General features: G+C 42.7%; 4 protein-coding genes across 6 annotated transcripts; 2 read left to right on the top strand and 2 right to left on the bottom strand.

Annotated features, from left to right (window-relative positions):
• Positions 1 to 4095: 4095 nt before the first annotated feature.
• ZDHHC20 (zDHHC palmitoyltransferase 20) lies at positions 4096 to 49365 on the top strand. 2 transcript variants are annotated; one of them, XM_082304635.1, is made up of 13 exons: positions 4096 to 4274; positions 23069 to 23089; positions 27457 to 27551; positions 31119 to 31239; positions 32615 to 32684; positions 33880 to 33912; positions 34754 to 34874; positions 41139 to 41271; positions 42912 to 43038; positions 44322 to 44411; positions 45576 to 45691; positions 46085 to 46162; positions 48384 to 49365. In XM_082304635.1, exons 1-12 carry the CDS (start codon positions 4157 to 4159, stop codon positions 46120 to 46122), a joined length of 1083 nt encoding a protein of 360 aa, XP_082160761.1. In that variant the 5' UTR covers positions 4096 to 4156; the 3' UTR covers positions 46123 to 46162; positions 48384 to 49365. The 2 variants fall into 2 exon arrangements, with proteins under 2 accessions (XP_082160761.1, XP_082160762.1); XM_082304636.1 differs by lacking the exons at positions 4096 to 4274; positions 23069 to 23089 and adding an exon at positions 23861 to 23940.
• A 137-nt stretch (positions 49366 to 49502) lies between these two features.
• Positions 49503 to 56628, bottom strand: MRPL57 (mitochondrial ribosomal protein L57). Of its 2 annotated transcripts, none has more exons than XM_082304638.1 (2): positions 56557 to 56628; positions 49503 to 55357 (listed from the first exon to the last, which is right to left on the bottom strand). In XM_082304638.1, exon 2 carries the CDS (start codon positions 55350 to 55352, stop codon positions 55041 to 55043), a length of 312 nt encoding a protein of 103 aa, XP_082160764.1. In that variant the 5' UTR covers positions 55353 to 55357; positions 56557 to 56628; the 3' UTR covers positions 49503 to 55040. The 2 variants fall into 2 exon arrangements, with proteins under 2 accessions (XP_082160764.1, XP_082160763.1); XM_082304637.1 differs by having other exon boundaries at positions 56578 to 56628.
• A 301-nt stretch (positions 56629 to 56929) lies between these two features.
• SKA3 (spindle and kinetochore associated complex subunit 3) lies at positions 56930 to 67314 on the top strand (the record flags this gene model as incomplete). Its single annotated transcript, XM_082305080.1, has 9 exons — positions 56930 to 57032; positions 58193 to 58257; positions 59146 to 59311; positions 60979 to 61402; positions 64582 to 64682; positions 65488 to 65672; positions 65864 to 66076; positions 66266 to 66384; positions 67281 to 67314. 9 exons carry the CDS (start codon positions 56930 to 56932, stop codon positions 67312 to 67314), a joined length of 1410 nt encoding a protein of 469 aa, XP_082161206.1.
• A 9185-nt stretch (positions 67315 to 76499) lies between these two features.
• Positions 76500 to 79505, bottom strand: SAP18 (Sin3A associated protein 18). Its single transcript, XM_082337128.1, has 4 exons — positions 79395 to 79505; positions 79103 to 79212; positions 77717 to 77839; positions 76500 to 76996 (listed from the first exon to the last, which is right to left on the bottom strand). The coding sequence occupies exons 1-4, from the start codon at positions 79464 to 79466 to the stop codon at positions 76840 to 76842; spliced, it is 462 nt and encodes a 153-aa protein (XP_082193254.1). The 5' UTR covers positions 79467 to 79505; the 3' UTR covers positions 76500 to 76839.
• Between the last annotated feature and the right edge of the window lie 22299 nt (positions 79506 to 101804).

Genomic DNA, 101804 nt, shown 5'->3' with positions numbered 1-101804 from the left:
GGGATGAATAGTCCCTCTCTGCCACCTCACGACCTTGATGTTGTCCTTGTTTAATCCAGTTTCACGTCAGTTCCTGTCAGCATGGAATCATTGCACAGAAATGTTACTGGACAACACCTGGTCAAAAATCATCCGTCCTGTCCTAGGTTTATGCAGCTGTCGCTGGCTTTCTGTCCTACCCAAGGCATCTGACCCAGAACAGAAATACTGGCCATGCCGCGGCTTCCAGCTTTGCCGGCACCAGACCCCTTCCAAACCACAGGCGGTGGCTGTTCCTGCAGCTCAGTACTGACGCGTGCCAAAAGGGGGTCGTGCCAACACGCACGTGGCCCTGCCGATACCCCCGCGGCTGAAGCTGGACTCGGCTTCAGCAAGGAAGACTGGGGTAGGGAGAGTCATGTTGGATCACCTCACATCTTCCCTAGCACGGTGAATCATTTACTAGTTAAGTCTATTTTTATTCATGGCTGCTCTTCTTAGTCTTCATGTTAGGAATTGTGCTTACTGTGAAGGGTCATGGGATTTTTGTTATGAAAGCTGGCGGGAGCGGGGCCGAGAGGAGGGTCAGTGCACAGCAACAGCCAGCCACACACAGTACAAGCTTGGTAAAAGCTCTTTGTAGCTTTACTGCCCAGCTCCAGCTCCCGTCCCTTTAGACTGCAGGCTTGAGAGTCCAATGTTTATTCACTGAATACGCTACTGAGAAACTAACACAGCAATTAAATGCTTAAAAGCACACACAACTCAAACTAATTATCATGCTTAAAACTTGCAGATTACACCCAACGATACTGCATTGCAATCCTGTCCCGGTTGCCTCCCCGCTGCTGAGCATCATGGTGCGAGCCTCCCCCTCCTCACTCCACCCTCCCACGCCAAGCCGTCTGGGCAGAGGGCTGACGGGCAATCTCGCAGGTTCCCCTGTGTCCTGCTGAGTTCAGGTCTGCAGGTCAGCATCCCTGCAGCATGGAGGCATCCACACTCCTACCGTCAGAAGATCCCCCGCTGTTGTTCTTACCTTTCCTCATTTTTTCTATTTCTGGACCCACTTTTTCACTGCCCTTGTACCATCCTTTCTCCACCCAAACTCCTCCCAGAAAAACACTTGTGTTATCCTCCCACGCTACCACCAGCAGCGAGGCAATGCACATACAACCCTCGCTGTTACCAAAGACCACTGGAGTTCCCATTCTGCCTCCTTCCCACCGGCACATGGTGATACCCACAGTGCTCCACAGGGTTCGGTAGGCGGTGCAGAACATACGAGCTGTGAAGTTGCTCACTTCCAACAGTGCCTGGTTAGCCTTAAGGTCTTACTATATGCACGCATTCCCCTTATAAATCAGGTTCCCACAACCCCGTACCCATGACTTTCAGTAGGCTAACGCAAGGTTTTATATCCCACTGTTCATGCCCCTCCTTTAATAAGTCCCCAAGCCACCATCCCGCCGTTGAAGATCCATCCCACTCCTGAGACAAAAATTGGCACCACTCATCTGGTGACCCTCTGGACACAGGATGTCTCTGCTGTATTGCCCATGAGAAAGGAATTAACTCCTTGCAAAAAGCAACTAACCACTGTTTACTGTTTCAGTTGCCAGCAGTTGTGCTTGGTACAGTAAATAGCCAGAGATACTGCTCAGTTGAACGCCTCACAGGCATTTTCCATTAAATTGGCAGTCCCTTTAGCCACATGCCACATTTGGCTATCCCAAGTGGTTACTGTTGTTGCTGCATCAAATAATCATCCCAAGTTTGTTACTGAATTACTTTGTGTGGGATTCAAAATTCCACCCTCCTGCCCCCATCCTCCTGCGTTTAGCTGAGAGCATTTCAATATTAAATGAATTTAGGACTGTTAAATGTCAGATGTGCCCATACCTTCTATATTGTTTCCATGATGTTTGCCAGGCAGCCAGGGTGCCAGGCAAGTTTTGTCAGGCAGGCAGTACAGAAGAGACAGACTCTGAATGTAGTCCAGAATAATTAATTTCTGACATTCCATATGTCATTCCATATTTCTGACATTCCTAATTTCATCCCATAATTTACAGGATTATTACGCTCAGTGGCCCAAACTAACCTGCAGCATATATAGGCTGATATAACTGCGTCCCTCTAGTACCACTTTGGTTGCAAAGGTACCGTGTAGACTCCATGAACTTCTGCGCCTGCCCCATATTGTGCTCCAATCCAAAAAACTAATTTATTTGTTCCATTTTTTTTGTTCATTCCAGACCCCTTCAAAGGTAAAATTGGTTAATTCTCAGAGGGCTGTTAACAAATATTCATTACTAGGACACTAAGCATTTAAATCCGTTCCCATTGCCTTGAGGCTAAGTGTTAAAACTCCCCTGAGATCTTGAGGGAAAGCACCTGCCAGCAGCTGTTGCATGTTTTTACACCTTTAACAAACAGAATGAAGATTAGAGGAGCTGGAATACTTTAACAATATCCCTGACGTGCTAACGAGCACAACAGCCCAGGATTTGCTTACCTCACATTAAATCCAAACCGCTCTATCCTTGTTAGTTCTTCTCTAGAGTGACTAGTCCCCATAGCCAAGATGCCACCCATGTAACCAGTCACTCCCCCCACGCCTGCCAGCTCTCCCCTAGGAGTGGGCCAGGCCAAGCCATTCCGCCAGCTCTCTCCCTCTCCTGTAATCCCTTTCTTTCACAGCCCTGGCATTACGATGTACAATTTTGCAACCCCCTTGCAACCCCTGACCCTCCTGATCCTGCTCCCATGTTCTAGCACGCTCATATGCTTAGCGTTGATCCCAAACTGATCTCCATCTTTCTACGGTCCCTGGGCACATCTCCCGGCTCCACAGTGGTTCTGTATATGTCAAGACCAGCGGTCACTGCTTCCTTCCTCTGCTTTAACACCCCGATGAACACACACACACGCGCGCACAGTCCCACACATACAGGCTGCTGCCACCTGGGCATTTGTCCGGGGCGTCCCCTCCCTGTGAGCTGTTAGAGGCTCACAGCCTTCTGAATTCCTGATCACCCATCTGTCTTAGTACTTTTTCCACCATCCCATCAGCAGGTAAGGCCGTAATAATTGCCGCCGCCTTCCGTCAAGGCAGCCCTATCGCCGTGACCACCCGCTCAGCCTGCAGGTTCTGCCCACCCACACCAGCCGTCCCCCTCGCTGTTTTTCCCACGCCTTTCGGGGCACCCCTGTCCCCAGGCCGCACTCCCGCGCTGCCCACGCCTCACCCCGCGCCCCATCCATTTTCTCTCTGCAGCTGCTCCCGGGGCCGCCTCGGCCCGGGGCGGCCCCGCCGGCCGCTCCCGCCGCCGCCAGGTGGCGCCGCAGCCCCGCGGGAGCCGCCGCCGCCGCCGCCGGGGCCGCCCCACCCCGGGGAAGCGCCCCCAGCACCAGCGCCCTCTGATTTTGAAGAGAAACGGGGATTTTTGTCACGCCGCGGGCCGTTCCAACGCCGGGGTCCCAGGCGACAGTCACGCTGTAGCAAGGCGAAAAATTTCAAGCGTTCAAAACGCCCGCGCTAAAGAGGATCGGCCCCGCAAAGCAGCGCCCGTGGCGGTGCCTTCCCGGAAGGTCGCGGCGCTGCCCGCAGTTGTCAGGCATTAACTGAAGTTCAGAAAGCAATGTACCGAGTTAGCTATAAATAAACACTGCTGCACCCAACAAGCTATTCGAGCCCTGTAAGTACACGGACTTGGTGAGCAGCAGGAGGTAACAGCCCGGCAGGGCCCCGGGTATGGCTGCCCGGACACGTCCCGACGCCTCTGTGCCCAGGATGGCCGGCACCGACCCGCCCGCCCGCCCGGTCAGGACCGCAAAAGAGCAGCGCTGAGGTTTAGGACCATTTCTTAGGGCTGCAGGAGGACCCTGCCCAGAAACGGCCCCGCCGGTGCAGGGTGAAACCCCCATGACGGACCCGTCCCCGGCGGAGGGCGAGGGGCGGGAGGCAGCGGCGGGACGCTGAGGCGTGTCGGCGCCCGCGGGAGGGAGGCGGTTGCGGACGCCGGGGCCGTCCCTCTCCCGCCCACTGCGGCCCGCCCAGGGCCTGCCCGCCCGCCCGCCCGGGACCGGCTCCGCAGCGGCGGCCGTAGCTGCAGCCGCCGCCGCCCGTTGCAGCGCCGGCGCCGATGCCTCCTGCGGCCGCCCGGCAGGGAAGATGGCGCCGTCCCACGTCCTCAAGTGTTGCCAGAAGGTGCTGGCCTGGGTGCCCGTGGCCTTCATCGCCCTGGTCGTGGCCTGGTCCTACTACGCCTACGTGGTGGAGCTGTGTGCGTGTGAGTGGACGGGCAGGGTCGCGGGCGCCGGGAGCTGCCAGCCGGGCGGGAAGGACCCCTCGCCACCCGCCTCCTCCGGGGCCGCCTTCTCCCCTGCGCCCCGGCGGGATTTCCTTTCCTTTCGCCCGCCTCAGGCTTTCCTTCAGGCGGGCGAGAGGAGCCCCCCTTCCCCTAGGCGCTCCCTCCGGCGCCGGGTTTACCTGTTGTCCCCCCGCCTCAGGCGCCCTCCCGGAGCCGCGGGCGAGGACGGCGGGAGCCCGCGCTCAGGCGCCTCATGGCGGCGGGGTCCTGGCCCGGGGTCGCCTGTGGAGAAGCGAGGGACGGAGACGGGGGCGAGGAGGCCCAAGCGGGAGGTCCGGGGCACTTCGTTTGGGGACAGGCCCCTCGGGGAGGCGGTGAGGGGCAGGGACCCCACGAGGGCTCCATGGGGGCTGCCGGAGCCTTCGTGGGGTCTCTGTCCCTCGTGTCTCCCCGGGAGAAGTTTCCCTTCTATTTTTCTGTTGTTAATCCGTTTTCCTGATGTATCAAATAACTCCTTGACCACCTTATGCAGGTATTTATTCCGCCCCCCCCCCCCCCCCCAATTAAGAAGTCCAGTGTCATTGAAGCATAATGAGGCTGAAAACATCCCGCTTAAGCGGGCCGGGGAAAGGATTTAGGGCTTATGGGGATTTGTCAGGCCGCGTCAAGGCTTTCTGGAGGAGAGCTCAGCGTTATGTAAATCTGACGGGCAGGCGGTGTCGGTCAGGGTGATATTTACCCTTTTCTGTCTTCAGGAGGGAACTTCAGTTCAGGAGGATGTTGGCTTTCTCCGGGCAGGTTAAACGCAGCGGCACGGCGATGCACAGTATTTGGCAGACTTGGTAAAACTTGGAAGCAGCGTAGGAAAACTAAGGAATGCGTTACTGAGCATTTGGCATGTTTAAGTAAGGAAGCTGAAATTAAAAGGAAAAAAAAAAAAGTACGAAGAACTATTTTAAGCTACATATGGGTCCTGCCTCGTGTCTGTAGGTCCTTGCACTTCTTGCTATTTGTGTAAAATATGTGCTTTGATATCCCTAGCTAGACATAAAAGGCTTGCATATACTTTATATCTGGGCAAACTTGTAAAGACATCCTTCCATTAGAAATAATCAGTTACTTTTTTTCTGCAGGACTTAGGTTTTTTGATAACTTTTCTGAATGCCCATGGTATTTCACAGCCTTTTGTTTTAGCTTTACATATGCGGACTGGAACATAAACCACAGGCAGAAAGTTATTTGGACTTAAAATAGTAGAAATATAGTTGTAAAATAACGCTTGTTGAGGTATTACGTGAAATGTTGACATGAGAGAGTTGCAAATATGTCAGTGTATCTAAACTTGCCAGATTGCTATGGTTTAGTAGTCTGTGTGAGTAAATAGTGCTGGTTTTCTGTGAAAATCGTGCTTAAAACTATAAGCACTTGGAACCAAATTTTAGACAATGTTTAAGACTGGAGGTTTGGGGCATGGGTAGTTGTTACAGCGGTCCCGAGAGGGGCTGTGTGAGGTTATAGACTCACATTTTACGGATGTGATGTGAAGGTTTTCTGTACCCGCTACAGTCTGACCGGTATGACGAAAGGCAGATTAGGGCTATGCGTTTCTTCTCTTAATCACTGAGGTTTTGTTCTTTGCTTAAGAGACTTGTCCAGGGTCGCACAGGTGGTCTCTGGCTGAGTTGGGAACAGAACCTCAACCTCCCAAGTCCCAGCTCTATATCTTGATCATAGAGTGCGTCAGGTCTGGGTGCTGGTGAATAAACTGTAGAGAGCCCTTCTGAGTTCATTAGGGTTTCATTTGTGTGAAAAATGTGTGAAAGGGTTGGCTCCTAGGCGAGAACTTTCACATCTGGTTTCTAGACATCTGGCACTTTTTGCTCGCAAATCAGCTTTATTCTTAACATCTGCACATACAGACTACAAAGAAAAAGTGGTCCTTTAATAAGAAAATTACTGATTTTTATTGCTGTCACTGAATTTTACAGTTGTTACCCATCTAAATCATACTTGGTGACCAAGGGTTTTATTTTTCTGTGAGTTTTTTCTGTTGTGGGTTTTGGTTTGGGGGTTTTTGTTTGTTTCTTTCTTTTTAACCTGTTGAATTTTGTTTATGCTCTTGATAAAAGGTCATCTCATCAAGGGAGAGGAAAGGGGGTTTGCGTTTGGGTTTTTTGGTTGTGGGTTTTCCTTTTTCTTTGTGGGCTTTTTCTTTTACACTGCAGTTGAGTTCAAACCGGCATAGGGAGGATTTATAGCGAAATACAGAATTTTCTGTTTCTCTTGGCAGGTATATTTACTTTCTCCCAGTGCTCCTTATGTTTTATTTTGGTTTGAGAACCACTGCACTGTGTACTATGAAGAAGAGCAACGATGTGTGTTTAGTGCACAGCTAATGAATGAGATGGCGCTGACCTCTGCAGATGTTCACATACGGCAGGTGCAGAAGCAGGGCTTATGGCTTGTTGCACCTCTGTGGCCTTGGCAAAGGGCACAATATGCAGCTGATATGTGCCTGGGTGAAGGAAAAGACAGATGGGAGGAAGGGAAGCTTTAGAAAAGAGGAGGCACAATAGAAAAATTCAAGTAAATACTGAGTGTAAAAGAGAAATTGAAACCCCACAGACACTGGTGTTTTCTCAAAGGTTATTTTTAAAGATTAGATAACTGTTAAGATGTGAAGCTAACAAGGAAACAGGAAGAGAGAAAGCCTTCATCCCCCCAACTATTTCTTCTTCCTCTTTTTTTTTTTTTCTCCTTGTAGTCCCTGCTCATGTATTAAAGGTTAAACATATGTATTGAGTTAGTAGATCAAGTGGGAAGCCAAGCTTAATGTAGTATCATTAAATATTCCTAATAACCAAAGTAGAACATGGTATTGTAAAGTTGGGGCTGCTTCTTTCATCACCCTTTTCTCCTCTGCTGGAGTGCTCACATTGCTCAATGTCTTACTTTTGGTGTCTGATGGACTCAGTCTTACTCTGTAATTCACTGCTAGTATGTATTTACTTGGTTATGCCTCTTCTATAACCCTAAATTATATTACTTACATACTGGCTATGAACACTGAGGAGGACTGGTGTGGACAAGATGAAAGGAGACTCATGAGCTAGTCTATTGTTTTCCTCCCATGGAAACTGCCAGCATCATTGTATCTCTGAAGCATTGATGTTGTATGCTGGCGAACACTGCCTTCTTTAGACCACTATTGCTGTGTAGTTGTGATCTATCAGGTAAATTAGCTACTAAAGCTAATTGGAAAGGTGAAAACGGCTGTTTCTCACCAAATGCATAGAAGTTGAGGGAATGTCAGCAGAGTGGAAAAAAATCTGTGAACACATGTAACTGAAGGAACTGCAAAAGACTCGAGGCAACATCTCATTCATGTTTTTTTTGTTTTGAAGTAGAAAAACATGAATGAACACCTTCTTACTAGATTATTTCTTCTTTTCACACATAACTTGCCCAGAGCTCTGTTTGCAAGAAAGCACACCTAGAAATAAATAACGGATGTTGTAAAATAGCTTTTCATTCATTTAAAACCATTTCATGTGTTCTTTCTTGTTATCAAAACATGTTTTGCTTTTAACATTCCTTTTGTAAACAATGGCTGTATTATGCTGTTAGTGAATTCAACCGATTGTGTCTGCTTACCACATCCCTCAGAAGCTCAGAAAGAGGGGAGCTCTTCTTTTATGTTTCGTTTTCACTTATGGCTGACTTGTATCTTATTACTATCCCAAATGTTTTTTTAAGTGATTGGCTGTAATACGGACTAACTAGAGGGTGGTCAGAAGACACTGTTTTGACACACGTAGTAGGAGTTGGTGGGTGAAGCCAGCCGATTTCCTACAGACAACCCTTTTGCTAAAACACTAGCAGAATTTGGTAGTGCCGTCTGCACTGAGAAAAAGAGAAAGACATTAACTTTGGCTGAGCTGTCTGCAGATCGTAACTAAGGTGTATTGGCTGGTTTTATTTTAAAAAAATACTAAAAAATAATTTTAAATCTTGTTCAGGTTAGGGGTTTACTTCTATAGGGAGAACGGTATGTTCTGAAAAGCACAGTCCTGGCTCTTCTCCTGGGCTGAGAGTTGTAAGGAGAATGGCTTGTTTTATGGATTTACTAGTCTTGTAAATGTATGAGTGTTTTCATGCCTCACACTCCGCAAAGTATGGAAAAATGTGATTTTTCAAAGCTACGGGAGTAACTAGTTGTGTGTTCTTTTCATAGCATCTACTTGCAGAAAGATTTGGCTTTTTTTAATACTGTATAATGTCTTAATGTGTCTAAAATCCTGGCAAACAAAGCAGTTTGTAATTTAGAATACATAACTTCATGTTAATGGTGCAAATTGAACTCCTTACTGTTCCAGGAGACTGCAACAGCTCTTGTCAGGAGGGAGATAGCTCTGATTTCCCCAAAGCACGGTCCACATGAGAAGCACGTGGTGATCTGTTGTAATGCTCCCATCTGAAGTGTCTGTTACATAAACAGAGAGCAGGTAATTCCATCTGCCTCCTCCAGAAGAAATCTCTACTGAAAATGCTAATGCAGTAGCTATCAAGCAATGGCAAAGTGATATTAACAGCAGTGTGTCAGTAACTTCTGATTTGCAGCTACAGAAAAAGCTAAAGTATCAGCACCGAAGTACAACATTTGCATGTGAAGCATGCAAAAAGCATTCCCGTAGGAAAAGAGGGTTACCTTTCAAGAAAAGGAAGAGCAAATTAAACAGCTTAGATCGTTAGTAACAGTCAGCTGTTTATGTGCCTCTCACGAATTTCAAAATAAAGAAGTTGAACTGCTTTGGATGGACGTAGTTGTGTAGTGTCTTGGCTCAAGTGTGCATATTATCTTAAATGAGAACCTTTTTCTGTTACTATAAATACATAAAATTCCTGTTGAGGTCCTCAGACTGGATACAAATGTATTGGAAAACTAGACGCTCAGCTTGAGTAGAAAAATTGTCTGCCTTCTTATATGGTGCTTTGCACTGTATTGGTCATATTAGTTTATAAGGATGGTTGGGCACGTGCCCTTTATATGGCATGAATCTGCTCTCTTGGCAGTCCTCTAATGAAAAGTGTTCCAAGAGCAACAGAACTAGTCAGCCTAGTTTCCTGGCGAGTTGTCTTGTGTCTGCTCGTCCTACTCTTCTGCCAGCAGAAGGACTCCATCCCTCGTCTCCCTCCCAGCTGTCTATCTGCAGTGCCCACCCCAGCCCCAGTCCTCCGTCGTCAGTTTTCCCCTCTATTTGCTAAACCACTCCTGACAGCTCTGCAGTAGTTGGCATCTTTCCTTGGTCCCTAGTTACCATTTGGTCAAGAAGTGTGGTGCGGTGGCGAGTTTGGTGTTGCTTAGCTTGCCGGGGGGCAGGCAGAAAATGAGCACCTGAGCTCAGAGCAGCTATTTCCTAACAGGGAGCGTGCGCTTGTTTCTTCTACCCATGCAACAGCTTTGGTGAAACTTACTGGCATATACTTAATGTGAGACCTCCACTGAGCTTCAAAGCTTGGCTGAAACTGGTCCATCGGCAGGATGGCTTTGGAGCAGGGGAGGGAAGGGGCTTAGGGAAAGCAGGGAGCTGAAGTATCCAAGCTGAAGCAGGAGCTCTGCTTGTGGTGTTACTCTTTTGTTGTAGCTGTGATCACTCATTGCTGCAGCGCTTCCTGATTGCCTTTTAGATGTGGACTATAAAGCTTTTTGTTCTTGGTTGGAAAGGGCTTAGATAGTATGAGTATTTAAGGTTATGAAAAATAACTTCTCACAAATTTTTTTGCTGTCTAATTTTTCTCTGGTAACAACAATAGGAGCTTTCTGTATGCCTTTAGAGTTAGAACAGTGAACTAAAAAGTCACTTTAATTTTTAACCAGGGGTTTTACATTACTTCATCACTTACTAGTCTCCCAGTTTTCCTACAAGATGCTATGGGTAAAAGGACCAGAATTTCAAGTGTATGTTTTCAGTAGACATTATTTTGAGGTCATTGACCCTCTGCATACTGTGAACTTCAGGTTCTGCTGTCTGTTGAAATTTAAATAATTAAAACTTTATTCTCTAGCAGCTCATATTTTTATGAGTTAATGTAGACATGCTTTCCATAATCAAAGAATTTACGGTGATACAAAGATGGGCATCTGAGCTGAGTTCTCGTGCACCTGTGGCAGATGAAACACTCGGGTGGCACTGTACCTGCTCTTACTTTTGGAACTTGAGACTGCCTGTGATGGAAAACGGGAGTAGGAGAGGTCCTAGTTGTCTGTCTAAAATTGTGCTTGTAAATACTGAGGGTTCATGGGGTTAATTTTTCACCCATTCAATACATCAGTGTTTATCCAACTCTTCTTGTTCAACCATTTCTTACAACTATAAGAGTTTATGCTGGTTTAACATGTACTTTCCATACATGTGTTATAAACTATAGGTTCCTGGGTTTCCTGAAACAGCTTTTACAGAGTTTTCAACTAGGTAATTAGCTCCTCCCCACCTGGTGCATATTCTTTCTGTAACAGGACAAGAGTATCCATTTTTCTCTCATTAGTATGTATGAAATTTAATAGAAATGCTTGAGAAGTAACCACAGGCCACTTTTCTGTGTAAGCTGAATCTCCACCAAGGTGAATCAGGTACAAAAGGGATAATGAGACCACAACAAATATATTTGCTCTTTTAGCCGCTTCCCCAATATTACCTCCTTCTGCTGTCACTAAATTGTTTCCTGTAGGATGTGCTTAACTCCTCCTGTCCTGGGTCAAGAAAAAAAACCCTAGACTTTTCCCCCTTTTCTGTTTACCTCCCCCCCCCCCCCCCCCCCCCATCCTCGGTGGAGTGCCTCCTACGTAACCTTTGACTGTCTTCTCTTATCTGTGCTAAAAAATGAGTTCCTCCTCTGCAGTATTTCAAGCCTCTGCTTTTCCTTTTTTTCGAAAGGCCAAATGGCTCATCTGTTCCTTATTCATGTTCCCTTTTGACTATTAAAATTGTCTTCCAAGATTGTCGAAGAGAACTGGATCACGAGAACAGCATGCTTTGTCTTTGTAGTTTCTGCAGTGCTCTCTCTGATGCTATATATGGTGCAGCATTGTCTTAAATGTGAAGCACGGAACCATTTTAGTCATATGATATACAGAGAGATCGAGTCAGGGGTTTATGCAGGGTTTTTTTGTTTGTGGTATTTCAGTTGTGCATTCTGATGTGTGTTTGTCTCCAGAGTGGGGAATTCTTATGCATCTCTTGTGAAGCACTAAGCAGGGAGATAGCTCTTTTTTTCTTTTTTCCTCTTTTTTTTTTTTTTTTTTAGCCTATTTGGGACAAAAAAATTTTAGAGATGGAAGTAATAATTCATCTGGAATTAGGCAAGCTGCTGCTGAAGAGAGGATGAAACAAAATTTAAATTAAATCTAAGTAACCTTGAGAGGAACAGACATGATTTGTTTGAAGCAACCTAAAGAGACAGTTATTTTATAAGCTGGTTTACAGTTGTCTGTGATAGACTTAAAGCTGTACGTTAAGTGCCTCAGCTACTGCCTTGTCATGGTGTGAATGGAGAGAACCTGCTATTGTACCTTGACAAATAGTCATTGCTTTTTAGGTTTGTCAAGTTTGGATTAAAAAAACAGAAGTGAAGTGTATTTCCACAATGCTGGGATTGATGGCTGAAGGCTTTCACGTCTGTGGGTTTGTGACATGCAGATTTACCCGAACATTGCAAAGGAGCCCAAAACAGAGCAAAACTTGGTTTCTGTTATGTTATGAAAAATCCTATGTAACTAACATGCAGGTCTTTTTTTATAGTATCTGGAAAAGGATGCGAGTTGTGCATAGGATTTTTGTGGGGATCTTTTGTGTCTGTATATTTTTAGACAAGTCTTGTCTAAAAGTCTTCAGACAAGTGGCTGCACCTCCTGATCCCATCCTGGTTTGTGTTTCTGTGTGGCTTCTCAGGAGGCAGCAGGTTTAAGGGTCTGGGTCACCTTGCACTTAGTTGTAGATGTTTACAAGTAATAGCTTTCCTGATCTAACTTGATGCATACATCAAACTCTACTCATTTCTTGCTAGGCAGTTCGCTAGTCCTGCTGTGTTACATCCAGTGCTTTGCCACGGGAGCCCTAATGCATCTCTCAGATGTAGCAGACAGTACTGTTTCTTCCCTTGGCACACGTTGCGTTAGGATTTATAGTATTTCAGCTGACCTTTTACAGAGTCCTGAGTTAATGCTTTCCAAGAATATGTGGTGAACTGTCAGCAGGCAGGTGAGCTCTGAGGATTTTATTTATTTATTTATTGGAAGCAATATTTACTGAATGAGAGCTGTATGGATGACAGGCCATGCTCTTTGTATGCTTGCCTCTCTGTTTACTCTGCAGTACTTTCTAAGTTTTAGTACGGATCTTCTGGAGTATCCAAAAATCCCTTTGCAGTGGCTTGTGCAGTCTTTGTGCTGTCACTTTTTCATGTTCCGAAGTGGTCTGGTAGTTAAATTAGACCTGGTGCAACAAAAACCTGTCCTTCTGACCCTGTCCTCTAGCTGAAACTTTCTGTCCTGTTATCCCTGATGTTTTTTCCCCTCTGCAGCACCTGGTTCTTTTGTTATGTTCCTGGGGAGTCGCTGGTATTTCTTCCTTTTTGGAAGGAAACTAGAGGAAGTAGCTTTAGCTACAGTCAAGGTTTGTCCCGAGATATTTTCAGTCCAAGTAAGGTTTAACAAGTGACATTTTGTTTTGCAAGAAGAACAAGCAGCAAAGCTTCCAGCATGAAAAGATGGCAGCATTTGTTATCAACCAATTTGATGAGCCATATATGGACAGATTCTGTAAATCATAAATTATGAGAAGTCTTTGAACCTTTATTTATTCTGTAAATATTTTGATAATAAAATAATAAAGTATTAAATATTTATTAATATTTACAAGTCCGGTATGTTGAAGACATGAATCCCCCACCATTAAACTTTCCCACAACTAGCAGACATGCTTTTAAATGACATGTTTTTCAAAACAAAACTTGCTTAAAGGGCTTTATTCAAAAGGTTGGCCTACTAATATCTTGATGGGAGTTCATGTAAATTGCGTTACTGGCTGCTACGTTGTTAATGTGTTGCTGGCAGAGAATTAGCTCTTTTCATCATAGGTAGTTCCATACTTAATCTCAGGTGGCAAATACCAATCAAACCTGACCAATGCTACAAAAAAATTGAACTTAAAACTTCATTTGAGGAATCCAGTGACTTAACGTATGGGAGGAGGTCAGCTTGCTGGGCAGTTTGATTTCTCCCATTACCTGATGAACTTGGCAGCAGCAAAATCCTTCTCTCAGAAAACAGAGTGCCCAATACTTTGTAATGAGATTTAGAAGGAGATTGTTGTCCGGAGAGTTTTTCAAGGAGATTTTATCCTAATATTTGAGGAAACACTTGTTGCAAGCAGAGTCAGTAAGTAAGGAGACAAGTGATTTTGGAAGAGTCCGAAGCCAAATGCAAAGAAGGGTACCTGATTAACGAAGTGGATCCGTGCTGTCTGCTGATGGTTCTCGCCACTGGGCGATGCTTAACGTCTGCAGGTCACAGCAGCTGTGTCTGGAATCTTTCTTCCCCATGAACTGACACTTCTGCCCTCCTGCTGTCATGCCTCTCAGCTGTGTGGAATAGCTAAATAAAGACTGTCGTGCTCTTTTCATCTGTTTAGAGTAGAAGTAAATGGATTTACTAGTAGCGTCCTGAGCCATATGACGCTTGGCTTTGCGTGACCTTAATATTCAAGGTAGGTATTGACTGGCAGTTACAACTGCGAATTAGTGAAGAGTGTTCTTTTATTGAAAAGAAAATTACCTTAATTACCTGAAAAATTCTGTTACGTGCATGAATTGTATGTTGGTTTTTGGTTGGGTGGGGGTTTTTGTTTGTTTTGGTTTTTTACTTTAAATATATTGATGGTTTCTAGCATTACCTGCAGAACACCTCATCTTGTGCAAGGTGTATAGGACAACTCCGTACAACATATGATACTAGCACTCTTGTCAACACCACCCGATTACCCTGTTTGTCTCTCCTATCTCTTGCAAGTATCCTAGCAGTGTCTTAACTACAGAACCACTGGAGCTACTCCTAACACAACAAGCCCTTTCACATATCCAGTGTAGTGTTACTATGAGCTTGATCTGGCCACTCTGAGTGTAAATGTCCCTCCTTCAAATGTAAATGGAATTAATTAGTGGTGTGGACATAAGCTACCTCCACTCAGATGCTTCTCAGTTTCCATGCCTTTCTGCCGATTGTGTTTTTTCTTATTCCCTGATGTGCCAGAGGGAGCACAGCTCGCTGACTCGTGCAAGTAAGAGCTCTCTTTGTCTTTCAGGAAGAAACCAGGCTTTCTTTTGACCGTGTCTGATAGCTTAAAGGCAATATTGGAAACAACTTATGTGAAGCACTTCCAAACTACTGAGCGATAAAGCTGTTATTGTTATGATAAAGTAGAAGTTTTGGGGGAAGAACTGTATGAAGAAAGTCCAATAATTCGAGTAAGCAGCTGAGGAAATCGTGTGGAAGTAATGCTAGGGTTTAAAATCCATCAAAATGCAAATAGAATGAGCAGTGGCAATAGTGATTAAATAGCTGAAGAAAATCGAGTTATATTAGGTTTCTTTGGGCAATTATGGTAAATTGAAAGTGAATAGTGCTTCTCAGGGAATAGGGCTTTTCAGGGACAACAAACCTGGTACGTTGCTGCAGCTGAATGCTAACTTCATATACAGAAAAAGCCTGTAGTTATTTGGGCTGATACATCCCTTAATATATTATGGTTTTTAGTGCGGACACAAGTGTGGGACTGTGAGGTTAAGAGCTGGCAACACGTCCTCCTGCATGCTAACCAAGTATAGCTCTTGGTTTTGAAATAATTTAAAACGTGCAGGCATCCTCAGTAGTAAGACCATTAGGAGACCTTTGGTATAACTTTTGGGAATATTTTGTAGAGGTACAGGTAAGGAGCCATCTGTAGGATTTTGTGGCTTGCAGACGTCAGCTGCCTTTGTAGCTGCATTTGTGAACTGTGGAAGTGGTAGCACAGAATTTACTGTTTCCAGAATATACAGCAGAAATCTTTTCAGTTGTCATAGCTTAATTCATTGCTAAATGTAACTCAGTACCCAAGGAGTATCTTGCATTGATTATGCTAATTTCTGCTGTAGCCCTGTTTTGTATTTATGCACGTACTCTCTGCATTGAGGCTGAAAAGACCTTGGCTAAATAAAAAACTCCTTTATTATTGTGATAAGAGAATGTTTTCTGAGCAGCAAGCCTCTGGCTGCTCTAAGTTACTTGTTATAGTGAAAGAATTGTGTTAATACTGTTTTAACCATACAACAAATCATAATGATGGCTTAATAATAAAATAGGTCTGCAGTGCAGCTTGAACTGCCTTATTTGAAATATTAATTCATTTTACCTGTCCCTGTGATAATGCTGCTTTGAATCCTGTAGCAATGGGCATGGCAATCATGAACATAGAAAATCTGGTGGCCATAAACAACAGAGCATCCCCCTGGCAGCAAGGTGTCTCTTCCCTGGCTGCATTTTCTTCCTCCTGTCTCCTCCCACCTCAGGTTTCTCCCCCCCCCCACTCCCTGCAGTGCCTTTGAAGGCATCATCTTGTGATCACTTGAAGTAGCAAAGCAGCTCACTCAAGTGATGCTGCCGGGCACAGTGTGTGTGAGGCGTTTGGGCTCTAGCTCATGTGCTTGTGGAAACAGCTGTGCTGCTCTAAGGCGTCGGTGGCCCTGGCAGGGTTTCTTCTCCTCTCATGACTGACACTGCGTAACCCAGGACACCATTCACCCTTCATCACTGCAATTCCCTGCTGTTTGTGGTCACTCAAACTTGCCTTCATTGGTAGCTCAAACCTGACCTGAAGTGTCTGGGAAGGCAAGTGCTTGCTTTTGCTATGTCTGTCTGCCATAGGGGAGTAGGTGGATGGTTAAGAGGGGTAACTTCATACACCCCTGCAGCAAGAGCTGTCCACCACAGGTCGTGCCTCTGAGACAAGCATTATGTTAGACCTGGGCGATGGTGCACCCATGCTGCAGACCAGCCCCAGGCAGTGCTACTGCTGGAGCACGCAGTGTGGCAATGCGTGCTGCTTCATGCTGCCGCAGCACGAAGGCCTGTGGAGCCACCTCTCCTGCCTCACTGTTCTATAAAATGTTACTTTCTGAATTACCTAGCAGGGCATTGGGGGGAAACCTGTGTCCTGTTCTTGGAGATCTGGAGTAAAAAAAATACATCAATGTAGCAGCATATGAAGATAAAACAATTCTAGGTTTGTATGGCTCAAATTTCTGCAGAGGACATTCATTCCATCTCGTGGCAAGTCATGTGTGCAATTCCTGGGCCCCCATAGCCTTTCGACAGGGACCTGGCAGCATCTTCCTGCGTTGGCTTTTGGCTACATGATGCTGTCAACTCAGTCGTCTTGAGTCATTTGTCTAAAAACAACTCCCTGCTGCTTAGGGAGGAAAGCACCTAGTGGGTGCCTGCCAGTCAGGAAATAAGAAATAGCTCAGTGTGGAAAGGTCATAGAATTACGGCTTTTAGAGAACAGTGGAGAGGTGCTAAGGTCTTCAAGCTCTGGCGCTGCCCTGTAACAGAAGTCAAATGAGTATTTGTTCAAAGAAATTCATTCATTGTCTGTCCCGTTTGTGTCAGTAAGTAACGTTTCTACCATCTTCGTGTGAGTGGTCAAGATCTGTATTTGCAAATGGGAATTATGTTACTGTAAATCTAAGTTACGCTTTCAATTAAATGCCCTTCTCTGAACAAATGAAAAACTTGGGATAATGTCAGTGGTGCTTGCCTTTGCAGATAGGGTAGCGCCCGTGGAGAGTTTCTGCTGAGCTTCAGTACTGGTAACTTCTGGAAATATGTATGTGTGTGTGTGTATATATATTTTAACCCTTTTCCTTAAAAACTGAGAAAAGTTAAGGCTGTACATCTGGTGAAGGGATGCAATTGCAAATTTATCATTCTTTCTTCCCACCCATGAGGAATGTCAGCCAAAATGTGAATGTTACTCTTGAGATTCATGGAAGGGCTGTAATACCCACGGTATGACTCTTGCTAGGAGCCATCGTGGGAGGGGGCGGGGGGAAATAAACATAGCACATCAGTAACAAGATCAGTTATTTTCCTTTTCTATACTTCTACGTTAGTTGCAGTTGAATTCCTTGCTCTTCAAGGAGCATATCTGGCTTTGATTGGAGTATGTCTTTTAGGGGGGTAGGGAGATGCGGTGTGTGGGTTTTGTAGAGTGGTGGGGTTTTTTCTTCCAAGGTTGAAGGCAAATGTGTCTTCTTTTAGCATGCCTCTTGCAAGGTCTTGGCAGATCATTCCACCTCTTTGCCTCAGAATAGATTGGCGTTTTTTCCTATTATGCAGTGATTTGGAAGGTGCTTGAACACTTCGTAGCAATCCTGAAAATAAGCCTGAAACTGAAAGCAAACCAGCTCCCTAAACATACTTGCTCTTCCAAGATGTTCTGGGAGGTTTCCTTGAAGCAGCTTTAAAAATTCTCCAGAGCTTTCTGAAATTTGCACCCCTATCAGTTCATACTCCAAGAAGAATGCTTCCAACAAATGACATTTTCCCCCCAGTCTCATTTGTTATACAACTAATGATGTCCCTATGTTTGCACGATTGTTTCCTGTGATAATCTATAGGCTTCCGCCTCTTTCATTCTTGTGACATAGGTGAGATGAAAGATAACAGACAACAATGTAAGAAAGAGTATCTAGAAAGAGGTGTAATGAACAACTGGGGTCATGAAGGCAAAAGTGTCTTTGCTGCCAGGGGTGATGCTAGGTGTCTAAATCAAAACTAAGACAACTTTTTCCTCCTTTAAAGTCAAACCTGGAACTTCTGCTTGTCCTCTTAAGCTGACCAAGTTAAAAACTATATTTGAATCCAGCCTAATAAAAGGCTGTATTGTGTATTTTGGAGGTAGTATTCTGTAGAAAGTGAAACCACATACTTAGTTTTGTGTGCTTCATATAGCAGTGACCCCAAAGCATTGGGAGGTCCAGTGCGTAAGCTGCTCAGTGGTGCAGGACCGGCTAGTGAAGCATACTGGGCCTGTATGTCCCTGGACAAGCTGCAGCAGCATGAAGTTCAGTGTAGGCCCATACACCTCTCTTCACAGGCAGGCTTTGCTGAGCTCCTTCCTTAGTCGGGCCGATTTTGAAAACCTGAGGTAGCCAAGGTAAAGCTCTGCACTACAGTCAGACAGACAGGACTCGTGCACTTCATTTGACTTGCTTGGTGCTGTAAAACTGAGATTTTTTGAATAGTCCTTTGAAATTATGAGGCCAGAGTGGAAACTCACCGTGTGCGTGAGCATGCAAGTGCCTGCTTCTGAGCTCTTTGCAATGAAATGAACTTCAGCTTTCACTGTCTAGTTGTATTTTTATCCTTCCCTAGCATTATCTTCCTAGAACTTCATAAGTCTTCTCGAGAAACCAGAAACTTAATATTAAGAAGCCAATCCTAAGAATATTTTTGCTCTTGTTTTTCCTTTTGTAGCTGAGCAATAGACTGATACGGGGATATATTTTAAAATTGTCAAAAGAACAGCTGTTTTACAATGCTTACGTTTCTGAAATACGGACAGGTTTGTGTTGACTGCAGTGCTGAAGGCACTAACGTATGCTGATGCATCTAATCTAGTGTATCTGTTGCATCCTGAGGTTAACATATAAATCATATGCAGTGCTTATTTTGTTCGAAAAATATCAATAAGCAAAAAGGCAGTGCTGCTTTTTCCCCCATCCCACCCCCCGAAGAGGAAACCATGTTTTAGAAATTTGTAAAGCGAAAATGGTAATTAATTTAGCAGAAGGTGATGGCAGTATCTAAGTAGTTAGAAGCAGTAGAGGAGAAAAGCAATAGAGAGCTAAGCTTGTAACTTAAAGTACAGGCCAGGGATGGTGGGCCACAATGGTAATGTCTTATTCTGTGGGTTTGTTTTTTTCTCCCGAACCAGAGTTCAAAAGCTAGAATTGATTTCTTGATGGTATAAAGCAGTGTGTTACATTGCTAGCCTAGCAAATACTTAAAGGTCTGTTTTATGTAAAGATTAAATATTAACTTATTTAAAGGAAGGCTTCGCTTTGTAGTATGAAGATCCTGTAAAACTGCTGATTTGCCATTTGCTGAGTGAATTTGGACAATTGTTCATTTAATCTATCTGACAATGGGAATAACAACAGTGAAAGGGATAGAAACAGAAACACTTAACTTGCGTGAACTTCTGAGGCAGAAGAGAATTGGCCGTCTTTTATTTTTATTTCATTTGAGGATGATAAGACAGGATGAAAATCACAAGTGTTTCAGTCTTGGCTTTTACCTCAAACTGCAGGAGTCTGCCAAACTAAAATTGTTCTGTGCAGTCTAATAACTGCATTCTGACCTAAGGGACCAAGGTATGAAAGAGAAAATTATCTTTCTGGTGCTGTGAAACTTTAATTTTTATGAAGTTTATTTAGGGATTTTTTGATGAAGTCTCACAGTTGATATAATCTTAAGCTTTTTTTCTGTGTGTAAAGACTGTTCATTATTTTGAGTCTTCAAACATCAAATTTGGCTCACAATTTTGTTTTATACTGGGAGCAAAAATGAGGCTACAGATTCTGGAGTGCTTTAACCAGAATTACTTACAAAATTTCCCTGTAGTTTTATAGCTAACGATGTTCTCCCATCCTGTTAGAGGATAATTAAGAACTTCTTTATATTTCTTGTCTGAGGAAATACCTGTTTGACATTGTTTGACACAGTTTCCCAAAGCATTCTCCTGGAGAAACTGGCTGCTCGTGGCTTGGATGGGTGTACTCTTTGCTGGGTAAAAAACTGGCTGGATGGCCAGGCCCAAAGAGTGGTGGTGAATGGAGTCACATCCAGTTGGTGGCCAGTCAAGTGGTGTTCCCCAGGACTCAGTATTGGGGCCAGTTCTGTTTAATATCTTTATCAACGGTCTGGATGAGGGGATCGAGTGCCCCCTCAGTACGTTTGCAGATGACACCAAGTTGGGCGGGAGTGTCGATCTGCTGGAGGGTAGGAAGGCCCTGCAGAGGGACCTGGACAGGCTGGATCGATGGGCCAAGGCCAACGGTATGAGATTCAACAAGGCTCAGTGCCGGGTCCTGCACTTGGGTCACAACAACCCCATGCAACGCTACAGGCTGGGGGAGGAGTGGCTGGAGAGCTGCCTGGCAGAAAGGGATCTGGGGGTGTTAGTTGACAGCCGCCTGAACATGAGCCACCAGTGTGCCCAGGTAGCCAAGAGGGCCAACAGCATCCTGGCTTGTATCAAGAATAGTGTGGCCAGCAGGACCAGGGAGGTGATAGTGCCCCTGTACTCAGCACTGGTGAGGCCGCACCTCGAGTCCTGCGTTCAGTTTTGGGCCCCTCACTACAAGAAGGACATCGAGGTGCTGGAGCGTGTCCAGAGGAGGGCAACGAAGCTGGTGAAGGGTCTGGAGCACAAGTCTGGTGAGGAGCGGCTGAGGGAGCTGGGGTTGTTTAGCCTGGAGAAGAGGAGGCTGAGGGGAGACCTTCTTGCTCTCTGCAACTACCTGAAAGGAGGTTGTAGCCAGGTGGGGGTCGGTCTCTCCTCCCAAGTAACAAGGGATAGGACGAGAGGAAACAGCCTCAAGCTGCGCCAGGGGAAGTTTAGGTTGGATATTAGGAAAAACTTCTTCACCGAAAGGGCAGTCAGGCATTGGACCAGGCTGCCCAGGGAAGTGGTTGAGTCTCCATCCCTGGAGGTATTTAAAAGACGGGTAGATGTGGTGCTCGAGGACATGGATTAGTGGTGGACTTGGCAGTGCTAGGTTAATGGTTGGACTCGATGATCTTAAAGGTCTTCTCCAACCTAAATGATTCCATGATTCTATGTTTGTCCAGCTGTGTACAAAGGTGTTTACTTAAGATATATGAGGAGCCAAAGACAAATCTTAATCTAAAGTACTTTTAGTATTTTTTTTGAAGTTGAGCAAGCAACCCTACTCGGCAAGCTTGTTTTAATTTCCACCTTTTTAATGATTTTATCTTCTCCTTGTGTTGAAAAAGTTTTAACTGGAGAAATAACGCATTAGTAAAATTTCAAGCAAAAACACTCATAGGGTTTGCTTTAAAAATAACGCAACTTCTGTAGCATGCAGTGAAGTAGTACTGAGACTGTATCATGACACAACTGGACCTGTTCTTATATTTACATGCATACTTTGCAGGCAATTGTGTGCTTCAGGTCTGTTTTCCTGTGTGTGGATTATGTCCCTGTTTCAGACAGAGACAAGGGGGGAGGATGTGCAAGTATGCATAACTAATGTGAAATTAAGCTGTTCTTTAGGATTGACCTCCTTTAGTTTGAAGCCAACCTTATACTACTCTAAATGGTAATTTTTTTCTTCTTCAGGTGGAAGGAACTGGAACTTTTTCCATTAACTTCATAGAGGCTTCCATGGATAGACAGAGGGTGCCGAGTGCATATTTTAAGGAAGGGGCGGGGGGGGACGGGACGGGACACACACTAAACAAAACCCACATATCTGAACAAAAAGGGGTCATCTATACATTGAGATATCACCTCATTATGTCTCTTGTTGACTATAAAAAGAAGCATAGTTGCATAATATAGTTGCAGACCCTTTTACTATAGATATCTGCAGTTAAGTGAGACACATGCCACCTCTGTGACCAAAGTAACACTTCAGAAGGAAGTCTGCCATGCATACTGAAGCCCTGCAGATTTAAGACTCTAGCGTGCATCAGGAAAAAGCTCTTTTTGAACTGGCACACAGACTGATAGCTGTAGAAATGTCAGAGCTGAGAGACAGGGTGCAGTGAGGTGAACTGAGGTAGGCAGGGTGTGCTCTGTTTAACCTTTTGCTCATGCCGATGACCGGAAGCTTAAATTTGCTGTGTAAGATAAAGAGTGGGGAAAATACCCTTTCCTTGTTGAATTTCAGGAATTCAGTGTCTAAGGAAGAGATCCAGCAAGGGGAGTGATACGAACAAAGCAACCCAACAAGTACAGCAGCTCTCTGTTCAGCATGTAACCTGAACTGATGAATGAAGTGTGAAGGTTTTGGAGAAGCCTGAGGGCAGGAGGATGTACTAGTCAGGCAGTATACGAGGTAGATTTGAACAATAGAATTTGCTGTTGGGAGAAAAGAAGATGAGGATGTAGGAGAGAGGGAAGTGGAAAGGTTTTAGCTATGCCTGAAGAATTCAGGTCAGAGGAAAAAAGTCAAAAATAGCATGTGATGGGAAGAGAGAAGTGGTGGGAAAAAACTAAGAGAAGGAAGTAGGTTACGTGGAACACAGCTTCACAGGGACTTCTGTAAGAACTTTTTATTTCATTTTCTGCTTTCCAGTGGTACACCTGTTGGCCTAGTTGTTGACATGCCTCAGAAAACTTTGCTAGGTGTATATCTGAAGGGGAACATGCATAAATTATGGTCTAATTCATGTCTGTGAAAAGGAGTGTGCTCACTTGGTTAGTGCAGGGAACTGGATCTCTTCAGCTCTTCCACTGACTCACCAAGCCTCAAGGGCTGGCAGGAGGCATGCTAACTCCTGTTTTACCCCAGAGGGGGGGTAGGGTGGCTCTCCTAACACCTGAAGGACATTTTGGAACAAGTCAGCTATCTGGTATCTCACTTGTAGCCAAACCTCTGGTACAATATGAATTTACTTACCATGTATCTTTTTTTTTCTCTTCCAGTTACTTCAACTGCAGAAAAAGGTAATTTTTTTTTTTTTAAGATGTGAATAGTTTTGTTGCACGCAAGTCTTAAGGGATGTAGAATTGAAACTTACTCCTTCATGTGTAAGATCTGTGTAATGAGTAGATTAGTGCTAAGAAACAAGGTAAATATTGTGAGGTTGAGTCTGTTTAGCTTCTAGTACCACAAGTTTGGGATGATGACAAGACCTGTGAGTAACGCAACTATGATTTAGGTTTGCAAATATTTCTAAATGGGTACCTTCGAAGAACAGAAGAAGGAGAAGGAACTACAACAGATCCACAAGTCCATTTTCTCTTTATTCCTGAGCACACCCTATGACCTGAAAGACTTCTGGAAGAGGAAGAATTCTTGTTCTACTGCTTGCTGTTTTCTGAACAGCTCACCAAATTCTTCAGAACTCTATTCTTTAGGACTGGTTAGAACTGTGCAAAACACAACCATTTCAAAGGTGGCTGCACGTTATAATTTTAAATTTCCAGGTCAAGTGGTTAAGGCTTTGTTTTGACAAACTTTACTTAAGTCTTGGTATTGGCTTTGGCAAGTATATGCCACAGTGCTTAGTACTTACAGAGATACAAACTGACCAAAAAAATTCCAGCATTTTTGCTCTGCCACTTCTTTTAACTGTGACCAAAAACTAGTCTAAAGGATGATTCAACTCCAGAAGTTCAAAATACAGTGTTTTTTTTTAAAACTTCCCTTTTTTTTTTCTGCAGAAATAGAAATGATTGATGGGATATTTGTTTGGGAGTTACTTCAACTTATGGGGGGACATGAGTGGTAAATGAAGCATGCATTTGCATTTTGACTATCCACGGAGGGCTATCTTCAGAGTGTGAGACCATGGGTAAGAGGCTCTCATCTCTTAAATATTTTTGCAGAAGAGCATAGAATTTGGAGCTAATCTAGCCGTTTTCTTCCTCGTGGGAAACATCCACGAGAACACTGTGAAAGGAAGGAACCTGGATAGGATCTGTCTTCTTTCATCTTCTAATGAAGAGGTGAAAGAGTGGTAAAACCTCCAAAATAAACTGTAAGCCATTCAAGATGGGAGCTGTGTCTTACCCTGGATTTTTATATGACATTGCACATCTGGGCTTCACCTAGACTTCACAAAATTCTGCAGGTTGCTGCTGTGCTTTACTGTTGACCTTTATATGAATAAGTTTTACTTTCTAGTTTCTTCTGGAAAGGCAAGATCCATGTCTCAGATAAGGAAGCCTGGCAGAGCAATGACGTTGGTGTTACATAGTCTCATCTCTGGCTTTAATACAAATGCGGTGCCTGTCTGACTAAGCAGGTGCTCTTAAATCTACCAGAGAAGAAAAATGCTTGATTAATTAATGAGACTGACAGTATAGTTGGAACCTGACTGTTAGGCTTTTAATAGCTGTCACCTGCATGCTTTTTGCACCTTCAATTCTAAAGCATGTCACAGGCATCCTGCATGCATTAATTTCTTTACCATGGAGGTTGATTTTAAAATGAGACGTGAAGTCTTTTTTCATTTAAAATGAAAGCTATCATAAGTTTTATAAAGTTCTTATAAGCTGATTCACAATAGCCAGGAAATAACATCAGAAGAGTCTAAAGGCCAAAGTACCAGTAACATTGCTATGTAAATCAATAATGTGCATCTTAGCAAATATATTTTGCACCATAGTTCAGTGTACTGTATTCAAATCCTTTTACTCTAGTACTTAATTACAACTTTTGATTAAATTAGTGGTGATTTCTTCACCCCATTAAAGTTAATTGTTTCTTTGTAATTTCATATTCTTGTCTAGATTTATATCCATTAGGATAGGGGAATAAAGTCAACTCTGAATCTCTCTTAACAATATAATATAATTCTGTTATATATTATTACCTCTCTGTAATCTGACTCTGTCTTGGAAGTAGCGTGAAGAATGATTCAGAAAAGGATGTTAAGGGCAAATCTTAGGAGGGCTTAGCATATTTTAGGAGGATGCTAAGAGCATGTCTTAAGACGTTGTCCTCCTGAGGGCATAAATTATGGTCTAATATGCATCAGTGCCTTTAAAGAGAAGTGACTTCACTTGGTCACAACATGGCACCAAGAATCCTGGATTCCTTTAGCTTAGCCAGGGCTTCCTCATGACTCTGAGTCTGCCTAAACAGGTAGATACTGGGGTTTGAGGTTTTTGATGTATTTTTCCATCTAGCTTGTAATTACAAGAAAATAAGATGAATAGGAATCAAGCTGGTTTATATTTGTACTGGAAACTGATGCAAGAGTAGTCTGCAGAGGAGATAACTGCTACCCAAAACGGTGGGTAGATGGACTGTCAAAAAGTCATCAAAAATGGTATCTTCCCTCCCTCTCATTTCTTGGGGAGCACTGCCAGCACAAATACCTGTAATTGCAGTAGGAATGGCAGCACAGGAGTGGGGAAAGAAGCAAAAATTTATTCAGTGCAGGGCCAGTATGGACTGCCAACTGCAGGCTCTTTCTCCTCTAGACTGGGTGGTGTCCATCACTGGAACAGCTGTGAAAGTCTTGCTCTTCCTTGAGTTGCCCCAGTTTGGCTGCTGAGGACAGGCCCTTGGCTTTTAATGATGGTGGCAGATTGCAAGCTCTCAGTTATTGCAAGAGTGCAAGAGCACTTTAACAGCTGCCTCTTTCTAGTAAATACTGGTAGGACTGGCACAGATCTGTACCCTTGCTGCAGCCAGCCTTGGTGCCTGTTATTCTATGTGTCGTTGGGGCATTTACAGCCTGTGACAAGACTTTGAGGTTCTGCTGCTAACGTATTGTGTGTGCACTAAAAATAATCCTTCAAAAGAATCTGAATTCTGGGGGTGATTTTTATGGACAGAATAGAACTGTTTACTGTGTAAGTTAGTTTTGCTGTGCCTTGCCTTCCCCTGTATCTCATTTCCTCTTTCCTTCTATTCAGCTTCTCTCACCCGAAGCTCTGATCTTTGCAGCTGATTCCACTCCAATTTTGTGTCTGTTTCTCCTCTTTTCCAAACCGTTTTCTCATGCTTTAATTGCTTAACCACATTATGTTTGAATGTGTATAGTATGTTTTTAATAAAAGACCATTTCTAATTATGCAGTGCTTAGTACAATGACACGAGTTCTTTCCTATCAGGATGACAATTTTAGGGTAGCTTTAGAAAAAGGTTTTGCTTCTTGCATTTTCAGTCAGCTCCACAGCTGAAAATTTGCCAAATCTGTCTGTAAGGTAGGAGGAGTCAGAGCCAAAGGTAAAAAGCATAATTCTCTGAAGAAAGCTCAAATATGGTTTGTTTGGGTTTTTTACTGTAACAAACAATGAAAATCCTGAAAGATGATAAATTAAGACCACATCTTCTGTGACTGTGCACATGCATTTTCTCAGCTGTTGGAAGCTCCCAGAGTTTCGAGCCTGTTCTGCCATCCACAAAGTATGTCATATGGCTTCTTAAAAGACTCTGTGTGCACAGGGAAGTAGGTCAAGTTTCCTGCTTCCTGCAACTGAAGATAATATAAGTGAAGATAATGTAAATATTTAGTATGACTTCTTTTGTAAGGCTTGATTTTCTGGCACAACTGATCTGTTTCCTCCTGACAAATGGTAAAAGAAACTGTTAGAGGAAACAAGATTGGAAGGAGCTTCCTGAGTCATAAGGTCTGGGTCTCTGGTCTTTAAAGCAACCATATCACACAGACCCATTCATAAATTGATTGAGCTCCCTGCTAAAACCATCTACATTTCATTGCCACTGTGACTATAACAGCAAAACTCTTCCAGATTATGTTCTTGTGATTATTTGAAAGAAGATACCCAGACAATTTTTAACTCGCAGATAGCTCTCATCTCAGAGTGCAGTCCTCTCCAAACCCCTGGTTTGGCATTTTTACTGTCATTGATGACCAGTGCCTTGTACAATGGCACAATACTGTGCTGTTTCTATTAGAAGTAGAAGTTACATTGAATTCTGTAGGTCATTTATAAAATACTATAATCTAGAATGGAATTTTAGCATCTTCTTTATCCAAAAAGGTTAGTCACATGCCACAGGTGAAGCTGTGTTCAGTTCTGGGTTTTTTTGTTTGGTTTGGTTTTTTTTCCCTTCAAAGCCTGTTTTGAAATCATACATAAAAGCATATTATTTCCTTGAGGAATAGCAACCATCACATTTGGTGATTTTTTTTTTATTTTTTTTATTTTTTTTTTTTTTTTAAGAGAGCACTTCTAGAGTGCTAAGTCTACCCAGGGAAGAGGGTTTAATATAACTTAATTTTAGCAGGTGACTCATAGTGTAGTAGTTTAGCCCTCATCAAAGATCAGGGATTTTGTTTCTTGTTCTTTTCAGCTCTATTCACTGAACTCTTATTTGTATTTTATTGCAGTTGTCTACCTTGTGGTTTTTCATCTGTCATTTGTCATGTTTGTATGGTCCTATTGGAAGACAATTTTCACATCTCCTGCATCCCCCTCTAATGAGGTAAATAAAACGTTAGAAAAATGTCAATGCCTTTTTTATAAATAGCTGAACTGTTTTCAGTGATGAAACTTGTTTGCAGTACTGCATGATTCACCTTTCGCTTCTCATTATCTAAAATAGAACAGCATGACAGTGTATCATGAATGAAAATTATCAAATTACTCTTAAAATACTGTATACTTTGTGTAATGACATTTCCTTATAGAAAATGCACGTTTAATTCATCACAAGTTTGACAGTCATGCACAGTGCTTTGCTATGAAGTAGCTTGCTTGAAACCTGGAATTTTTAAAACCAATAAATCAAATACAGTGACAACATTTTTGTATTTCCATTTTAGGCAGTTTTGACATTTGTTTGGGTAAGAAAAAGTAGTAATGCAATGTATACTCATAACTTGGAGGACTGAACCACTTAGTAGTAAGTCAAGGGTTAAGGTTTAGTGACAATTGAGAAGTAAATACATAAAGGAGCTTTACATAATGGCAAAAGAATGCATGATTACTGTAAGAAGTTTTGTTTTGAAAAAGAACAGTATTAATTACAGTAAGTCTGAGATGGATTACCTTGTTTTCCATTTTCTCCAAGGTGTGTGTATGTCAGGATTAAATACTGGCACCAAATTTAAAGTACTTCCCTTCCTGTTTTATAAAGCTTTTAAATCGGCTAGACTGTTTGAGGTTTTGGTTGCTCTGTGGGGGTTGAATTTTTATTCTATTTTTGGCAAGACTGACTTTCAGTGCTAATGTCAACCTTAAACATTTTTTAAAAGAGTTAAAACCATGCTTCTACGGAAAAGCAAACACTGCTCTGCAGTGCTTAAATTATGGCTTAGAGGTCTCTATCTTAGAAAGCTACAGAATATAAAGTGAAAAAAAGCTAAAGACTATTCTGCTGTTTAGCTAAGCAAAGAGTAGTACTGAATTGTTAAACCTAAAAAAATCAAAGAAGGGACTTGTCTTCAGGGTGGTCTGTTTCGGCTTTGTCTGGGGTGGTTCTGCAGGAAAATGTTAAGGCTAGGCAGGATAGCTAATTAAAATGTGGTTGGAACTGTGTTATTCCAGGTTTTGTAAAGCTATATGAACTAGAGCTGCTCATAAAGCTAATGCCTAGTAACTTTTACTGTCTGCTTGGATTCTTCAATAATAGAAAACTTCTTCTGACAGTACTTCTCTGTAGTTGCAGTAATGTTGTAGCAAGCTTTTCATATTCAGTGAGTGAAAGGGATGGTTTGGGCATATGGCATGTAATGAATATTTCCTATGTCAAGTGTGGGGGTAGATCAGATCTAATACAATTTTTTTCTACAGCTAGCTTTAAAAAGAAAAAAAGAAAAAAAAAACAACCCACAACAAAAAACATACACCAAAAACCTCACAAAAACCAACCAAACAAAAAAAACACCACCACTTTTTCTCTCTCTGGGCAAATCCCTTCTGTTCATGTACCAGTGAGTAATTTATGCTGGTTTTACTTAAAAACAAAACCTGACTTCAGAATCTCCCCATTGTATGGGAGTGTAAACGTATATATTTTTAGTCATTCAAATCAGCCATTCTTGCAAAATAAATAGCATCCTGTGATCTTACTATTGGACTAAAAAAAGATTCTGCAGCTGCTGTTGTCTTAGTGTAATCCCTGTACATTTGTCATAAGAAAGAACAATCAACACTATACAAGATCCAGAAAGAGGAAGGAAACAAAGGGACTCTTTCTGTTTTCAATAAGAACTGCTGGAACCTCATTGGAAATTCTGTTAGCTATGTGGTAACAGACAACTTTTGATGTCTTTGAACATATCCTGCCATTGTCCAAAGAGACTGTGGTCTCATGGCCCTATTAATTTCTGAAATTAGAACAGAAATATAGCTGTTCGGAAAACCAAAATCCTATCCAGGATTTCTGGAGTAATATTAGGATGTTACTTGGACAAATTAAAAATGTTTTAAATCTTGTGATTTAGTTCCTTTTCTTGCATTAATGGTTTGCCATAGAAATGTCATCTAGAAGTAGTATTTCATGTTTAATGCCACCTCGGCTTGATTGCAGGTCATGGAGGCAGGCATTTGGTCACCTAGCAGACTCACAAGGGCAATAGGGAGGAAGGCATATTGCACCACTGTTTGCTGGCATGATGCCTCACATCTGTCTTAAACTTTTTATGTGAGCCTCTCCAGTTTTCCTATTTGAGTAAATATCTAGCTTAGAGATGGATATTAAAAAATGAGGTCAAACTCTTGGTGATGACTGAAATGCTAAACTTTAATATCGCTCTTTGCATAGATTGATCCAAGTTTCTGATTATTTAAAAGGAGATTATGATTCACCCTTGAATGGTGGGTAGGCTCAATAGCTGGGATGATGTAACCGGAGACTTAACTAGATTCTGTGAGATATGAGGCAACTTATTTGCATTCTGGGTTAGGAAATAACACAGAGAAATTGCAGCAATGTCTTACTGCTTCCTCCTTTCTGTAAGTGGAGTCTTCATTGTTGCTTGCCAACTGACTGTAATCCAAAAGAGGAAAAAGTACAGGATGAGAGGAAAATCCATGTGAAATAATCCTATACATGTTCTTGGTAGGAAAAGAGAGTCATATTAAACCACACTAAGCCAATTTTTGTTCCAGTTGCACACACAGCGTTTTCCACTCACTACCATGAATACTTTGTCTATGTGTGCTCATAAAAAGGGCTCTTGTAGTCCATGCAGGAATCTCGGAGTTTAAAAGTGCTTCAGAACAGAAAAATACTAAAGGAAATAGTGAGTTCAGCCCCAGCTCTGCGGGGGCTTCTCAGCACAGTGAGGCTGTGGGGCTTAATGGTAAAGCTCATAATTTCAGTGGATACCAAACTAAGTGTTTAACAAGCGAGTAAAAGCTCTCGTGGTTCTTCTGGTAAAGCTTTACAATTCAGTGAGGCTTCAACAGGAATGTTCCTCATGATTTACTCAGAATTGTAACTCTCTCTGAAACCATACAGGCTTTGCTGAAGTTGCTTTCAATACAGCTCACGAATTTTGAGACTAGTGCTGACTACTCCTAAGTAAAAATTCCAGTTAAACTCCTTCAACTTCTGTGCTGAAGCCATGAAGCTGCTCCTCCTTCCCCCCCTGCCCTGGCTTGTTACCCCTCTCTAAGTCAGAGAGAGGAAGTGGGACAAGAGAACTTTAGTGCCCTGTAGCAGCAAAGGACTGTTGCACATTCCTCTTGTTCACAGATCACTTAAATTTAACTCCTGATAAGCATAAAGGAAAGGTTACGCCTTCTTAAAACTCCCCTGAGCTTCTGGCTTCCTTTGTATTGAAGGGAAAATGCCACAGATAATGGAAGAGAAATAAAGATTATTTTCTTTAAACTATGCCCAGGACTGTCATGGAGTTTTGAGGTTCTCCTGTAATTCCTGCAGCATTCTGTTTTTCTTTATGTGGGTTTTTTTGCGTTGGTGGGTGGGGGCTGTCCACAGGCATACGATGAAGATACACGGGGTCTTTTCCTTGGAGCTTGACTAGAACGCAAAGTAATAATTAATCTCTTTCCTTCATTCCATTTTCTCCCTCCCTCCTAGTTCTGCTTGTCAAAAGCTGATAAAGAACAATATGAGAAAGAAGAGAGACCAGAATCCCAACAGGAGATTTTGAGAAGAGCTGCTAAAGACTTGCCTATCTATACGACAACAGCATCGAGAGGTGAGATGTAAAGATAATTCTGTGCTCCTGAAGCTGCTAGTTTAATTCAGTGAAATTCATTTGATGTCACTGAATGAACAATCTATTAAGCACATATTGCAAAGGCCATGACCTTGTATTGTTATTTGTTTGGGCTGGTTTTTTTTTTCCCCCCAAGAGAAACTGGAGTCCTTTGTCTGGGGATCTCAACATGTAGCCAGTATTTGGAATTAAAAAAAAAAAAATCAATCCTCTTCTAGGAAGCGGATAGATGACAACATTTATCTCTGTGGCTATAAAAATAAGCACAGCAAAGAAATACAGCTAGAAATAGAGATAATTCAACTTTTTACTCAATTTTATAATCATTTATATCCCCCTTTAAACTTTTTTTCTGAGCTGTATCAGTTCAGCAGGAGGAGAAACATCATACTTAAGGCTAGAATTTAAGAATGAATAAATGTTCTTTCATTCCCATCTGTAATTCAGTACAAAGCTAGTTATGGGCTATTTCTGTATTTGCCTTTAATATATATATATAGGCGTTTTTATTCCAACTTATATATGAATGATCTGTGAAACTGCTGTCTTATACATATGTATATTCTTAAAAAAATCTAGCTTTTATATGTATATATCTCTGTTTCTCTTTCTTGAAACTAGCAACACTGTAGAGTTTTCCAAAAACATAAACTACTCAGAATAACTGTTACCAAAGTTTACTGTGACTTTCCAAACAAAGTCTAAGGACACCTGGCTTTTTTGAATATAAGCCTCCCTTTTAGGGAATCCCAGTCTTAAGTTCCTGGAGTGGTCTGGGAAGCTTTTGCCAGCTCTTAGCAGTTCTGCTTAGCTGTAGGTGTTGGCTTTCCTCCTTTCAAACTGCCTGTGCTGGTGTCTTGCTTCCATTGAGAAGAGCCTGAAGGCTTGTTTAAAAATATCCAGGAAAGATGAGGAAGAGCTAATGTACTGAACAGTCTGCTAGATCACTGTTTGCTGAAGAGGACAGAGAAAGCTAATGCAGAAAGTTGGCTTTCTGAAAGAGTATAGTTTCACAATGGGATGCCTGCATACCCTGTCCAGAGGTGAAAGAAAGCAGGCGATAGGGGATCAGTGCCAGAGGATGAAGGATGGGAAGACTGGGGAGCCAAAGAGTAAATGGAAACGGACTCAGTACAGTAGCAATAGATGAAAGTGTTTTAAATACTTTCATATGTTACATTTCTTAAAAACCTCAAAAGTACGTGTCACATGAGAGTAGGCACATGGAGGTCTGTGAGAAGGGGGGTGGCAGGGGAGGGCAGGAAGCTCTTTAAGATTCAGTTCATGTTAAGGGGGAGAACATTTGTAACATTAAATGAATTCTAATGCCTTGACCCTTGCCACTTGAATGCAGCAATCAGATACTGTGATCGATGCCAGCTAATCAAACCTGACCGCTGCCACCACTGTTCTGCATGTGACATGTAAGTTACTGAATCTGAAATGATGGATTTTCTCTCTCCTGCGATCATCACTTCAGTGTCTTCATGTCTTTGGTGTGTCAGCCCTTGCGTAACAGCAGGTTTTACTATTTGTTCCTCTCTCAGACGCTCAGTACAGATTTCATGAAAAAGCGAAGTTCCTCCTGTTGGTGCAATATTATCATTGCAGCCCCATTGTCCAAAGTGGCAGAACTTTTTAGGAAACCTGCTTGTAGCTTTGTAAAACTGCACTTAATTAAAAAAAAACCAAAACCCAACAAGTCGGCGATTGAAAGTAAGGAAAGGCAGGTCTGAGATACCAGCACAGCAAATGCTTATTATAGAAGTCTCTTATTGTATCTTGCTTCTGCAGCCTTGAAACAGATGTGTGCTACTAATAATGCTAAAAATCTTCCTCTCAGAGATTAACAGTGCAATTACATGCCTTAACCATTTCAAAGACATCACTGCTATTCCCTAGCCTCATTCTGAATCATCAGAGAAGTCTGTAAGGGCACTGAAGACTGAGGCTATGAGTGAGACTTCAGTAGGCTGAGCTTGAGGAAATCTAGTTAACTGAAGAACCTAATAGACATCTTTTGGCTAAAATCAAATTTATTAGCAAATACAGTGAACATCTGTGTGTCTGAAACGTCTAGTATCTGTCCTTACACTAAAACTGGATGAAAATGGCATGTGGACTATTCAGATTACTCACTGTGCTGCTCTTTTCCTTAATTAGCTTTAAAAAACAAACAAGCAAGCAGCAAACAAAAAAACGTAGCAAAAATAGCCCTAAGGTAGACTTAGTTGAAGTGAATGCCAGGGTAACATATCTTATTCACACAACTTTGAAGGGTCCTTTGGATTTGTTTTCTCTCAATGTGCATATAAAACTAGTGTGGCTTAATGAACTATTACATGGTGTTGCTCAGTAATGCTCCCCATGTTAATTTAAGAGAATATCTTCATAACTCTTCTGAATCTCACTTGGTCCTTTTGGGTGAAAGGATGGCTGCTATAATACCGAGAATTGGCATGATTGAGAAGGACTTGAAAAAGATACAGTGGGACAAAATACTTTAAAAAGAAAAAACAAACAAACAAACCCAAACCCGAACCTGTAGAAGCTAAAAGTACGTGTCTTAGAAAGAAAATGTATTTTTTGCTTTAACTTACTGGAAATTATCTCTTTCAGATGTGTATTAAAAATGGACCACCACTGTCCATGGTAAGTTTCTAAAAATAAAAAAAAAATCAGTATAATAATGATGAATTAGATCCAACATGATGAATTAGATGCTGCTTCAAAAATGTAACTTTGAAGTAAAACTTGATTTTCACAGAATTTCTTGAGGCTTTCATATGTGAAAATAAATCTTGTTCCTAATGTGTGTTGCACCAGAGTTGTAGGCCCAGTAGCCCAAATCACACGGTTTCTCCTTATATAGAGAAACCCTGGCATTAACAAGACCTATGAGAAATGGCATTTCTTTCTTTCGTTTAGTTTGGTATTATTAGCAGGAGAGGAGATACCCACTACACTGTGAAAATCGGTTCTTGATTCTAGATGATACATATAAGATGCACTCAGACAGTTGCTCTTCTGCAGTTTGTATTCATTGGTAGTCAGTAAAAATAATATCTGCTGTCACTATAAAAACAGTGCTATCAGTAGTTGACTTGAAGGTGCTTTTGTAACCAAAGCAACATCCACTGAAATTGATGTAGAGGCTCATATTATCTTCCGTGATGACTGCAGTTAGTTCATAGTGTGTGAGACGCTTCCTATACAGACTGTATGTATCATATGCTTTGTCAGCTCATGTCCTGTCCTGTAGAACTTCGTGGGGGGTGAAATTTATGTGAGGGGCCCAGATCATTTGGCCAGAGGAAAGAGACTTCATTCAAAATGGTGGCTTAAAATGCTTCTGAAACACTACTGCCAGACTGTTTTGGACATACCACTGACATCATACACGTTATGCTCTGCAAAAGCTGAATGTATTGTGGTTTGGTTTATTTTATTTTTGTATATCATAGTAACCTCTTTCTCTTTCCCCTCCTTCTAGGGTGAATAATTGTGTGGGATTTTCTAACTACAAATTCTTCCTCCTGTTTTTAATGTATTCCTTACTGTACTGTCTGTTTGTTGCTGCTACAGTCTTGCAGTACTTCATAAAGTTTTGGACAGTAAGTTCTAAGGCTTTTTTTTGTTGTTCTTCATTTGTTTAATCCTGCATGTGTTATTGGAGGCTGCATCAGCATGTTGTCACTCACCATTTACTCTGTTTCATAGTGCATTACCATTAACGGCATCAGTCGAAGAGACTGAAGCAGGAGAACCTTCCAAATATTAATGAATTAAATGTATTACGCTGCCCAGGATGAGTAATTGGGGGAAGAAGTTCCGATAAGGACACTGTGCAATTTCTCTGCTCCATGAAAATCAAGTGGCACAGCTCAGGTTTTTTTTGAGACTATTGGATATAGATATGTAGATATAGAAAGAACTGGCTATATCAAACAGTTGCATATATGTGTGTGTGTGTGTGTGTATACACACATGTATATATAAAAATACTGACAAATGTGAAATATAAATAACAATTTTGTATCTTCCTAGACTTGTCCATGGATAATCTGCTACTGGATAAGGCAGATTAAGTTCTTGGGAACTGACCAAGCTCTGTTTTGGAGTCCCTACATAGGCATGTCTGAACTTCATACTAGTGGCTTTTATCGAGCTGATATGGGTAGAATGCTAAGATATGTACAGTGTTAATGATATAAATCTTCCTTTCAACTATCATCAGTTGTCAAATGATCAATACACATACCTGCATCTTAGTAGATTTAATAACATTTATGTAAAGGGCAACCATCCTTGTACATCAGTGCTATATTCCTCCTATCAGTTTTGTTCTAGTCACATTCCAGGCTGAACAGAGTGGCTTCTGGTGGTGTTCCTTTTTATCTCCAAAACTTTGTACTGTGCCTTCCTATCTCTAGGCAGAAGAGCTAGCATCAGAATTCCCGTAATCAGTTTCCATTAACTAGCATGGGAAAAATCACTGTAAGTGGAAGGCTCTCTATCACATCTTTATAAGTAAATAACAGCACATATTTCTTAGATGCTAGTTGCTGTCAAAGTAACTGGGAAAAGCAGTCGTTATCTGTAGCTGTACAAATAATCTTTATTGGAGCAGAAAGATGTTGCCATGTCAGGGTAAAAGAAGCTTGATCATGTATTCAGAAGAGCTGTACTTTGAGACAGTTGGCATTAGACAGGTAAGATAAATGGTGCAAAAAGTATGTTTGTTTGTGTTCAGCTAAGCCTATGGGTCTGATCTGCCAAAGTACTGTTTCTCTTCGTTTCGGTTCTGTATAGCGGCCTGTCACTGGAGAGCGAGGAACTATGTGGGAATTGAGCTGTTAGTATTGCGTGAGATGAAAGCCATAAATGTATTTATCAGTCATAGCTGTGGCTTGACAGGTATTTCAAATGAAATGGTCTGATTCTGCTGTTCAGTCTTGCTTGACTGTTAAGTAGTTAAATTTTTTAATTTGCCGGTGTGCCACTCCCAAACATCTGCCTGGCTGCTTTCCAGTGCTTTGTATGCAATTTTTAATGAAACTGTAGATGCGCTTTTACATATTTACCAGTCAGTGCTTGAGCAAAAAAAATGAGTTTGCTTTGTCACCTCACTTCATAAGTGTTAGTGCAACAAAAGTCCGCAGGACATCTGACCACAGTGAACATTGAATACCAGCATTTGCAGTAAGGTTCTTCCAAAGCCTATCGGACACGATATTGAAGTGGACCCTTGAGCAGAGGAAGTAAACTTAAGAGGCAATTTTTTTTTTTTTAATGATTTAGTTGTTAAAAATGCTTCCTGCAAGAACGGGCTACTTCTGAAATGTGACAACAGACAATGTAGTTGTGTGCTTGCACTTGTTGCTTTCATTTCCAGTTACTTCCAAGACAGAATCTGGTGATGCCATGATCTTATCATTAGAGTAGGTCTCTGACTCACTTTACTTATATTAAATCTCTCATTCCACAAAGCTAATATTCCTCTGATCTTGTAATAGCCTGATTAAAGTGGACTTCCAGAAAGAGGTGGCAGCACCATAATCATGTAGGCTTGCAAAATTTAGTATGTCTCTAGTATGTAAGCTGTTAGGCAAGTGCTGTTGACTGCAGAATAGAGGCCTAGAATCTTCTCTCTACATCTGTATCCGTATCAGAGCAGAGTACTGCTGACACATGCTGTCTGTAGATTGCTTCAGTATATCGCTAATGCTCAGCTTTGTCCTCTACAGCATCAGACAGATCACTGTTTTGACATTTTCTGTTGAGGCTCTCTAGATGTTGGGTTTTCCCCCCCAAAGCTTGACTATCAGAAATGTTATAGTATGCCTTCAGAAGGCAGTGTTTCTTTTTTGCTTCCTCATAGATGTTTTTCAGGAAAGTGTGCAACAAACTGCTATGTATATCCAGTGTTGGGACAGAAGATGAACTGCTTCTTGGGGAGTGTAGCCTCAGTCACTTCAGAACTTGTAGTAACGAGTTTGTGAAGGTGTACATGCTAACTGCACAAATTGTAGCAATCCATTGTTTTGCACTGTTGATAATACTTGCATAGAGACACAACACATGTATGCAGATACTTGCAAACATTGTGAGACATGCACACCTACCTAACTCTTCCTCTTGAAGAAAGTCTTTGTGTTTCTCTCTTGCACAGGCAAGTCTTTTACATAGCATCTTTCATGGTCTATGCAGAAGTGCTGAAGAAAGATCTTGATACTGTTCATACAGTGGTGGGACAACCACAGTGGCTGTAAATGTTTACCACAGGCTTACACACTGATGCGGATATTTTTTTTTTTTTATACTCATAACTACTTTTCCTGTGCTCATGAAATTTCTTTTCCTACCTAGGAAGTTGTTAAAGATGAGCAGATAAAACCTCAGTTTAACCAAACGTATTTGACACAAACACCAGCACTGGCTGAACGCCCAGTCCGTGATGCCTTGTTTACATAGTGCATGGTGGTACTTCCCAGTGTATATTTGTATCTGTTCTCATTCTTGCTGTGCTCCCTCCCCCTTGACACCTGGATATTTTCCAGCTGTTTTCAGTGTCTTTCATTGTCCTCCAAATTATTTTGGCAATTCTGAGTATAGCTAATTCAAGAATGTGGTATGTGTACCGGGTAGATGGCACATGCGTCTCCAAAACTTTGGTTGTATTAACAAAAACAAACAAACCCCAACAAAACAAAAAAAAAGAGGGCAATTCCAGATCCTTAGTTAGAAGTTATTCCTCTTGCATGTACACATAAGGACATATATCAGATCTTCTGAGTTTTTTCTAGATTTATGCTAGACCTAGCTGCTAAAAGATGAGTAATGAGTCAAGCTCTGACAGCACTTTTTTTGTTGTGGGTTTTGTTTGAGGTTTTTTGTGACCTGATATATGCTCAAATGACTCTACGCTTGTGAAGGAGTTTGTAGGTGACTCTTTAGAATAGTGACTGGCTTCAGTCTATTACGTGTGCTAAGTAGCCCAAATTTTACTGTGTAAATTGCTTCCCTTTGTAAGCTCTGCAGCTCTCTCACCTGCAAGTCTCTCCTTCGGTGCTGCTGCTGAGCATAATGATTTTAAATAACTAATGTTTGAAGTTTCACTCTCTTTTCACGTGCTGTGGCATGTGGACTGCTGCTAGAACACAACTGTGAATAAGCCTGTTTTACGCACTCAAAGCCTGCATGCTTCTCTCCAGGAAGGAATTGGCCTTTTTTGAAAGATGCTTCAGTTCTGCAACTGTCATTCAAGAACTTAAAACCAGTGGCTGAAACTGGGTAGTCAGAAGAGGTAAATGCTCCCTGGGGATCATGCAGATTAATCGTGCACAATTCAAAAAATTCTTCTCCAGGTTATAGAGCTACTGTTTTAGGAAGATGCAACTGAAATAAACTTAGATTTTCTGGCCCACAGAAAACATAAAGACTAAGCTGCTACTGCTCTTTGAGCTTCAAAATCAACTGGCCTGAGAATTCTTTATAGACAACTATTTTGTTTAAATATGCAGTTCCAAAAGAGTCATAGAAATAGAGGTTACAAAAATTAATTAGGAAACTGGGGAATAGTGAAGTGTGCTCTGAGGTAGGAAAAGTCATCATAGCTCATCATAGCTTTAATATAAAGCTTAGGAATAAGCAGCAACTGGAGTATGTATTTTGCTAGCCTTGGTTTCATGGAATCACAAAACACAGCATATCCCTACAGCAGAGGGAAGAGGGACTGTTGCACAAACTGTCTAAGCAAAACTGCATCAAAAAAAAAAAGTAGTAAATAAGGAAACTGAACTTAAATGGCAGTTCTGGACTGGACTCTGCTATCATTTGCTTACTGTAGCATGATCTCATGGTAGGCAGCATTTTTGAAAATGCTGTGTATATCTGCCCAACTCCAAGGTAAATGTTTGGGCTCTCCCTAGGCTTTCTGCACAGATTAATGTAACTTAAAAGCCATACGTCTTGCCTACAACAGATTCGTTAAGTGCTAGCATCTTAGCTAAGATGGCTAATACCACTCTTCAGGTATAAAGTTTGGAATTTAAAAGCTAATTTAAACTAAGCTTTTCTGTTTCTTGCATTATTTTCTTAAGTACTTGTTCAATTTCAGATGTTATGCTAAAGATACATCCCACAAACATATCTCAGTATTGAAGGATATTGGAAAGAAGAAAAACTGTATTGATGTGTTATGGGTTCTTTTTTTTAAACAAAGAAAATTGTGCAAAGAATAGCAATTTGTTTTTTTTTTTATGGTTTTGACTGAAACTACATCTAATGGTCATAGATATATTCTGAAGTCAGAAAGATTTTGTGATTTATAAACCATTGCTTTATACCTCTGGAGTATTCTGAGCTTTTCAGACCTTTATCAATGGTTTCATCATACAGAATATTCACATCAACCTTACTTGTGATGGAAACAACTAGCAAAGAATGCACCTGGTGTAGTCATGCTGTTCAAGCTGAGGAACCACTTGAAAGTGATCCAGCTACAATCTGAATAGCAATACTTCTGTGCTTTGGTAGAAAATTTCATGCCTTGGAAGTTAGTAGTGTGCTCTTATGTAGTCTCTCCTCCAGTCTCTTGGAGAACGGGGGCTGAGGCTGCTGATGGGCGTTGGAACTCGGCACGTCCCAGGGCACGTGTGCACACCAACCATTTCGTTCTTAACAAAGCCTGTGCTGTTTTCAAACACTTCGTCTTAACATAATACTAGTGTTTAATAAATTGTCTTTGTTTGCGCAAAGCTTTGCCGCAGGAAAGCTGCAGAGAATTGTCCAAAGGTAAACTCCAATATTGCTGTAATTCTTGAAATACTGTTCCTACTATAATTTTTCAGTCATTCATGGTAGCTATTTACACCATCACAGAAGGAAGACGACTTGTAATCTGTTGCCTATGAGTATAGGCAGTGTATAGGGATATAGATATACCTACGTGCACTTGATCTTAATTAAAATGTGTTTTAGTCTAAAAAAAAAAAAAAAAAAACATCGTTAGATAAGTGGGTATACTGAATGAGCTAATGGAAAAAGTAACGGCAATAATGCTACCTAAACAGCTGAAGAAGAATAGCCTCTCTGCTTTCATAGTGCTGTTAAAGGTCAACTACTTAAAATACAGTGATTTTTTGAGGATATAGAACTGGAATAGTATTGTTACAAATCCCATTGGCCTCTTGAAAGTGCAAGCCTAAAAATAATTGGGGTTGGGGGTGGAATCGACTATCCAATATGGGTGGGAGGTTATTTTTTTTATGGCGGTTGTACTGAAATTGTTGTTTTTCATGTAGACCTTTTGGTGAATCACTTCTGCCTCATCGCACATGGCAAATTTGTTTCGCTAGGTACATGCTGGTTGTTGCCTAAACCTTAGAGATCACAAAAAAATTGAAGATCTGTCTTGGGTCTTTTCTAGGAGTTGTTCAGTCTTGGAAACACAATATGACAGCCATTTCCCTTTTACGGTCCTTACACCAGTTCAAAAGTAGGTTCAGTATTATTACCTTGCCAGGAAAGGGTTTGGACATTTTTGTTGTATTTTCTTCCCTTCAAAGAAAGTGATTTTGGACATGTTTTCCCTGTGTCTCTTTGTCTGTGGCTGCACAGTTAACATTTTTCTAGCAGAGGAAATTTTTTTCCTTGCCCCCTACTGTGCATTTAAAAACTAACAGATGAACATATACACTCATGCTGCTAAACTCAGGTGGAAGAGGTACTCATCAGCTTTAAATGCTGTTGTATACCAGTTTTAACATGACATGAAAGGAAACCCAGGCTTGTGCTTTATTTTCGTTGTGATGAAAAATGTTGTGACGTTGCTAAAAAGTGTTAATGTATTAATTTCTTTCTCTCTTTCTCCTCAGAATGAATTGCCAGATACCCATGCAAAATTCCACGTGCTGTTCCTTTTCTTTGTGGCAGCCATGTTCTTCATCAGCATACTGTCACTCTTCAGCTACCACTGCTGGCTAGTTAGCAAAAACAGATCAACCATAGGTCAGTTAATTAGAATATGGAACTGTTCCTTGTCCAGAAAACCTTATCAACTTATGTTGATGAGAATGTGAGGCCTACAGGATATGCCATCACATATAAACGTAATTGCTTCTTATTGCACAATATTTAAAAATTTGATGAAAGTAATTAAAGGTGAAACATATGGGAAAAAGAAGCATGTGTAGGGGTCCTCTGCTGGAGTCAAGCATTTGGATTCATGATGAATGTTAATTTCTTTTGTTTGTATTTTTGAGATCTCTGAGGGCACTGTGCATTTTTGTTGTGTTTTTATATAGTGTTAAGTATGTAACGCAATTGCTACTTGCCAGTAACCCTGTTGTTCTAATACTTTAAGTAGCTGGGTGGCCCCAACCAAGGTGAAGGCTCTGCTGTATATGAACATAATACATTTTGAACTACATCCAAAAGAGTATTCTTAAATCCTGTGAAATAAAATGGACCTCACTATTAGGAAGTGGCTGGTAAAAGCAGTGCGATAAAAATGGAAACACTGATGCACGTTTCCTAAATAATAAAAGAGGTTCCCATAATTTCTATGCCTAAGTGTTTTAAATGGCATTTACCAGCATAAGCAAGTTACGTGCATTAGCTAAAATATCTGAAGTTCTTGCTAAAGCATTTTTGAAAGTCTTTTTTGCGGGGTGGGGGGGACAGGGACTGGTGGGTATTTCCACAACTGAATAAGTCAAAATCTCATACCTTTCAATGGAAATTTAATTTCTATCCTCAAAAATAAGTGGGTTGATTAAAAGTGAAATAATTTTCAGCTTGCTGGAATTTTTTGATGGAGGAAAAGGAATTTTTTTGATTGCTTGACAGGAGGGTTGTTCAAGTCCTTTTTCTTATAACATATCCACAGCTAAGGAATATTCACAGTCTCTTTTTTAGCTTTGAAGAAAATTTTAGCATGTTCCTTGCCCAAAAGTCGGTGGTCATAATTGGCAACACAGTCAGTACTTTATTTACTTTCTGGATCATGATCGTAAAAAGATGAGCTGTTGGTATGGGGAGAGCAGTGAGTCTTCTCAGTTCTTGGCCAAGGGTGGAATTGGACTGACCAGAAAAATGGTGGTGGTTTGCTACAGTTCGTGGTCTGTCTGTATTTCTAATATAATAGATCTCATCTTTCTCTGATACCATGGGATGCTCTTAATTCAACTTCAGACCTTGGCAGAAGTGGAAAAAACTATCCTGTATGGGTTTAGGTCCAGTAGTGCTTATGGTAAATTGCTTCTAGAAGAGGAAGCCTTCTGCTCAAAGGTGGCTTCACAGGCCAAAGAGAGAGCTAGCAATCCGTGAATAAGGGATGTGGTATCTTTGGCATGCTGATGGTACTCAGCTCTGTCTCAGACCTTATGTTAAATGTAAAAAGATGAGTGTTCTGCTTACGTGACTTTCTTACCTTTCATTTCTATTTTGGTCATTAACCCTGTGATTTTTTTTTTTTTTTATGCTGATTACTTGATGTGACTCTTTTTCTCTCCCCCCTGCCCCCAATGCATATCAAGATTGTCTCAGCTTGCCCAACACCGTTTTCACAATAGAGACGTTTGAGTCTGTTTATTCGTCTTCCCTGACTCCTTATCACTTTAGAGATACTGCATGTTTTTCTTTTACAGAAACATTCCGTGCACCCACGTTTCGAAATGGCCCTGATAAAAATGGCTTTTCTCTTGGATGCAGCAAAAATCTGAGGGAAGTTTTTGGAGATGAAAAGAAGTATTGGCTACTCCCTATCTTTACCAGGTATTCAGTCTGAATGGGAATGAATTGGGGAATAAATTGATTCCATGACTTTCACCTTGCTTCCCTTTCTCCTGAGAAATAAAGCACAACTGAAAAGCCAACTTGTAAGTCCCTCACGATGAATATTGGTGTAGGGAAGATGTGCAGGAGAAAACGGAGCAAACTCTGCACAGGGTTTTCATTTTGAGACAAGGGCATCATTGACAAGGGTCCTCTAAATAAAGAAGTTTGGAAAGCTTTGAGAAGTGGATTACAAAAATTGTACGCCTTTTGGTGGTAGTATTAGTGTCTGATTATAAAGCAGAAATCAGCAACTCGGAGGAGATCCAAATGCTTGAACTTCAGCTGCATCGAAACACCACCAGTTTAAAAACACCCCCTCTTACCCCTGAAAACACTTGACAGCTTTCCTTTTGCTGTAGATGACAGTTTCAGTATTGAAAGCAGCCTGAGAAAGTGCATGTAAATAAGCAGCAGTGCAAAAAAAAATTCTCATATGATGCAAAATACTGGTGTTAAAACTTCAGCTGAGAGAGTGTTAGGGACTTGCAGACAAGCATCAGAGAAGCTTGAATGAAGCAAGAGTGACCTGCTGCCCACTCCCACCACTCCCGAAAGTCAGCAGAACAAAGTAAGAGCTGTGTTTCAACACTGCTTTTGGGGGGCTGTGTATCAGTTTAAAATGTTGGTGAACCCATTTGTGAAGTTGAGGTCCAGCAGCAAACAGCAGAGGTAATAAGATCTTAAGTTGCCTCAGCTGTTTCCTCAACTACCATGACTTTTCATGCGATTAAAGACAGAAGCTATATTGTAGATAGATCAGTCTGTTTTGCCGCCACATTTTATCCTGATTAAACTTGCTTTAAAAGAAGGTGTAGCTAACCTTAAAATGGTGGGCAGAGGGGAAGGCATGGCCACCAGAGTATTATTTATGCTACAGCTTCTGGGGCTGTAAATACCAGATAGTCTGACTATGTGGGCAGGGTGGTTTGGGGAAGACTAGGGCTACAGTCTACAGAAACACAGTGATGTTTCTGAAATACATAGACTAGCGCTGTGCTCAGCGATCCACACTGAGTGATAGGGCGGGAATCAGTTGAGCTCCAAGATTTAATTAACTGATCATCTAGCTTAGTTGTAGAACTGCCTTGCTCAAGTCTGGAGTTCAGCGCTGCGCTCAAGTAATTGATTCAAGTCTATAGCGTTTGCCTTTTGCATGGGTACTCGTTCAGTTCATTTAAGTCAACTACAAACAGTGATTTGAATTTTTGTTTCCGATTTAGTTTGGGCGACGGGTGTAATTTTCCAACTCGTTTGGTGATTATGGATCCAGAGCAACTTACTGTCTCAAGCCAAAATGAACCTACCAAAAGGTAACTATAGCATTTAAGATACTGATTTTTGTGCTGTTCTGTACTTCATCTGGAGAAAAAATTGTTTCAAAATTCTTTTTTTTATTTTTTATACTTCTTGTCATCTTCCGAGTGAGTTTCTAAGTCTTCAGAGAAGGACAGAATGGATCGAGACTAAAAAATGGTGCTGCTTGATGCAGAAAGTCTGTTTCTTGGTTTTGACCTATAACAGAGAATATGGCTCTAAGGAAACAGTAATACAGAAATTAGGAGAGCTTACTGGCTCTTAACAACAACCAAAAAAGTCCTATGGAAGGCTGAATAATGGTCCATGGAAAAAAAGTTTAAGGTATTTTTTTGAATGAGAGAAAGGCAAGGTATTATTTGTATTTCACTTCTTCCAGCATGCTTAAACAAGGGATGCTGAGACACAGTTTGCAAGAAAGGTAGATCGCTGTGGCTATTGCTGGGTTTTAGCACTGGGGCAGGGGGGGGCGTAGCTCATTACTTTATCCCTCCAAATTTGCATGTTTTGTATCTTCAGTGTATTTTCAGGAAGCGTACTTTAGATTCAAAGACACGGGAGAATGTTACACTTCTGGGGGTGTTTACATTTGCCATTTTAGAAATCTTCTGTGTAGTTTGGTGAATTTGTACCTGAAAGTTGTTGTCAGCAGCAGCCACCTGAGTTATCGGGCATTAGGGGGGTTCCAAGGCAATACTGAGAAGAAGGTGCTTCCAGTGCAACATAACCTGTGGAATTTACACAAGAGCAGGACCCTTGTGCAAACAGCAGAGTATCCTTTTGCATTAGGAAGATGTTCAGCAGAAGGCCCTAGCATTTACTGATGGGATAAGATGGCATTAGGTTGTTCTTCCAGACAGTACTGGTTAGGTTTTCTTTTTAACTGTGTAGCAGTAGCATTGTTGTCAGTATGCCATTTCTTGTCTGTCAGTCTGTGCTTTTTTTCTGTGAGTGGCCTGTGTCAGGTAAGGGTTTACACTGATGACTGGAACAAGCCTATAGGAGTATTAGGGTGGGGGGGCCAGGGGCCATTTTTAGTTGGCAGTGGAGGGGGTTTTTTTTGTTTGCTTTGCTCTTAAGTAACTTCACTACTCTACAAATGTCTGAAATAAGCAGCTACTGCTATTACAGAATTCCTGTTGACTTTGTTTACTTTTCAGCTCTGGAGCCAATCAGTCCTTTCCTACTCGACCACTCAGTGAATCACAAAATCGATTGCTAGCCAGTGACAGTCAGTCGGTGGAAAGTGGCCCTGAAGAAGAAAATGTTAAATCAGGTAGCCTGCACTGTAGCACACCTGGTGATTCTGTGGTTTTGTTTGTGGTGGGTTTTTCTGGGTTTTTTAGGCCTAAAAAGTCCTTAGGAATTGATTGGAGTCAAGTAGAAGAATATTTGTTCTATAGAATGAAGTCAGCAGGTTTAGAAGTTAAGGCTAATTTGTGTCTCATGCTCTGCTCCAAAATGAGTTATTACACTAAGGTAATGGATAGATAATTCTCAGTTTTGCACTTCCTGTTCTGAGATTTTGGATCTTTTTGTTTGATTAGGTGGAGGAAAAAATTTTTCTAAAATAGGCGCAGTACGATAAATGTGCTTTCTGGTTTAAAGTCTTTGCTATTTGTTGTGCAAATCTGCAAACAAACATAATTGAGATTCTCTCACATTTTAGGTGCAAAAAAGCATATTATAGTTTCATTGGAAAGCTGATCTCAGCTTATTACTAACCAACCATCTCAGTGAGAAACAGGTAAGACCAACATAATTGATTGCCATTTCTGTATATGTATGTATACTAAAACAGGCATCTTGAAGTCAAAAGTCACTAGTCACGGAATGCAGAGGAGTCCTCTGACGTTGGATGATTAATAGAAAAGTCTAAATAAAACTCAGAATGGCTGTCCAGAAGACAAGAATGGGAGTAATCCTGCAGTGCAGGAAACACGGGCTGGCTAGATCCAAGATGAGTCAGACTAATCCTGTCATTTAGATGGAAGCGGGTAGTGCTGGATTTGTTACCTGACCGGGGAAAAGAATCTAACCTGCTAAATAGGCAATTTCAAGATGAAGTGCTGTCTTGAGGAAGCGCTGTTCTTAAGGAACAGCTCCTTAACTGTCTTTTTCTTAATCATATATTGGTGTGCGGTGCTCTGCTCTTAGACTTTAAGAAGCTGTGCGCGCACAAGGAAGGTCAATAGGTAAATATAGGTGTCTGCATACGGACTGCTTCGTCACACTTGGAATTGACGGTGATCTTTCATGTAAGAGCTCGGCGCGCACTTTGCATTCAGGAAATACAGTGAGTGCTGCTGCATATATGAAGATTTCCCGTGGTGTATTTCCAGTGACTAAATTAGACTTCTTTTATGTTGACTTCATACTGTGGTGAGCTTATAATCTCCCATTGAATTGTTCTCTCTGGAAGAGAAATAAAGCTTATTTGGACAACTAGCAACCGTAGATGCTGAGGGCTGAGTTACTCACCCCCTCTGCCTTTCCCCGCTTCTTTTTCTTTTTTCTTCCAAAAAAAAATGGGAGGCAGAACTTGCAAGGAATTCCCATTTTCTTTGGAAAGAAAACACAATATTTGAGTTTTGTGAGCTCCCTAATTTTAGGATCACTTAAATTTTTTTCTTGTTTTTTAAATAAGCCTTCTTACCTAGAATCATTGTTCTGGGGGGTTTTTTGGTTTGTTTTCAAGGAAAAAAAAACTGTCTAAACAGTCTTTGTGGGGGATGGTTTGATGTTTTGACTGATGTTGGTCACACTGCTCAGTGTAAACTTGTACAAAGCCAAAATTAGACTAGTTAGTGGTACTTCTGAAAAACCTACTCGAGAACCCAACAATGATGACTTTTTCCCTTTGCAACTTTTCTTAACACTTCATGTAAATGTGCAAATGAATGTCCCAGCAAGGGACTCCTTTCAGCTGCTAGCTGTATAAAAACTAATCTGATCTAAACAGGTTACTAAGGCTTTTTTATTCTTCATAGAAAGGAATAGATATCTTCTGAGAGCAGTTCATCCCAGCAGCCTTTGCTAGGGTATTACAGAAAGGTCTTAATCTTTCTTTCCACTGACCTAGAGAGGGAGCATAAGTGACTGGCTTAGGCTAGACAATTAACTGGTAAAAGCTTGGGATGAATTTCCTTTCTATCTTCCCTCTCTTCCTAAAGTCAGGCCAAATTTAATAAAGGAAGACTGTGTACTTTGTGTCGCACTTGCCCAAACTGCTGTGCTTTTAAAAGTTGTATAAATTAATAGTGCATAATTGCACCCAACACAAAAGCATTTTGGTATGTGTTATCCCAAAAAATAGTTAACTCCGTAGCACAATGTTTCAGCTATTCTGAGTTCAGTTGGATTTGATCACAGTTTCTGTATGCCAAGGTGGTTAATTCCAGACTCCCTGCAATTGTAAGCAACTATGCAATAGCTGTGAGATCTAACGTCTGTTCCATGCACTGTCATATACCTTGGAACAGACTGATAGCTGTATTTTTCAATTGTATGTCTATAACACACAGCAGAAGCAGTTGTGTCTAATGAGTAAAATTCCCAGATTATTCTAGAGAAAAGAGCATGATTTGCAAAAGACGACCAGTCTCCCAGCCAGCAGTGCCCCAGCCTCACCTAAGCAAATATCATTTGTGTCCCCATATCTATCAGTGTAATCCAAAATGAATGAGCAATTCTTGCCAATCAGGGATCCGAGAGACTTTAGCCACAGGTCAGTGGTGATGGATTGATATTCTTAGTGTACATAATCTTCTAAAACATAAGAGATTTAAAACAAAAACCCCACACCTCCCAGAGGGCTAATTATGAGTTGAAGTTACCTTAAACTGCTGTCCTGAATCAGGAGTCTGTAAATTACATGTTGCCTAGCTGCATTCTTGTAATGCACTATGATCTGTTTTTTTTCAACGCTAATGGTATAATTCCACTAATTACCTTTTTTGTCTCCCTAGGTTTCTGCAACACATTTTGTGCTTGAATATTGCTTAATTTTCTTTGGAAGAAGTTGATCAGTAAAAATGGAACATGAACATTATAGAAGAGACAAGAAATTCAAGTTTCTGCACAGTACAATGGATTCTTGTAAGCACTATTGCAGAGCAGGGAAGTTAAGACAGATGCCTTAAGATTCTTAATGTGCATTTATGCAACACTGAATTATATACTGCTACCAAAGGGCCAAATCCTGAAGTGCCCTGCTTGGATGCACAAGGTCCAGAGTTGGAACTATGCATTTCTGTTATGCTGCAGTGGTGGGGGTAGATTGCAGAGACTCCTGCCTCCCCACGGGCAAACGTCATACCTTAGGCACTGCAGAAGTCGCTTCCATAGCAGGTCTCTGGGGTACAGAGAGAAAGAAAAAACGAAAAGAAAAAAAAAAAAGGGGGGGGGGGGGGGAACCAACAGAGAGCATGGCCAGTGAGTCTAAAGTGTGACTATACATAGTTCAAACACCAGGTGACGGGGAAGGGACTGGATGATGTCTTCTCCCCGCTTCCTAGTAACCTGTCTACCCCATGATCATAGCTCTCCAGGTCTTTCAGGACTGAGGATTCCTTCTACTAGCTGTACTGTGGAGCAAGGCAATGCCAACAACGTAAAAGCCTTTTACTTGGGTTTTGCTTTTTTGCTATAGGATTGAGCCCCCTCATCATTTTAACTTGATTTATTTAACCATATCAAGAACAGAGCTCAAAGAAGCAAACTCGTTTTTTAGTGGAAAAAACGTGGATTATTACTTTCCAACAATTGTCTGTCAGCATACAAAGAAAAGCCAATCCAAAAAGGAATTAACAATTGCTACATTTTCTGTTAATGTCTACAGTGTTCTGTATGAGGCAATAACAAAATGGTAAAGTACCCCTGAGAAAAACCTTATTGCAGTTGTGTGTTGTTAGAAAATGGAACTGGAAGAGTACTGCTTGTTCTGTGGGACTCCTGATGGTTTATAAATACTATTTTATACTTTTGTTTTATCTTTTTAATAAAGGCACAAGTTTTTATTGGTTCTAAAGTACCATTTAAGCAAATACCAAGTACTTAGGAGAAAATTAGTGTTGGATCATACATACGTGTTAACACATTGAAAATTTGTATGCTTTAGTCTGCCACTTTCAAGTCCAGTTTGCGTGATGCTGAAATTGCTGAAGATTGAATGCTTTGTGCAGTGATGTACCTGTTCACAAAAGGCAAAATGTGTTTCCTGTGCAAGGAATAAAGTCCATCCTAAGCTCAAGACCTACAGCAAACAACATGGGTTTCCTTCCCCCCTCACTCCTCTGTAGAGAAGACTGCTAACTCATCTTTGGGTGGTATTAGAATTTTGCACCCGGAAAAAGTGACAAATACTATTTTCCTGTCTGTAACGTTTCTGATGTTCAGCTGATGCTGATTACAAATAGACGTGAGCCCTTCTGATACGGACTGAAGGTAGGAGCCGCATTGATGATCTGGACCAAAAGAACCTGTTTGGTTTCTCTCCCAGAGTGATTGCTACTTAAGTTAAATACGTTTATGATGGAGATACTGAGGTGTCAAATATATTGTAAGGTTTAAAACAAGTATTTTTTTTTTTTGTCTTTGGAAATAATAAATTTTTGTCAGATATTAGTCTTCTAGAACAACAACTCTTTGAGAACCTATGAACGTGATTTGGTCGCTGTTTGGACGCTGTTGGAGACAGAAGTAATGGTCCAAACTTGCATATTTTATAGAAGTTGCAGAATGTTTCTTCCAACTTTGTACAAGAAATTTTGCATTTGCTAATGTCAAACCTTACAAAAACATTTCCTACACATTAATCTGAAAGCTTTAGCTTTTTCTTCTCCTATGTCAAGTGAGAAGTGCTCACCTGAATATAAGCTCTCAGCAGTACTGCACCAGCAAAATTTCTTGGGGAGAATAACAGAGACTGAAGACTGAAGTTCAGATGGCTTGTTCTGGATACCAAAATTTGCAGCCCCAAACACTGGTGGAACTGTAACGGAGAGCCCAGGGTATCATCTGGCGTTTGCTGCATCAGCGTATTACAGCTGAGGTAACACATACACACGCAGTCATTGTCTAGCAGAAATATAAGCAAAATCTGTCTCTAATATGGTAAGTATCACTGATTCAGCAATATGGTCTCTGCTCCTCCCCACCCCCCAAAGTGCTTGATACACCCCCATGTGAATGTATATATACTGTAGGCTAACATCAGTGTAACTAGTTTGATTTCTTAAGTCAGGAAAAACTGCAAGTGAACAGACGGGGCTGACTCCATGTCTGTTCTCTAGCAAGCGCTGGTCTTCTGCAACCAGTTCTTTGTATATCTGATGGGCATTTTTGTGGCTTTTCATGAAGAGCTGATGTTTCTGACATCTTTATACAAATTATGGGTACATTTAGGGGATTTTTCCCATGTTTCAGATGAGAAAAGGAGGAGAGCTGTGTGCTTAGGATACTCTTGAGGCCAGAGTTACTGTTGGTGTAAAAGCAGGCATTACTGAAAAGTCACTTTGACAAATATGAAACATAATAAAATTATTCAAATATGGGCCTTCCAAATTCACCACCCACCATTTTTCCCCCCCGGGGAACTGATTACTAACAGAGAAACCCCAGACTGATATAAAGGAATTAAGTTCTCTAAGGGAATTGTACTGATGAACGCTAAGGGCCCACCAGTGAGTGGGATGGGGGGTCGGGTTTTCCTGGCAGGCCCTGGCTGCGGAGAAGGGATCACGTCTAAGGTGGCGGGACAGCGTCTTCTGTTCCGTCTGTCAGAGTTCTGTCCTGACAGCTCCCTAGCCATAAGCAAGGGCACTCGGTGCTGTATCAAAGAGGAGGATAGGCAAAAGGAGGGAGCAAGCTAGGAGTTCAGAAGTTGGTGAGGACAAACAGCTGTGTGGCTGTTGAGTCGCAAGCAGACTTGGGTATCGCTGCCGGCAGGGGCAGGGGGGCTGTAGGGGTGCTCCAGGAGCTGTTGCTCCTTTTGGCCCATGCACTGAAGAGCTGAAAACTTCAGTGAATGCAGCGAGAAGAGCAGCCCTACCTGTTCAGGAGGTGGTCAGAAGGGAGAGGGATCCTGAGAAAACAACGGGTTAGGGTGCTGGGGCGTGCTGTACATGCTGGTTTTGTGCTTTAACCTACTCTGTATCAGCAAGTCTTGAAAATACCTAGATTGTCACTAAAAATAACAGCCCTTAAGCTTTTCGATTCATCAAAATAATTACTGTTGCAAGCTATAAATAGTATTGTAGTTACTGTAGGATAGTTGACATTGGCTGGAATTAGAAACTATGCCTTAGTATTTCTTACTGCTTTTTAAAAAAAATCCACATACACACACGAGTCATGTACACAAAATGACATTAAACTCCCAGTGTGAGGACAGAAGCCTGACACGTAGGGTAAGATTTCAGTGCAATTTCCCCTTGAGATTTCTGAAATGTCTTGAGATGATAAACCTGTCCCTGTGAAGATGAGGCAAGGAGATCCATAAATAGAAAAGAGTACTGAAAACTACACAGCTAAGACTATTTTTTTTTCTTGCGACCATTTATTCACAGACTACAACGTAGACATTGCTGCTGCTCCTACCAAAGGCATATTACGGGAAGAGGGCAGGAGGAGGTGTAGGTTTCTGTGACAACCGATTTCCTACAGTATTATCCTGAGATTGTAGTGTCACAAGTTAGATGCATCCTAAGCCTTTGACTGAAAACTTCCACTTTAAATATTCAGAGGGTTATTTTAGAGGGAGTTCGGGCACTTTTATTTTTAGTGATTTGAGTAGAAATTATGATAACATTTTTGTTAAAGCTGGCTCTTGAGGGTGGAATTTGCAGGTACTAAGCTACTTTTGGTATGCTATGCTTAGAAACTGGTCCTGTTCTCCAGAGTGGTAAATGCCCACAGTTTTCAGGTACTGTTTCTTCCCTCGTTTGATCCTGTGTGGCTCTTCTGTACTGTAAATAACCTTTTGGGGTTTGGAAGGTTTGGTTAAGTTCGATACTGTTCATTCGATACCCACTCAAAGAACTTCTTGATCTGTCTGAAGTATGGTCTGGTTGTAGCTCACTAGAGCCCCAAGAGGAGGGGAAAAAAAGCAGCATCTGCAGCAGCGTTAGCGTCTGGCAGATTTACCAAGGGATGCATTGACTCTGATATAAATTAACCAGAGCTGCCTAGATCTGGAGCACTGACTGACCGTATTTATTAAAAACTAAAAAAAACCCAACCAAACAAACAAACAAAAACACCAAAACCAAAAAACAACTTTGAGCTTCATACTATACGTTCTCTGAGGACATAGTCTAAAATCGTACGTAATTGGGGGATTCAGGTATACATTTACAGAGGCTCCAAATAGCGGCTACTTTTTGATTGCAAGTGCAGATCAAGAAGGCACCTTCCATAGGACCTAAAAAATAGCTAGGTATGCAACGTCAGAGGCTCTTCTATCCCTAAATGGCACCAAAGAGAGCAGCTGCATATAAGTGATTTGTTATACTGATCACATTTATTACACTCATTTCTATCAATTCATTTTGTATATATAGACAGATTTTTATATGCGTTTTTCTTAACTACATGACTGTCATGAAATGTAATGAAGCTGCAAGTTGTGGTTAGTTTTAATGCTGATTAAAAGTGGTGTGTTTGGCTGTTTGTTTTCTGCGGCAATTACTTGAATCTCATTTCCATTAGGTAGTAAAGTCTGATAATGTTTACAGAATTGCTTTCTTTGTTTTTTGGGGGTTTCCCCATCTTTCTTCCCACCCCCTGCCCCAAGAGACAGAGAGCACATGCTCAGCAGTCAAGCAGATGCGTTGGGGACGAAGTACTGGGATCACCTTTGTTGGCACCAAAGCATTAATCGTGATGTGCAGATCCCCGTCCGTTTACATTGCTTAGCTGCCAACTTACATGCTTAGCATGTTCCTCTCGAATTTCTCCTGTTGTGGTCAGCTTTATTGTGAGAAACTTAAATCTTTCTGAACGACAACTTACAATCATAAAAATATTACAGGCAGAGGCAGCATTCCTGCTGTTAAGTCTGTCCCCTCTCCCCGTCTTCTTTTTAACTTCAATGAATTAAACATCCCTGGGTTATCTCTGCAATTATTTTTGTATTTGCCTGCAGGGGTCATCAACATTTGCACTAATCACAATGTCCCAGCTGTTCCACTTTCACATAGTTATTTTTAATTGTGCTGCCTAAACTTGTAATGAGCTGTACTTAAGTTTGAGGTGAAGCGTAAAAGATGTATGTAATGACGACACATTTATTGTATTTTTTTGTATGTTACAGATAGGACTAGTCCTATGCACAGAGAAAACATGTTGCCATTTATAGCTTAATACTTGAAGTAACTTTTTAAAATGGGCTTTTATAAATGAATTAAATACAAAATCACATTACTTTGCCTGGAAGTTCCTTCATGTTTTAATTGTATTGTGCAATTTCCCCATATGTATACTTTACCATAAATGTTATCTTAAGCCATTTGTAACCATTGAAAGTGCATTCAAAATTTTGTACATCAGTGTTCAGACCTGTTCGTACTTCTCTGAAGTATAGCTCGTTTAAATAAAACAGTTGTACCATTTTAGTCCTCTTTTCCAAAGTGATAAAATATAAATGGATTTGACACTAATTCATCAGCAAATGCAACATCAACTTAATAAAAAGTATGTGAAAGAATCTTAAAATTGCTTAGCTGTAGCATGTGTGTATGAGATCAGTGAGAAAAACTGCCTACCTGGGCAACATTTTCTAACTGTTCCAGAGTTTTTACACTCCAGCTGCAACAAACCTAAGGTTACACTCACTCCTGACACATCTTCCAGGTCACTTGGTCTTGAGAGGAGAAATAAAAAAACTCTGACTTGGGGCTGACTATATTCCTTCAGGACACTAAATGTGACTTCCTTAGGAATCAGACTGCCACTCAAACAGGAATCAGCTGTCTTCCTTTTAGATCAGAAATAATCTCTGTTAAGAGAGGGCAGTAATGCCCAAGTCGACACTGACATGACAACGACACTGGCATTTAAATTCAACAGTTCTTTCCAGAAAGCTTAAAAAAACTGGAACATTTTACAATTCTTCCATGAGTTCATCTGGGTTCTTGCATGCCTGGTGAAGTGAGCACAATGCAAGCAGCGTCAGCTGTGCCTCAAGTTTTGATGTATACAGAAGTACCCCTTCAGAAGGGAGAGTGACCAGTACGAGCCATCTGGTCAGTACCAGCAGATAATCCCTTGCAACAGAGCAGGTGTGTTCTAGCTTTCAAAAGGCAATTAGTGAAGCTATAAATCTAGTTCAAATCATCACCACTGCACCTGGTAACTCGCACTGCATTATGCAAAACCCCTGAAGAACAGAAGGCAGGCAGATGGTAGAGAGCCACAGAAAGAACCGTCTTTTTCTAGAGAGACAATAATAAGAAAACATACACTGTTCTGTAGGACTACTTTTAATGACAGATTTTGTATACTGTAGCAAAATCTGATTTGTCATCTACCCTTATTAAACTGAATTACAAAACTACCATAATAGCTACAACAGCAGATCCCATGGTAGTGCATAATACATGCCAAATATAAATACACCGTATTATTCAATATGTCCACTTTTTCGACACATTTAAGTGGTTTAAATGATCTTCTATATATCTATGCTCAGGAAACTTGGCTTTCATCAGGCTTTTGAAAGCTTCCCATTTTGCACGTCTCTCTTCTGTGTTATGTTTGTACTCCTGTTCCCGCGTCAGGAAAGGTCGACTCAGCCAATATTCGTTTTCTGCTTCAATTTCCAGCCTTCGGATCATTGCTTGCTTCATTGCAAGGGTAACCACTCTTGGTCGCCTGTATTTTCCAATCCATTGTTTTCCAGGAATTCTCTTTCGGAGTAATACTGTTGTTAAAAACATTATGCCTTAAAATATAGACAAAAATATACTCATTATATTAGGGGCCAAATTAAAAAATTTAACAAGAGAAATGAAAAATCTGCACATACTTACTCCACTGCCATTTAGCTGGCTGTTTTGAAGTTTGAAGTTCAGAACCCGAACTCACAACCAACCAATACATACAGTAGGCAGTACAATGACAGACATATTGGAAACTTAAGTCCAGAAAAAGGAAATGGAAATCTTTATTTAGCTAAACAGTTTACTCAGTTATCCTTACACTGAGATTAAAGCATGTCCTCCATAAATTATTTACCAAAAATCCAGTCCCAGATACTACTGAACAAAGGATTCACTTCATTCATTCCTTTTTCAAATAGCTAACTCCACGGTCAAAACAGAGTATTTCCAGGTCTATCTTCTAGACCCAGATCCGGCCTTTCCTCAGTATTAAGTTTTGAGCCACAGTCTCTCCATAAACTTATTAGCATACAATTACCTAGTCTTGTATTTTAACTATGGGAAATCTGGTTTGTAGAAGCAAATATCCTGTATGAGGCCAACTAGCACATGTAGAAAGCACGAATACAGTTTCCAACACAATACACAGGTGTAACAAAGAGGCAAGAAAGGCCAAGCTACATTTAGATTTGACATGCATGCACTTTATTAACCTGTTTATTAGTCCTAAACATGCCTAACTCCTAGGTCTCAAATTACACAGTATTTTCCTCAATTAATAGGTCAGCCAAGCACTTTAACACGGCATAAACCAGCACTGCTGCTGAGAAAAGCCACCCCGCTATACCCCATCCCCATGGTGCAACTGCATGTCCTTCCGCTCCCTGAGCCAGTTTAGAACTGAAGCTGTGGGGCTTCCCGGGGCCGTTGCTGCTTCGGGCACTGGTTCCCCTCCGGACGGGGGGGACAGAGCGGAGCTGCTCGCCTCCACGGCAGCGCCGGCTGCTCCCCCCCAGGTCTGTGCCAGCTGCAGCCTCGGCAGGGACCGCGGCCAGCGCTGCCCACCGGCGCTTTCCAGTGCCCCAGGAACCACCCAGGCCGCTGGGCACACGACGGCTCCAGGCGGGGTTGGGCCCACACGGCGGAGCGCGGCTGCCCGAAGAGAAGGATCCCCTGCCCGTTCCCCAGCGGGGTTATCTCCCGGTTCAGGGCCAGACCAGCCCGCCAAGAGACCCGAAGAAATGCTGTAGTTAACAGGCACCTCCTCTCCGCCTTCACTCACCGACTCCGGTAACGGCGCCAGCCCCACGGCGGGAAGCAAGATGGCGGCGGGCGGCACGTCTCGCGAGATCTCGCGAGAGCTCGCGGCGGGCGGGCGGGGCCTGGCAGAGCCAATGAGGCGCGCGTTGCCCGCGATTCGAAGCTGGCGGCGGGCGGTAACCGTCCCCCTCGGGCAGCGCGCGGCCCGGCCCGGCTCCGCTCCTCAGGGCCGCTCGCAGCGGCAGCCCCAGCTCCCGGCCAGCCGTTAACGGCCGTTCGCGTGGTCCGGGGGTGGTCGGGGGGAGCGGGGCTCGGGCGGGCCTCGCCGGGTGGCGCTGACGGTGTCCCTCTGGCGCTCCCCTTCCCCGTGGGCGATGGACGTGGCGAGGGACTTCTTTGGTAAGCTGCGCGCCCTAGCCCTCACGCTGGAGAGGGAGGTGAGGCAGCTCGAGCGGGCCCTACGCAGAGAGGACACGGGTAAGTGCAGGCCTCGCCTCGTCTCTTTCCCGGGGCGGCCGAGCCCGCCGGGGCCATTCCCGCTCCTCGGGCTGCAGACCTGCTCCGGGGCTCCTGCTGGTGTGCCCGTCCCAGCCCCAGGCAGCAAGACCCCCAGTCCGGAAGGTGATCCGGAGAGTTGCTGCCGGTGACTCGCGGTGATGGGTGTCACACCTGGACGCTGGGGCCGGTGGCCTTGCTGGGATAGCCGGGGGGGGGGCGGGGGTGTTCCTCTGGAGTCCTTGATTCGGGTTCCCGCCTGCCGTTGTGCCCTTGTGCTCCCCTGGGCATGCGGAGATGGGCCTTCGGTCGGCTGATGGCTTCGGGGTGGGCCCTGGGAGTAGCTCGGCAAGGTATAATTTGGGCTCCCCCTCTTATCATTGTGTCTCTGAGCTCCCTTGTGGGTGTGTAGGTGAGCTCTTATTACGGGGGAAAAAACGGGATGAATGGGGAATTACATTCTTGCTTTTACTCTTTTTATGGTTTGAGACAGGAAAACGCATTTTCAGGGGTCGTTCTCTCTGCACAGATAGCTCAAGCTTCTAATTGGATTTGTTGATGTGCTATGTCTTCTCACATAGCAGGTGTCCTCTTTTACACTACTTGCATTAACCTTGATTTCCAGTGGAAGAAGTAATGACTGCTGCATGTGTAAATGAGCAACACTAACATTTGCCCACATGCAAATAAGGCGGAAGAATTCAGCTTTTTGTTGATGTATGTTTTTCAGTGGCGTCCACATCACTTTTTTTCAATTTCTATTATTATTTCAAGTTCAAGCTCTTTAAGGATAAAAAATTTAGCATAAATAATCCTTGATAGCCCAGGGACCTACCTATTGTACCAACATCCAGTATGCATTAATTTTTACAGTATTAGCTGCAACAGTAAAATGGAAGCCTGTGCAGTTTCTCTGTGTAGTTTAAACATACTGTGCAAATTGCAGTCTCATGCTGTGCAAGGTACCGGATGTGAACTGGTTTCTCTTTGGTTTTCTCTGTCTTGACTCTTTTTCTCTAACACATGACTCCAACATGTCTAATATAGGAGATTATGTTCTGATGTAGAATGTACTTGCATGCTAAAATGCTAATAATCCTTTTTTCTTTCCAAACCCTCTTATGTGAACATGCACATCAAAGACTATGAAGATGAACCTCCAATAAGAGTCTTACATGACCTCCATTGTGAAATCAGGACTCTGAAGGTAACATCTTAACTCACTTCCCTCTAGAAAAATTGGGGAGGTTCCATAAACTTGTGGTTCTGTTTTGATCGTTAAGCCACAATACAGCTTTGTTAGTCAGCAGTTCTGACTCTTACTTTTATTCATTTACTTGTAAGTCTTCATAATGGCTGTGGATGTCAGGATAGTGCCCAAAAACTTGTGGGTGACTTAAAGTAGATTTAGCAGCGTTTATTAGTTTGCAATCACTGTTGTTGCTTGGATCAGCAGGGTACAAAGGTAACAGGGAAGTTGTAGCTGTGCCAAGGCATAGGTATGGGGGAGAAGGACCAGCAGCTCCCTACAGAAGAGGTATGCTTGTTTGTGTTCAATGACTAGCACTTCAAATAAAGAAAATCTTCACAGAAGTTTCAGTACCTGCAGCTATTCAGTTAAACTTGTGAAGAATGTTCTTTATTTCTTCAACAGAAGTAGGAAAAATGGGCTATAGAAATGAGAAGTGTAGAAATAATTGAGAGATAAGCTAGGATATAAACTTGAGGTTTACCATCTACTCTGCACTAATTCTTTGTACATAGGGAGTAAGAGTCCAAGCTAATTGCTGTTATCTCATATTTTTATGGAGTAAAAGCATATATTTTTGTTTGAGAGGTTACCAGTAAGTAGTTTATCATACTGTGAACTGTCATCTTAGTTTAACTTTTATAAGTTTTTGTACACTCGTGCTCTATATATTCCTGATATTTTGTAACCTAGTTTTCAGGTATAGAGAAGACCTAAATTTGCCGCTTATCCTCATCTGAATTGAAGTTCAGTACTTATTCCCAAAACACTTCATGTGTAAACAACTACTGTGTGGTGATTTGAAAACCAATGTTTCTGTTTCTCTCCCCGACTCCACCCCCAAAGGAAGATGTTAATGCCAGTCTTTGTAAGAGTTGCTCTGAAAAACAAGCAATTCATGACTTTATGAAGGCAAGTGAAATATTGATGCAAAGAAATGCAGCAGATCTTGGAAAAATAAGAGAGCTGTTCCAGAAATATGGCTACAAACCACATGTCAAAGACTCTACAGGTAATATTTCTTGGCAATACAGTATGTGAAGACAAATGTAATTTTCTAAAATGTTTCTCTTTAGCTCTGCATATATTTCTATTCATTAAGAGATCAAGTACATCTATGTTATTTGCTTTATAACAATATCCAGAGGGTAAAGGATTCTGTTGTGATTGGTGCCATAAGAATAAACCAAAATACAAAAACTTAGAGCTACATCTCCTGGCATGCTTATAAGTTAGTGTGTGGGTTTTCTCCAGTAATAGTTCTATAGTTTTTTTTTCTCTGGTAATAGTTATATCCAAAAACATGTTAGCAAACATGTTTTCATAACCCAAAAAATTATGCTGCTTCAGCTTCTAATGCATGGGAAACTGTTGTAGATGCATCTAAATTAGTATGTATTCATATGTGATGATTTCATTAACTTAAATCATCATAGAGAAAATCTTAAAATAATGTGCTCCATAGCACAAATGGGACAACAGAAGCACATACGGGGATCAGGTGACAGTGGCAGTCTATGAAGCAGTAGTATCTTGATCATTGGAGAGGGGAGATCCTTAGTCCTGTCAGAAAGTGCACACACACCTGTGTGGAAAATCCAGATATGCCAAATGAGTTTAAAATACTGCAACTGTCAGTACTACACATACCCCTTTTGGGTATCAAGGGCCCAAACAATCTTCAAGAAGCCTTTGGCAGGGCACACCTTAACCTTCCCCGAAGTGTTATCCAGTCATTACACAAAATAGTGTCATGGACCATATTAACCTCTGAGTTAAGCTACTACACCAGTTTTACAAAGATATGGCAGAAGGCTCTGATTTTACAGTACCGTCCTTCCTGTCCTCTCTGCTGTTAAAGAAGACTCCAAACAGCTACAAGGTTAATTTAATTTTTAAGATGTACTTTTAAGCTAAGTCTATCTGAATATGGAATACCAATACACATAAAAAGGTAATGCTTCTGCCATGTTGTTTTAAATAGCTTTTTTTTTTCTCCTGCTTCTTACATCATGCAGAAATTCATTAATATTTTGGGGTGTTTCAGTTTATCTAACTACAGAAATGTACAAATTTGCTTATTTCTGCAGTAGACTCTTCTTGTTATCTAAAAAGCTACTCTCTCTCATGAGTTTTTAGTTGCTGCTTTATAACCTTTCTTCAATACTGTTTTTCTGAAGAATGAGCATTCTAGTACTGTGTGCAGCCTTTGCTCTTTCCCCAAAACATTTTCAGTTCTACACAAATTTTGTTCTCGTTGTCATTTACGTTGTACATTTTCAGTGAATTTCCATTTTTGCACTGAATTAAAAACAAATAAATATATTTAAGATTAGCACTTCCTGCCTGCTCCATGCAGGGAGATGAATTCTATTAAAAATACACTTGTGTAAAAATCCTTCAATTTAATTTTTCCTAGAAATAATATTTACCAATAGAGTGAAATTCAGTAAATCTGTGACCTAGATTATAAATATAGCTTAGTCTGATATGAGCTTTTGATATCTGTTGTAGCTTCAGCTTCAGTGCTTTAATATGAAAGAAGGAATCTATTTTTTACAGTAATAAATAAAAAATTTTGAATTGGGGGAGGAAGAAATCCCAAGTTATTTTATGAAGTCTTAAAACAGAAACTTCTGAAATAATTTTTTTATTATTATTATTATTTTTCTTAAACAGAAGAGGAGGAAGAAGTTAACAATGATTCAACAGTGTCTGTCCAGAATAAATCTGATGAAGAAAAAGCAGATGATGTACCTCATCTTCCTGCCTGTACTGAGAAGCCACCAGTGCCCCAAGACCCACTGCGTAACCCCCAGCTTTCTGATTTTGGTCTTTCACAATATGCTTTCTCCAGACCTTGGAGTGCAGTGAAAGGACAACAGGCAACAAATGCATATCAAGAAAGTTCAAAGAACAGGACTCCACTAAAAACACAGACCCCCTGTATTTTGCCCAAAACACCAAAATGTAAGCTAAAGATGGACGATTATGAGTGTATAACACCAAGAATTGAACACTTTGGCATTAGTGAACATACCATGTGTATGAATGAAGATTATACGATGTCACTTATGCGTAAAGCTGCTCAGACAAGCAAGAAGTGAGTAAATTACTTAAATTTAGATTGTTTCTCTATTGAATTTTCTGTAGTTTCTTCTTTCTGTACTAATTTCTTGCTGCTACTGCCCTTCTCTTTCTTCAAGCGGGTGATATGTTATTATCTACTAGCTGGTTAGTCCTGTGTCTTTATTCAACTCTCTTCGTGCCTTTTCACGTACCCTTTGCAGTGCCAAACGCTGCCATGAAACACATCTCTTGATATACTCCTTCCCTTGACTGCCCCACGATAAGAATCTTCCATACACAATCTGTTTACAAAGGCAAAATGCACAGTATATCTGTGATCTTTTGCTTTCCTTAACCGTGGATTTGAGGACATGTCTGCAGTATATATTACATAGCCCATCTAAAGGTTTCAAAAGCTTTAGGAATATAGACCCAGAAAAACTTCTAAAGCATTCAGTAAAATACCTCGTTGTAGAAACAGTGTATTATCTCGTACGTTGTCCAGCCCTACCTTATGAACACTTAGCTCTTTTTGTTCTAGTCTTCTGTTGAAAAGACATCTCCAGATTTTCACTGTTCTAATTAAAATTAAGGAAAAGAATTTGCAGCAGTGAAGTGTAGAACACCTTAGCAGTAGAGGAATTTTCTATACTTCTAAGGTAATGTAAAGGTAGTTAGGTCATGTTTTTATAGTTAGTATTAGCAACACATTCAATTTTAAAAGCTGACAGTATTTAAAAGAAACTAAATATTTGTTATTTAGAGAAATTATTCAAAAAACCAAGAACCATATTCAAAATAAGTTGTGGAAATAATTGTTCAACTTTTTTTTGTCCCTGATATTTGCAGTATAAGCACAGGTGTGAAGTTCTTCAGAACCATGCCAACTTAAGTGACTTTGTCCCCCAAAGATCAAGTTTATGGCAATGGTTAAATTGAGTGGTGTTTTTTTTTTTTTTTTAACTTAAGACTACTGAAGGAAAAAATGAACAGATACATTTTCTTTTAAAATAGTTTTGGGATCTCTCCTTTTGAATAGTTATGCAAATACGATAATGTCTATAAAGCTTTATAGTATTGGAATTGTAATAACAGGAAAACTGTTACTGAATCCTGAAAGATATTAATTCAGAAATTGTTCCCTCTCAAATAATAATTTGAAAATAGTTTTCAGCCTATCACACAATTTAAGTTCTTTTGATATCTATAACTTTTTGTGGTTTTGTACTACTTTTCCTAATTAATGAGAACTGTTTTAAATGTTATCTTCAGCTTTAATTATGGCTGTAATTTATAAATGGGTACATCCACAAATGCACATTCTATTTCTGTGGCTTCTAATAAAACGATTAGACTGTCCACTAGGGATACTTATATGTAATACCCAAAAAAAAAAAATCACACTAGCCATCTTCCATACCCCTAATGATAATATTAAAATTCTGTTGAGAATTAGTTACATCATGATTGCTCTTTAACACATCATCATTATTAATGACCAAAATAGATGGACATACACTAATTGTGACTAAAGTTAAAGCTGCGTATGGATTCAGAATTCGTGGCATATGTGAGAGGTCATGACATTAAGTCATTAGAGTTAAAATGTTTAACTGTCTTTTCACTTATTTGTTTTTTTTATTTTGCAACATTAAGTTAGAGTTAGCTTGTGGTTTGATCAGAAAGCTTGAAACAATTAAACAGCTTGTTACCTCCAAAAAGCACTCATCTCGCCTCTTAGTGAGAAGGATCAGCATGTTAAATGGACAGAACACTGAGCCAGCAAATTTAATTAAAAAGAAAAAAAAAATTAATAAAAGAAAGATCTTCCCTCCCCCACTGGATAATGTGCAGAATCTTTTCCCTGAGGATCAGATAAGCAAAAAAACTAGTACAAATGAGCTAGCCTTATACCTGTAGTTTCCAGGTGCAAAGACAGGTAACAATCCTGACTTTCTTGAGGACAGCCCTGCTCTTTCATATCCTTTGCTTGTGCCAGCCAGGTCTTGTACCTAGTTGAAATCCGTCTCGCAGCTGTGCACTGTGTGAAAACCACTTCAAAAATTCATCTCAAAGTTCTTAAAAATATGTAGTAGACCTCAACTCCAACGTTGTTTTTCAGGTTTTCAGTTTTGAAGCAGGTGAAAAGAACAATATACTTCCCTGCACCTACTACAAAACTGAAACCAAAAGTATTTAGGAAAGAAAATAAGGGGGGGGGGGGGAAGTGTTTGAGCAAAAGTGTTTATTGTTATACTTGTTTTTCTCTGTTGTAAAAACTAAAAATCACATGGTTTCAGGTATCTATAATACTTTCAAGGCAAAACTGACTTGAAAAATAACTTTTTTTTTTTAAACTCAAAATTTGAGATGCATTCAACTAAGTAAAATATACTGCCTGAAATGGATTTTTTTTTTTTTTTTTTTTTCTCCTTAAGCTTAGGCTTTTTGTAGAGAAGCTCTATATCTGGTTCTCATATTTAAGATAACTTTTTAAGCATTTAAAATAATGTTCTTATAAACACTTTTGTGTAGAGTCTAGGTAAGCTTCCACTTTGTCTGGTATTGTCTCTTAACTGCCTACACCCTTCTTCTGCTAGAATATCTTGGATATGAAAAAAGGATTTCAAAAATTTCCATTTCTAGTTTTGTGGAGTTGATATTAAACAGCTTTTAATTCTGAAGTCAGCTAGTGATTAACATAAGTAATCTTATTCAAACTTAAAAATTTAATTAAAAATCTTTTAGTGTTCACAATAATGTTAGTAAGTTAAGAGCCAAAAAAATTTCCTCTTGTTGCTTAGAGTTTTGTAGGCAGCAGGCAATTCAAAATAAAATAGACTGTACCCCTAACACAGAATTGATCATCTGGGACAAAGAACATTGGTCCTATCCTCGACACTTCGGGGGCGGGGGGGGGCGGGCATTTTGGTTTTTGGTTTTCTTGTTTGTTTCATTTTGGGTTTTTTTATGCCTTGGATTGAAATCTCAGTGTATTTGATAATTTGTGGATGGACTGAACATTTGCATGCTACAAATTGCTGCAGTAGAATCCTATATGAAAAAAATCTATGAAAAAATCATCTTTGAGGAAATGAATTTTTGACTTGTATGTTGATGAACAAACACTAGAAAAGTGATCAGGTTAACAGTATTCCTTTAGTTGTGATTTCTTATGTTACTTGAGAGCTAATTGAAGGTTTTGGTTTTCAGGTTCGTAAAAAAAGATGATCATGAATTGAAGGTACCAGAAATGACATCCAGGGAAATCATGGTTACTCCTGGGCTAAAACCAAAAGTGACGGCTCAGAATGGTAAGTTGAAAATATGTGAAATAAATATACATATGCATCTTTTACATAATGCATGTGTACATACATTGTAAACACACGGTAAACTTTTAAACTCTGTTTCTTGTTAAATGTAGTTAATTCAGGCCCAGTCATTGTATGAGTACTAATGTCTAGAAAATGAAATGTTGGTGGTTTCTGTGGGAAAGTTTCTCACTTCGGTATAAATCTTTGCTCATTCTTCTATTCATATCCATCTAGAATTATGCAGAGGATTCCATAATTCTGTAACTGCAGCTTATCCTTATTTGAAATAAAAATACTGTTTTGCCAACTCAGACTTTTTTTTTTCTGAGAATACCCGTTAAATCTGTTTAAAGGTAGGAAAGAAACTGCTTTGAAAGAGGCTAATGAGACGGTAACTCAGATCTTTCAAGAGTAGTGCTAAAACTTCTTTGAGAGGAGATGTAATATGTTTTCTTGAAAATGTGTGAAGATCTTGGGACAGATATAGGGTCAATTGAATATATGAGAAGCTAAAGCAATGTTGATTTAAGTTGGGCTTTTTGTTATATTCAGTAGTGGGAGTAGATTTATTACTTTTTTGCATTTGCTACTTTTGTGGAATTCTGTAATTTGGATGGTTCTTCATGCTAAAAATATCAGCTAAAATTATGCAGGTGTTTTAGAATATGCAAATCTATGAAAAGCTAATAGAAAACTAAACGGGGGCACTGGAACTGATAATAGTTTTGTGTGTGTGTGTGTGTGTGTGTGTGTGTGTATGTATATATCTTAATTTTTATCCCCCCACCCCGCTTCATTTCAGCAGCTGACTGGATGGCTTCTCCTATGATATTTGTGTACTGTACTCCTGATGTGAAAATCCCTTCCAGAACAAATTCAACAGTGTTATCAAGGTCACCAGAGACAAATGAACTGCCTCTTCCTAGTCATGCAGGAACACCACAGTTTCCAAATTTTGAAACAAGATGGCTAAAAACAGAAGCTAAGGTAGTAAATAGCAATTATGTACATTTTCACATGCATTTTACCATAAGCAGTTTTTCAAATGTCAGTTTGGGATTATTTTCCAATACTGCTTTTTCTTGTAGAAGATCTTTCTGATGGTAATTTTTTAAGAACATTTATTAAATACTTTACCTAAGTAAATTAACTGAAGACATTTAATACCTCTTTTGCAGCAGGTAAAGCAGGGGGAAAAAATTGAGTCGGTGACAATGAATGATGCAACAGATAAACAATACATAGAAGACAGCATTCCTTTTGCTGTGAGCTCTGATGAGTATCTTAAAAATTTTGGAGACCCTTCTCCTCCCAAAATAAAACACTATGACCAGTTACTCAATACTCCTCCACCTCCAGAAATAACAAGGATACCAGATGATGTTCTACAGGTTAGCCAATATATTTTTTTTCCTAAATTGTTTTAATATCAAAATAGTAAAATTAAAAGGGCTTAGTTCTATCAAATTTTGTTCTTCAAAAAGAAAGAGTTCTCTGCTACTTATTAAAAATGTATAAACTGTAATCCTGTTTTGAGTTCTTAAATAATTCTTTTTATTACCTTTTAATGTCTCCTGTAGATTCTGTCCAAGTATAATCATAAAGCAGACTCTTCTAAAGCCAAGGAAATGGAGACCAAGGCAGGAAATACTACAAGATATGAAAGTGATTTCACCGATTACTGCAACAAAGAGAACAGGTATGATTAAATTTTACAAATTTGGTTAAGTACTTTAATTTGGAGGAGCTATGAAGATGCTTTAACACCTTTAGAAATTCATGCAGCTGCCTGCTGTTCAGCTACCAAAACAGCTCTTGTTGCTGTGACTGAATAACTGTTCTTTGGCATGGTATCTGACTGCCTTTCTTGTAAGGAGCAAATGTTATAATTGATTGTGTGTTTGAATCCTCCCAACTTTAAAAAAAAAAAGAAATTGAAGTAGAGCGTTACTGTTTTATCTGTAGGTATGCTTTGCTTCGTGGCAATCAAAGCACCAGTGAATGCTTTCTTCTGAGTAAATTTAGCCAATAAAACTAAGGAATTGGAGAAAACTATATAAGTGACACGACCGATTTCACGGTCGTTTTGACAAAGACAAAGTTCTTTGAAATGCAAATCCACCTTATGAACAGTATGCAAAATTAAATTAGTCTACAGTAAGTATGAGTAATCTTTGAACAATGGAATAACCGCTTTAAAAAGAACTTGATTGATTTGAATAGAAATCAGTTTTTGTGACAACTTGATCGAGTGTAGATATTCCTGATTCCATGTAATATCTATTACACTTGTTGATTATCTGTTAAACTTGGCATCAGTACAGATTATTTAGGTAAGAGGTACAAGGAACATTTATGGAGTCAAATAATAATCAGAACAACCCAGAATGAGACTGATAAAAGTAGGTATCTTAATATACTTGGAGTTGGAATCTATTTGAGTAATCAAATAGAGCGAAGTTCTTACTTTAGCTGACCCTTCTTTTTTTCTTGTCAAAATAATTAAAAAAAAAAAAAATCAATGTTTGTATCTTCTGCTGATTCAAAATATGATGGCAATAATAAGTTCATGAACTCTTCTGGATATATTTGCAGAGGATATTCTGGATTTTTCAAGCCAAACATCTGAAATCAAGCTCAAGACCATGTTGAGACTGTTTCACATTCATGGATCTTATCACTGAATCATAATGACCTCAAAAAGCAAAAGAAAAAATGGTGGGAGGAAAGAACCACGCAAAGGAAAAGCTTTTATGATGGAGAAAGTTTGATGTGGATAAACTTGTTTGAACTAACAACTCGTGCTTGGCAAAATATATTGAGGGTTTTTAAATATCTATATGCTTCAAATAGGACTGGGGTCATGTACGAAGTAGTACTTCAGTTTCACCTGATTCTCATGTTTGTTGTGTGCGCTTGTGCTTGCAGTAGGCTGTAGAGAAGTGTAGTGAGGTTGCAATAAAGGGAAAGTCCAGTATATTGCCCCAGAAAGTGGATATCTCTGGCTGTTCTGGTGACACTGTACATCTTTTTCAGGGCCGAGTTTGAAGTGTAATACTTCAACAGTGTTAGGTTTCTTCAACAGAAACAAGACTTTTATGTGATGAGTAACTCCTGCTTTACTGTTGAAAGCATGTCTGTGCTATTAATCACTTCTGCAATACTAAGACATAACACACATATTCCTGCATCAGGCTGTCTGTTACCTATCTGATGGACAGATATTTCTTCTTCTTTCTTATTATAGTTTTCTTACATTGACATTGTATTAGGTGCCATACATCTGTGTTCCTTTTGACAGTCTAACCTCTGTAGCCCTAAAAGGTGATTCTGTCTCGAATATGAATTATTTGAAAATAAATTGTGCAATTGGTACTGGTTATATATATCTTCAGCTGCTGGAAAGATTTGCTGGCAGGCATGTAGGTGATTTGCTTACTCTCTTGTGCTGCTGCCATGTACATTTTGTAAGTGGTGGTGTAGCTTCTAAGCATGCACATCTCTCCCTGTACTAGCTGACTAAGCTCAAGTTGCCAGAGGTGTTGGGCACTGTTTTGGTATCTGGTAGTCATAGTAATTAGGATTTTTTTCTACCAGAGATTTTACTTTTGTCCACAAGAAATCCCAGCTACATATCCTTGTTTGGAGCCAGTTTGCTGTTTCCAGTGTCAGCTATTCCTCTATTCTTCTCCACGACTGCTGTTACCAGCTGTTACATGGTCTTCCTGTTGATGGCTAAAATTCTGTCATTTATATGAGGGCAAGCCTGCAACACATGAGAAGGGAGAGATTGTCCCAGGAGATAGGGAGAAGCATATGTTTTTCTGAACACAGCTCCATATTTTTTTAAGCCCTCAGGATATGCAAACACCTAGAGATGCCCAGAGTATTTCTCCAGTTGCTTAGACGGACTTGTCCTGGCTAAAGCCTAGCAACTAAAGGTGCCTTCTTTCCTGCTATTCTAGTCATTCTCCAGACTAAGTGTACATCAAATTAACTGGAGAAGCTGATTTTCTACTAGTTCTGGCCTGAGCACGCTGTCATTTTTCTGTGCTAGTTTCCATTTAAAAATATGTATGTATTATTATGTGTCAGTCTTTGAGCTTGATCAACACTTTTGAATACTAAATAAACTGTCTCAGATGCTTGGTGGCTGCTTGGAAAACTGATTGTCTGCTGCTATAAAAGCACTTACTTGTTCTGCCCAACTCCTTCAGAGAGTGAAGGCCAGACCTGATTCCAGCATCTTCACAGACTAAAACCACTTAATAGGCTGGATGCTAGTCAGGGAATTTCATGGTCTTAAAAAGGTATAAAGTATTCTGCTGCAGAGCAAGAATCTTTCACCCAGACAGACTTACCAGCATTCTCCCTCCACAGCACTTCATGGCTACTTTCTTGCTCTGAAGCAAGCCAGATATCCTGAAAGACTCCATTTAACATGAAATGGAACAAGCAGTGCTACTGTCCTGGATCTTGCTCTGTGTGTGTGTTTCCCCCCCCCCCTTCAACTAATGAAATTCCCAAAAGGGCTTATAAATGTCTTTTCCCTAAACTTGAGCACTGCACTCCACTGGCCTTTCCTCCATTACGGAACTAGAGTTGTACCTAGCAGTGCTGGGGTTATCACCATAAGCCACTTGCATCATTTTTCTTGCCTATAAAACAATGTTTTCTGCTACATTTCATAGCTATTTCATTAACTAATATAAAAGGTATTCCATATTTTGAGATACAAATGATCTTCAGGATGACAATTGAAATCTTAATCTTGTGGTCTACTTGATGCTGGCATGAGATTTTTTGGAATCTAGAAAATGAAGTAGTACTAGTTAGTTTTGTTTTTCTTGCCTATAATATTACCCTAATACAAGTAATATTGCTGTTTGTACTTATGTTCTTCTTTATAACAGGACCATTGCTCTGAGGTTGATTATAAGCAGAGCAGCAAACCAAAAACTAGTTTTAGTTTGTCGTGCTTTTACCTTTAAAAACTTTTTAGGTTTCAATAAGGCCTAAGCACTAGTTTTGAGTATTGGGGGTGGGGGAGGGAAAAGTTGGCAAAAGTGAAAGCATAAGCAGTGTTGGAAACTGATTTGTGTTCAAAATAAGTTGGGGAGGGAAAGTTCTGTGGTTTGTTTTGTCGTCTTTTTTTTCCTACTCAGATCAGTTCTCTCACTCAGGTGGCTGTGTGGCCCTCTGATAAACTGCACCAGTTCAAATACTGGAACAAGTAAGGATGTAGCCATGGGGCTGGAGGAGGGTAAAACTCCACTTAAGCCAGTATTGCTGCTGAAGAAAGGCTCATCCCGCTGCGCACTAAAGTAATATAACACGTCAGAGTGCAAATAATGCAAAAGAACTTAAAACAGAAGTTACATGTTGGTTTGTGTGGGGTGAATCTGATAACAGCATCGGCCTGTCAGAACGTGCAGTTGGGATAAACGGTAGCAGAATAAGTAGCAAAGGCAGTAGTTCTGTAAGGGACAGTCATCACCTGAAAACAGGCACAATTGACTCAGAGTATGGTTCTGTGTTGTGCTTCATTTAGTTTGACTGGGGGCTGCTTCCACTAGAGGCTCTTTCACCCATTCCCTTGCGCAGAATCTAGGGGTTGTGCAATTTTACAATGGATTCCTTCCCTTTGCCGAGCCACTGAAGGGCTAATTAATTTTGTTTTCTCTTCTAGTTTGTCCTCCCCAACGGTAATCTCAAACTCAGCTTCTGCCTGCGTGAGTGCTAGAGCAGATGGAAGGGAAGGGTGAGAATGGGATCACATCTTCTAGCAGTAGCCTGCAGTCAGAAAAGATTGAGCCCAGCATAAAATTGCACTTCAGTATTTAGGGACATCTGGGAAGCAGCCAAAAAAGCATAGCCTTTAGTTTTCCTTCATTTGCTGTCATTCTTAATCTTTTTTTTTTTTTTTTAAGTATATCAAATGTGTCAGCTAACAGAAGCTTCTCTCCATAATCCCATTTGTTGTCAGAGGAGTGTCTCGATTGTTCCGCCTAGGAAGCCCCTTCAGGTGGTCAGTGCTTTCTTATCTTGGAAATATTTTGCCTGAGGTTAAATACAAATATAGATCTTACAGTGAAATGAAACTCCCAGATGGATAAATGACAAGCATCGGTTTTAGTGCCTCCCATTGTGCTTTTATTGATGTTTTTATAAATCACTGGAGCAATAACTGGAGTCCAGGCTTCCTTGGTTATTTAAAGCATCACGGATGCTTTAAATTTTCTGTAAGATGTAATATTTGCTTTGTTCCCTGATATCATTATTCAGGTGCTCCAGTACTTGCGGTGGTTGCATGTGCTCCATCAACAGCCATAGCGGATGTTGGAGCTGCCTTGTATTTTGGGAATACCTTGTTTCCCCAAGGGACAGTAATACAGAGACCGTGGCATTTATAAGGAGCAATGACAACATCCAGTGGCCGCACTATGGAATCGCATGTGCATTAGTCCACAGGAATACAGCCTTCTACCAGGAAGACATCAGTCAGTGCTGGCTATGGTATCTAGCAACTTAAACGTGAAACCTCATGCTATTCTTAGGGTAATATCCACTTTTACAAAGGGGCAGTTGACATCACGGCAGGGAGCTGATCAGGTCTGTGAATTTCTTTGATCTTGTCTTGTCGAATTCAAGTTGAAGAGTTAAAAAAAAAAAAATAGCACAAATGTGTGCGCACAAGAAATGCTCCATGGAAGAAGATGCTCTGCTACACAGGTGTTTCTGCTGGGGAGAGACCAAGCAAAAGATAGTTTGCAGAATACCCAGCAGGAAGGTCTTCAAATACTTTCAGAATTTTTGGCATAATGTATTCCTGGCTTAAAGCCCTGCGGTTACGCTCCCTAATGATTGCTTACGCAATTGTTGCAAACCAATCCAAAGCCTCGCTGCACGGTCCCGCCTTTCCTCTCCCCCAGCTGCAGGTCCCACGCCCTCGGTTGTGTCAGTGGAGTTGTGGCTGCACGGGAAGCCATTCCTGCTTGCCCAGCCGGCAGGAACTAATTGTTGTTTTCCAAGGTTAAATTATTGGTGGACTCTGTGCGCTGACCCAAATCACTGCTCACCTGCAAGGGCACTGAGGGCTGTTGAGGCAAGAGAAGGGAAAGGGCGGGGGGTGGGAGCCAGGACGTCCTCGTTCACTGGCAGTTTAAGTTGCTCGGGCAATCGTATCCTGTCCATCCGGCTGCTTTGGTGAGGTTTCCTGGAGCTGTCGCTCTATGAGCGCTTCCATGCAGCTGAAGCAATTCCTCCTCTTCACCCCACCACCCGTCACCCCTTCCCGCTCCCTGGGACAGCTGCTTGGGTGGTTGCGCATGAATTAGACTGGAAGGGACGCAGCTACTGTGACAAACCTCGCCCTTGGAAGAGCGCCCCACTGGTGCAGGGCCGCGGTCGTTCCTGGCCACGTGGGCTGTGGTGATGTGGTGCTGCTGGGACCATGTTTCAAACCTTTACTACTTTTAAATGCAGGTGCTTCCTTTCTCCCTTTCAGCTACAAGCCTCCTGCTCTCCAGAGCAGTTCTTAAACCAAAGGCAGGGCTAAGCAAGGGCTGGGGGACGGTGCACAGCCCCAGCTGAGCAGCCGGTAGCGAGGGGTGTTGGTGCGGGACTGCTGCGTGCCTGGTGCTGTTCTTCAAATGCCCTACCTGGAACCACTGTTGGGGCTCTCCCCTCTTGTCCTCTGAAACCTGGGGTATGTGCGTCATGGCTTTCAGCTAGAAGACCTCAGTAGAAGACTAGAAGGAAAAGGGTCAGCTATGCTGGCTCCTCTCTCTTGTTCAGCAACGGAGCACTGGGAGGTCTTCTACATCTCCCAAACGTGCCCTGAGGACTCAAGGAAAGGAATACTTGGATGCAAACAGCATACACAGCGTGGTTGTCAGGGCCAGGTGCAGTTTCAGGCCCCTGTTAAAGACCCTCAAGTCTCTTCAAGCTTGAAGACGCTAACTCATGATTTTCTGCACGCCTGAAGCACGGGGTAGGGAATTCACGCCTCAGCCAGCTCCCCCAGAGGTGCCCTTGAAGCCATCACGTGCAGCGTTCACTGAATTTTCTTGCTGATTGTTGAAGAGGTCAAGTGAGTTTTTGGGGCAGGATGTCTGTACCTAAGCCTGTCAGTTCTGTGAGCCTGGAAATACCCCAGGGAGGGTCCCAAACACCCCGGCCCCTCTGAACCCAGCCCTCAGCCATTTCTTATCTCCAGTGCCTTGCGCGGTGTGCCAGCCAGGCATCCCCCCTCGTCGCCAGGTCTTTGTGGCCAGGCACGGCGCCAGCTGTGCACGACACAACACGGGCGTTTTACAGTTCACGTTCTTCAGGGTCCTGTTCTGTCGGAGGAACTGATGCTTTTTTTTTTTTAACCCGGCTGAGCTGCTGTAATACCTACACACAAGAGCAGCAGGTAATTGGATCTCTTTGGGTTTGGCAATTTGTGTCTTAGCTGTCGCGTTACTTACAGCGCTGTTCTTTGAACACGACTGCGGCTGTTGTCATTCATTTGTTCTGACACAATGGGGTTTCTGAGACCTTCTCGCTTTTCCATGCTTTCCAGAGCAAGAGTGAGAACTGCTTAATGTTTTTCTGCTGCATCGCAAGTGTTTCTGCTTTTGACCAGAGCTATAAAGCAAAACTTAAGCCTCTGTGACTGCTCCAGTCAGATGACAAACATGGTGCTGGAGCGAGGAGTGTGTCTGATGCAGCCCAGGTTATTGACAAAGTGTGTGCATGAGCCTTGTCCTCGCTGCTTAACGAGGGAATTAACCCAGATACCAGTGCTTCCACCAGAGACGCAGGCAGCCTCTCCAAAAGTGCTGCAGAAGCACTTTAGGGTCATTACAGAACGTTATATGGGTCGTGCTGCCATCACCGGGCTGCTCTTCTGAGGCTGCAGCTTCTGTTCTGTTCATACATGTGTATCTGCGTACACGCATGCATGAACCTATAGTGGAGGGTGGTGGAATCAGAGGGGGACTGTGAACACAGAGCCCTTAGTTTAAGGCCTGAGCATGTCAAAGAGGAATCTTTTTCCCCCCCATGTTAAATGAAAGCCTGGCTAAAGATCAACAGCAGCAGCAATATTTATGTAAGGTGTAACAAGGTGATGGTGGAGGGTTTCATAGTGTGAAAAAAAAAGCATTTTTGATATATCTTTTTTTAATTTATTAAACTGAAAAAAAGTTGGTAAAAAAAATTTAGTTCTAAGAACCAAGTTTGCTTGGGGAAGCAAAGCAGAGAGTCCTTCAGGACAAACCAAACCTGGACAGGCAGGGAAGGCACACCAGAAGGCGCACAGAAACACAAAGCCACATCTATGGGAGCAGAGCAGCCTGTGGTAGCTGCTGCTGAGGGTAAAAAATAGCAATTAGGGGAAGTTGCCTCGGTTTTGTAGCTGGGTCCATTTGACTGTGCTGCACCCCACAGGCGGGGCGCAGGGCGCTTCTCCTGGCCCTGCCGGGGGACCCAGCTCACCCCGCTCACTGCTGGGGGCAGGGGTCACAGAGGCTGGAGACCTGCACAAGTGGCCCAGGTGTTTGTCACAGGGTAAAGGCAGAGAAAAACCGAGCCCCTCTGAGGAAAAAGGGGAAAAACCCATCCCATCCAGCTGCCTTGATGCAGGACAAAAATTCCTCATGAAATTGCTGCATACAAAGCAAGACCTGTGGCTTCACAGATCTGGATGTAGTGTTGTCTATGCCACTTTGCTTCCTGAGCATATGGGATTGCCCACTGTTGTTGAGTTTTGAGACCATGTTTTAATTTCCCCGAACCACAGTGCTGTACGTATTTTGCTCTTTTTAGGGACTGACATCCTTCCTCAGCTTTTACAGTAGCTTCGAAAGCGACACACGCAACCTCATTACTGTGAGTAAATTCCCTCCTGTGCAGCAGGAGCGCAGCAGGTGACAGCTTTCACTTACCATGCCACCTCTTGCAACAACTGGATGGTTGTACCCTGGTGCTGTCTGCTTTCACAGCTGCTCGCTGTATCCTGATGTCCGAGTTCAAAACTGCTGCTGTTGGCCTTGGTTGCGTAGTGGATTTTTGGTGTAGGGAACCCCTAACCCTAACTGCACTGATCTCTCAGGTGTCTTTTCCCATAAAAATAGGTACAGAAAGTTGAACGCTCTCCCCTTCTGAATTACCTTTCTGCGTGAAGTGCAAGTGTTTGAGGGCAAATCTCTTTCTCAAGAGTTGTTTAGCCCAAAGCAGCCAGGGAAGAGGTCGCTGAGGTTTATACTTCCATGGCAGTCACGTGAAGGCGAACGCCACACCTAAGCAGTCAAGCTGAACTATTTGCTGCTGAAGGCAGTTCTGCATGTTCATATCCTGGTGATTTTGCTTCATGGGCCACCAAATCTAAAGCCAGTAGGTCATTCCTCTTTTTCTCTGAAGTGTGTGAAGCCCTGCCCCAGGCTGGGCAGGCACAAGCCCTCATGGGGCCCCGTCTCCCTTCCAGCAGCAAAGCCAAGCCACTTCCCAGAGCAGCTGAGGCACAGGCTCACTTGCTGCTTTTGCCTTACATATTGGCTACAGTTAATTTTGAGAATTATCCTTAAATGCAATTAAAGCAAAAACCAGGACACAAAAAGGAGGAAATGCCCCTATTCCTCTGTACCTCTAATGGCAGGTCTGTCCCTGCCTTTGGCAGGAGGCTGTGCAATGCTGTAATTGCATGCTGCTCACTGCAGGACTCGCCTCACTCACTTTGCAGCGCGGATGATGCCCTGTGGCGAGCAGGCCGCTTAGCAGTGGTCTTCACTCGCACCAGTGGTGACTGCCTTCGCCCTGGCAACACATCCCCCCTATCCCACCTCTGGCCACACTAGACCAGCTCCATTGCCGCTTCCAGGCTCACAGTCCTTTATAAAGCAGCATTTATATTGTCTTTTCTTGAGCTGTCTTTAAAAAAAAGGGTGGGGAGCACTTTTCAACCTCTTCGGGTTTAGGGGAAAAAGTGACTCAGATGCAGGTGATTCTGCAGGGTCATTCATGAAGGCTGAGATTGCAACTCCCTAACTGAGAAGCCAGAGAAGGGAGACAGAAGAGGGTGAACCATGGGCAGAACTGAACCTAAAATCCTTCAGGCTATACTACACCAAGGGACTCCCGAGAGGGAAAAAATATATATACATTACAGCTCATGAAAGGCAGCATGCCTTGTCCTCAGCAGACGGGAACACTTACTTCAGTCTTAGCCTCTGCCAAGGCCTTCAGTGAGGAAGGTGAAGGCCCTAAGGAGCAGCTACTGCTTCTACTGCTGCTCCTGCCTTTCTCTCAGCACACCGGGGCACAACGTGCAGGGAAGAAGCGCCTGGCTCTCTGCGGACCAGCTGGGTGCTCGTGGCCAGCCGGCAGAGGCACACGGCGCAGGATGGCGGGAGCACGCGGCAGGACCAGAGGCGCCTCCCCCTGCAGCGACAGAAGAAACGGGCAAGCGCTGAGCTATGGGAAGCCGCAGGCCCCATCCTCCAGTGTTGCGCTGACCCGCTGGGAGATCAGGACAGGCAGCCTTACACAGCGCATCTCTGACTCTCCCTGTCAGCACAGGGAGCTGAAGACTGAGCTTGCCTGCCTTCGACCACACTGTTCACATGCTCACCCTCCAAAATCCAGCCAGCAGCGGTTTAAGAAATCCTCCTGTACAAGGAAGCCCCAGGAGGCCACCTACCTCTGCTCAACAAGCCCAAAAGTTATCAGGTAAGGGCTTCGGCCCTCCTTTCAACTTCTGCTTAAAAGCCAACTTCCAAATTTCTCTGCAGAAACCCACTTTAAAAAACAAAACAAACGACCACCACACTATCAAAAGATTAATAACATCAATCTTTATTCCAAACAAGATAGAACTACAGAACACCTGTAATCCTTCTGGTCGTATTTCATGGAAATCTTGAAACACTGGACACACTGACTTACTGTTCAAACTATAACAATCAGGGATAGGATGATGGCACTACTAAAGATAAGTGTTTCTTCTAAACAAATAAACTAAAAGTTAAGGTTTAAAAGTTAACTTTCATTTCTGATGCTTAGCTTTGTCTTCAGGTGTTCTTGCTTAGCAACAAAAGCAAAAATAATAAGCCTGCTTTAGAACAGCAAGTAGGAATAAACAGAAGATGCAATCATAGAAAGAAGCAGCAGCTTAGTACGGTCTCATGCGGCTCGATGGGGGCGGTGCACGATTCGGAGGAGTAATTGCTATATCCAGGTAGTCTCCTATCTGGAATTTCTGAGACTGCAATGTCATGGAATCATCTGTGCCCTTCCTGCCCGACATGGTACTGCCGATCTCCTTCACCCTGCGCGCAGGAGAGAAAAGGCAAGGCAGTTATCAGAGGCAAATCTCTCTGGATGTCCACAACAGGAACTGCATCGGCTCACAACAACCCTCCCGTGCCATCCTCTGCGCTATGTTTAGCATTTAGCTATGTGCACAGGATGCTGGGGTTTTTCCCCTCCAGTACCAGGGGCACCAAGAAAAGCCACACCAAATCCTCTTTCTGATGGGGCAGAGGGGTGGGGGAACCTTCTGCCCTATTAAGTTAAATACCAGAGAGAACCCCTGGCCGCTTTCCATACACACACAGAACAGACCCCACAGGTTACAGAGCAGGATGTATCCGCTGGCTGCTGACAAAGGTTAGCTCACACAGTTTTGGAAGATGAATACCTGCAACAATATCACTGCTAAAACGCAAATGTGTTCTCAGATACAAGACCTACCACGCTGCGTATCACCAGAAACAAAGCTTCATCTCCAGCTGTAGGTCCGTGTTCCGGGTGGTTACCAATACAGCAACCACAGCCTTCAAGCGCGCAGCGTCATTGTTTTGGGAACATGTTAACAATGACGGCCACCAAGCAAAATTTAGAGTTTGCAGTGGTCATCATATAATCTATTATGAAGAACTTTAGAAATTACATTTCATCATAAACTTTAAAATCAGTGTTAATGGAAAAGAATTTACAGCTCCAGTGCCTGAAGTCTTCTATTAACCCGGAGAAGAAATGCCATTTACCTATATCCAGGCCTCTTGAGATCTGTAAAAACAATCGCAAAATTGAAGTGCGTGCCCTTCTTCCGTGCTTCTGGGTAGACTTCTTTCACCAAGCTGGTCAGCTCTTTCAGAGTTGCATCCATCCTAGGTTAAACAAACAAACAAAGCGGTTCGCGCTCTCAAAAGCGACAACAATAAAAAAAGCTTCCCAAAACCCGTTTAAGGTGGAATCAATATATTGCTACAACTTAACCATACATTTCCTTGCCTCTGCATACTTTCTGTCAATACCTGAAGATGAGCAAGATCTTACATTTCAGCTACGTAGTGAGCCACTGATTTCACAGCTACACGACATTCCAAACAATACATTTTGGTCTAACGATCAAGGGACAAGAAGCTGCTCTAGTTATTGATTATAACACCTGGGAGAATTCACCACTTACTGTACACTGCAGACAATATGGTCTACTGCAAACGTGGCTCTAGTTGTAGTAGCTTCTAATTTACTGCAATATTAGACAAGTCTCTTCACCTCTGTGTACGTTTCACCATCTGCTTTTCCATGCCTCTCAAAAAAGTTACTATTTAAACAGCAGGGAACTTCTTTCTTTTAAAAATGCATTAATGCATTTATACAAATGAACACTTTAAGTGTTTCCTCACCTAAGTCGGTGTCTATGTTAAAATAGCTTCTTGAATACTAGAGGAAATGTAGAAATAAAAGAAAAAAAATCATGAATAGTTTTCCATTTCCATCAAGATTTCCACTTCTGCCCTAACAGGCAGCACTCCTCCTTTTCCCAGCCTCCACCCAGACCAGGGCTAAAGCTCATTTCTAGAATTTCAAGAACAAAAGGACTCAATCATCGCAACTAAAGCGGCTCTTAATTATACAGACCGAACACTCACTCCAAGCTTCGAGCAACCAAGAGGCAGTGTGTTGACAGACAATGCCCATTCTGACTTCTGCAGATGGCAAACAGCTCAGACACCATCAATAGCCTGGACCGAGTCCATAAATCCCATTAAGAAGTAAATTAGAACTGCACGCTTTACTAGTCACAGAAATGGATTTATTCGGCCATACGGCATACAGGTTATAACCCTAACAGACACCTTGAAGGAAAAGCAAGGTTTAAAAAGTAGCATAATTCACTTTCAGAAGCAATCTTCAAAATACTATAAACAAAAATTAACGTGCTTGCAACACAGACTAAAGCAGTTCTCCAAATGAAAATTGAAAGCAATAAAAAGCAGCCCTCTGTTAAAGCACTGCTACCTGACCATACAAAACGAAACACACTACTCCTCCCTCAAAAGGCTCGGACTTAAAACCAACACACCATTCACACAACAGTTCAAGCCTTCTGGGACAACAACTACGTGCCGGGGCCGCGCACTCACCAGGTGTAGATCTGCAGCTCGCTGGAGGGCACGTTGCCGCGGGAGAACTCGTCCATGCGGTGGTGCCGCCCGTTGTTGGTGGTGAAGACGCGCAGCAGCAGCGGGCAGGTCTGCGGGGCGAGGCGAGGCTGAGGGGCCACTCGCCACCCCCCGCCATCTCCAACCGCCCCCCCCCCCCCCCCGCCTTCCCCGGCCCGAGGCCTCACAGGCGCCGCCACACCCTCCCCCCCGCGGTGCCCGCCCCGCCGCGCCCGGGAGCGGCGTACGAGGACGCAGGGCACCACCCCGGCACCTTTTCCCGGTCGATCGGCTTCTCCGGCTCCTTCTTAATCTCCTCCTGCGTGACCCGCGACTCCACCGCCATCTTGCTGCGCCGCGCCAGCAACCGGCGGCCCCGGATGTCCCGCCGGGCGCCGCAGATCTCGCGAGAGGAGGGAGGGAGGGGGCGGTGACGGGCGGGGCGGGGCGGGGCGTGGGCCGTGCGCAGCGGCGGCGCGCGGGCAGGGCGGGAGCGGCGCGAGGGCGGCCGTCGGCCGCGGCGGGGGCGGCTCCGCGGGGCACCGGCGGCTGCAGCCCCGGAGCGGGGCCGGGCAGGCGGCCACAGGGCGCGGGGGCGGTTTGCGGGAGGCGAGGAGGCGCGGCCGCGGGCCGCCCCACCGCCGCGGGGCGCGGCTGTGCGGGCCGCCCGCCCCCCTGCCCGCCTCGGGGCCTGAGGGGAAGGGGATCGGCGCTGCCCGGGAGCGGCCCTCGGCCTCCCGCCCGCCGGAGCGGTGGTGGTTCTCGGGGTCCTGGCGGCGTGGCCCCGCAGCCTGCCCTGGCGTCGCCGCTGAGCGGCAGCCTGGGAGAGCGGTGCCCCCGCTGTTGCTCCCGTGCGGGCGGGCTGCCCGCCTCCGGTTTGGGGACCCTGTTCTGGCCCAGGCCGTGCTGGGCCTGGCAGCCGCCTTGTTCGGGGCTGTGGTGACTGGCGGTTGCCTGACAGGAGCGTACGTGATTCTTCCTGAAACCTGTAAACATCTGGGGTAGAGTCGCTGATCTGAGCAGAGCTCTGCGCTCTGCAGGCTCTGATTTGGCAGGGGTTGGGATGCGCTGCCGGAGGCTTCTCTCCTCCTCCTCCTCAGTGTTGTGCTCGCGTGTTCTCTGAATCATTGCCTTTGTTTCTTGTGCTTAGAAAAGCTTTCCATAAGCTACTGATACTGACGCCTCTTGGAAAAAGCCACTTCTTCCTATAGGAAGACAGATTTAAACAGATGCCTAACATAGGTAAATAATATAATCAACCACTATAACTAGTGGTAGATTAAAATAAATTAGAAAGGGGTAAATCGTATTTACAACTTAACTTCCCTTAATATTAATTCAGGAAGTATCAAATGCAGACGCTCTCCATTTATGGTCTTGTTTTTCCAAGAATAGAATCTTGTATTAGGTTAAATTTGAATCTGTGGTTGTGTCCTATAGAACAAGTAGGAGCGAGATCTGTATTTCTGATGTGATAACTTTTTTTAAGTGTTGAGAGTTGTTTGTTATTCATATTAGAATCACTGGCTGTTCATTTGTTTTTATGGAATTTACACCTGCATTATTTCCTCAATTGCTGTGAATTTATTTCTCATTTCAAGAGTAAAATAAAATTAAATTCTCCTGTAAAATGATGCAGAAGTGTATGTGCTTGCAGGTGCAAAATAAGAGACTCGTAGAATTGCTGCGGCTGGAAGGGCGCTCTGGAGGAGGCTGCCTAGGCCAAACCCCTGCTCAAAGCAGGATCAGCAAGGGCCGGGTGCTCAGGGCCAGGTCTGGGTGGGTTTTGAGTACCTTCGGGAATGGAGACCTCTCTGGGCAACCTGTTCCACTGCTCCGTTGCCCTCACACACACACACACAAAAAGTTAGTTTATTTTTCTTCTTGTATTTAAATTAAATTTCTGGCACCTCAGTATGTGCCCATTGCCTCTTCTCCTGTCAATAGGCACTGCTGGGAAGCCTGGCTCTGTCGTCTTTACTCCCTCCCGTCAGATGCACAGTGACAGGAGCCAGCTCTCTCAAGGCTGAACAGTCCCAGCTCTCTCAGCCTGTCCTCATGTGACAGATGCTCCCAGCCCTTAACCATCCCACTAAGCTATATTTGATGCTATATTATTACAGTGTTCCTATACTGCTCGGGTAATTTTGTGTTGATGCTTGCAGCAGAGTGCAACACAGAAGTATGTGCCACCGAAGCTGTGTCTCCAGGTCCCCATTCTGCAACGTACTGCTCTGAATAAGGAGATCCAGAGGGAATTTTTGTCTGTGCCGCATCGCTTTCTCAAGTATAAGTATAGTATCAGAGAGAAATAAATACAATAAATTCTGCACCATGAAAAAAGCCTATGCTTGTTAAGGTGTTATAACTGTTGGAATATCTGTGCTCTAAGGGTGATATTGTGGTTTGATTTTGCATTTCCAAACACTGTAGATGTGCCTTTCCAATGTATTATTTATTTTAAAAATATGTAGGGGAGAAAAAGAAATTAGAAAAATACATTCACCTATGAGGTTTGTGTGTACATCAAGGAAAAAAAAGAGTTATGAGTCCATACTATGAAAAAAAAAAAAGGGTCTTGCAGTTCACCTCTAATATAACCAACAGCATTTGGTTTAAAACGTTGATTTATGGCACACCTAATAAAAGACAAGAGAACCAACAACCTATTAGAGTTCACCCTCAGCCTTTATTAACTTCCTCTTGTGGTAGCCTGGATAGTATTGTACAGTTTTTAATCTATGTTAAGTTATAGCATATCATCGTTGTATTACCGAAGGGAATGACTCAGCCTTGCCACCATTTGCAAGATTTGATTTCCCAGGCAACAATACAGTTTATTGCACTGCTAAAATTAATTATATCTGCCCTGATAATACATGCTTTGGGTTCAATATGTGAACTGCCATTTCCAAAACAAAGGAATTTATGTCTAGGATCAGGTATCCTAAAGGAACAGCTGTAACAAATAAAGCACCGTTCTGTTATGAATTTAAGTAGTTCCTTCTGCTAGAACTGTTGGAGTGCTTTATTTATGTGAAAAATGACCTAATGTGCTTGAGTTTTAAGTAAATTCAAGCATGACTTAATTTATTATTCATGAACCGTATTAACAATCGCAATTTATTTTCAGTCTAAAAATCTTAGATTCTTATGTATTTGGAAGAGAGCGTTGGCAATTACTTGGAGCTGAAAACGGAGTTACGTGAGCTGTAACCGGGACGGCGGGGTGCAGGTTTTACTGGAGACGGTGCTGTCTGGTCAAACAAGGCACAGCACGGTAAGCTGGATCCCCACCCCTCCGGGGTCCCGCGCGCGCGTACCTGCGTCAGTCCAACGGCTCGCCCCTGCCAAAGGAGGGGGAGTCAGCTCCCCGCTGCCTCTCCTCACTCTCAGCCATGGGAGGGTTTTTTCCCTTCCTTCTGCCAGGTGCGGCCCTCGCTGGATGCTTCCAAGAATAAGTTAAATTCCCTGATTTGAGATAAAGCTATCCCACTGGGGGCTGGTTTCCTGTCAGTTTGTTGCATTTAACGCTTTCTAAACTGATGCCGTGACCTGGTGCCAGGGGAGCGGTGGAAGCGTGTGCCCGGGAGGAGCTGGGAGACGGCGGGAGAGCACAGGAATGGGACAGGGTCTGTCCCGTCAGCGGCAGGGAGGCGGTTGATGGCTTCACCCTCCCTTCACATCTTCTCACGTTTTGGGAGGGTGAGGTGTCCCTCTGCTTGTCAGGGACGCTGTGTTCTGTGCAAACGGTGTATATATATGTGCGAACATGTATATGTGGTGTATGCTATAGAGGAAATGAAAGCTCCTCACTGAGGTAGCAAGGCGGAATAAAACTCTATATACAAGCAAGTCTCTAGCCTTTATTGTAACAGAGATACCCAAAATATGAAAGAAACGTTTTCGGAGAGGAACGCCTGTAGAGAACGGAGACAAGTGGTCTCAGAAGTGTGAATTGCCTCTTTAAGAATTGTAAACACACATTCCACATATAATTACCACATGTAAGTGGTTATTTAAATAGTGGACTTTTAGTTGTTTATTGGGGCATCTAGGAAAGGCATGAATGAGATGGCGTGTTGGTGCCGTTAGGATATGGGATGCAGAAAAGCTGCCGCAGCCGTTTAGGGAGGAGCACTGTAGGTCAAGTAGCCTGTTGGCCTACGGAACGCCATAAGTAAATTGTGATTGAAAGGGGAAAACAAAAGGAGCAGTTGATATTGTGGGACTTAAAACTCTCTAGGCAGAACAGAGGAGATGACAGTAAATAAAAAGTGTCCTTGGGAAGATACAGAAAGGAATGGCACAGTTTGGCCTGGGATATCAACCATTGAGGTAAACCTCTAAGTAACTAGAAAAACTGTAACAAGTGACCAGAACAAGGAACTCTGAACATTTCAGACCCGTGAGTGCATTGAATCTCAGCTCAAAGAAGCTGAATTAGCCTCACGCATTGCAGCGTGCTGTTTTCAGGTTCCCGAGGCTCCCAGGACCTCTGGCTTACTGGCTACATTTGTGAGGTCTTCCTAGCCAGGACTGCATACCGCTCCTTAATTTTGCATGGCTGTATGTGTATCCCATAAAGCTTGTTTGAGAGAGGACTCGGTCTTTATCTTGCTTGTGGAAGGTTCAACTGCCCTGTTCTGGCAACAGCACAATCGTCTTTCAAACATCTTTACAACCAGCCTAGTGAGCAAAGTCTCAAATTGGATTTATTATTATACAATATTGCAAAATTGTTATTTAACTGTTAACGTGACGGTAGCAGCGGTCGGTCTGCACAGCCTTGCGCAGGCTGCAGGACCCGGGCGGCGTACGCAAGGCAGAGCCGCTGCTGTGCCTTGTAAACGAGCTGCCTCACGCGTGCCAGTGTAGGACCCTGCGTATAGTTGTTTCTGATGTTGCCAAATGTTATCACTCTGCCATTCGGATGGAACTTGGCCACATCAGGTGTTTCCTGAAAGAGCATCCTCAGGATGCTTTTTTTTGCAGTTTCAGAAAAAATGTTTCCAAGAATAATATTTTAGGCAGATGAGCATTATCACTCACATTTCTATTATTTTTTGTTCATTTTAAATGTCCACAGCAGTTTGTCTGAAAACCTGCAGCATCCACCTACTTTTGAGAAAGAAACATAGTATGGCAGAGATGCTTACTCCTGTGTCAGAAATGTTCTCATAAAGCAAATATATTTCACTGAACTATGATTTTTTAAAAGACTGTGATTTATCCATAGTCAGCAGAGACAAACTAATACTGGGCAGCTAAACTGCACCTGATGCGTCTGGGTGTGCAAGGGATTCAGAGGGATGTCCGCAGTGCGCCTGTGCTCTGCGACAGGCCCGGGCACGGCGACTGGGAACAGTGGGGCTCTCTCTTTTTTTTCCTTAGGGCGCTGCTGCCCGCAGCGGGCACCGGTGAGGGATGCAGGATGGGACCCTGCCCGCGTCCCCTGAGCAGTGAGAGGAGGGAGCTGGAGAGCAGCTCCACAGCGCTTCAGGCCAACCCGGTGCAGCACTGTTTGCAGTCTAAATCAACAACAGGGAATGTGTTTTGCAAGAGAGGTCCAGCAAAACTTGTAGTGACTGCTTCAATTTCGCCTGGAAGAGACCAGAACAAACTGGAACTTGTAATTGTCAGCAGAGAAAGACAGAATTCAGTTTCAAGTAAAGAAAAAGTAAGTCCTGGTCTGTCACGTAGAGTTATTTTCTTCTCTATACAAATACACGTGAAGGTGTGATGGTGAGATGTACTAAATATTCTATTGGTTTTTCCTGGTGGGGTAGTAGACTCAGTTACAAAATATAAAATTAAGGAAGAAATGTTGCCAGAATCTAAACCTGGATTTCATTAAAACGTGTTGTCATTTCTCTATAAAATACATCTGCTACAATGTTCCAGAAATTTTAGACACACAATAGAGTAATAAACTGCTTCTATAACTTGGGTAATACTCCACCATAGATTCTTGATTTCCCCCCTACTGTTTGTATTAAATTACCTCAGTACAAAAACGTTCGTACACTGTAAGGAAGGAATAAATGGGTTGTCATTGCAATAAGTGGAAATTTTAAAAATTGTGTATGAGACGTGCGTTATCGAGAGGACACCAACATCAGAAGTTTGTCAGCCTGTAATTCACTGCAAATAGTTATGTCGGCAGCACGGGCCCCTGCCTACGCTCCCTTGTAGCTACATTCCCTGGTTTTCCTTCACTGGGGCAGCTCCACTACTGACAGCAGCGGTGGGAAATCCGGTGTGGAGGTTACTTTCATCACTGGTGCCTTTCCCAGTTGCTGGTGTTGCTGCCACCAGTTTGCCCCGGAAACACGGAGGCTGCCTGACCTGCAGCCCTGCGCTGCCTGCTCTGAGGGCAACAGCACCGTCCTCCAAACGCCCCGCGTGGCAAAGCCAGCGCGTCCCCTCGTGACACCATCCTCTGGAAGAGCTGTCCTTAATATTGTCTTCTACATTTCCTGCGCAGACAAATCCCTTCCCTGGCTGCTTCCTGGATTAATGCCATACCGTCCTTGAACACGACACAAAAGTCTGAGGAGGGGGTGACTGTCTCCTTCGGATAGACACAGTCCTGCTCATGCTTTGGTGGGAACATTTCCGTGAATAAGTGTTAACAGACCAGGTTGATGGTTATTCCAGTATCTTCCCCCAAATATCTGTTCTTTCCCCTTCCCATGGAAGAATAATATTAAAAGACTCAAGCCTTTTCTCCTAAAGTAGAAAATTCCAAGAGATCTGACTGAGTATACCAAAGTACATATATTTTATACGCAGCTCCCTGGCTATGCTGCTCTTCAGCTTGCCATACATCTCCGGAAGTTTCCAATCTGTGGCACACACAGTTCCTATTGAAAATAGTAGATGGATAAAGATGCATCCCGCACACCCAGAACAGATATTTGCTTCTTTGTTTTCTGCCCCAGGATGATGGGTCTTAACACAAAGAGTCTCCCCATGTCTGTGGCATTCCACACCAATTCTTTAACGACAATGGAGCTGTTGATAAATAAATCCTCTCTTGTCAGCCACAGCAAGAGTCATGTTTTACTTGGTTTTGTTCTAGGTCTCACAGAGCCCCACAGAAAGTGTATGAGAGCACTGCCGTATCCTTCATAACAAAGGTTGATGTCATGTAAGCCATTACATGCGTCCTGCCTCCAGAAGCATCATCATAAAGAGTCGAGCAAAACTTTCCTCCAAAATAAGTGGTTCCATGTGGGAAGCCTTGCCAAGCACAAAGCAAAGCCTCAGCACCCTGAGACAGCCCAGCTACATCACAGAAATACCTTTTGTGGCTCAACGTGCAGGTCAGAGAACACAATTCTGTAACTTTCTCTTTTTTTTGTTTTTTCTTCCCCCCCCCCCCCCCCCCGAGTGGCCAGTTATGACGAAAATGTTCTGGCTGTGATAAATTACCTGCAACATTTTGAATAGTGCAATATCAAACCAAATTCTTTTCTGACTGCTATGTCGTATACATTGCAATATCAATTAACTTGATGTTTTTTAAAGAAAGGAAATGTCCATCACTGGAAATTTACAATATGTGAAGTTTGAGCCCAGAATGAATTCTGACAGCTTGGTTACCATAAGCTCCTCAGAGACACAGTGCTTAGTGGAAACACTGACATAATCTTAACGATAGTGGCAGGAACAGTGCCAGTAAAACAGAATGTCCTGTAGGCATAATGTAAGGCAGAATCACTTCGGCTCCATGGATCGCAATAGCTTTGAAAGAAAAGTGATAGAAAATTTGTGGATGCCTATTCCTTTCAGTAAGAAAGAATAATCTCGGCATGTGCCACTGGCTGTTGTTATCACTTGCGTTATATTACATTTTACACGTGGCAAAAGATGCCGGGGAAATGTAAAGGGCATGCTGTTGCAAAGCTGTGAAGCCTTGCTGCAGAGCAATGGAGGCACGTTGGGGTTATAGCTGAGCGATCACACAGGCACGGACAGAGGTGCCCGCTGCCGCCAGGGTGCCAGCGGGAAGGAGCCACTGCTTTTACATTTCTTGCTGTTCCTTCCCTGTCAGCTCTCTCGGCAGAGCTGGTCATGATGAGCTTTCCACAGACTTATTACAATGAAACAGGTTAGCAAAGACTTCACACCTAAATTGTTTACAATAATTTCCTTGCACTTGCCTGGAATGGGCGAGGAAGGGTTCACACAAATGGCTCTTCTGGTGCGTCAGTGGGCCAGCAGGGACGGTGATAAAGGGCATCCTCTTGCAGAGGTTCAGCTGGAATCAGGAGATGACATCTGTCCACAACCTGGTGCTTTCAAATGACAAGCTGTGTGATGTGATATTTTATGTGACAGCGTGACAGACACTGACATTTCAGATTGCTGTGAGCAGTGCTCTTTTTTTATGTTCACAAGATGTATAAGAAAGTGCAGCACTCCAGAAAACAAATAAGTGCCTCACAGAATCGCTGGGGGAAATTCCTGCAAATGAAGAAAGGGGAAGAAAAGAAAGAAACTATTTAAAAAGAAGTGGATTGGGAAAAGAAAACATCTTAGCTTGACACTACTTCACAGTCAGCTTTATGCTTTGTTACCCCTGGTACAAAGCTAAGAGTAATTCAGGTTAATTTCTATAAAACTTCAGGGCATAGAACAGCAAGCTCTTCTACACTTCTTAGATTAGATTTGTCCAATATGAAGCAAGATAAAATATGCTCTGGTGTTTTATTTGGGCTTGGGGAATGCAAAGACATAATAATTACCAGCTGATACACCAATTTAATGCAGGTGTTCAGATTTTTAAAAGACGGTTATCACTTAATATTACCTTTAAAAAAGAGATCTCAGATTTTTCAATGAAATAAATACTAGAAAAAGAGACACCTTATACGAAAGGAGGTGAAACTCTCAAATACAAAAATTGCAAAAATTCTATTACTAGAGCTACAGGTAGATTCCCTGCCTGTTAGAGATGAACGATTAGCTATGCATGATGTTTTGAAAATATAAAAGTGAAATATTTAGAACACGGGGCACAGTTATTGCTAAGTTCTTATGTACAAATTCTGATGTGTGGGCCGAATTTTAAAGTGCCGTTGAAGTACAGCAGCCTGGCTGCGGATCACTTGTTTCAGACTTGGGTCTGGCTTCACCCAGAAAAATATGGAGCTACCAATCAAACATGCTTCAGCCATCCAACGTGAAGGAGATTCAGAAGGGATTTTAGCCAAGACCAAAGATGAAATGATACACTCCAGAAGCTACTAATTGGTTTCTGATTAGAAACCATGAAGACTTGTCAGAATGAGAGATTCCTGAGCGGTCCTTCATCTTGGGCTGCAAATGAAGGGGGAAGATTTGTGTATTTGTGTTAACATAGCTCGTAGTTCTTCTTTGAACTACAGCCAGTGGATGCACGTGATTTGGCATACGAAGACATTACACATTTTTCACGATTTTATCTTTAGATGGCAGAGGAAATCTTTGGTCAGTCACAGAGAAGTTCTCACTCCATCTTGCACTCAGGGATGCCTGGATTTGGGTCAACACTTTTTCATCCCACATTCTTTGAGCACTTTTCTTAAGTTGGTAATTTTTGGTGGCATCCATGGTAGAAGGCCACCAAGAATGTGCTGTGCACTTGCTTCTGGGGGCACTGGAGCTTATCCTCCTCCAGCTTGCTGCGGGGTGTGAGTTGTACAGCTCCTTTAGCTCTGCACACGCTGGATGCTGACAGCTGAACTGTGGGAGATTTTACAGTTTCTTTGGGCTGCTTGAACGAGTCCTGGTTTCTTGCTGGGACAGCAGTCCCAGGAGCCTGGCCGTCAGGATCAGGTTTGTGAGTGGCTTTATCGGAGACTAGCTGGCAGAGGTTATTAATAGATGGTAAAAGGTACTTGAAAGCAGCTGGTCCTTGGTAGGTTTGAAAAATGTCAGGTGAAAGTGGTATTGGTCCTGCCTGTGCGTCACTGATGGAGCACGAGCAAGGCTCCGTGGACACTGCTGAAATCTGGGAAATGATACTTTGTGCACGCTGTTTCCTGGCCTGGCCAGGAGCGAAGCCAAAGCTATGACAAACAGCAATGCAATCTTTTACTAATACTGTAGCTTTTAAAGAAAGACTCCCAGAAAAGATGAATCCTGCTTTCCCGTCTGTAACAATGCATATTTGATCCCACACTACTTTTTTTTACTTCAAACTACAAACAAGCCCTCTGACTTCTTGAGGAGGAGTGTGCAGATCGCCAGGCTCTCTGCTTGACGGACGTGCAAAAACCTTCACTTGCTGGAGCGCTGGAGCAGAAGAGGGGTGAGGCAGGCGCGGCGCAGGCAGGGTGTCCGCGCACAGGGAACGCAGCCGTGGCAGGTCCCTGGGGTTTGCTAAGTGGCACCGAGGCATGCGCCTGTCCTGCCGCACCAGCACCACCATCGGGGACAAACCGGGACATTAAACTCCCCTCGCTGAATAGACCGTTCAGCTCCTGTGCTGTCCTCACTCAAGTAAATAGCATGTTTCCCCCCTCAAATTATTTTACATTTCCCTGAAGGGTTCTTAAAATATCCGCGACACAAAGCGCAAAGGAAAAACTGCTGGAATTTGGTCCTGCTGAGGGTAGGTAACAATATGAAGGATATGAGGCAAGGTACCATTTCATTGTGCTTTACTAGTGCTTGTAATTTACATCTCATCGCTTTCAAGGCCTCTGCTGGTAATATTTCCTTCTTCTAAGAATAGAGCTTAAAGGTATTTTAAGAATTCTAGTTGTCGTGCAATTAATAGTGTAACACTTTGTTCTGACTAAAAAGATTTGCTTGTTTTGAGCAGTTAACAGTATTTTGCATGTAAAAAAAAGGGGAATGGGGAATGTTTTATTGCCAGCTCTTTTCCTTACGGGGGGATGAATCACTTACATTCTTGGCAACCGAGCTCAAATTCACAAGAATGCTCAGTTTGATCAACTTCCTTCAAAACACTAAACTCAAAGTAAAGAGGAAAAAAGAGAGAAAGAAACTTGGATGTGCTTGGATGCGGAAGACATTACAAGATGGACATCCAAGCAGGAAGACAATAAATCTAGTGTACAAATTGTTTTGCCCAAAGCAAGTCACTGAGTTGCTGTTACAGGAGGGTCCAGTCTAAATTAAGAGAATACTGGAAGGGGGAAAAAAAAAAAAAAAAAACCAAGGAGGAAAAGAGCCAGAGAAAAGAAAGAAAACCCTGCCGATCTGGCAGACATGGCGGATGTTGTGTCAAACATGAGTTTATTTGCTAACAAAACAATGTGAAATTTCAAGAAAAATTACCACCCTTCCCTTCAGAATGGAAGATTGTGCTGAGAAACAAAATATGAGAATACAGTTAGTTTAGGCATGAGGAAACTGCCGGCGTTCAGGCTGTGGCTTCACGTGAGAAAGGCTGAGGATCGTGGGGGTCTTCTTTGGCAGCAGCGCAGGGCGAACCAGGCTGTCCCCTGGCTGCTTCTCTCCGCCCATGCAGTGGACCCCGCTGAGGAAGGGACGGCACTGAAAATGGTCACTTTTGGTTTTATTCTGGTGCATTATCTTTCAGCTGGATCGGTTCCCCGGACCGGTTCACCCAACAGCCACCCATGGCACTGCGCGACATACCTCAGCCGCCGTGGAGAGGATGACGAGGGGAAGGGGACATGGCGGAGGGGGAATGATGAAGCTGGCCAGGCATCCCTGCTGCTACTGTGCCATCGGGGCCGTGGTCTTCAGCACAGCACCAGCCTAAGGCACACTTGGCCCTGCTGCTCACTTCTGCTCAGAGACAGTCAGATGGCAGCTTCAGTCAGACCAGCACAACTGCTTGTCGGCTGAAGTAAAAACAGCGCAAGCAAAACCCAAAATGTTTTTTAGTGTGGAATTCCCCTTTTTCTAGGTCAGGTTCTAGGTCGGCCTGTGGTCATGCAAACAGCTGCGCCTCGATATAAAAGGATGACTGTGAGGAGTGGTGGAAGACAAGGAGGAAAGTACAGCTCCCCAGAATTACGTGTTTCTTCTGTGTATCTCACTTGGTACCGTTTGATTTCCCCCCACTCTTCACCCCTGTGCTCCGCCACCCCGCATCTGCCCTGCAGCGCTGGGGCTGCAGCAGGGCACAGGGCAGCAGCACCTCAGGATAATTAAGATAAGTGTGAGTGTGTCACGCCCTGCAGCCAGCACAGGGCTGCTGTGCTTCTGCCTAGGGTGTCGCCCCAAAATATATGTTCACTTAGTGAGCCTAATATGGGGGAAAAATAATAATTGGGGAAGAATGCGAAGGGCTGGGCCAGGCCACAAAGGATGAGTGCCAATCGAAGCAGGACCCAAGACACTGCAGCAATGTCAGTGTCCGATACCCTGGGCATCACACAGTTGCTGTTGTGTGTCTTCATAGTTGCAATGTGTTACCTGCTTCTGCCATGTTCTGCAGTGCCTATGCAGTAAATCCAGTACTTCCTCTCTGATTCTGTAATCAGAGATGTTGCTTACATGTAGTAAATCCCACACTTTTGGGACACACTGAATTTACTGTGTATTCACCAAGCAACTTCATCCCATCCATAGAATAAGATCAGTGCTTCCTGGTCTGGTTTCCTGCACTCAGATTGTACAATAGGTCAGCACAGGTCCTGGGGATATGTCCAGGTTTTCCACGTGTTTAGCCTTCCCATCCAAGCTATGATACAGACAATCCTCAAAAATCCGTGCAGGCAATTTTTCTGGGCAGCAAAGAAAACCCAGCAAATCTGTACCCAGGTTAACCTCAAGTCAGAGCCTCCAACACAACATGAAACACTGCACCAAGCTGCCAAGGAGAAATGTGTGGAATCTTTGCGCTGGAGTTCTTAAGACTAGACAAAAATCTGCCATAGTGAAGAGGGACAGCCTAAACTAGATCCTTCCCAGCCTTACATTCCTGTGATTCCCTGTAAGGCAGGACTGGTTTGACTCTCCCCGGCACGAAGAATGGCAAGCACAGTCTGTTCTCTGCTCTGCAACGTGCTCTCTCTTTCTCCAGCCTCTCGCTGGAACCAGCACAAAACCCAGGACAGACACTACTCTCAACCCAACAGGGCTGGGCACTGAGAAAGGGGAGATTTGTGTGCAGTGAGTCTGTGTATTCACGCATGAGAGAAATCGTGGTGGCAATGGTGCTCTCTCATAGTAATGCAGAGCAAGACGGAAATGTGATGAAGGTTTTTTTCAGGATTAAAATAAGCAGAACAAGAGCCAGTTGTTGTTTTGGGGAGAAGGAAAGCAGTTGCTGTCAAAACGTTTCACCGACTTGGCAAAAATGCCAAGCTGGCCCTGCCTGCAGCATACACGGACTTCAAAGGGCTTATCTTGAATAAGGATTAGCGGGAGCCAGATCACTGCTTCCTACACGTATTCAGCTGAGGTTAAATGATACGCAAGGCTATACCCCAAGGGTGTGTTTTCCTTCTGATGCCAGCCAAGTTGCCAATACCTCTGCCTGCAGGTTTGGGGGATCAGTCTTGCTTTAGCTGCGTACGCCCGGAGGGAGCTCAGTTCTGACCCGGCACCAGGAAGAGCGGGTCACACACTCACAACCGGTGGCTTCAGGAGTGCTGAAGTGCAGGAACGCTGTGAAACAACCGGTCAGACCCATGCGCCAGCGGTGAGCCGGCCGCTCAGGAGGGGCGTGTGGTTCTCAAACAGGATGCAGGCTGAATAACCCTCCATTCCTGAAGAGGGTGGTCCCCGAAGGTCAGGGCTGCCTTCAATGGTGTGGCAGCGTGAGAGGAAACTGCCTCAGAGGGTGCTTTCATAATGCTCAGACTATGAATAAATTCAGCCTGTTGTAGTCTGGGTTCCCAAGTGTTAGTCATCAAAAATGTGAATAGGAGAATAAGGTTAGGGAAAGAACAATTCTCCAGCTGAACTTTCATTACAGGATGAATAGGGGTCCTCCTCCCCCCACCCTGCTTTGATTGCAGACAAAGGGCTTTGCATCCCATGTAGGAATTCTCTTTGCTGCCTGGGATGAATGTATGGATGTAGGTGACACAAACCTAGCAGGGCCCAGCTCACAGAATCACAGAATACCTGAGGCTGGAAGGGAACACTTGAGATGATCTAGTGCAAACCCCTGCTCAAGCAGGGCCAGCTGGAGCAGGCTGCCCAGGACCATGCCCAGTCAGGTTTTGGGTATCTCCATGGATGGAGACTCCACAACCTCTCCAGGCAACCTGTTCCAGCTCTGAAAGGACAGGCAACAGCCAGAGGCCTGATGTCAGTACAGATCATTCTGGCACTTTTTTGCCTTCATGGTAAACCGTTCAGTGGAAGTACAACCTTAATAAATGTATTTGATATTCACCCACTGACTCTGGTTCTGGTGAGGCTGGGTATAACAATGTGGCCAAGGCTGATCCATGCTATACCCAGTTGCTTAATTATGAAAAGAAGACAATCAAAGAGACGGTCAGGTGCTACATGGGATTAACTCCCTGCGGCCCCTCAGGAATGCTCTCGGTTCAGGACAGAAGCAACCATTACCCCGGTCAATGCTGTGTTAATTTAGTGGAAGTAGGGCCAAGGGCCTTTGAACCGGTCACAACAATAAATCCGGAAAAACGATGGATCTCCTTTTTGACACAAAGAATTTTCTGGGAATAGTTGTCCCTTAAGCTCCAGAAGGTGAGGGTTGTGCTTTCTGTTCCCATGCTTCCGAGCCAGCACTTTGCCCTGACCGTGACTGTTACCAGGGCATCTCCTCAGTTCTGGCAGGAGATCTTATCTGAAATCTTAATTGAGGCACATTTAGGCTATCCAAGGCAGTTTCATATTGCTCAAGCTAAAGTCACTGAAATGTTTTAATTAACGAGCAAACACAGGCTGTCGCTTTCCTCTGACGCACAGAAATCTGTCTGCTTCCTCCCCGAGTACAGTACAGCATGTCTAAGCCACTGGCTACTATAATTACGATGGGGTAAGCATTTATATGGCACTATAAAGGTGAACTGGGTGTTTTGCAAATACAGAAACGCTAATTTCATTCCGAAAGAATTCAGAGTCAAACATGGTCAAGAAAAACCACGAGACAATTGTCTTGATGGAAAAAATGGATCCTGCAGAGACCAAGAATCACCCGGGCAGGAGGTCTGAAGGACAGATCTGGAGAGGGGGAGTCCTGGGGCGGAATGACTGGATGCCACTCAGAAACACTAGAATTTCTTTTCTAATCTGTCATGGACCCCATAGATGACCTTTAGGAGATAAGGAATCTCTGTACGAGTTCTCCTCCCTGTAAAATTGATATTACTTCAACTCATGCAGCTACTAAAATAAAGGCAGGCTACGGAACGGAGGCTGGGAGGAGGCAAGAGGTATTGTGGCAGGAGAGCATCGGGAGGCACGCAGGGAGCAAGAGAGGGAAGACGGGGAAAGGAGAGAAAACCTCTGAAGAGTGAGGAGGCAGGGAGCCAATGACAAGATTAAGAAACGAGATGGTATCCTTCAAGTGTCGGGGAGGAGAATGGAGATTAACAACCTTTTGGTGAGGCTAAAGGGAGTACTGAAGAGCCTGAAGAGTAGCTGTCAGCGAATTACAGTAGCTGAAGCAAGTAATGGCCAGAGCACAGAGAAGAATTGTAGTCATGGTGATTGATAGAAAAGCAAGGGCCACTTCAAGAAGAAGATACTGAGACAGAAACTAAAAGCTTCAGATTAGGCCTTTAATGAGAGACCGGTTATATGAAATAAAATGAAAGAGAAAAAACCTCCCCAAACCCAGAAAAATAGAGGAATTACTGAAAGCAGATTTAGAGAGAACTGAAACTTTTATATTGGAAAAAATCTATTTGAGGCAGAATGAATATGTAATAACAGCAAGGACTTCAGGAGAAGAAATTAAAAACCCCACAGGGATATGAAATTGGACAGTCACGGACAGATTAGAAAATAATTTCCCCACTTGAAAGGTGCAGGCAGAAACGATCGGGTGCATCAGGGAGGGGGGTGGCACGATCAGCAGTGCCGTGTTTCAGGCGCCACCAGACAAACAACTCCAGCTACGCCGGTACCGCCGTTTGGTGTCACCCACTGCGTGCATGTACCTCCTCTCCTTTGACGAGATGAGGATTTACCATGACGTTTCAAATGGACACAAAGTGAAGAGCAGCCATAACTGTGAAATTCCAAGTGGCCAAGAAAACGCTCGTTGCACACAAACACAGTCTTTGCTTGCATTTCACAACATTGCACAAGGCTTCTTAAAATGTGACTTCTAAATTTGCACACCCGTATCACTGTGTACACAGGGGATGGTTAAACAGATCTGCTGTGCATGGAAATTCATGACATAGCCTGAGCCTGCCCCCTTGCTACATACACACCAAGGGGTCGGTATTGCAGACAGCGTTAGAGCATCTGGAGTTACACGCGATTTTATGAGAAGTGGAAAATAGATGGAAGAGCAATTAGACTGATTTTGTTAGGCTAAAGGGAGCACAAAGGAACGTGGAGAGTAACTAAATAAATTACAGTACCTGAAGCAAGAAATGGCCAGAGCACAGACAAGATTTGTAGTCATGGTGATAGAAAAGCAAGGGCCACTTGAGGTGGTTTGCATGCTGTTATGAGATGCTGCTTTAAGAAATTTTGTTGTGACTTCTGTGTCTCTATTCACTTTGATTTAGGGTATAATAATATTACTATTCGTGTGTTTATCACATTCCAAGATTTATAGAAGACTTTATTCATTTCAGTCACAGACTCAGAATGGTGATTCTCATTATAACCAAATTCTGTATTTTAATTATTTGCAAATTGTGTATTCTCCAACCTGCACTTTTAGTGACTGGTGATGAATAAAAGCTACCCCTGACATTCAGAGCCTTTTTTCTTTAATCATGGAGTTGAGATTTTGTGAGCTCTAGCACAGTATGCAAAGCTAACATACAGCAGAGACTGAGAGAAAACAGCTAAAAATTGAAAGTATGTTTAAGACGGCTGTGGAGCTTTTTAGACAAGCAAGTGTGTATTCCTGAAGTGAGCTAAAAGCAGTGGCTGGTGTGGGAAGAGAGTTCAAAATAGATGTAGGTTGAAAGACTGTGTGGAAGACCAGGAGACACATGGTGATAATGATAGTCATCAAACGGGAACATACGGTGGTGAAGCATTTTTAGAGTGGAAAGTCTTTCAGTTTGGATGCTGTTTTCATGTTATATTATTCTGTGATGATACTCTAGTAGAGCGTTATGGATGGTTGGGGATTTTTCAGTCTCTCCTACGCAGGGGTCTCTCAGAATTTTCCCCCAACAACTTTCTAGGGGCTGTAATCCTGAACCTGATTCCCGTAAAACTTTATCTTTAAAATGGACGTGTGGCACATACGGATGACAAGACCCAACATGCAATTTTCTGTTTCTATTGCAAAGGCCAGGCGATAGTTACCCCCATCCTTCCATTCTGCTGGTGATTATACCAACTGATGGATAGGATTCAGGCCAAGTTATTTTATTCATGCAAGTTACTCACCTCATAGACAATAGTAAATACCTTCTCTCAGTTTTCTGGTGTCCACCTTTGCTGATAAAGGTATGTAAACAAGCGCAAAGCACACAGGATCTCAGCTCCCAGAGTACACAGAGGTGTGACTGTAGTTTCTCCTCTACTCTGTATCTTTCTCTCTGCTCCAAGAAAATATGTGAGGTTTGTTGACTGGAGCTTCTTATGCTGCTTTGAGATGCCTTGCCAAGTTGTATGTTATCCCATTTCCTTCCTGCAGGCAATCCAAACAGGGGAGGCTTCCCCTGGAGCCCTGCCCTGCACAACTGCACCACACAACTGCTCAGCTCTCCGGCCCTCTCTTGCAGTGCCAGAAATGTGGTGGCTGAGCGCTGGGCTCAGCAGGAGCTCTGAGAACTTTGCCACTGCTGTGGGCAGACCTTGGACAGGAGAGTGCCGCAGCCCCTCTGTGCCCTGAGCTGAGGAGATGCCGTGAGCCCGCGGCTGCCGCCTCGCCTTGCCGCGCCGTAGGGCTGCTCAGCGCCGTCTTGCAGATGTGGCAGGTATGCCAACATAAGGCCAGCTCAATTGGCACAGACACCGTGAAAAGCCAGTTTATTTAGGAAAATGAGACGCAGCAATAGGCTTGCAGCACCACTGGAAAATTACTGTGTGTCAAAGAGAGGCTAAGCAGCGAGGATCTGAATTTCTGCAGACTATCTAGGGCAAGACCTAAGTCTTACAGGTTTCCCCTAGAGCTTTGTGTCCGGGCAATAGCCTGGAACCAAGAAACCAGACGTCCCCTTTGACTCTTCATGTTTTGCATCCTTTTTAAATTTTTTTTTGCTGATAATATGATCTAGTTGCTGATCATGATTCAGGAGATGAGGATTCTGGTCCTGGCTTTGGCACTGAATTGCTGTGTTCCTTATGAACATTCATGCAGCCTAGCCGTGTTTCTCTGGTCAATTTCTCCATCTTATCAGTAGAGATGTAATCTCTGCTCTGAAGAGGTGGTCCTTTATTATGTATTTTTTTAAGGGCAATTGCAGCCTTCCACTGCACCATCACATATAGCAAGATTAGCTGATGCTTGCCCCATGCTTTCCTGGAATGTTCTCGTTTAGTAGCTGTTCCACATGTACGGTTGCCTTGTGTTAGCATGGTCTTACTTCTGTTTCTTCTTTTAATTTATGGTTATTTCTGTCACCTACATCCCATACTGTAATACAAAAGCAGACTTTTTAAAAACAGAGGTACAAATAGTTTTTTTTAAAAGCTCACCACTTCTGTCTATAGCTGGCATCTATCCCTGTTTCCACTGTGGTCTTATTCAGTGTATCTAGAATATACGAACACACATAGTTCAGTTTCTTACAGCTTGACTTCCATGTTTTATATTAGCTCACCCTTTTTTCCTTGTGCATTTCTGATGTCAGTCTGCAATCTGTCTAGTTCTCTTCCTCTGCACTATGTGTCTTTTTCTTATCCGTGGTTGTACTTCCTTGCCCATCTGTACTATTATTTTAATTGTCTTTGAACACACATTAATAGTACTTCTGAACACATGCCAGTGCCCATTTTTCTATCCTATCGCTTCCTTTACTCTGTTCCATGTCCAGTTTTCTCTCAGAATTTAATCAGTTGAAATTTGTTGCTGGTTTTTGGGGGATTTTTTTTTGAGCTGATTTAGTCATAATAACAAGGCTTACAGGGAAAGATCCGAGTCTTGTTGAAAGATCTGATCCAAAGCTCATTACCATGGTCACTATTTTTTTGATAATCTTCCAACTACACTTCCCTGCTTTTACAGACTCTGGCAGATCCAACAATATCTCAGAAGAGGAATGGTTTCCTCTGAGTCCCACATCTAGCCCAAACCACACGTTATGTTGGGAACCCAAAACGTGTTCAAATGATAACTAATCTGACACTTTTTGTCCTTTTCTGAAGTATCGCTTTTCCTTGTGTTGCTTTTGATAAGGCAGCCTATTACAAGTGCTAACTTCTGACTCAATTCTACCCTTTAGCTGGGAGAGAACCATTTATATGTTTGTAAGCTGAGGTGGTTATAGCCTGTCTAGTTTTATTTTCCAAGGATACTGGACTGACAGCCCTCGCTCTTGAAATCCTTTGTTACTACATTTACTCTCTCTAGCCATACCTTCTTGTCCTAAGGAAGGACAAGAAAGATCTTGATAAGTTTCTAAGATGTGGACACCTTGAGGCTTTCTGGAATGGTCTTGTTTTTTGCTCTGAGAAGGGTTAGGAGTAATTGTGGTAAAACGCCTGTGACTCAGTCTGGTTTGCAACCAAATGGGTTCCTAACTAACCCTGAGGGTGTGAGTTGTGTGCGTCCCCCTGCTGTGGCTGTGCCTGCTGCCTCTGTAGGACATTTCGTCTCCCTGCCGGCAGTTATCGGTCAGGTTTCTCTGGTGAGGTGTCTAGCGGGGACGTGTCTAGTGGTGCTTTGGGGGAATGTGACATTTAGCTTTAGTGACCAGGCATTAATTGCAAGCAGGTAACTAAATGAAAGTACCCATTTTCAAGAAAGTTTTGCTCACCGCTATTTTGGGCTTCATTTGAGTAGATTGCGGTCTCTTGTCACATGAGTCATTTTTGTCTCTTCTTCCAGGGTCTTGTCTAAAAAATCTCAGATTTCCCCTATGTATGAGCTACTCAACAGACAAAGCATGTGTCATTTTATACTGACATAATAACTTATTTCTATATTCTCAGTGAAATGAGACACCGTTTTTTTTGCTTTCCAGATTTCAGATTTTCCATAAACCAAATATTTCACAGGAAATAGGAGATTTCTTCTCCTGCACTCAAAGTTGGTAACAGAAAACGACAAAACACTCGATTCAGGTTAACAGTTGAAACATATTAAAGCCATCCTTTCCTTGCTAAACTCACTTCAAAACATGTGTCGTTTATTGTCAAGATGACAATATAAATTCCTTAGCAGCCAACAGTTTTTGAATTGATAGATCAGTCTAATGCAAAATGCAAATTTCATAGATACTTTAAAAAATATATGATTTTCTCATGGGAAGAGCTACACAGGACTTTAATGCCAGGCCTTCTAAATAGGTACAGTAAATTACCGGAGAAACAAACATAGCTTTCTTTTAAATTAATGCTAAATTATGACACTGGGCTTTGAGGCATCAATTTAACATAATGATAGCTCACAGACGGAGCTATTCATCCAGAGATTTCCTAGTCTTTCCAAGACGTGGGAATCATTCCTCTTTCCTTACAGGCAGGGAAGCTGAGGTGGAGAAGTGAAATGGTTTGCCGAGAGTCCCAGAGTGGGACAGGGAATGGAGAAAAGGTGACCTGTGCTACCTTTGGCCCAACAGACCTGGCTACCACCCCTGCTCCCAAATCAGTGTGAAATGTTTGAGTGTCACCCTTCGGAAGCCTCGGATGGTCTCTTATGGTTGCAAAATGCCCTTGCAGCGGTGTGTGTGTATGTGTGCGTGCGGGGCAGGGGGCAGCTTGCAGTCTCTGTAGGCTACACCCGTGGCTCACTCCTCCCCATGGGCTCTGGTGCTGCTTTCCCATCCCTCCATTCCACTTTCCCATCCCTCCATTCCATTCCAGTCCCACCCTCACCTCCCTACCAGTGGCTCTGGGAATTCCTTTGTATTTTCTTCTCCAGAGTGCTGGAGAAGAAAAGTGCCACATTGGTCCCCTCAGGGTAGGGGTTCCTCACAGCTCCCTCAATTTTTTTCCTCCCCGCACAGGCATTTTGGGCAGCTACCCTTGTCCTCGCCAGCTCCGGACTCCCTCATTTTCTGCACCGAGGCGAGGGCTTTGAACGTGCGCATGTTCCTCCCACACCTTTTCTTTCTGTCTGGAGGGTGAATCATTCAGGGCGTCTGCGGCAGGAAGGGCAGAGCTGTGGTGGGGGTATTGTTGTGCTGGGAGATGCTAACAGCTACTGTGCCAGGCCTTTGATGAAGAGATAATTACAGGCCAGATTGATGGTTTCTGGGTGCCCTCACCAGATGCCAGGGCTTCGTGTGTCCTGCATTGCCCCCTTCTCATTTTCTCCAGGATCGGAAGGGCCCTGCCTACGGACACCTAAAAACTTTTCCTAAAATTTTGGAACCGGTTGGCTGTGCTGTTCAAAAGCCATCCGCATCACATCTGAACAAAGTGATGCCACCGAGCTGATTGCAGGGACTTGAAAATTTGGCCGCTTCATTCCCAAACGGAGAGCACAACTGGCTCACGCTGGCGAAATTCCACACAAAGCCACGACATTCCTGCAGTCCTCTCAGGCGCTGCCTGGGCTCCAGCCGCAGTCAATGATTGATGCGAAGTGTGGGGCTGGGGGCAGAGTACATAGGAACACGGGCCCTTGTGAAATTCAGCGTTTTGAACCTTCTGTGTGAGGGCTGTAAAGGCAGCCTGAGCACCCAGAATGCCTTACCCCGTTAGCGTGAGCCTGGGTTCGTGTTTCCTCTGCAAAGCTGGGGCAGTTTCCCAGTCAGGTTTGTCCTATTTCACCTACTTTGTGCTGAAACCAAATGCATTTCTGAAGTACCAGCTCTTATATTTGCTACACCTTTGCTGCCCAAAAAGAACGCTGTGATAGATCCCATAGACGTAGTCCTGACAAAAAAAGCATATCTAAACCATAGTTAGAATTTGGTTAGAGTTTATTTTTTCAGCCACCCAATTACTGAAGCAATGAGCCTAACTGACTGCCATAAATGTAATTTTCCATCACTGCTTAACATATACATTATATTCACATATAGTTTGTGTTGTCTGTACTGTGCTAGAGGACTCGGAACTCCTCTTTCTAACTGGTTTTGCATTGGTGATTTGGGAAGAACCATCCCCCGGTATCATTCTGCAAAGAAAATCGATACATTATAACAAGAACATTTCAGCGATGTTTACCTTTTTTCCTTGCACGTCATTCATTTTGTGTCGCAGTGGTTTGTTCTAGACATGTTGTCGTAGTGAAGGATGTCACTCTCAGCAAATTCTTCGTGTCTGTATGCTCATACACACCTACGTTCACGTGTTCATAATAGTTTCACGTGTGTTCCTCTTTTTGAAAAAAGACTAGCAGAGAATTAGACATTGCCGATGTTCTTGCTCTACCTTTCTTTTTCAAGTTTCCTGAAGGAGTTCAAGGTTTTATTGACTACTGGTACTGTGTAAAGAAAAAGTTCATCCACCCACATCA

Source organism: Platalea leucorodia (genome assembly GCF_965183815.1).
Source record: "Platalea leucorodia genome assembly, chromosome: 2".
Taxonomy (NCBI): Eukaryota; Metazoa; Chordata; class Aves; order Pelecaniformes; family Threskiornithidae; genus Platalea; species Platalea leucorodia.
This window is presented reverse-complemented; position numbering and strand designations above follow the sequence as displayed.

Excerpts from the sequence above, each read along its gene's own strand:
- ZDHHC20 (XM_082304635.1), top strand. The coding sequence starts at position 4,157 with ATGGCGCCGTCCCACGTCCTCAAGTGTTGCCAGAAGGTGCTGGCCTGG. Across the intron at positions 4,275-23,068 it reads CGTGGTGGAGCTGTGTGCGT|TTACTTCAACTGCAGAAAAA; the intron begins GTGAGTGGACGG and ends TTTCTCTTCCAG. Across the intron at positions 31,240-32,614 it reads TACGACAACAGCATCGAGAG|CAATCAGATACTGTGATCGA; the intron begins GTGAGATGTAAA and ends ACTTGAATGCAG.
- MRPL57 (XM_082304638.1), bottom strand. The coding sequence starts at position 55,352 with ATGTTTTTAACAACAGTATTACTCCGAAAGAGAATTCCTGGAAAACAA.
- SAP18 (XM_082337128.1), bottom strand. The coding sequence starts at position 79,466 with ATGGCGGTGGAGTCGCGGGTCACGCAGGAGGAGATTAAGAAGGAGCCG. Across the intron at positions 79,213-79,394 it reads AGCCGATCGACCGGGAAAAG|ACCTGCCCGCTGCTGCTGCG; the intron begins GTGCCGGGGTGG and ends CTCGCCCCGCAG. Across the intron at positions 77,840-79,102 it reads GAGCTGCAGATCTACACCTG|GATGGATGCAACTCTGAAAG; the intron begins GTGAGTGCGCGG and ends TGTTTAACCTAG.